The 123766-nt window shown below is 40.3% G+C and overlaps 4 protein-coding genes across 6 annotated transcripts; 2 read left to right on the top strand and 2 right to left on the bottom strand.

The window, feature by feature from the left end:
* The first annotated feature begins 494 nt into the window (after positions 1-494).
* kcnc1a (potassium voltage-gated channel, Shaw-related subfamily, member 1a) lies at positions 495-80824 on the top strand. Of its 3 annotated transcripts, none has more exons than XM_077228702.1 (4): positions 495-1979; positions 42274-43204; positions 58095-58280; positions 79684-80824. In XM_077228702.1, exons 1-4 carry the CDS (start codon positions 1410-1412, stop codon positions 79746-79748), a joined length of 1752 nt encoding a protein of 583 aa, XP_077084817.1. In that variant the 5' UTR covers positions 495-1409; the 3' UTR covers positions 79749-80824. The 3 variants fall into 3 exon arrangements, with proteins under 3 accessions (XP_077084817.1, XP_077084815.1, XP_077084816.1); XM_077228700.1 differs by lacking the exon at positions 79684-80824 and adding an exon at positions 73624-74152 and having other exon boundaries at positions 499-1979; XM_077228701.1 differs by lacking the exon at positions 79684-80824 and adding an exon at positions 71826-73134 and having other exon boundaries at positions 499-1979.
* Positions 80825-97821: 16997 nt separating this feature from the next.
* Positions 97822-102930, bottom strand: tph1b (tryptophan hydroxylase 1b). Its single transcript, XM_077228703.1, has 11 exons — positions 102746-102930; positions 101982-102116; positions 101427-101610; positions 101247-101347; positions 101046-101113; positions 100756-100952; positions 100490-100625; positions 99776-99902; positions 99576-99671; positions 98920-99053; positions 97822-98837 (listed from the first exon to the last, which is right to left on the bottom strand). The coding sequence occupies exons 1-11, from the start codon at positions 102833-102835 to the stop codon at positions 98663-98665; spliced, it is 1443 nt and encodes a 480-aa protein (XP_077084818.1). The 5' UTR covers positions 102836-102930; the 3' UTR covers positions 97822-98662.
* A 4402-nt stretch (positions 102931-107332) lies between these two features.
* Positions 107333-110967, bottom strand: mns1 (meiosis-specific nuclear structural 1). The gene is made up of 10 exons (XM_077228743.1): positions 110803-110967; positions 110421-110645; positions 109975-110102; positions 109722-109824; positions 109412-109641; positions 109043-109259; positions 108845-108952; positions 108082-108339; positions 107836-107961; positions 107333-107711 (listed from the first exon to the last, which is right to left on the bottom strand). The coding sequence occupies exons 1-10, from the start codon at positions 110803-110805 to the stop codon at positions 107604-107606; spliced, it is 1506 nt and encodes a 501-aa protein (XP_077084858.1). The 5' UTR covers positions 110806-110967; the 3' UTR covers positions 107333-107603.
* A 132-nt stretch (positions 110968-111099) lies between these two features.
* LOC143737393 (intelectin-like) lies at positions 111100-116687 on the top strand. The gene is made up of 9 exons (XM_077228755.1): positions 111100-111437; positions 111537-111651; positions 114359-114437; positions 114600-114752; positions 114833-115080; positions 115478-115636; positions 115728-115848; positions 116071-116174; positions 116390-116687. Exons 3-9 carry the CDS (start codon positions 114377-114379, stop codon positions 116540-116542), a joined length of 999 nt encoding a protein of 332 aa, XP_077084870.1. The 5' UTR covers positions 111100-111437; positions 111537-111651; positions 114359-114376; the 3' UTR covers positions 116543-116687.
* Positions 116688-123766: the final 7079 nt, after the last annotated feature.

Raw genomic sequence — 123766 nt, forward strand, 5'->3', positions numbered from 1 at the left:
ATTATAATAAATTAGCAATAAATAATTTGTCAGTCACATTGCACATAGATTACAGTATTTGATTTCACATTCCGTGTTTTCAGAGCTGATTTTATTTATTTATTTTTTCATTAAAACACACTTCATATTAGATACTGTACACTCAACAACAGTTAATTCAGGTATCTGACCGCTATGTGTCTTCAAAGCATTACTAAACCAATAACTTAAATATCTAGAGGGGTGTCATGATTTTTGCCCCAAACCCTATTTGATTTCTGACCCTACATCACACTTAATATTATTTATTTTCTGGACTTCCAATTTAGCAAATTTGTTTCGTGTTAGCTGCAGAGCTTAGGCTACACAGCTAGCCACACATCTCATGAAACCATGGATGGCGCAGCGCTTTTGCAAGCGGTGACTTCTCAATTATATTGTATGTGGTTCTTCTGAATCGAGCTTTCCACCGTCAGAAACCATCCCAATATCTGATCTCGTGCACGCGTCGACTCAGCCACTCAGCAATTGCGCATGCGCGTCGGTGGGCTCTAGAGAAGGCTCATGTTGTCTCTCCGCAGGAATGACGAGTCTCGCTCAACTCTCATCGACAGGCACGCGCGGAAAAGAAGACTGAACATATTCATATGGTGAAAATAAAGAGGATACGACCAATCACTTCCGAACAAACGCCGGAGGACCTCGCCAAACTGGACATTGTGGAGACAAAAGAAGGTTTTTAAAGGACCCCTCCTCTTCCACTTCAAACCTGACGTTTCCTATGTATAGATTCACATCCAGTGGCAAAACATTTTCTAGATGTGATGTCTGTCGTTATTGTCAACAAACGGCTTATTGTCGTGGGCATCTGGACATGCTTTGAAGAAAACGATTGATGTCAGATCGAAAACCCGCTTAAAATGTGACCGTTTCTGTGTAGCCTCGATCCTTCCACTTTGTCGGATTTGAGGAGTCTACTGGGAATCAGGGCAGTGCATTGTGTTTCGTTTTGGAAAGAGGAGGAAAAGCGTGCGCCCTGGAGCTGTCCGTTCAGAACCACACACACACACACACACACACACACGCATTACTCTGTCACCAGCGGTGCACCACAAGCCATAGCATTTCATCTGGACCTGATGGTGTGGAGCGCAGATTTATGACATCCTCTGCATGCATTTGGTTTGTTTAACATCTTTATTTTCTCATTTTCTCTTGGCTTCTGGAGGCAATCTCTTGTTCACCTGACAGGAACATTAAATGCTCATGCACCGATTTCGTGCAGATGAGTTGCCTTTGCGCACCTGTTTTTCTGCGTTTATTCATCCCAGTCTCCTTTTTTAGTTTTCTATCAATTGCCCAGATGTATCCTCCGGGTCTTTCAGCGTTTTAATTCCTGGCCCGGGCTTGAGATATGCCTAAAGGACGAGATGGGCCAGGGCGACGAGAAAGACCGTGTTGTGATTAACGTGGGAGGGATTCGACACCAGACCTACCGCAGCACCCTGCGCACTCTCCCCGGAACTCGTTTAGCGTGGCTCGCCGAGCCTGATGCCCACAGTCACTTTGACTATGACGCCCAGATCGACGAGTTTTTCTTTGACCGCCACCCCGGAGTTTTTGCACACATTCTCAATTATTATAGGACTGGTAAGTTGCATTGCCCTGCTGATGTGTGTGGCCCTCTTTATGAGGAAGAGTTGGCCTTCTGGGGCATCGATGAGACAGATGTGGAGCCCTGCTGCTGGATGACGTACCGGCAGCACCGGGAGGCCGAAGAAGCACTGGACAGTTTCGGTGGAGGGCCACCTGAAATGGGGAACGATGATATGGACACAGAAGTTTTGGGTGATCCAGGGGATGGAGACGATGAACTTGAGATGACTAAACGCCTTTCCCTCGGCGACTCGCCTGATGCCAAAAGTGCAGGGTTGTGGCAACGTTGGCAGCGTCGTGTTTGGGCGCTCTTTGAAGATCCGTATTCTTCGAAATATGCAAGGGTGAGTTATGAACACAAGTGGCAGCTCTGTTTTAACCCTGATAGTCACTATTCGTAACATATCCAAGCACATGTTGCATTGGATAAGAATAGCCTTAAAGTGTTCTTGAGTTGATGTTATGGTTTTGGCCTAATTTAAAAAAAACAACAACATATAAGTGAAAAATACAGTTCATATATATACTGAACAACTGTCAGGAGACTAAAAGTTGAAGGAACAGAAGGATATTTTTGAATAAATAGTTTGACGTAATCTTTTGTTATTTCTTTGAAACAAGCAGTGAAGCAAATAGCCTATATAAATATTTATTACAGTTTAAAACATTTTTCCTCCAAATCCAAGTCATTAGGCTTAAACGAGTGATTATAAGACCTTATAAGAAAAAAAAAAAAAAAAAAAAATATATAGGCCTATATATATATATATATATATATAGAGAGAGAGAGAGAGAGAGAGAGAGAGAGAGAGAGAGAGACTATTTAATCTGGAAAAATATGTACAAAAAATGATTTATTGGAAAATAATGAAGTTGCACGTCTATGTAGGCTATTCAAGATGCAAAGAAAGTATAGTAGGCTAGCATATACATTGTACTTGATGTTACAGCACTTGTCATGCATTCAGAATGTTTATAGGAAATGTTTTAGGCTAAACTAAATTATTGAATACATTTAAAAAAAATGAAACATGTTTAAAAAGATAATAACCTGGCACATGTTTAGATTTTTAAAGGATTTTTCCTTGTTATAATTACATTTATTTGAACCACGAAAAGCTTTTGTATGTCACTTCTGCTAAAAGGCTGAAGGCTAATCACAGCTATTGAAACTAACGAGAGGCTACTGGTTGTCTATGGCCTACATCTGACAGTGTTTTCGATTGAATTATATTCCTTGGTTTTCCTGTAGCGTTATTAGGGATAGGCCTATACCAAACCGAAGCGACTAAATAAGGTCACCCTGGGGAAAACATGTTCAGTTATTCCAGGCGTCTTGCATGTAGCCATTGATCGACAGCTTCTCTGACTGCAACACTGCTGTGCCACGCGCCGCGAGATGCCTTCCCCGCCGCGGGCGTGCTCGTGCACAAATTAATCACTCCGGGAGAACATTAAAGAGAATACATCACGAAGCAAAGGCTTTTCTTTATTTATGTGCCCATGCTGCTTTGAGATAAGACACACAAGGCCGATAACATCATTCTGATCAGGAGGTCTGAGTGACAGCACTTGAGATGCTAGATTATTTAGTGCTACGTGTTGAGCATTATGGTCCTGTCAGACTTTTATAGTGGGCATTAGCTGTTGTAATGTGTACTGTATTTGCTGTAGGCTGTAGTTCAAACAGCAGAGCTCTAGCAAAGCTAAGGTCATGGTTTCAATTGCAAGGAATGCAAAAACTTATCAAATATATACTTTCAATGCAAAGTTGATGTTTTATAAAATAAATTTATGCATTCTGTACATGGCAATTAATGGCCAGTCTGGTTTGGACAATTATCGGATTTTTTAAAAAGAATTTTGCCTGATGTTTAATAGGAGTAAAATGGATCAGGACTACTGCCAAGATCTGGGTATTGCACCCTAGGCTACGGAACGTTGATAAACAAGTCAAGGAATGTCGATGTACAGTTAGAAGTAGAGTAGATTTATGCCAGGAATCAGTCAATCAGATGAAATTATTCTGTGATTAGACAACATTGAACTTCTCAAAGCCAGAGCAGAGGCAAGGGAGCTTGAAGTGTGCTATTACTAACAAGGGAGTAAACAAGAAATGTATGACCATACAGTACTGCTTGTTTGTAAATTATTTGTATTTTATTTTAAACAATAAGTCACAAAACTTTCATTTATTTGATGCTGTTACAGGTTTCCATCTTCACAATTTTCAAAATATGCAGCAAATGTATGTTTTGTTAGTTCATTTGGATGATGAAAACACTCACCAAAATATTTTTAATAATGTGGCACATTATAATGTTGTTTTGAATATGAATTTTTGCCGTTTCCTTTCATTATTTGTATATTTATGTTTATGTTTTTTATGATTAATGTTTGTGGAGTGCTCTGAATCAGAGCTGAGCAATTCACCCTTATAGCATACGATCAGTGAATCAGCTATTCAGCACATCTGAATTAATAATACAAAATGAGTCATACATCTGAATGAACTGCAGGCTTTACCCAACACGCAATGGACATGCCTCAGACATTCTTTATGTTTATTGTTCCTGCACGTGTGTGGGAGCATGATATTGAGAGCAAAAGATTGAAAGAGAGACAAAGTTGTTGTTATCCCGTTGTCATCTGGCAGATGTTTGCGCTGGTTCCCATAGGCACCTGATATTTTTATGTCCTTGGCAGGCAAGATGCTGCATTTTACAGTGTATGTCTTGGGAATAAGTTGTCATGGCAACGGTTTCAGAGCTCTGATGAAACCGATGAAAGCTGGTCTTCCTCGTGAGATTTCAGGAAAACGTGGCAAACTTCTCTGGAGGGTTTTTGATGGTGATTTGTCTATGTACATTTTTGCCCCATGTGTCTGTTGTATTTCATATGAATTCATCATGTAGTATGTAGCTTTGTTTCTAAGCTAATATATGAATAAAACACTGGAATGAAATAAAAATCTTCAAGCACATTAGAGAAAATGAGAACGGTTATTAGTTCCCAAAGGTTTAGTTTTGTAGTACTGTATAGTAGTTTAGAGGATAATAACGATTAACAAATAAACACAAACCTTTGCCAGACCACAACTTATACCACGTATTATTCATACACAGGATGAATTATACAAATAAAAAAGGCAATTTGCTTAAAATACAGCCCATACTCAGACGTTTTCCCAGTTGTGCTATGCAATATTCCCATAATGTCCCATTCTCCCAGGAGGCCATCTATAGCCATTACATGCTCCAGTGGACCTAGCCTTGTACAAAAACAGGAAAAGTGTTGGTACTGTAATTAATGCACTGGTCGATATGTGAATGCACCTGCTGGCTGATTCCTGGATAAGGGAATTGGCATTTCTCCCAGACTTCCTCCTTCCTTCCAGCCTCTCCCAATGGAAGCTGCACCAATGTGGGACAGAGAGTGGATGCTGCTAGGGATTTACAGTATCTAGTTATCTTGTCACACTTGTCTTGTGAGAAACAAAGCAATTCTCACTTTCCGCCACATCTGCCTGTGGTTAGCAAACAACTTTTTAAACAAAGATAAAAATAAGGGAGCATGAGCTTTTTTCATGAGCAATAATGAAATATTTATTTAGCTGATAAAATTATTTTTTCAAAGTAACGTGCGTCTAAAGGTAAAACAAGCAATTAATTATTAACAGTGCTGCAATACTAAATTTTAAAATGTGATTTAATGAGAAAAAAGCTAGTTAAGTGCATTGCAGGTCTATTAACATTTAATAAAAGATTCAGGCCATTAGGGTTGTAAAAATACAGATCCAGTTAAAAGCTTATAGTGGGATGTGAAAGTATCAGTGACACTAACAGCTGTTTAGGATAAACAGTGCGTTTTTATTTCTGATTGTACGGAATTATATATTTAATAATATATAATAATATATATTGGTTGTTGATTGGACTTTACTATGTGGGTGTTACTCAAAAAGGAATAGAAATGGAAGTTTGCAGTCAATTCTGCAGGGGAAACTGGTTTGTGGACTAAAGTGGACTAAATGATTGGAGAAGTCCTGCATATGTCACCAGAGAGAAGTCTGTCAGTTTTCTTTTTGTTTGCTATGTACAGAAAATCTTACATTTAAAGAAGCATGAAGACAACTCCAAGTGTCTTTTTCAGTCCTGGCTGTTAAGAGTTTGTTGTCACAGTAAGATCACATGATCTCCAACTCTCAGACTCTTGTTTCGTTACCTGCAGAGAGGGAGAATTCACACATTATCACCTTTACCTCAACACCCTGACTCCCTCCAGCCCCAACCTGCTCACCCACTGTTCAGATACTGTCATAAACACAGAGCAGAAAGCACTTTCCTCTCCACACTAAATCACATAAAGACTGTCCTACCGGCCCCTTGGCAGATCTCGAAACAGCCTAATTTTGAACAAAACAAGTTCTTAGATGCCTTGCTTTGTCTAATAGTGTAATTTGAATGTATAATGACAGGCTGCAGTTCTTAAAGGAGAAATGTTTAAAAGGATTTAAAATTTAGGGACAATTATATGTACAGTATATATGTGTATATTCATATAAAAAAATAGTGTGTATAAGGTGATGGAATTTGGAAATAGAGTGTTGGGGCAAACTTTAGTTTTAAACTTGAGTAGCATGACATCTAAAAGATGCTCATTAAATTGATCTCGTTCGCCATAGGGACATTAGAAGGGGGGTTGAGAATCAATTGAGAGAGGAAACCCAACACAGAACTGACAGGGCTGACCAGATAAAATCTGTTATCATGACTTTCAATAATTATAATATTTATCAAAGAGACAGGGCTCTGTTCTTGCATGGGCCACAGATGAAAATTTAAGAAGGTCAAACACTGTCATGGATCATTTTAATGTTCTTTTTTTTACACAAATATAAAAATTGAGGATTTTTTTTTTATCTGCCCATATATGTTTGAGAACATTAATCCACATGTAAACATTTCCATCTTAAAAGGTTAAACTCATGAAATCAAGTGACAATAGTTTTTTTGCGTAATAATAATTATGTGCACAATCATGCAATGTGCTGTTGGACACACATTACAAGTCAGGTATACCATCTGTTATAATAAACTGGGTGTTTTTGTTCAGGCCAGGTTACACACTCCAGCTGTGTGTGCTTTGCTGTGTGTTTGCAGACTGTGGGTACCAGGGCTTCAGAAGATTGGAGAGTGATCAGGTATAACAGGTTCCTCTGTGTGTTATTTGTTGTTCTTTCATGCTGAGCCATTAAGCATGGCTGTGATTTAAATGGAAAGAGTCTTGACTGGTGCCTGGTCCAGCTTTTAAACTGAACATGCAAGCTAAAATTGAATATCTCTGCTAGTAGTGTCTTTCAGGACAAAACAAAACCTTAAATGCAATGCTGGGATCGCCTCTGATCGTAATGTTTACTGTCAGTGTTAGTTCTACCCACCTTATTTTTAACTGTAATGAGCAAGTCTTTTGGTGTCAGCCACTTCCAGTTATTTTAGCTGTACAAAACAGTCTGTTATGTTGCATGATGTTGCAAACTGAAATTTGTTATCAGGTTATTTTAGAGTAATCAAACACACTGCATGCACATTTAGTTTTACAGAACTTAGATATTCTTATTGACCTATTTTGAATAATGAATCAGAAGTCGTGCACACAGGAAATAGCTTACTTCTGCTTCGAAAAATACGGTGGGTAAGTGCTGGAATATTTCGAGACAGAGTATATGGTATGGTAGAGCATTTTGGTACGTACACATAAGTGGATTTATGTAATATGTATTTTTTTATGTAATATAAGACTGCATGAAAAATTGAAACAGGACTGAAAGAGGTTTCCCAATCCCTGAATTCATTTTTATTTAATAGAACACTTTTCTATCTGCCTTGTGGCCACAGGCACATTTATTTCTTTTTCCTTAGAATTTATTCCCTTCTCTGTCTCCCTTAGTGAATCATTTGTTTACATGCTCATTTTCATTATTATGGTACAGTTCAAGTTTTTCTCTTGGAGACAGTATTCAAAGACATCCGACATTAGCACCGGCAGCCAGGAATGATTAGGGGTCAAGGCTTGTAATAACACAGACCCACCTGTTGTGAGACGTCTAACCCTTCTCTCATCCGAACCTTGGAGTGAGACTTGCACAGATTCTAGCTATATAAATGCAGAACAGAAGTCAGCCCCAGAGGAAGCCTACAGTGATTAAAGTTAATTAGACTGCAGTAGCAGAGCAGAGCCCAGACCCCCTTAATTACCAGAGAGAGTGGAGAACCTTGACACAGCATGCATGGCAACCTCAAACTCGTTCCACTGAAAATGATCTGCTGAGAAAGGGACAGAGTAAGGTACTCCTTATCTGTAGCCAAAAGGCACATTACACACACACACAAATAGCAGAGCATATACTGTAATATAAAAACCCTGCTGTCCCATTCCCCCTAATTTTTAGGACACTCTTTATTTCTGACTATGGTACCCCGCCCCATCACTCCCAGTTCTGTCTATGAGCAGTAAGTAGAGCAGGACACCCTTTTAAAAAGCTACAGGGCAGTGGCTCTAGAGACCCAGCAACTGTGAATAGCCTTGATACCATGGGCCATGAGAATTTGTTGATAGATGCTCAAACTGGGGCACCCAAATGCGAAGAGTCCTGGTTTTATGGTGGATTTTGCTCACGGCAGGTGGAAATGTATTAAAGGAATAGTACACCCAAAAAATGAAAATTCTGTCATTAATTACCCTCCTGTCGTTCCAAACCTTAAGACCTTCGTTCATCTTCAGAACACAAATTAAGATATTTTTGATGAAATCTGATGGGTGGAGGGTTTGGGGGGCTTCATTGACAGCTATTTAATTAACACTTTGAAGGCCCAAAAAGGTAGGAAAGACATTGTTAAAATAGTCCATGTGACTACAGTGGTTAAACCTTAATTTTATGAAGCGACGAGAATACTTTTTATGAGCCAAAAAAACAAAATATCGACTTCATTCAGTTGTCTTCTCTTCTGTATCAGTCTCCAACGTGCGTTCACGAGACCACCACAACACACGCGCGTGTTAATGGTGCAGGAGCTGGTGTTCTGACATATGACCTACAAGCAGAGGAAGATGCACTCGAGGTCACACATGCGACGTGGTACTCTCGTGAACGCGCGTTGTTTGGTTGTTATAAAAATATGTCAAATTGTCAAACTGAGCTGTCATCAAATATTTGATGAACTTTTATTTATTTGAGGAACTTTGAAATTTATTTTGTTTAATATTTGTTTTTCAACAACTAGAGTACTTTATTTTGTGCGTGTCCTAATTTGAATGCTAGATTTGCACAAATTAACAGATGGCATTCACAAGCTAGTTATGAGTTGTCATCAGACGATTGATGATCTCATGTGCGACTTGATTTTTTTCTTCATTATTTATTTGTCTATATTATTTAAAATACTAAAGTGAATTTTTTTGTTTTTGTTGTTGTTCTGGATGTCCAAAATTGGATATAAGATTTGCAATTTTCAGAGATTTCAAGTAAATTATTGTGTTATAAAAACAAGGAATGCAAAAAGTGCTGCGCGTGGTGTAAATTCAGTATCTCTGTGCTCTTTATCGGTTCAGCTAATAAAAAAACAATCCAAGGCACTCAAGTAAACTATTTTTAGAAAAATATAAAAAGAATAATATATTTATTCTTTCATGGCTTAGGTATTTTAAAAACAAGTGACAAGCAACGGCACACCAACGCGTTGCAGCTAATGAGCCTTCATCAGGATTTTATGATCTTCATGATTGTGTTATATTATTTTACTTCCATAGTTGTTACATTTGTGAGTTAATAAAAATTTAACTGTTTGTGTAAAATAGGCACATACATACATAATATCAATATATCAAGCCCCTGAATCTAATCAAATCATATCATGTTGAGGCATCAGCAAATATCATATTGCTGACTAGGAGAATCAGTCTCAGAACATTATTGTAATGAAACGCCTACGGCCAAATCACAGCCATGCCAATATAGAGCAACATCGCACGGCTACTCGTGTGATATAGCTCATACACTGGTAACAAACTCACCGGATCCCCTTTTTCCTTCAGAACTGCCTTAATTATTCGTGGCATAGATTCAACAAGGTGGTGGAAACATTCCTCAGACATTCCGTTCCATATTGACATGATAGCGTCACGCAGTTGCTGCAGACTTGTCAGCTGCATATGATCGAATCTCCACTTCCACCACATCCCAAAGGTGCTCTATTGGATTGAGATCTGGTGACTGTGGAGGCCATTTGAGTGTAGTGAACTCATAAAAAAAAAACAAAGTTTTAAATTATTTAAGGTATGTTATCCTGCTGGAAGTTTAGCTATCAGAAGATGGGTATGGTCACTGTGGTCATAAAGTGATGGACATGATCAGCAACAATACTCAGGCTGAGATGTTTAAACAATGCTCAATTGGTACTAGCGGGCCCAAGGTGTCCCAAAAAAATACCCCCCACACCATTACACTACCAGCCTAAACTGTTGATACACGGCAGGATGGATCCATGCTTTCATATTGTTTACCCCAAATTCTGACTCCATCTGAATGTTGCAATAGAAATCGAGACTCATCAGACCAGGCAACATTTTTCCATCTTTTCCATCTTCTATTGTCCAATTTTGGTGAGCCAGTGTGAATTGTAGCCTCAGTATCCTGTTCTTAGCTGATAGGAGTGGCACCCTGTGTGATCTTCTGCTGCTGTAGTCCATCTGTATAATATATAAGAAAGATATTTTCAATATATAAATTATAATATAAAAATATTATCTTTTGTGTCCAGCAGAAGTTGTACAGGTTTGGAATGACAGGAATGATCTCGTAGAAATAATTGTAAAACATTTGAAGCTGACGAATGTTTAACTCAAACAAGCAAATATATTTATTAAGGTAACTTGAACTTTGCATAAAATCTGCACTTTAAATATTCAATTTTCAAATAAGAAAAAAGTTCATTTTAAAACAGTATGTCTATAGCAGTGTTCATTTAGAATTTAGCCATTTAATGGTAGATGTAAAATCCTGTTTTATCCTGAAGGGAGATCCCAGAATAGAACAACATATTAATCTGTGCTTAAAACAAAGCACACAGTGAGAGCTTGGGGTATAACGTAGCCTACTGCAGGAGAGGCTGGAGAAGCAGTTTCACTGCAAGAGACGTGGCAGCTTCTCTGTGAAACAGGAAGATAGCTGATATGCCTTTCTTTTTAAAATGCACTCTATTAGTCAGACCACTGTTTGTTGTTCGGAGAGAGTTTCCACCTTAGTTTCTGTGACTACAGTAAACAATGAGTTAACATGATTCTTAACCCAACTTGTCCATCAGGGGTAATTCATCTGTTTGAATATGGAAAATGAAAAGAATCAATATCACAGGTAAACATTTGTGCTGACAATGCCATTCAACAGTGCATGAACTGGTCATTCAGAATCTAGCACCTGTCAGCCTCACAGAAATGAATGCTCTAATGGCTATTGAGGGGTGGCTTATTATACATATAGCAGAAAGGCATTTTTGTAAACAAGAGAAGATAACTGATACCTTTCGTTTTAATGGACTTTATGCTTCCTTTGCAGATTAGTCAGACCACTGTCGACCACAACGTTGTGTGCTTTATTGAGGCAGAGCCAGCTGTCTGTTTTCCACAGTCAATAAGCGAGGTTATATTTTCAACCAAAACAGTCCAGCAACAGCGTTTTATCTGAATACAGAGAAGAGTGTCAGAAGATCCAAAAGCAGTAGTTTTTAATTAAAGGGTAATCCAACTCACAATTAGTCCATGCAGGGGTCAAATACCATGTAGCAATCCAAAAGACAAGAACACCACAGACCAAGAAACACAAACGAGAACGGAAGTGTGGGGACATAATACAACGACTCCGTACACATACTGACACAGACAGGGAATATAAACACAGATCTAACAAGACTAACAATGAACAGCTGGGAACAATGATTACGGGGAACAGCTGAGTGCAATGGACTGATGAGTGACAGTGACAGACAGAAGCTGGGAAATGAAGTCAAATGTGACGGACACCGTGAGAACGAGGACCTCTAGTGACAAAAAAGGGAAATACAACCAGACACTGTGACATAACCCCCCCTCTACGGAGCGGCTACCAGACGCTCCACGACATAACAAACAAACACACAGGAGTCCAGGCGGGAGGTGTAGTGGTGGAGGATCAGAGGGAAGGAATGGGGGGCCAGGTCCGTGGAAGGGAACAGAAACAGGGGGTGATGGCTTAGCCGGCGGCCAGTGCGAAGCAGACAGTCCATCGGGCGGCCAGGGCGAAGCAGACAGTCCATCGGGCGGCCAGGGCGAAGCAGACAGTCCATCGGGCGGCCAGGGCGAAGCAGACAGTCCATCGGGCGGCCAGGGCGAAGCAGACAGTCCATCGGGCGGCCAGGGCGAAGCAGACAGTCCATCGGGCAGCGAGGGCGAAGCAGACGACCCATCGGGCGGCCAGAGCGAAGCAGACGACCCATCGGGCGGCCAGAGCGAAGCAGACGACCCATCGGGCGGCCAGAGCGAAGCAGACGACCCATCGGGCGGCCAGGGTGAAGCAGACAACCCATCGGCCGGCCAGGGCGAAGCAGACAGTGGCTCCGGCTCAGGAACAGCAAACACTGGCTCCGGCTCAGGAACAGCAGACACTGGCTCCGGCTCAGGAACAGCAGACACTGGCTCCGGCTCAGGAACAGCAGACACTGGCTCCGGCTCAGGAACAGCAGACACTGGCTCCGGCTCAGGAACAGCAGACACTGGCTCCGGCTCAGGAACAGCAGACACTGGCTCCGGCTCAGGAACAGCAGACACTGGCTCCGGCTCAGGAACAGCAGACACTGGCTCCGGCTCAGGAACAGCAGACACTGGCTCCGGCTCAGGAACAGCAGACACTGGCTCCGGCTCAGGAACAGCAGACACTGGCTCCGGCTCAGGAACACTGGCTCCGGCTCAGGAACAGCAGACACTGGCTCCGGCTCAGGAACAGCAGACACTGGCTCCGGCTCAGGAACAGCAGACACTGGCATGTCCAGGATCCGAGCCAGACGCTCCAGATAGTCCAGCATTGCCTTGGCGGCCAGACGAATGGGCATCTCTTGATCTGTCTCAGACTGGGCAGACGGGACCTGAACAGTCTCTCGCTGGGTAGACGTGACGTGACCATTCTCTGACTGGGTAGACGTGACGTGAACAGTCTCTGACTGGGTAGACGTGACGTGAACAGTCTCTGACTGGGCAGACGGGACGTGAACATTCTCTGATTGGGCAGACGGGACGTGAACAGTCTCTGACTGGGCAGACGGAACGTGAACAGTCTCTGACTGGGCAGATGGAACGTGAACAGTCTCTGACTGGGCAGACGAAATGTGAACAGTCTCTGACTGGGCAGACGGAACATGAACAGTCTCTGACTGGGCAGACGGGCTGTATCTCCTTCTTCGGACCACCGGACTCAGGACCACCGGAACCGGGACCACTGGAACAGGGATCATCTCCCGACTACCACCTCCACTGTGACCTCCACGGGACCCGCGAAACTTGACCAACCGGGTCCCCTTAAAAAACTCCCTTCTCTCCCGCTTGGTGGCTGGGGAAGAGATATTAGAAAACATACCGCTGGATCTGGGTTTGACGGAGTCGTTCTGTCACGGAAACACACACAGGGGACAGAAGATCCAAAAGCAGTAGTTTTTAATTATAGGGTAATCCAACTCACAATTAGTCCAGGCAGGGGTCAAATACCATGTAGCAATACAAAAGACAAGAACAACACAGACCAAGAAACACAAACAAGAACGGAAGTGTGGGGACATAATACAACGACTCCGTACACATACTGACAAAGACAGGGAATATATACACAGATCTAACAAGACTAACAATGAAAACAGCTGGGAACAATGATTACGGGGAACAGCTGAGTGCAATGGACTGATGAGTGACAGTGACAGACAGAAGCTGGGAAATGAAGTCAAATGTGACGGACACCGTGAGAACGAGGACCTCTAGTAGGGGTGGGCGATATCTCGATATTTAAAATATATCGAGATATTTTTTAAACACGATATGGATTTTGACATATCGTATATATCGATATATTGTTTATATTTAATTCTGATTTCGCCGCTTTGTCTTCTCTGCGCTGTGCTCGCCCCCGCCTCCTTGCTTTTGTTCCCCCTCCCCTCGCGTGTTGTCTCATTCAACATGGCGGCGCCCGCAACTAGCCCGGAGGCTACAGAACTCGTCTAAAAAGATCGTCTTAAATGCTGTCTTACATGCACTTCTTGAGGCACACACGCACACTAGCAAACACACGCAAGGTCTCTCGCTCTCTGTCCCTCTCTGTGCGCGCGCTACATGGTGCTCTCTCCCTATCTGCCGTGCGCACGCTACACGGTTTGAACCATGGTTTGAACATTCACACAGCCTTTCGAAAACGATACATTTCCCGGCACATGTTATTAAAAAGGATGACAATCCCGGTAAAACGGGACAGGTGGCAATTATTTTTGTATACAGCAATTAATTTGTATACAATTATTATTTTTGTATACAGGGATTTTTTTTTTAAATGTCGCAGAAGCACTTTGGACTACATGAACTGGCTACCTCTTTGCACTCCAATAAAAAAAAAGACTGTGGTATTTGGCATATTTGTTTTTGCATTAGTTTTTGTTGGGTTATTTTTCCTGTAAAGATATCGAGATATATATCGTATATCGAGATATAGCAAAATATATCGAGATATATTTTTTGCTCCATATCGCCCAGCCCTAACCTCTAGTGACAAACAAGGGAAACACAGCCAGACACTGTGACAATTCTAAAGTGATTCTTTCAAGAATCTGGCATCACTCTGATTGTAAACAGACGACAGAAAAATAGGAGACACATGCCATGCTTTAATGTTGTTCGGGTAAAATATTCATCTTGTCATAATCTCCCGTTGTGTTGTGGAATGAATGTAAGAGGTCAGGCAGGGGTCCTTGTTCCTTATAAGAAATGTATGTTAATGAAGGGAATCATTATAAATATATGTGATACTGTTTGCTAGGGGTGGGAATCTTTTAGAATCTCAAGATTCAAATCACATCATGGACTCAGAGGACAGACGCCGAGGGGTGCCGCCGGTTTGTGTACATTCATAGAAAACAAAAATTGCCCCCTTTACTCTTACATAGGGCACTAGGCTATTTGAGGGAAATGCCATTTGTAATGGTGTCCAAAACAATAGTGGACATTATTGAGTGCACTCATTCAATCCCATAATGCACTGCAATAACTGATGTACACTCAATGGCTAGAGAGTAGGGCCTTGCAGAGACCTCTGGAGGGGCAGGTGCTCAAGGTATAAAAGGGGGCACATGCGGAACAAGGCTTTAAATAGGGCTGTGCTCAAAATATCAATACAGTAATATATCAATACGGATGATTCTGTATCGATACAGTAGCAAATGCATTGCTGCAGTTTTGAAAAAGAAACAGAACAGAAAAGACAAATTTTACGTTTAAAAGTAAAAAAAAATAATTAATGTGCAGTGTGCACCTATTAATAACTCTGGGATTAGAAACTGAAGTATCTTAAGTTGTCCCAACCTGATGGCTTTTTCTTCTCTGTTATACAGAATAATAAAGAACAGCTGTTATAGTAAACTGTGTAGGACAAAATCAACGTGGCCCATGTTTCGTACAGTATAGTTTTATTTGATGCCATATCAGCATCTATGGCTATTTTCATGGCATAAACTGATTTACACAAATACAAGAGTTACATTTATACAATGAAAATAAAAACAAGGCAAACAGAAACAGCAATTAATACTTTACAAGATTTTTAACATTAATGTGATACCTGTTCTGGTACATTCTTACTAAAGTCCTTAAGTGAGTTTGCTGCCTTTGCTGTTGTTGTTACTGCCGCTGCTGCTGCTGCTGATACTGCTGGAGCTGATCTGAGACTGTAGACATTAAAACAAACATATGGAGATATATTAGCTAATTAAATCATTTTTATGTGACCATGACAAGATGTAAAGACTGCTGACAGTGTTTGGAACCTTCACTAGCTCACTGACCTGCTGCAAAGCTGCAGATTCTGCCCAGACTGCTATAATATAATAATATAATAATAGTAGCCTATATAATAGTACTAGGGGAGATGTTCACAGAGGCTTCTGCACACAAAACATAAGATATTGGTAAGCCTAACGGTATGTGATAATAAGCCTAGACTATTACCAGATTTGTGATGATAATTTTTATGGCACTATACGTTTTTTAAATAAATACTGTAATAATAATAATAATAATAATAATAATAATAGTTTAAAGTAAAAATAATAGTTTTTAGTCAAATAACATAAAAAGACCAGACCCCTCGACGCCCGTGAAACTTTTCTCCCTCAAACAGCAAGCTCACGTTACTTCTACAGCCTACACACAGCAATATAAACAACATCTCAGCATGCTCTTCACGTCTTCTTGTAAAATAATAATAATAAGTAAACAAGCATCAAAATCACTTCGCTGAGAATAAAACACCACTTACCAGCAGCCGCAGAGTTGAAGATATCCTCTGGTAGTGCGCGTAGCCGCGCAAAATTAAAAAATGCGCTTGCAGCGTGAGGAATCGTCCCGGATGAGTTCGTCAGGTGAAAGGTCATCATGTGGGTCATTTTATTTACGGCTAAATTATTATTCATTAATTTTACTAATAGTTAGATTGGGCAGGCATCCACAAAAGGGCCTTTAATTACAAAAAAAAGGAGAGGAAATTTTGCCTTGACAAAAGGGCACTTTGGGCACCAAGGGGCAAAAGGGCAGGTGCTCGAGCACCCAAAGCCCCCCCTCTGCACGTGCCTGCTAGAGAGAATACCCATAATGCATTGTGAGGGTAACAGCGAATGAGTGTGGCCTACCGTCAGTGTTGCCAAGTTCGAGGTTTTCCCGCGGAATTGGGCTAGTTTTAAGTTGTTGCCGCGGGTAAACATTTTTCCGTGGGCTGATTTCCACAGTAAGTACGTTTTCGGCACTCCAACACTCACAAAACATCCCTTAGACGCACAAATCTAGTGGAGCAGCACCATCCAAGAGAAACGAGACCGAGAGGAGGAGCTGATCGATATTAATCAGGGAGGACATGAAGTTTCAGAGAGAGGGAGAAAAGGAGAACACAGGAGAGCAGGGAGAGAATGAACTGAATGAACATGAATATATGTAGGCTATTTAGAAAGTGATGTGTGCTCAGTTGTGTTGATAGGAGTTGCTCCATTAATAATAATTTGGACAATGCTGTTGTCATTTGAGATCTAATGGTGATAACATGAAAAAACACAAACATGATGAATAAAGCTATTTAACTGGTTAATTAACTGACCAACTTCATAAATCTGTTTACAGATGTTAATTTTGCATAGTGTATACTAAAGTATACAGCCTTTTATCCATACCAGTAAAACCATGTCAGTAAGTTTGGAGGTGAAGTGTATCTGTGCCACTAGTGACACCGAGCAGAATTGCAAAAATATAAATTAAAGAATAAATAATTATATATATATATATATATATATATATATATATATATATATATATATATATATATATATATATATATATATAAAATGCAATTAACATGTCTCAAACCCTTCCACTGTTTTTTTTCTTTCTTTCATGCAAATGGAAAAAGCATGCAAATGTGAGAGATTTGAGAAGCCCCTTGCTGGCCACAGGCAATTGAATGCATCAATCAATGTGTTCTACATTTTTATTTTTTACATATCAAATAACATGCAGCCAGCTAATCAGGAATTACAGTAATTCATGTCAAAATCACATATCCGCAGACTGAGACAAATTATTTTGTGATTGTGTAGCATCCTGCTTCTGTTTGCATGTTTTTTAAACGACAAAACACATTTGCACTTAGTAGCAGTGGATTTCACTCTTGGATCAATATCCAGAGCTTTTAAAAAGACAGGGCGTGTCCCTGTGTACTGCACACAATGAGCAAGAACAGGCATCTTTACACATTTACAAATTAAATTCTGTAAAGATGCAATGCTGCATAGATGTACCAAAGCAAGCATCTGATTCACTTCATGCCCTTATATCAGAGGCAGTTCAAATGATAATTTCCAACACAGTCTCATGAAAGTTTGTATCTATACCACGAATGTTATTTCTCGTGCCAATTATACGCCAAAAATGGTTTTAGCGTGTGTAAGCTACGCACTGAAAACCCCTTGGGTAGTGTAGCGTTTCAGCTCAAATGGGGGAAATGTATAATCAATAATTAATAATTCACAATTAATAACTGATTATACGGGTTATGAGTTATCAGTGAATCAACTACAGTTTATAAATATCACCCTTTACGGGAATATTTCGCCAGCGTGTCTGTATGGACAATTCAATACAACGAATTTTAATCAATTATCCATACAGGGAGGCAAAATTAGATCAATTTTTATATCAATACTCAATCACAATGTGTTATAATTAAATACTAATATATCAATTGTCTAGAATAGATCGATTCTCAGGACAACCCCTAATGGAATTAATTTGTTATCGAATGGTTGGTTCGTCCAGCGAACTGACCATATGATCTTTATCAAATCACAAAGGAGCTATCCTTTTTATAGACTTTCAAGAGAGATGGTTCTTCTTGGCCATGAAAAACAGCTCTCTCTCGACCTACAAAAGAATATACTATTTAACAATCTGTAAAGTGTGTAGCTTTGATCGGACATTAAAGGGACATCAATGTGAGCACAACCAGCATCAATAAATGAGTATATATGGTTTTAATAAAGAAAATACTACGTATATCGGTGACTAAGATTACACAGAATAAAATGTATATACAATACAATAAAACAATGAAAGTCAGAGAGTGATAGAAAGAGGGAGAAGAAGGGGTTACAGAATGGCAAATTACCTGGACAAAAACCTCTGAGAGACAACAAGAATCAAAACACCTTAAGCAGGGCTACACAATCTTAAACGCATCTAAATCTGAATAGAAATACGATATTTGCAAATATTGCTCTTTTGCGTGGCTGATATGAAGAAGGCGTGTGTGTCTCGATCCTGGGAGCGTCACATGTTCACTCGCTCTTCCAGAGCGAGCGAAGCGCAGTGATTTTGAATGTCCGTTTGAGGTGAAGTTGCCGGTTGATAATTCAGGCTAAGTTCATTTCACATTTCGGTGGAAATGAACAAAGGAGAATTCGAAAATGGAAAATAAACTTAAAGAAAGAAACAAACAAAAGAAATGAAGAGAAGACTTGAAGAGCCTTGAAGAGCTTGGAGAGCTAGTTGAAGAGGATCACGAAGGGAAGAGGAGAGGAAGAGCGATGAAACCGCTGGTCAATGACTTTAAACAGCGTCTGAGTTCACCTCCCAGGGGTGAACCTGACCAATCGACTTGGGGTTCTGTGAGCGCGAAAATTTGGTTCCTTTGTCTTGTCAGGCGCTCATTTGCATAGTTAATGACAGTGACAGAAACATGGTCAGTCTTACTCCAGCGATGAAAAACATAGTAAAATACATTTTATCACACTCTACTATATAGATTCAGCTGAGTCATACCGAGAGGTTTACATCGATACTGAGAACGATGTGTTTGGCACATCCAAAGACAGAGTTACATTTATATGCATGATTCTAGGCATTTAGAGTTTATCTAAACACTATGATAACATCATAGTCATCCCAATATGACGTGGGAAAAAGGCTAGCATAGAAATATATCGAATATATCTTGGTAATGTCTTATATGAGGAAGTTAAATAAAAGGGTCCATGTGTGTGTGTGTGTGTGTCGTGGAAGGAGCTTTCTTTCGGGCCACCTGGCATTCCTTTCTCCGCAGAAAGGGGATGTTAGGGCGATAAGATCTTTTTGAAGCTTGTAGAGTCAAAGGAAGATCCGTCTTCGTGTGGTCTGTTAACACTTGGGGTGCCATAAAATTTGTCACCAAAATCATCTATTGCAGACTGGCTGGAGCCTAACGCATAATTTGCCACCATGAGTTCAGAGGCTAAACGCTTTGAGATTTCAGAAACAATGTGTTCATAAACAATGATAATTCAGATTACACGAATCATGATTCATCCAGACGCATACGCTACAGTAGGATTAGGGTGGGGAGTGCTTGCGTATTACACGCCATAAAGTGCGTATCATATGCACGCAAAAACTGCATAGCATATGCACACAAAAAATATTTTTGGCGTATAAATGGCACGAGAAATAACATTCGTTGTATAGATACGCACTTTCATGAGATCGGGCTTCACACCATTCAAATAAATAGTCCCACCCAAAATTCATGCTATTGGTTTAGCCAGTGTTCTGTCACACCCATAAGGCCACTCAAACTAATAGATTTAAATACTGATTGATGTAGAAATTTCACCTTTAACCATGTACATATCATACAGTAATGCTTCTTTCATTTTCAAGTGTCTCGTAAGCTTCTCTGCTGTTAGCCATGAACACAGAAAACCCAACACACATAGAAAACCCAACAAACCAGACGAAAGAGTGTCGGTAGCACTTAAGGTTGACCAATTTTAGAGAGGAAGCCAACGGAGAGGCTGTGTTTACATTTTGAAAGCAAAGTGTTAGTTTGGGTGTTGCCTGTGACTAAAAGAGTGTGGAAGAGGCTGAGCTATATTGGCGGCACATAAGGCTGTAAAAAAAAAATACAGTTGAGGTTTGTGGTTGAGTATGTTTAAATAAACTGCTGTCATTTCTTGTATCTACTAAAGGCTTCTTGACTACAGTTAGTTTGAAGTTCATTATGAGATGAAGTCAAGTGATTTACTAAATTAGTGGAAAGTCTTACATGTGCAATGACCAATGTTAAAGAGGTTAGCCCAGTTGCGGTTCTAGACCATTTCAACTGGGGGGGGGGGGGGCAAGCTGGGGCCAGTTGTACTGTTAGAGGGGCAAGTTACATTTAGACCTTATTGTTGTCATATCATTTTCTGCACTACACTGCAGGCATTAAAAGGCAAAATACCATGTTTATAATCATTCGACAATGTATTAGCATTTCCATTATAGTTTTACATTTGCAATACATATTCAGTATTTGTCACGTTTGTATTAAGGACAGGAAGCAATAGCGAGTCAACAAGTTTAATGTAGAAATACGGACAGTACAAGTAGATGGTAAGCAGGTGACGCAGGGACTCAGATGGTCAGAGCTGGTGCAGACAAACAGTGCAGCGGTGACGATGGTGAGACTAACAATCCAGGGTCCATTCGCACTCCTTCAGACGAAATGATGTACCCGAGGAAAGGAACAGACTGTGCATGAAAATCGCATTTCTCCGCATTGACAAAAAGCCCATTCTCTAGCAACCTCTGAAGCACTCGTCGGACGTGTTGCACATGTTCCTGGAGAGAAGAAGAAAAAATCAATATGTCGTCCAGGTAAACATATATGAATTGGTCTATCATATCTCGCAACACGTCATTGACCAGTGCCTGGAAGACAGCTGGGGAGTTGGACAGCCCAAACGGCATGACCAAGTATTCAAAGTGCACCCTGGGGGTATTAAAAGCAGTCTTCCACTCATCCCCCTCCCTAATGCGAACCAAATGATAAGCATTACGTAAGTCCAGTTTTGTGAAGATGGACGCTCCTTGTTACCTCTCGAAGGCTGAAGACATCAACGGCAAAGGATAAGTATTCTTTACCGTGATGTTGTTCAACCCTCGGTAATCAATACAAGGTCGCAGAGATCCGTCCTTCTTCCCCACAAAAAAGAACCCCGCCCCCGCTGGAGAAGAGGAAGGACGGATGAACTTGGTTGCTAGAGAATCAGAAATATATTTCTCCATAGCCTCCCTCTCTGGAAAAGAAAGTGAATATAATTTGCCCTTAGGCGGAGACTTACCTGGCAGTAAATCTATAGCACAATCATAGGGACGATGCGGAGGAAGAGAAGCAGCCAGAGACTTACTGAACACCTCCTTCAGGTCCAGATACTCCGCGGGCACGTTAGATAAATCCCCTACTTCCTCCTGAAACACAGACACAGGTACAGACGGACAAGCAGACATGAGACAAGACTTATGAAATTCCTTGCTCCTCTCCAGCACAGACTTCTGTTGCCAGTCTACTCGAGGTTTGTGACGGATGAGCCGAGGATGTCCAAGGACGATGGGTGCCAGGGGTGAATCCAGGATGTAAAATGACAGAGTCTCAGAGTGGTTACCGGAAGTGATGAGGGTGATGTCTTTGGTGGAAAAGGATATGGTCGGAAGTTCCTGACCGTTAAGTGCGTGAACAGCGATGTTGTGTGTGAGGGGTTTGAGAGGGATCTGAAACTTGAGTGCAAAACTGTAGTCCATAAAATTACCCTCAGCCCCGGAATCCAGAAGTGGAAGACAGTTGTGCTTGTGAATTGACCATCTGAGTCTTACCGGGAGGAGCGTGGAGGTAGATGTTAACGTAGATGAGGTCTTCCTGGCGGAGATCCCACCCGATAGTAGCCTCATGTCTGCTCGATGAGCTCGGACACCTGCGCCACCAGAGCTTGCACTGCCTCTCGCTGATGTCCTTCTCCTGCGAATTCATTCTTCGTATACTGTGGTGGACAAATTCCTCCAAGGACGATGAAGCTCCGCTCGCTGCTTCCATAGCCTGGTCAGATCGTTCTGTCACGTTTGTATTAAGGACAGGAAGCAATAGCGAGTCAACAAGTTTAATGTAGAAATACGGACAGTACAAGTAGATGGTAAGCAGGTGATGCAGGGACTCAGACGGTCAGAGCGGGTGCAGACAAACAGTGCAGCGGTGACGATGGTGAGACTAACAATCCAGTAGACGAACACGATGAAGACGATGAACCAAAACACCAGGCATGGGAGACAGAACCAGAACCAACAAGACGCACATCCAACAACAACGTTCTGACAAGGAAGACGAAACAGGGATGAGTATATATAGAGAGGTGAAATGGACTGCAGCTGGTGATGATAATGATGATCAGCTGGAGTGGATTTGGTAATGACATACATTCATGCCCACTACACACGTGCATTCACACAACAACATAAACACAAGACTAAAAGGAAGTAGAGAATACATCTACTGTGACAATATTAGTCACAGTAACTTTAATTGACATGATGTCCTTCTTTCTCTTCATTTTGGTGAGAACTGAGCAAAAGCAATGGGGACCAAGAAGCTTATTAATTAATTTACTGAATGACTTGCTAGGTAACTATGTCTAACCGTTTACAGGGTTCCTGCACATTTTTTAAAGTCTAATTTAAGGCTTTTTAAGACCTGAAGAAATCAAAATTCATACCGTACATTAGGGGTGTGCAATATTGACAAAAATATATCTCAATATTTTCAATGTTTTGTTGATAATTAGATGATATTTTACTGATTGTGTTTTTGTGCTGGTGCCATGGGTGGATTAGGCCTGTTGTTGACAGCAGACTCACAAAGATATTCATATTTTTTTATATTCTATGCAGTGGTCAGTTAACAGCGGGGACCGAAATTATTTTTTTTAATTAATTTTTAATTAATTTAATTTGCCATCTTAAATTGATTTCAGGGGCATTTTCACCTATATATGGACATTCTTTCTAAACTTATTTAGAGTTATGAATCACCTTTAATGTCAAATACTAACATTCAAATTATTCAGTAATTATACTTATTAATACAATAATACTTACTTATACAATAATTATACAGTAACACTGTTACCAGTCAAATTAATTAATTCAATCAAAATCCATCTTTGCAGTGCAGTCTAGAGGTGACACAGAAGCGGCATTAATATATTTACATTCCATTTACAATTGCATAAATAAAGCTATGAGATTTTTTTAAAATCAATATTTAAATATGAAATGATTTCTAATTTTAACATTTTAATTAAAGGGTACTTTAAATATGAAACTAAAACCGCCATTAGGCGGCGGCAAGTCACAGTCTTAATAAGTGAGTTGAGGGATTCATTCATTCAAACCGATTTGTTCAAACGGCTGATTCATTCGGGAAAGGAGCAAGTGATTCCTTCAAAATGCGGATTTCAGTCAATAAATCATTGCTGTCTGTTGCATTGAGACTCTGCTACAGTTTCATTTTGAAATTCTAGTCGGCGAAATAAAGGGAAAATATTGATAATATGGTATCTAAAAAGTAACTCCCAATGTTAACTTATTGTTAATTTAACTGTTGTATTATAACATCAATACCACAGGGAAAACGGCACTCTTGCTGATTTGATATTCTAATATAAGAACATAATATGATATAAATATAAGACACAAACTAATTTGGGGACATAGCCTACCTATGAACTGCACACAGCAGTGAAAGGACGATAGACAAATGCGATGTCAGCTCACAGTGCCTCGTATACAGTTATAACATTGATTACAATATCATAATTGACAATACACATCGCACACCCGATACGCACATAAAGAATGAACTTGCAACTGAACTGACATTTACCAGCTTTCTCCTTCTCTCCTCTCTCTCGTGCAGGCGACAGACGTTATTCTGCCGCGATTCCCGCGAATGTGATGCGAATTGTCACGTGAACAAGCAAATCCACAAAGATAGAATAATAGAAAAATAATATGCATACAACGATAACAACGATAGCAAAAACAGTTTTGTAAAAATTATTTCACACTCCACATTTAGGGGGGCCAAGCTTGTTGTCACAGGGGCACGGCCCCCCTGGCCCCCCCTCTAGAACTGCCACTGGGTTAGCCCTTCTTAAATATTTGAATGAATTACTAAATATTTGAAGAAATGAATTGCTACCTCTTGCTCCTTCAGGAATGGCCAGCACCATCTTCCCCATTAATCTCCCATCAGTGGAGAGGGCCACTTATTTCTGCCTTGAGGAGAGGAACTTCATTGTACATTAATGGCATAACAGTGTAATGTACATTTGTACATTAATGGCATAACAGTGTAATGTACATTTAACTGCCCTCCTCCTATCTGTATACACCATCTTCACTGACCAGGCAAGCTAGGCAATCTGAGGTTTGTGTGGAATATACTGTATTTATGAATTACTTCAAGCTAATGGAATTGTGTTGTGTGGATTCAATGTCAAGATTGCTACAAACACATACACAGGAAGTTTGTGTTAATGTGGTCCACAGCCTTTTATGTCTTGCCTTTTAGTTTTTTTATTTTCTGTTAAAATATTTAGCATTCATAATTTAGATAAATGTGATTTGAAGCTTTACATAATTTAGATAAATGTGATTTGAAAATTGAAAAGGCTGTCCTTGCTAATGCAATATTAACTGATGTTAACATGCTTATAAAAGAGTTTGAGACTGGATTTGGCATAAATACAAAAGTGGAGATAAGGATGTAAACTGTGCATAAAAAAATGCCTTTTCCTATAAGAACCCTATAGTTTTGTCTAAACCTTAATGAGCTTCAGAAATTAATGGGGGCTTGGGACAAAATGCCCCAACATTAAAAAAAGTATGGTTGATTGATTGATTTAAACGTATTATATATATATGCCACAACATTTTTAAAAATGTGTGTGTTTCTATATGGTTAGAAAAATATTTTCTCATAAAACTAAAAAATGCCCCTAGATATCAGGTTAGTGGACAAATACCTTTTTTAAATACTGTGGCGAGCAGGACGAGGGCCGTGGGAGAACGGCGCGAGGCTGGTGGCGTGATTGCTGATGAGCAACACCTGCGCGACAACCCAGTCTCGCATCTCTCACGGAGGAGCAAAAGCATAAAAGGAGGAGCGACAACGGTGAAGGACGAGAGTGGCCAGGCCTGGATTTTATTTGATGTTTTGTTTCATGTGGCAGCAGTCGTCCGTGAGGGACTGCTGACTTTATTTTCATTTTGTATTTTTTTATTTAAGTTTGTTGAATGTTCGCCGGTTCCTGCCTCCTTCTTCCTACAACATCTAACCTTGCTACAAATACTTATTTAAAAAAAGTTTTTTATCCTCTGCTAATTCCATCTCTTTCCCCGCAGAAAGCAAACTGAAACTTTTATAGTCTCAGTAGTGATATCACAATTATGTTCTGTCTTGTCTGCATCTGTTCTTGTTAATCTCTGATTAGTTAATCCTCCTCCACCTGTGGCTAGTTAGTTTCCTGATTTCAGCCTGTGTATTTATACTCCCTGTTCTCTTCAGTCCCTTGTCGGTTCTCGCTAATGGTAGTTGTGTTTATCCTGTCTGAGTTTTATCAGTAAACATTGTGTTATACCCTCATCTTTGTCTTGTGCCTTCAACTACCGCCATGCCGTTACAGAGGAACCGACCTCTCAAAAACAAGAAAAGAAAATGGACTCCCCAGCACTGTGACTCATTCTCCTCCCTGAAAACCTTAAGTGGCTGGGGTGCCTGGCCTGGGGCCTCCGGAACAGAAGCATCACCCTCACAGCCAGCAAGCCCGAGGTGCCCACGGATATCAAGGCCCTGGAGTCGACGCAGGCAGGTCATTCCACCAGCCAGGATCAGACCTGGACCGAATAGACCTGTGATCCGCGGATCCAATTCCCTCCCAAGTCCCCAGCCTTCATCCTCCTCGCCAGTCCTGTCTGGAAACCTGCAGCCTGTATCCCTGCCTGCCCTCCTAGTCCCGTCTCCATCGCTGGTCATGGCCAGTCCCCTGGATCCGTTGGCACCACTGGTGTGGTCCAGCTCCTCGGCTCTGCTCAGTCCGTGCGGCACATCCTCTGCGCTTCGGTCTTCCCCTCCACCAGCTTGGCATGAGGCCAAGTCCCCGGCTACACCTCGGGCCTCCAGGCCCACACCGCCACCTCGTCCTGTCAGCCCCTCGCCCTCACCTCGACCCACCCCTCCATCGCCTCCATGGTCCGTCTGCCCGGAAGTTCCACTGGGCTCGCTCGACACTCCAGGTTGGCCTTCGACCGTCAAGGCCAAGCTGCAGCCACTGACTTGTGTATTTATACTCCCTGTTCTGTTCAGTCTCTTGTCGGTTCTCATTAATGTTAGTTGTGGTCGTTTATCCTGTCTGAGTTTTACCAGTAAAAATTGTGTTATCTTCGTCTTGTGCCTTCAACTACCACCACACCGTTACAAGTGATCTCTGAGGGCTGGATTTCTGACCCTGTTATTTGCATCTGAAATCCCAGAAAGAGTCTCTCATAGGGAGACATAATTTGCAGTGCTAGTCTTATTGTGAAACCAAATGAGTGTACTTGTTTGTTTGTATATAAAAAGAAGTTAATATTGAGTAACGTTTTAGACACAGTTTTTAATTCATGTTAGTAAGTTTTTGCTTCACAAACAAAAATATTTCCAAACCATTGTCATAGTTAAGTTTTGTCAGTGTTTTTGAACAAATTGCCTGACTGAATGATTGATTCAGGCAATCATTCAAGGCAGTCACTTGTTTTGGTCCTACATGAATACAAAACCAATTGGTTCATTGAATGATTCACTCATAAAGACTATGGCTGTGTCCAAAATCGCATACTATACTAGGCAAAATTACATAGGAGGTAAAAAACTGTGTGACAAAAGAAGAATGTCCGAATTCACAGGAGTGAATACTCATAAAGGAGTAGGCAAAAAGTACCCGAATTACTTCTGGTGAGACTCTGAAGTCTGGGTACGATGGACACTTGATAATGACAACATAGCGAAAGCAGTACGCCCGCATTACATTCATACTACACACAGTACCTACTAAAGAGAGTATGCGATTTCGGACGTAGCCTATCAGGTTTTGCCACCTACTGGTGTTACCTGCAGAAAGATCCACTAAAAAAGTCCCAATGATGTTGTTGTCTTGTATACACTCTTGGAACACTGTTCATTTACTCAGAATATATATTCTATATTTTAATAATAAAAATAGCCAGAAAAGATGGAACAGCAAATGGAAACAGTCTACAGATATGTGAGATTGATTGACATCGGTGAGTTTTTGGTATTTTTTAGTAAAGAAAGAAACCGTCCTCAGGTTACGACTGTAACCCTTGTTTCCTGAGAAAGGGAACGAGGACTGTGTCGAATGACACTTTGGGGGAACGCCCCTCAGCGTAGCGCCTCTGAAGTATGAATGAAACTAAGCCAATCTCTGATTGGTGTTGCGTCATGACGTAATGTGTGACGGCATACAAGCGGAAGCTATAAAGGACGCCAGCACACATGAGATGTCAGCTTCTGTGATGAAGCAAGCGCTCCCAGGCAGGGGAAGGCGTGGCGAAGGGACGCAGTCGTCGTTCCCTTTCTCAGGGAACAAGGGTTACAGTCGTAACCCGAGGACGTTCCCTTTCGAGGGAACTCGGACTGCGTCGAATGACACTTTGGGGGAACGAGTACCCACTATGCCACAACACGCCCTGCCTGTCCTAGTGTGAAGCTGCTCACAGGCACACATAGGACAAGAGCACGAGAGTGCCAGGTGTTCACGGAATGTCCAGGCTATAGAACCTAATAAAGGTATGAGGGGTGGATCGCAGACTTCCTGGATCGGGGCCCCCGCGAGAAGGGCTCTAGAGGACGCCATGCCTCTGGTTGAATGAGCCCTCACGGCCAAAGGTGAAGGCAAACTGCGCACCTGGTAGGCCAAAGAAATAGCATGGACAATCCAGTTGCTGAGGGTCTGTTTGGAGGCGGGAAGACCCTTCTTGGGCGACCCGAAACACACCAGCAACTGGTCCGACTTCCGCCATGAAGAGGACCTCAGAATATAGACTTTTAAAGCTCTGACAGGACAGAGCAGATGAAGTCTCTCCTCATGCGCCGTCACGTGAGGTGGAGGATGAAAGGCCTGCAGAACCGTAGGCCGTGCCGAATTGGATGGCACCTTAGGCAAATAGCCCGGCCTGGGATGTAGGATGGCTTTAATGGCACCTGGAGCAAACTCCAGGCACCCGTTAGATATAGAGAGCGCCTGGAGATCTCCTACCCTTCTCAGAGAAGTAATGGCCAACAGAAAAACCACCTTCAGGGAAAGGTTCTTGGCCTCAGCCGACTCCAATGGTTCGAAGGGGGCCTCGGCCAGCCCTTCGAGAACCACTGCCAGGTCCCATGTGGGAACCCTGGAACGAGCCGCAGGTCTCATCCTCCAGGCCCCACGGAGGAAATGTACGACCAACTGATGTCTCCCAAGAGGTCCATCACCCAGGGGAGCGTGGAAAGCCGCAATGGTAGCCACGTACACCTTGAGTGTGGACGGGGTAAGACCAGCTGAAAAACGATCTTGGAGGAACTCCAGAACTGAAGCCACTGGGCAGTTAACTGGATCCACCTCACGCCCCCCCACCAGTTGTTAAAGACATTCCACTTTAAGCCGTACAATTTCTTCGTGGAGGGAGCTCTGGAGCTGAGTATGGTCTCCACTACTCCAGCTAATAGGCCGGCCTCTAGGTACTGTGCCCCCTCAGGGGCCAGACTATAGTTTCCATAACTCGGGCCGAGGGTGAAACATTGAGCCCTCTGCCTGTGACAGCAGGTCCCTCCTGAGGGGAATCTCCCAAGGAGGGCCGTCTAGGAGCAATACAATGTCTGAGAACCATACTCGGGCCGGCCACAACGTGGCTACCAGCAGTAGACTGATCCCGTCGCGACGGACCCTCTCTAGAACTCCCGGGAGCAGAGCGATAGGGGGAAATGCATACAGACGCAGCCTCGGCCTCGTCTGCCCCATGGCATCCAACCCTAGCGGGGCTGGGTGAGTGAGGGAAAACCACAGTGGACAGTGGATCGTCTCTCGAGACGCGAATAAGTCCACTTTCACTGAGCCGAACCTCTGAGATATTGACTCCACCACCTCGGGGTGGAGTCTCCATTCCCTGGGCCTCAGCCCCTGTCTCGACAGGATGTCTGCTCCCTGATTTTGACTCCCTGGGATATACGTTGCTCTTAGAGATAACAGTTTCCCCTGGGACCACAGGAGGATCTGATGCGCTAGTCAGCATAGAGGGCGAGACCTCAGACCCCCCTGATGGTTTATATAGGCCACCACCGACATATTGTCGGCAGTGCCGATCCTGACCTCCCTGGGGCCCTAAGCAAAAATTCTGCTAAGGGGCCTTCTACCTGACCCCGTGGGTGAACGTGATTTCACCAAGTACCACATGTTCCTGGATCAACATCTTTGTTGATCCTGGATCAACTTTCCAATCAACCAATCAGATTTGAGGGACAAGTTTACAGTTTATGTCAAGTTTAGGCTTAGAATCAGGGTGAAGTCCTTAAACATCAGTGTTATTCACTGATCATTACCCTCTGATTTTAGGGAAAAGTTATGGGTAGGGTTAGGTTTAAGGGTAGGGATTGGGTAAGGACTACATTTTGGGACAGGAATGTTGATCCAGGATCAACAAAATATGTTGATCCAGGACCATGTCTTACTTGGCAAAAGCTATGTAAACCGATTGCCATTTACACACAGTCACACCTGACACTTCAGTGCTCCCAATACAATCCTCCCTCCTTTAAACAAAACAGTCAAAGAATAAGTACAAAAATATAGAACAGAATGAGGTACAAACAACCAATATTTATTGAATAGAGTATTTCTATAGAATATTGGCTGATGATCCAGCATCTCCTCTACTGACAAACTTAAGCATAGCACCTGCACATTATAGATAACTCATTTTATAAGCTGCATCAGACCCATTCAAACTGGCTCCCAATTTCCTTTTATTCATTTTCAAATATAAAATACTATTAATACTATGACTTGGCTCTTGTAATATTTAACTAGTGAACTAGTGATGCAGATATCAATAATCCCTGTGAGTGATGACATCATTGATATAAAAAATTAACTTTTGTACAAGTGAACATGTAATTCCTGATATCAAAAATAGACATTGGTTAATAAAAATGTAACTAAGGGGCCCTATAGTAAAAATAATCAAGAATTCACATTGCAAATAGTCAGGGACGTGCACAGGAATTATGAGGGGCAGTTGCTCTGACCTGAAAAAAGGGCTTCCCCTACATTCAGTTGTGCTTCTTGCTCGTATTCAGTTCTGATGGTAGGCTACGGGCAACTACGCATGATTTGAGGTATGATTGCGTAAAGGGAACAGGAATTCCGGTAGGCAACAGAATCGACTGCTAAACCCAGGGCCGATCCTGAACTCCCCCTGGGGCCCTAAGCAAAAGGGGCCCTCTACCTGACCTGTGACGCCGTGAGCTATGTAAACCATTTGCCATTGCCACACAATCACACCTGACACTTCAGTGCTCCCAATACAATCCTCCCTCCTTTAAACAAAACAGTCAAAGAATAAGTACAAAAATATAGAACAGAATGAGGTTCAAACAAACAATATTTATTGAATAGAGTATTTTCTATAGAATGTTAACATAACAAGTGAATATTAACGTAAACATAAATAAGAAGAAAATAATAAATTATAACCCTGAGCTTTGGCTTTTGGGATTAACTTTGGTTCTCTCTACAGCCTGGGTATTTTCGGCATCAGTATGATTTTTTTTATTTATTATTATGCATGTTGAAGCAATTCTTGATTTATGGTTATTATTTACCGAGGGATGTGCATCCATATTGACCAGTATGTCAAGCTAATCAACATTTTAAATTCAATATAGCCTATAAATCAATAGTCAATCAATGTCAAATTGTCAATACATTGCTTTCTATCTTGCATAATTAGTGCAGTTGTTTAGAGTTTCTAACTACACTGAGACTAGATAATCAGTTTCTTGTTTTATAAATGTGACTTTGATTGGGAGTGCCATCATTCACGTGCATGTATTGCACAGTATGTCTGGTCTCCACATATTTCTGCTTGAAAAATGCGAGTTTCATTTCGTGCACGCGCATATGAACGCACGATAACACACGCGACGCGGTTATGTTTTCCGAGCTGCAGTAAACAAACACCTTTGCACTTTGTCGTTTATCAAAAACAAACGTAATAATTTTTTTTATTTTACTCTCACTTTTGTCAGGCACAAAGTGATGCAAGAGATGCACTGCCTGCCCAGCTAGGTTAGCAAGACCGAAAAACATCAAACTTTGCTGACATCAAACTTAGAGAGGAGAGAACACAAGTTTACCTGATTGTTGTTCCCGCAATTCACTCTCATGGGTTTTTTCTTCTTCCTCTTTTCGTGACCAGAAGGATAGTTTCGCTTCATTTTGTCATGGATGTTGTACACATTAACTGACACGCTATGACACGAGATGGAGGCGGGGCCTTAAGTAATTTGTGGGGTCTTACGCACCGGTCGCGTGCAGCGCTGCAGCCACGTAAACAGTTTGCCCTTACCTTACTGACTTTCACGTTCGGTGCACGAATGGAAGTGAATGAGGCTTTGCGAATTTAAAAAAAAAAAAAAAAAAATGTATCTAGGCCTATGTGAAATTCTGCAGCCATTGTACGATTTTTTTTTTTTTTTCTCAGAAGGGCAACTTGAGTCGAGAAGGGCATATGGGCAATTGCCCGGGCAACCTGAGCAACCCCCCTGTGCACGTCCCTGCAAATAGTAAAAAAAAAATTCTTGATATCAAAAATGCATGAACTGTAAATGAATAAAATCTAAAATGGCTTGCCATAGTATGTTAAAGGTTTTTTTTATTATGCATGTTGAAGCAATTTTTGATTTATGATTAATATTTACTGAGGGATGTCCATCCATATTGACCAGTATGTCCAGCTAGCTATTCAACATTTAAAATTCAATATAGCCAATAAATCAGTAGTCAAATTGTCAATACATTGCTTTCCATCTTGTATAATTAGTGCAGTTGTTTAGAGTTTTTAACTACACATTGACTGAGACTAGATAATCAGTGTCTTGTTTTAAAAGTATATTTACTGTATAATGTGTACTTTGATGAGGAGTGCCATCATTCACGCCCATATATTGTACAGTATGTCTGGTCGTGGTCTCCACATATATTTCTGCTTGAAAAATGCACGTTTCATTTCGTGCGCGCGCATATGAACGCATGATAACACACGCGACGCGGTTATCTTTTCCGAGCTGCAGTAAACAAACACCGTTGCACTTTGTCGTTCATCAAAAACAAACGTAATAAATAATTGTATTTTACTCTCACTTTTGTCAGGCACAAAGTGATGCAAGAGATGCACTGACTGCCTGCCCAACTAGGTTAGCAAGACCGAAAAAACACAGTAGAAATGCACATAAACTTAACTTTGCTGACATCAAACTTGGAGAGGAGAGAACACAAGTTTACCTGATTGTTTTTCCCGCAATTCACTCTCATGTTTTTCCCCCCTCTTTTCGTGACCAGAAGAATAGTTTCACTTAATTTTGTCATGGATGTTGTAAACATTAATTGACGCGCTATGGCACGAGGGGGAGGCGGGGCCTTGAGTAATTTGCGGGGCCCTACGCAGCTTGCGTAGTGAGCGTATAGGGCGGATCGGCTCTGATTGTCGGACCTCACAAGGACATGCTGACCTTTGAGGTCCGGTAGGAAACTCCTCAGAGCTAGGAACACCGCCAACATCTCCAGGCAGTTTATGTGCCAGGAGGAGTGATGATCCTGCCACAGGCCTTTCGAAAAGCGGCCGTCAATGACCGCGCCCCAGCCCATGAGGGAGGCGTCTGTCGAAACGGTTTTCCGGCGACATGACGCTCCCAACACTGGACCTTGGGACAGAAACCAAGCTTTATTCCCCATAGATAGGAAACGAAGGCCTCTGCGCGTAACCCAGGTCACGCGGAACGGGTTCCCCCTCGGGGAGAACCCCTTGGTTTTCAACCACCACTGGAGGGCCCTCATGTGCAGCAGGCCAAATGGAATAATGCTGGACGCTGCTGCCATGAGCCCCAACACTCTTTGAAAATGTTTCACAGTAATGGCTTGGCCTAGCTTATCCTGGACACTGTGGCCAGAATGGACTCAATTCGTGCAGGAGACAATCGTGCCCGCATCGTGACCGAGTCCCACACCACTCCCAGGAACGTGGTTCTCTGGGCTGGTGTCAACACGCTCTTTTTCGTGTTGAGTCTCAACCCCAGGCTTTGAATGTGGGCGAGGATGACATCTCGATGCCGAACCGCCAGCTCTTGTGACTGGGCCAGAATCATACAGTCGTCGATATAATTGAGTACCCTGATGCCCCTGGAGCCTCAGCGGTGCTAGAGCTGCATACATACATTTGGTAAATGTGCTTGGGGAGAGAGCTAGGCCGAACGGAAGAACCGATATTGGTACGCTTCGTCCCCGAAAGCGAACCTCAGGAACTTCCTGTGAGATGGAAGGATGGATATGTGGAAGTATGCGTCCTTTAGATCTATCGTGACAAACCAATCCTCGGATTGAATTTGACTCACGATGATGGAAATAGTGAGCATCTTGAACCTGAATCTCCTCAGAGAACGATTCAAGTGTCTGAGATCTATTATTGGACGCAACCCCCCCATCCTTTTTGGGAACTATAAAGTAGCGGCTGTAAAACCCGGACTACCTGTCCAGTGGAGGAATATGTTCTATAGCCTCCTTTACCAGCAGGGAGTTTACTTCCTGTTCCCAGACATGGGCAGTATTTCAATTAAATGTATTTTAAATATGTATTTAATTACTTTAGTGTATTTTGTAATTTGTATTTTGCAGGTGTGGAAAAAATAAAATGTAGTTTGTAACAAAATATTTTGAGGGAGTGTATTTAGTGTATTTCAAATACTCAAATACTTAAGAAAAATCACCATAGTAAATGATTTTGCCATATTTTCTATCTGATGTTGGCATTGTCCAGGTTAGATGCACGAAAATCACGTGACACCCTGTAGACCGGGCTCCCTCCAAGAAGTGAATGAGTTTTGAACTCTTAAAAACGGAATTAAGGTAAAGTGTTTTGTGAAAAATATACAGTCTACACACACACATATTGCACGCTGAACGGCATTAAAGAGAAAATAATTGTGCCTTATGAGATCAATGCACTGTGTTGTCATTCATAAAATGACCCTGCACTGGGTCGACTGCAGTCCAGACCACCCCGTTGAACCTTGGTGGGCGTAAACCGAAGCCTGTACCCCTTTTGAATGGTGCGCAGGGCCCAAGGCGAAATATTCGTGAGATTTTTCCATGCATCGAAATATTTTACCAAAGGAACCAGGCACTCGAGCCTTCGGGTACCAATCAGGATTCGTTCTCGACCCCCTGAAGCGGATCTCCGGCAGGGTTTGACCGAAAACGATTCTCGATGTGCAGAAGGAACACTGCATAGCCGCAAGCCTGCGTTCGCTGCTTATCATTTTAATTCCTCAGAAATAAATGTAGCCATAAACACTGTATAAGTGAAACACGGTCTGAAAGGTAGGCTGAATTAAAATATCTAACTTCCGATATTCAAAAGTCAGAAATATTTCATCATTTTAATTTCTTAAAATTAAATGCAGCCATAATTACCAGACAATAGGGTTGACCACCCTCGCGAGCCTGACCACCCTCCTTTTTTTTTAATGGAGAGGCAGGAGCGCAGCACACGGATTGTAAGTTTTTCACAATCCTCGCAAGCAGCCCCCTCGAGAGCTGCCAGCGCGTGCTGCACTCCCAAACAATGTGTAGGCCTACACAAACGATGTGTGTCCCCACCCGTGATATAACGAGGGCAGGGATGCACACACCGAGTGAAACTTGGGCTCGCCATAATATATATATATATATATATATATAGTTGCAATGCTTTTTGACAGACAACACCAAATAAGACAGACAAGTCAAGCAGAGAGCGCTTTGCTGAAGAACAAAAAGCTGACAACTCATGTGTGCCGGCGTGCTTTAGAATCAGAATCAGAAAGAGCTTTATTGCCAAGTGTGCTTGCACACACAAGGAATTTGTTTTGATACTGAGGCTTCCAGTGGACATATACAAATACAAATACAACATGAAACAGAATACTACAAATTATAAGAATAAAAAATAAAAATATAAATATATGAGAATAAAACTATCACAGTTGGGTTTAGTCAGAATAGACATTTTCAGATTTACAGATTATGAACCTATTTACAGTGTTTTGAATATTATAAATAAATAAATCTACATATAAGTATCACCTGAGTTGTAGGATATTGCACTAAACAGTGGGAGTATTGCACTTACAGGCATATGCCTTGGGAGGAGTGTTAACTGTTCAGGAGGGAAATGTTTATAGCTGTATGCCGTCACATATTACGTCATGACGCAACACCAATCAGAGTTTGGCTTAGTTTCATTCATACTTCAGAGGCGCTACGCTGAGGGGCGTTCCCCCAAAGTGTCATTCGACGCAGTCCGAGTTCCCTCGAAAGGGAACAGCTTTGCCACCAGCTCCTTTAAAATTAATGCAGACAGCCAAAAACAGGCAGGAATTAATCTGGAATCCCCAACTGTCTTTTCTATCAATCCCCTGTGGGGCATTTTTGTCCAAAAATGAAAGCACAGCAGCGGCAACACTCACAGCCATAAACGAAAAACCCAATAGCCAGGCCCCTCCCCACAGACGCAGAACACATGAATCTACAAATAAAGTCGCAGTCCCAAGTGTGGGTGCACTGTGTTAGGCAGTGTTTGGTTACATAAGAGAACGTGACAAGCTTTCATCTTCAGAAGAGAGGTATAACCAGAGAATGAGAGTAAGAGGTGATGTAAGGGAGAAGGGGGAGGATTTTGTGCTATTTCTGAGACACTTGAATGAGCCTCTTTCCTTCTCTTTCAGTCTGTATCTCCCTCTTGCACCCTCACCATTTTGCCATGCAGTGCTGCAGAAAAACTTTGGCAAAAGGGTCACTTAGCACTTTTCATCTAATCTTTTATGCACATCATCTTTGTCTGCAAAAGCTGGGTGTGATACTTTTATTGTATTACTTCAATATATGTTTATTAAAGTGCTTTTAACTTACATATTTATTATAGCAATAAATTAACTGCTTGTTTCATGTGGGTTGAGTGTTTTTTCACTGAAGAAAATGTCTCGGTTACGTATGTAACCCCTTGTTCCCTGAGTAGGAACGGAGATGTTCCGTCGTGGCGACGAATGGGGTTTCGCTTAGAAAGCCTATCGACTTCGAGTATTACAAAACGAGCCAATGGCAAAGAAATGCCATGGGTCTGCAGAATTTGCATAGCGTATCTCCGCCCCACCTCGCGGGTATAAAGGAGGACGCTGGCATCATGCAGATATGTTTCTTCACTGACGAGCAAAGACTGAACTCAGGCGACCCCCGCGGTACAGCGGAAGTGGCAGGAAGACAGAACTCAGGGAACGAGGGTTACATACGTAACCGAGACGTTCCCTTTCGTAGTCACTATGAGGTCCGTTGTGACGACGAATGGGGTTCCAGTCTAATCACGCCACCTTCAAAGCTGTCTTTCAGTGCCCTGCGTAAGTCTGAGGTCCCTGTCGTAAGACTGGCACGGACAAAGGACTCTTACTTAACACAGGAATACCAAGGTACACGGGGAAGCAAATGATCCCTTAGGGGGGGGGATGCATATGGAGAACACTGGTGTGTCCAGCCCGCAGGGTGGAATATTTCAACCCCAGGGGTGGCAAGGTGGCTTACCAAGGGAAAGACACATGCTCAGAGAGGCTTACAGTGGTTTATACACATGTGGGGGTCGCCCAGAGGGGGGACCATGCACACGGAGGCACCTAGCCAGTGAAGAGCCCTAGACACTGGCACCGTCCGCAGTGCTGGAGGAACTCAGGGCTTTCGGGAAGCTCACCTGAAGAAAATATTGCACGTATCCAGTCCATGGAGTGGAATGGCGAGCAAGCGAAGACACCTGAGCGGGTCCTAGTACTGGCTGGTTGAAGCGAGTACATGAGAGGACACTGGCTCCACTCAGAGATTGTAGAATCTGGTGGCGGCAGCCTGGGAAAGCATGGCCGTCATCTCAGGATCAGATTCGGGAAGTGCCGTATGCACACCAGAGGGTGGCAGCACTGCCGAATCCTCACTTCCTGACAAATCTTGCCCGCCCTGTGATGCTGCGATAGACATCGCATCTTCCTCTGAAGCACCAAAGGATATTCGTGGGGCATCTGAAGATGGGCCCGCAGGCGTCCCCTGATCACTCACGGGTAGCGTCACTGAAGAGGGGGGTGTGGCCCGAGGAATAATCGTCAGGGATTTGTTCCATACCGTCACCCTCAGATCACCCTGGCCGCCAGCCGAAGTACCGCCTCTCGCGGAGGGAGTAGAACAGGGTGTGGAATTCTCACTCTTGCGAGATCAGTCTTGATCGTAATGATGCGATAGTCATGTTCCCACAGAGAGAACATGAGTCACCCACAAGCGCTGCTCTAGCGTGATCAATGCCCAAACACACAGAACAGCGATTGTGCCCATCAGAGTCAGAAATTAGTCTACCGCAACCAGAAGTGCAAAAGTGCACTCTGATGTTCAACATACATAGTGTTCAGCATTTTAATCAGACACAATCCATTCATTGTGTGTTTTGTTGAGGCAGAGCAACTGACAGCGAGAGTTTCAGGTAACTAGTCTTTAATCTTTTGAATACAGTAAGCGGAGTAACATGATTCTCAACCTAACCAGGTCAGCAGGGGTAATTCATCTGTTTGAATAAGGAGAAAATAATCAATAGCACTGGTAAACAATTGTGCTGACAAAACCATTCAACATGGACATGAACTGGTCATTGGGATTCAGCCACCTGTCAGTCCTACATACATTTATTTGGTAAAGTTTTAATGGGCATTGTGTTAATGAATTATAACTTCTAATGAGAAATTCAGAAATTGTAATTTGATTCTGTGAAAGTTTTATTTTTTCAGGATTCTTTGATAAATACAAAGTTAAAAAACATTTCTTTCACAACATATATTTTAGATAGATATTTTTCCATGCCGAATAAAAACATTAATTTCTTTAAATGAAATGATAGATATGAAATATATATATATATATATATATATATATATATATATATATATATATATATATATATATATATATATATATGACCCTGGATCACAAGACTAGTCACAAATAGCGCAGGTATATTTGTGGCAATAGTCAACAATACATTGTATGGGTCATAAATGATCGATTTTTCTTTTATGCCAAAAATCATTAGGATATTAAGTAAAGATCATGTTCCATGTGTCACATTGTGGTGTGCGGGTTGAAGGAGAAGGTTGAGTCAAAAATCCAATTCAAATAGTTTACTCAGTATAAGACTCACAGGTGCAGGCAGGATGACAGGCAGGAATACACACCAAGCACAATTAAACATTAACAGGTAACATTAACAGGCAACATTAACAGGCAACATTAACAGGTAACATTAACAGGTAACATTAACAGGTAACATTAACAGGTAACATTAACAGGTAACATAGATGCAGGTAACATAGATGCAGGTAACATAGAACAGGTAATGTAGATGCAACACAAAAAACGACAAAGACAGACTGAACACATGCAAACTAAATACTAGCACAAATCAAGCATAACAAGGTGAAGACAGGTAACACGGATGATGATAACGATGAACATGCTGATAAGTGAGGGAGTGAGTTCAGGTGTGGAGACAAAGAGGATTCTGGGGAGTGTAGTGCAGACTAAGACAGACTGGCGCAGACGAAGACTGTGACATCATGAAGATATTTTGTAAATTTCCTACTGTAAATATACAAAACATTTGCACAATTCAGCACAATCACGAACATTAATGGACAACTTTAAAGGCGATTTTCTCAATGTTTCGATTTTTTTGCACCCTCAGGTTCTAGATTTTAAAAAAGTTGTATTTCGACCAAATATTGTCCTATCCTAACAATCATAGATCCATGGAAAGCTTATTTATTTAGCTTTCAGGTGATGTCTAAATCTCAATTTCAAAAAATTGACCCATGGTCCAGGGTCACATATATATATAAATATAGCTTATTTTAATTATTAAAATTAACTTCATTTCCTGGAAACTACAGCCAGATGTGTGGAATTACCGATGGCATTATGGACTAATTTATAATGTAAGCAAATTAAAATTCAAATGTTTAGAAAACGTAATGCCAAACGTAAGATTGAGCTTTATGTTACACGGCTAAGGTAAATCAGGGGTCAAAGATCATTATTAGGGCTATAGTTTTGCCTCCTTTTTAATTTTGTCTGCTCCTGTGCACTGGACTATTACACCTTTTACTGAGATCCTTCTGCTGAGCTGTGGTATTGCTGCATTGAGTTTCACCTTCAGATTGGAAGTGTTGCTCAAGCATGTGGTCTTGGTGTAAGACTTTATGCGTGGGACTTGCTGTAGGAGGTTTGCACAAGGCCATGTTATGCGGACCATTCTTCTCACCTGTAAAGAAATTTAAGGACACGCTAACAGGCGGAGAACTCATTGTACTTCAAATATATATAATTAATATGCTGTGAAAATGAAACATTTTTTGAGAGGACAGCTTGAGGATACATTCTTTCAGGTCATTTTTAACAGTAAAAATCAAAAACTCTTGGTCAAGTTTTCCTTTAATGACTGAGAAATTTATTTTGGGATAAAAATAACAATACGGTTTATAATAGCATACATTTTGTAAGTCCAGTTCATCATCCTTTCAAGGAAGGGCAATGGAGTAACAGTCCATATGTATTTAGATGAGGGACTAGACTATTAGGGAATAAAGATTAAATAAAACAAAGAAACAGAGAAATGACATGGCATATTGCTGTATATCATAGTGAGTGAACGGCCAAAAGGGTGTGAGAGAAAGAAAAAGGGATTTAGTTCCCATGAGTTACAGACGGAGGTGCTCATCACAACATTTCTAAAGCATCTTTGAGAGCCCCTAGCTCCTGAAATCACAGCTAATATCTTTATAGCTTAGTTTAATAATCACTGGTTTTGTTTAGATGGTTAGTTACATTGTTTCCAACTTGTATGTAGAAAATCACAGTGCCACAGTGTTGGAATGTGTTTTCTGGCAAACATTTCTAATAATAAACACACAGACTGGGGACTAAGTATTATTATTGTCATGACAACTCTTGAAGAGATTTGCATGGTAATGGATGTTGTAATGTTAATGTATTTGGTCTTGGCGGAATAGATCAGCTACACTGCTGCTGATAATGATTATTGCGGCTGCTGCAGAGCAAGTACAAAGACTTGCTACTGCCAATACATTCACAGACATGCTGCTGTGAGCATGTAAGACATGCTGCTGCGGCTGCACATATAACATACAGTACATGAAATAACCAATGTATACAGATCTATAAAGGTGGAGCTGGGGAAGAAGAGGGTTTCTGAAAGCGCGGTGCAGACTGCTAACAGTAAACAATGCCAAGTATTTGAATGTTGAGCAGCAAGCTCATTGGCCGCTGATGCCACAGTAATCAATCAGCTGCACTATGTAGATAATGATGTGATTGCTAACAAATTGAGTTAAGGACCCTTCAAACTGCACCATGACAGAACTTTGTATTTGCACATAAAGACATCCTTTTTCTTATTTAAATAAATGCCCATTGGATTTTATATCTTTGTTGTTATATTAATAGAATTGCAAATGATATCAAAATCCCAATAGAAGTGCTAGTCTGTTGGGTCTGACTTGTTTATTCAGTAACTACTCATTTGCTTTTCATTAGCATGTGTTTGAGAGTGTTTTTTTTTCAATACTGTTTGTTTGCCTGTGAGTTTATTTTGTATTTGTTCATATTCCTCTACACACAATGCTTTCTTCTAGATCTTCTCAGGATTATCTTTTTAGTAATATTTTGACAATAAACAGAACTACACTACCATTTAAAAGTTTGGGTTCATTGAAGGCCACTAGAGGTCGTTTATTCAAAACAAAGGCAAATGATAGGCGATGCACGGACAGTGGGACACGTGTCCTGGTTAAAACTGGTTATTTCTCTGGATTTAAATTATCTTAGAAACATTTGGACAACAATCTTACATAGTGTGCCTTTAAGTAAAAGAGCAAAAAAATAATAATTTTTAAAAAAATTTTTGGCAAGGATGCATTAAATTAATTAGTTAAATTAAGGGACAGAAATTACATTTATAGTGTTACAAAATATGTTTAAAATAAACAGTTCTGGAAACGAATCCTGAAAAAAGAGGTTTCAAAAGAATATAAAGCAGCAGCACTGTTTTCACTATTGATAATCAAATCAGAATGATTTCTGAAGAATCATGTGACACATTCAGATAGAAAATGTAAATTATTTTATATTGTAATAATATTTCACAATGCTACTGTATTGACTGTATTTTTGATCAAATAAATGCAGCCTTGAGAGACTTTTTTAAAATAACGACACCAATGTTTTGAACGGTAGTGTAGCCCTTATCAGACACAATTGGCTAGTATGTCTAAATCAGCATAGGCTAAAGAATAAAAACACCTATTCAAATCACTTAGCAAATCACTGACACTGGTCATAACCAGTGAAAGTATTGTGTACATGCCTGCCTCCTTGGGAAGTTGTTTTTGGATGCAAACAAAATGATTTTTAAATGAATATTGTGTTTTTTCCCTTCTCATTTTTTACCCCTTGTTCTCTCTCTCTCTCTCTCTCTCTCTCTCTCTCTCTCTCTCTCTCTCTCTCTCTCTCTCTCTCTCTCTCTCTTCTGCAGTGGGTGGCATTTGCCTCGCTTTTCTTCATACTGGTGTCCATAACCACATTCTGCCTGGAGACACACGAGGCCTTCAACCCCATCGTTAACCGGACATTTTTTAACGCTCTTGACAACACCACCAAGTTTCACCTGGAGACAGAGACGGTGGTCTACCTAACCTACATCGAGGGAGTGTGTGTGGTGTGGTTCACCTTTGAGTTTCTCATGCGTGTCACTTTCTGTCCAGACAAAAAGAAATTCATCAAAAACACCCTAAACATAATAGACTTTGTGGCCATCCTGCCATTTTACCTGGAGGTGGGCCTGAGCGGGCTTTCTGGTTCAGAAGCAAAGGACGTTCTGGGTTTCCTCAGAGTGGTGCGATTCGTTCGGATCCTCCGAATCTTCAAGCTGACACGACACTTTGTGGGCCTGCGCGTACTGGGACACACTCTTCGCGCCAGCACCAATGAGTTCCTCCTGCTTATCATCTTTCTTGCGCTTGGAGTGCTGATCTTCGCCACCATGATCTACTACGCCGAGCGAATCGGTGCCAATCCCAATGACCCGCGTGCCAGCGAGCACACCCACTTCAAAAACATCCCAATTGGCTTCTGGTGGGCAGTTGTGACTATGACCACGTTGGGCTATGGAGACATGTATCCTCAGACTTGGTCAGGCATGTTGGTGGGTGCATTGTGTGCTCTGGCGGGTGTACTAACCATCGCCATGCCTGTGCCTGTCATCGTCAATAACTTTGGGATGTACTACTCTTTAGCCATGGCTAAGCAGAAGCTACCAAAGAAAAAGAACAAGCATATTCCCCGTGCCCCCCAGCTGGGCTCACCTAACTACTGTAAGTCCACCATGAACTCACCCCAGCATAGTCCACAAAGTGACCATTGTGCTCCCGCTGCCCAGGAGGAGATTTTAGAAATGAACAGAGCAGGTAGGACACTTGTTTTAGTAATATACATTTGAACTAATATCATAGAACACGTTTAAGCACATAAATTAGATTGAACCCTTTTCTTCCCTTCCACCTCACCATGTTTCTAGACCTGCCTGAAATCACACAAGTCTCTCATTTGGGAATTGTTCAAATACAGATTAACCATCTGGAGACATTATAAAATCTCATCGCACTGCATTCTATTCAGCCTCTTTACAAAGGCGTGCATAGAAACAAACACAAGTCTTCACCATGGTTGCATAACGACCAATACCCCATGCAACATTTTGCATATCTATATGTTTTTCCATTAGACTCCTGTGAGGGTCAATTATATCCACCCAGACAACAGGAGCACACTCATTCAACAGCTTGCTTTTCTTTTTGTTCATCAGCTTGCCCTAATTACTATTTAAATGTCATCACGCTGTATTTTTTGTTTGCTTTTGTGACATTAAGTATATTTGATTGTATGGCTTTCAGTAGCTACAGTTGAATGGTTATAAGGAAGTGAAAATTCCACAAAAGATAATACATTAGGGCTGCAACAAATAATCTATAGTAAAAATATAATAATGAATTTCATTATCGATTAGTTTGGTTTGTGTCACACATTTGAAAGGTGGCAGAGTGAGTTGCTACATGAAAGGTGCTTGCCATAAGCTGTGCAAAGCAGAAGAGAACTTTATTAAACGGTTCAAAGCTGATCATAAGCATTTATGCTTATGTTGTTCAATCCACCTGAGAAGTGTTTTCCCCAACACATAACCTTTTATCATTTGACTATTTTCTTATCTGTACACCGTAAAAACTAATTAGTTCAGTTTACTTAATTAAATTGTGCAAACTCGTTGCCTTAATTTAAGTAAGCATAACTTAATTACATCAAGTTCTTCTTACTTAATCTATTTAAGTTTTGTCAACTTAATTCTATCTGTGATCTGAGGAAGTGTACTCCCAGAGTTTGAATAAAGTAATTGCTTTGTTTTACCATTTTTGGCTTTATTTAACTATCAAAATTGTATTTGATATCGTTATTGGGGTTATACTGACAAGAGACAGCAAATAACATGCAATGGTCTAATTAATTAAAGTAATTTAAAAAAAAACTGTTACCATTGTTGTGGTTTGCATGCTGAATGTTGAAGTCTGTGTGTGACTCAAGCTAAATTGCAAGATATTGTCACAAATATAGAGGGATTATATCAACCCAATTAAAATTGAATGCCATAAGTGTTTGCAATTGCAATTAAAATGTAAAAAGATCATTATTTAACATGATAATCATGTTATACATCATAAATACATTCATTTAGAACATGGAAATAATTTAAGTATAAATACTGTATATATAATATTTATTACTTCACTTCCTTTGAAATCAAATAACTGTGATTTCATGTTGCATCACTGCATGAATTGGAAGAGAATCAAAATGATATAAATTAAGTTCCAAGTGCCCAACCAAACGGAACACTAATCACAATAATGGTGAGGAATTTTAGGCTGATTTTAGGAAATCAACATGAATTTATGAAGTCAACTTAAGTGACGTTCTCCCAAAATGTTTAGTTGTATTGACAATAACATTCAACAAGACTGGAAAATGAGCGTATGCAACTTAGAAGAATGATGACTGCAGAAGTGGAAGAAATTAGTGAAAAGTCTATTAAGAATTGCCCCGCATCAAAAACCATTTGCCCCGCCTGCTTTTTTTTTTTTTTTGCTTTGGCAAAATGGTACTCAAACCAGTCAAGTAATGTTTAATAGGGTTTTCTAAGTAATGAAGGGATAGCATGCAAACAGTACAGATTACTATTTTTTTCTAAAGTAAGTTCAACACATTGTCGGAGATTAATTAAAGTTAACTAAACAATAGTTAGTAAGAACAATGTTAGATATTACAGTGTAGATTTATATTCATATTTCCTCAAAAGCGTGTCCAGGCAGTGAATCTCACTGTGGACACACAGTTTTTTTTAAATAATGTAATGTTTATATTTTAAAACTTTTTTATGCATTTAATTACATTTACAGGTCCTTCTCAATAAATTAGCATATTGTGATAAACTTCAATATTTTCCATAATGTAATGATACAAATTAAACTTTCATATATTTTAGATTAATTGCACACCAACTGAAATATTTCAGGTCTTTTATTGTTTTAATACTGATGATTTTGGCATACAGCTCATGAAAACCCAAAATTCCTATCTCAAAAAATTAGCATATCATGAAAAGGGTCTCTAAACGAGCTATTAACCTAATCATCTGAATCAACTAATTAACTCTAAACACCTGCAAAATATTCCCGAGGCTTTTAAAAACTCCCAGCCTGTTTCATTACTCAAAACCGCAATCATGGGTAAGACTGCCGACCTGACTGCTGTCCAGAAGGCCATCATCGACACCCTCAAGCAAGAGGGTAAGACACAGAAAGAAATTTCTGAACAAATAGGCTGTTCCCAGAGTGCTGTATCAAGGCACCTCAGTGGGAAGTCTGTGGGAAGGAAAAAGTGTGGCAAAAAACGCTGCACAACGAGAAGAGGTGACCGGACCCTGAGGAAGATTGTGGAGAAGGACCGATTCCAGACCTTGGGGGACCTGCGGAAGCAGTGGACTGAGTCTGGAGTAGAAACATCCAGAGCCACCGTGCACAGGCGTGTGCAGGAAATGGGCTACAGGTGCCACATTCCCCAGGTCAAGCCACGTTTGAACCAGAAACAGCGGCAGAAGCGCCTGACCTGGGCTACAGAGAAGCAGCACTGGACTGTTGCTCAGTGGTCCAAAGTACTTTTTTCGGATGAAAGCAAATTTTGCATGTCATTCGGAAATCAAGGTGCCAGAGTCTGGAGGAAGACTGGGGAGAAGGAAATGCCAAAATGCCTGAAGTCCAGTGTCAAGTACCCACTGTCAGTGATGGTCTGGGGTGCCATGTCAGCTGCTGGTGTTGGTCCACTGTGTTTTATCAAGGGCAGGGTCAATGAAGCTAGCTATCAGGAGATTTTGGAGCACTTCATGTTTCCATCTGCTGAAAAGCTTTATGGAGATGAAGATTTCATTTTTCAGCACGACCTGGCACCTGCTCACAGTGCCAAAACCACTGGTAAACGGTTTACTGACCATGGTATTACTGTGCTCAATTGGCCTGCCAACTCTCCTGACCTGAACCCCATAGAGAATCTGTGGGATATTGTGAAGAGAAAGTTGAGAGACGCAAGACAAAACACTCTGGATGAGCTTAAGGCCGCTATCGAAGCATCCTGGGCCTCCATAACACCTCAGCAGTGCCACAGGCTGATTGCCTCCATGCCACGCCGCATTGAAGCAGTCATTTCTGCAAAAGGATTCCCAACCAAGTATTGAGTGCATAACTGAACATAATTATTTAAAGGTTGACTTTTTTTGTATTAAAAACACTTCTTTTATTGGTCGGATGAAATATGCTAATTTTTTGAGTTTTGAGGAATTTCGGGTTTTCATGAGCTGGATGCCAAATTCATCAATATTAAAACAATAAAAGACCTGAAATATTTCAGTTGGTGTGCAATGAATCTAAAATATATGAAAGTTTAATTTTTATCATTACATTATGGAAAATAATGAACTTCATCACAATATGCTAATTTATTGAGAAGGACCTGTATACATTTAGATTTGTGTTTGTAGCTTTTTAGAGGAGGACAGGGTGTGGAGTAACATGTTTTTTGTTCAAAATGAACCAAAGCATTATAATCAGTATCCATTAGTGGTGGACACTTACAAAGTAGAAATACTTTGTTAATGTTCACCACTGATGGATACTGATGATAATGCTATAAGGACATTTTTTCAAGTATCTGTACTTTATCAGACTATTTTTATTTTGGGAAACTTTTACTTTTACTTCCCTGCATTTAAAGCGTAATATTGTACTTTTTACTCAACTACATAAAAACGTCTCATTCCTTTTGAACTGAAGAAATCGCCTCCCCCTCTGAGATGCAAAAGCGATGTCCGATTTGTGAACGAGTTCATTCTTTCCAATGAATTTTAAATTGGTTCAGAAATAATCGAGTTAGACTGATCCATTTGCAGCTGTTCTTGAGTCAATGTCTCACTGATTCAACGATCTGGTCAAAATGAGCCAAGAACAAGGATGTTGTCGGAGCTTGAATGTGTGTGTTACTGATTGCACAAAAAGTAAGTTACTTATGAATTTTAGTATTGATTATTGTCAATGAAATTATATGTCTGCAGTAAAAGAGCAAAGCTTTTTTAAGCTTTGAAATGCTTAAATGTGGATATTTGTGTTTCACCGTCTGTATGTGATTTTAGATAAAATAGGCTAATGCAAATGTCCATACATCTTCCCCGCTATTTGCATCGCGTTCCTCTTGAAATGTTAACACATTGGAAAGTGACAATTCAAATTTAATAATATAATTAATTTAGCCATTTCCTACACTTGTTTTAACATATAATTTAAACATATATTTAACATTTTTATAAGTAGCAAAATTAAAATTAAAATGTATAAAAATGATTAGAGATGTTTAAAGGTATAATTCACCCACAAATGAAAACTCTTTCATTAAAGAGATGATTCGGAGTAAAAAAATACACCATGCACCATGACCTCAAGCCAAACCCCCCAAACCACCATGGTTACTAAAAAAAACAACAACAACATAGTTACTACAAAAATAAAAACATGGTTAATTTTCGTAAGGGTATAAGAACAAAATTCGATGTTGCCTATCTGCCACACTCACATATGAATGTGACACAGTAAGAGGGCCTGACCAGCATAAATAAGATTTGGTAAGATCAGCATTCTTACCATGAGTGAGTGATGGTGAGTGCCTTCATTTGAGCCACTCATTTAGAGATTGTATATGGATAGCTGTAAAAGAGAAGCGAAGAGATAGACTTGTTGGCTGTGTCTGTTTAGACTGGGTAAAGAATCTCTTATTAATCTGTTGAGAGTAATTGTGAGTGAATCCTTCATGAAGCTGACTGGAGGGATTCCCCTTTTTCTAAACGGCATAATTACATCCCTGCTTTACATGGAATAATCCGTGAGGTTTCAAGCTTTCTGATGCCAAGGACCCCCAAATATTATGATAATATAAGATATATAAAATCCCTTTGTGAGGGACTAAAACTCCTGTTTGAAAAACCACTGGATTGGTCCAGTGTCAGTGAATGGCCAAACTGTGCTTTCTAGCTTTAGCATGTATACATAAGGTGGATCATTGGCCTCAGGAAAAACCCCTTTGTTGTGAGAGTCTGTGACAAACACTTAACTTTGAGAACTCACTCAATGAATAATGATACTATTAAGAGCTCAAGTATACAAGGATAGTCCTTCCTCCTGTCTTTACATACGTGAACATTATGTCCTGTTAGTTTAAGACAAATCTTTGTTATGAGGTGAAAGGATGGGTTTTCACACAATCTCTTTATTATTTCATTCTCTGTATTTTTACACTGCACTAGAGCCTGTTGCTATGGGAACAGTGTCCAAGCAACCACACAATAGGAATCGCACTCTGCAATGAGCTGCAGTCATTCTCTCGCCTTGCACGACTCCTCTGCCGTTCACACGGTACTGCAAAAACACACAAGATGGTCTGAGGATGAAGGCAGTATAAATCAATGCGTGACCTACTGTTAATTGGCTCTCCGGATTTTAGAAATAAAATGTCTCTGGTAGTTTTTTTTAGGGATTCATCTGCATCGATTCATTTGTAATGTTTAGACTTAAGATGAGTGTGTGACACATGATACATATTGAAACCAATTCAATTTTGGTCTTCATGCCAACTGGATTGAAAATATTAAACATACATAAAAAATAATTTATAGATGTTCTTCCTTTCCTTTATTCTCTCTCTCTCTCTCTCTCTCTCTCTCTCTCTCTCTCTCTCTCTCTCTCTCTCTCTCTCTCTCTCTCTCTCTCTCTCTCTCTCTCTCTCTCTCTCAGCTTCTCTAAATCTCTGTTGTAAATGAGTTTACAGATGGCACAAAGGCCTTGATTTTCAGCTCCATCCATTTGACTTTGGGCAGAGAACAGTAAGAATCACCAGCACATAGAGCGAAAGCATCTGTTGAATTGGCCACGGTTGTAGAGAAACACAGCAAACACTCTCTGCTCTGTGACACACACACACACACACACACACACACACACACACACACACACACACACACACACACACACACACACACACACACACACACACACACACATACCGCAGGAATTACTGTTTGGGATGAGTCAACACTCTGTCCTTTATAGACAGTGCCTATATCCATCCCTGTCGTATAGTTATTTTTAAGTCTGAGGTCTCCTGAGAAATATGAGTTGTGTAATTATCATTATGCTTTTGGCCCTGTTATCTATTCAAAATGGTCCACTCACACTTACAGTAACATCCAGCCTAATGGTATTTTAAGAGCTGCTGTAAATTGTGTAATTCAGATCTGAAATAATATAAATATTTTCATATGTATCATAAATGTATAGTTTGGGTTCAGTATACTTCAGCACCCCTGTCTATTTCAAGGAATAGTTGCTATTAATTGGATTCAGTCACAGCCGCTATGTATGTATATATGTGCTTGTCACTACATGAATCTTTCAAGACTGAATTTGGTTGTAGAATGTAGTTGTTTCCAGTAATCCACAAACAACTAAACTGTGTGTACAGAAAAACATAAAACTTTTTTATGTATGTATGTGGCCAATGATCTGAACTGATGCTTAAACTTTATGTCTGTTATTCATATGATAGAGGTTTATGAATGGATAAAAATGAGGAGAGTGCAGAAAGTGAGGGGATTGATGAAGAAAAAGAAGGATTTTATGGTTAGCAGCGAGGAAGTATGGCAGGCACAGCATGGCCCCAGCAGATCTGTCCTTCACTGGGGCTCTACCTCAAATTTGTAAATATAATAATGACCTTTCTCATTCACACAGAATTAGAGCTGAGAAGATTCCTGCTTGAGGAGATAACATGTAGTCTGCTGCTACAAGTCTTTGGATTTTTTTTTATCCTTTATTCGTATGCCATGTTTAACCACACATACTTTACAGACTTTTTTTAGAAGAGACAATGTTAAATTGAGAATTATTATTGGAATTTTCTACACTAACCAGCTGAACAAAATGTCTCAAAAGCCTTTGAGATTTTAGTTACTTTTAATGGTACATTTGGTACTGTTATATTCTTATACATTTCATAAATTTTTAACTAGTTACAAATTATTCATGTGTTGTGGCTATTCATGTGTTATGACATCACAAATGTGACTGCGATAGGTAGCAAAGCCAGGCATAGCAGTACCAAACATCATACAGATTCATCATTCATTAATCAGCATTCAGACATGCAGTTTATGTAGAAACAGAAAATATTGACTTACAATTTTAATTTTTAATTGCTTACACACTAAAAGTGGAACTTGAGGCCCGCTCAGTGAAACCATTCAATCATGTACCTAATCTTCAGACCAAGTCTGCTCAAATGACCCCCTTGAATTTCTGTTTATAGTGTAAATATATATTTACATACATGTTTGTATGCATGCATATATATTTATGTGTATATATATTTTCATAAATGTATACACACATATATATGTGTGTGTGTCACGGATCAAAGATGAAGGAAGATACTGAAGACTGAATATAGTTCACAAATAGTTTACTGGAGACAAACATGTAGACAAGCATGACATTCAACAATAACCGAAAGGATATTACAGAACAGGGAGTATAAATACACAAGGTGAATGAGGAAACTAAACAGGCACAGGTGGAGGAAGATTATACTAGGACTAACAAGAACAGTGTAGCAAATCAGCTCTATTAAATATTAATAATCAATAATAACTGGTTATAATTGATTATAAATATCTGGATCAGTTAATATGATTAACTTGAGGTAGCTAAATTAACATTACTATCAATTAAGTAGTTCGTCCAATGAACTCTTTTGATTATTCATTTATTCTAAGAAAAGGGTATCTTTCATTTCTACAGAAAAATAAGTCTTTCCTAGCATGTACAGCGCTTAGAGCATGTAACAGGGTCAAGATCGTAAATTAAACTTTGTATGCAAGCAGGGAGTCAGAACCAAACACATATTGTGCACAAATTTTACTAACAAAAACACGAAAACATAACTAACATAAAAACAATTACACATTCATTCATGCATTCATTCATAGATAGATGGTTAAAGTGACAGAATGAAACCGGAGGCAGGAAATGGAACTATGGAAAATATCCATTTAACTATGAAAAGAACCATCAATTTAGCATTTTCAAAGCACCTCATTAAAAGTGCGATTTGCGTTTGCAATGGACACAATTCTTGAAGTTGTTGAAAATTTAAGTTGATGATTCCGTGAGTGTCAAATGTTGAAGTTGCAATCGTTTTCCTCTGAGTTAGATTGAAGAAAATATGATGAACTTGTGTGGTTAGTTCGACTCTGTTCTCATGGCTGGAGTGCAGCTTGTGGCCTGCCGGCCCTGGGCCTGGGAGGAGATGCAGAGCAGATGGTGGGAGTTGAGATGGACTTCTTCTGCGTTGAATGAAGACGTTTTGACCAACTCCTGAGGTTGTCCTTGATTTTGTCGTGCTTGAGAGAGTCCTCTCACTCCTGAATGAGCACATGGCTGGTTTGGTCAAGGCCTGGGGCCCTGGGGCCCTGGTGAGGCCTCGCAGGACAGCACAACACCCCGAACGTTATGAGAAACTAAGAGATGGAGGGCTTGTTGAGGATGTTATTTGAAGGTTTAGAAAGGTCCCGCCTCTCAGGATTGGCCCGACCAATGAGAAAGGTGGAGTTTCCCGGAGGGAGCATTTGATTTATGGTTCTTTGTTCCAAGAGGGCTCATTTGCATGTGCACGCTGGATGGGTGTTAGCTTGATGAAGAACTATGAAATATTCGTGTAATACTAATATGTTGTTGTTATCGACATAACATGTACACAGTCATTTCGATCTTCAAAGTACCAAGTTATAGAGACCAAATATGCTATATGATGCTGGCTAACCATAGTATGCAAAGTCTGAAACATTAACCCATTTGAGTTTACAAGAAAACATAGGTCAAAACAACATCAGAAGGAAAATCATGAGATGTGAAAATTAGATGCATGTTTATACATTTCTCAAGTGGTTATATATATATAGAATATATAGGATTAACAGGGTTTATGTCTCCTTCTCAGGAGAATTAAGTGGGTGTCACATCTCTCAGGAATTCCCTTTTAGAGGTCGTAAAAATCCTTATCTATGTAACATGACCCCGAGTTGTGCCAGTGGTGTTAGCTTCATTGGGATGTTAGTTTCGGGGGAAGTTACACTTCTTTGTTGGGAGAGTGAGTTTGCCGGACTATTCATTGGATAAAATGAATCATTTGTGTGTGTGATTGGTCCAGACGCTAGAACAGGTGCAGAACGAAAGAACATAATCGTTACATTACGGCACCTGTGAAAAGGCGCGACCTCGCGTCGTGATGACGGGAGAGTTCAGGATGTTGAGAAGAGGCGGAGGGCGTGGAGCTGGTGACGGAAGGTGATGAGGAGGAGTCGGTGGAGTTGCCGACCATGGTTGAGCTGACTGTGGGAGGAACCAGGGAGGAGTCCAGACAGAGGGGGCGGACGGAACACAGGGACCGATCGGCGGAGATGAGTGGCTGACGGACCATGGCAGACCCGGAAGACGGGAGCTGAGCCGCTGTCTCACGGGACTGAGGCGATGACGGATGACCGGGGTGACGATGTGGTGAGGGAGGCTGACGGGGCAGTCAGAAGAAGTCCAGTGATGCCGAAGGGATGCAGGGTGAAGGCGCAGCCCGAATCCCAGAAGTCCGTGGCTGCCGCTTCCGGGCAGACAGACCGTGGAGGCGATGAAGGAGTGGAGGGTCGAGGTAAGGGAGATGGGCTGACAGGATGAGGTGGCGGTGTGGGCCTGGAGGCCCGAGGTGTAGCCAGGGACTTGGCCTCACGGCAACTTGGTGGAGGGGAAGCCCGAGGCGCAGCGGATGAGCCGCACGGAGTGAGCAGCGGAGGTAGATCCGAGGAGCGGGACCACACTAGTGGTGCCGACGGATCCAGTGGACTGACCGTGACCAGCGATGGAGACAACAGGCAAGGATATGGACAGAAGACTTCCGGACAGGACCAGTGAAGAATATGATGACTCAAGGGCGAGAGAGACTTGGGAGGGAATTGGATCCGTGGACCACAGATCGATCAGGTCCAGGTCTACTCCTGGCTCTGAGATGGACTTACCCGCCTGCTTTGACTCCTGGGCTGGTCCTGGAACGCCTCGGGCTCGCTGGCAGTGAAGGAGAAGTCGCCATTCCGGATCATCCAGGTCAAGTATCCCAGATATCTCAGATTCTCCGGTAGCAGAAGGAGACGCAACACTGGTGAGTCCATGTTGAAAATTTTGGTCGGTTATTCTGCAGGGATCACAGATGAAGGAAGATACTGAAGACTGAATATAGTTCAGAAAGAGTTTGCTGGGGACAAACATGCAGACAAGCATGACATTCAACAATAACCGACAAAGAATAGAACAGAACGGGGAGTATAAATACACGAGGTGAATGAGGGAACTAAACAGGCACAGGTGGAGGAAGATTAAACTAGGACTAACAAGAACAGGCTGACAGAACGAACGTAATCGTTACAGTGTGTGTGTTTGTATATAATATACACATACATACTGTACACACACACACACAGACACACACACAGACACACACACAGACACACACAGACACACACACAGACACACACACAGACACACACACAGACACACACACACACACACACACACACACATACACACACACACACACACACACACACACATACATAGCGCTTTAGAAATAAAGTTGACTTTCTGACTTGGCTTGTATGCATATTCAGTGTGTGTGTGTGTGTGTATGTATATATATATATATAGATATATATATTGAAAATGCATACAAGCTACAGTATACAGTAGATTGTTTCACATCAGCTACACAATAGTAACAAATTCAAAACAAATTGTGTGTAAGCAAATAGTTTTTTTTTTAATACTTATGATCTTTCTGTTAATGCATATTACATGAGAAAAAAAGTATACTATGTAATATGCAAATTACTAAACTTCACAAACGCAATCACCTGAGCTGTAAATGCCATGTCACCAGTCACTCCATAAAATATTTATTAATAAATAATGAAATACTAGAGACTTTATTTTTCGTGATTTTTTTTCTTAGAACACAATAATTGTTGACTAATTTTTAAATGGCCATCATAGAGAAACTTTTTGCATCCAGTGTGAAAGTGAAAGAGAAACAGAAACAACAGTAAAGAGACTGAGAGGAATGCCTGTTCATCAGACTATTCATAAAGATGAGTCATCTTGTCATTCCTCCTTGTTTTCAGAAGCTTCTCCATCACAGAGGCTTGCATCACTTCACAATTTTTATTGTGTGTGTGTGTGTGTTTGTGTATGCTTTCAAATATCTGTGTGCTGTTAGCTCATAAATGTGCGCACACCATAAACCATGAATAAACACACAAAAAATACCAATACACGTATCTGCTGCTTTGAATTTTTTTAGAATTTTCTATTCTCTATCCACAGTTGCAGAGTTGAACTTACAAATGACAAGATGTGACCTGAATCATGGTTAGCGTCATATTTTATTTTCTGAAAGAATATGACCTAAAGGAAATTAAAACACCAATTTATGGGATAGTTCACTAAAATGAAAAATCTGTCACCCTCATGTCATTCCAAACCTGTATGACTTTCTTCAATTCGTTTTGAAGAATATCCTGACCGCTCTTTTCATTTTAATGAAAATGAAAAAAAAAAAAAAACTGGGGCTGTATCATAAAATATCATGAAAGTGGCTCATATGACTCGTGCTCTATATACACTGAACAAAATTATAAACGCAACACTTTTGTTTTTGCCCCCATTTTTCATGCCAAGATAATCCATCCACGTCACAGGTGTGGCATATCAAGATGCTGATTTGACAGCATGATTATTGCACAGGTGTGCCTTAGGCTGGCCACAATAAAAGGCCACTCTAAAATGTGCAGTTTTATCACACAGCACAATGCCACAGATGTCGCAAGTTTTGAGTGAGCGTGCGATTGGCATGCTGACTGCAGGAATATCCACCAGAGCTGTTGCCCGTGAATCGAATCTTCATTTCTCTACCATACGCCATCTCCAAAGGTGTTTCAAAGAATTTGGCAATACATCCAAACGGCCTCACAACCACAGACCACGTGTAACCACACCAGCCCAGGACCTCCACATGCAGCATCTTCACCTCCAAGCTCGTCTGAGACCAGCCACTCGGACAGCTGCTGCAACAATCGGTTTGCAAAGAATTTCTGCACAAACTGTCAGAAACCATCTCAGGGAAGCTCATCTGCATGTTTGTCATCCTCATCGGGGTCACGACTGCAGTTCGTCGTCGTAACCCACTTGAGTGGGCAAATGCTCACATGCAATGGTGTCTAGCACTTTGGAGAGGTGTTGTTTTCACGGATGAATCCTGGTTTTCACTGTACAGGCCAGATGGCAGACACCGTGTATGCCGTCGTGTGGGTGAGCGGTTTGCTGATGTCAACATTCTGGATCGAGTGTCCCATCGTGGCAGTGGGGTTATGGTATGGGCAGGCGTATTTTATGGACAACGAACACAGGTGCATTTTATTGATGGCATTTTGAATGCAAAGAGATACTGTGACGATATCCTGAGGCCCATTGTTGTACCATTCATTCACGACCATCACCTCATGTTGCAGCATGATAATGCACGGCCATGTTGCAAGGATCTGTACACAATTCTTGGAAGCTGAAAACATCCCAGTTCTTGCATGGCCAGCATACTCACATGACATGTCACCCATTGAGCGTGTTTGGTATGCTCTGGATCGGCGAATACGACAGCCTGTTCCAGGTCCTGCCCATATCCAGTAACTTTGCACAGCCATTGAAGAGGAGTGGACCGACATTCCACTGGCCACAATCAACAACCTAATCAACTCTATGCGAAAGAGATGTGTTGCACTGCGTGAGGCAAATGGTGGTCACACCAGATACTGACTGGTTTTCGGACAACCCCCAGACCCCCCCAATACAATAAAACTGCACATTTTAGAGTCGCCTTTTATTGTGGCCAGCCTAAGCCACACCTGTGCAATAATCATGCTGTCTAGTCAGCATCTTGATATGGCATACCTGTGAGGTGGATGGATTATCTCAGCAAAGGAGAAGTGCTCACTAACACAGATTTAGACAGATTTGTGAACAATATTTGAGAGAAATAAATGGTAAATGGACTGCATTTATATAGCGCTTTCACAGACCGAATGGCCACCAAAGCGCTTTACATATTTGCCTCACATTCACCCATTCATACACACATTCATACACCGACGGCGGTGTCAGCCATGCAAGGCGCCACCCAGCTCGTCGGGAGCAGTTGGGGTTAGGTGTCTTGCTCATGGACACCTCGACACTTGGTCAGGTGGAACCGGGGATTGAACCACCAACCTTTCGGTTTGTAGACAACCTACATGAACCACTGAGCCACTGCCGCCCGAAATAGGCCTTTTGTGTTCATTGTGTTCAGCTCATGAAAAATAGGAGCAAAAACAACTGTTGCGTTTATAATTTTGTTCAGTATAAGTCTGAGTCATAAGCTTAATGATAGATTTGTGTGAGGAACAGACTCCTTGGTGCAACCATCAAAATTTATATGAGAAATTATAATGTCCAATTGTTGAACAAATCATTCTTTTGAATCTTTCCAGTTGATTCAGCTTCAGTTAGTTCCTCACAAAACTTTTGTATGGCTTTGGATGACAGTGTTGTGTCAGTATGACAGTATGTTGAGTCACCCTGGTAATGTACACCATAGTGCGTATGTGTCTACAGGGTATGCATTTTGTACTATCTATCAATAGGCCATAATGAATTGTAGCCAATCTAATATACCAACAGGACTCCTGTCCCATTTAAATATCCGTAAAGTTGAAGCCTGCCGTACTTGCTGATGGATCCTCTTTTGTTGAGAGTAATATGTTAGCAAGAGCCTGCTTCAATCAATGTTTAGCGATACAATGGAAAATCCAGGTGGGAGAAATGATAGTTCACAGCGCTCTTTCCTCTGAGGAGCTTTGGCAGTGCTCTGCCTCCTCACAGGTCTGATCGATGAGGCGTAAATCGCCTGAGCAGAAGCTTCTGGCTGCCAGAGAGCTCACAGGTGAAAAGGCAGGTTGCCATTAGCTGTTTCTGTATATTACACCATGGCTAGGGGCTATAATTCAATGCATCTCCCTCACTTTTTTTGGAGCAAAACCAGAGCTGCACCCTGCTGTTTGGTCAAATGTAGTGCTGAAAACAATTGAGGTTAAGATTTTTGCAGTACTAGCTTTTAGGAGATTTTTTTATTTTAACTAATTCACAGCTAAATATATTCCCATACAATACATATATGGGTAAAAACGTGGGATACAATTATATTATTTACATTTATGGATTTAGCAGACATTTTTATCAGATACAAAACAATACGATTTACAACTGCATCTATTCTAAGCTATGTATCAGTTCATGAAACACTGTAATCAGGAGAACAGGTTAACATTGCTTTTGTTGTTGAATGAGTATGCTTTATAGTCCCTTATTTAAACCTCAAATTAAATTCATAAAAGCAAACATTCATAACATACATTTACATCCATGTTTCACAAGCAGGGCTTCCCATTACCCTCTCCCGTCCTCGCTTGCATCAGTCTTTATCTATTGCCATTGCTACATGTTCTTCTTACATGTGCTTGTGTGTTTAAAGATCCCAAAGTGAACGGTGATGCAGCTAAAGCAGCGCTGGCCAATGAGGATTGTCCCCACATAGACCAAACCCTTTCTCCTGAGGACGGCCAGATCTTTAACCCAAGTGAGCCACGGGGAGACACTCCGTGTTTTCTGCTGAACGTCAGCAGACGATCTACAAACACGGGCACCCGTGTGAGGAAGGGTATGTAACCTCTGCGTGGGCTATTGTCTGACATACACACACACACACACACACACACACACACACACACACACACACACACACACACACACACACACACACACACACACACACACACACAAACACACACACACACACACACACATACACACACACACACACACACACACACCAAGCGCATTATACAGTAAATAAAGACAGTCCAAGCATTCAGACAAGCAGAGCTCGCCCACAACAGACAGTTTATAATGATGCAAAGCTGCTATTTTTTATCACAAATTAAATAAAAGACCAAATTTATACTTAAATTTCTTTAGCCATTTCAGATTTTAGTCAGAACAAGACATTACATACATGGGCTCACAAACCGCATCTTTTGTTTAAAGGGGACCTAGTATGCAACATTCACTTTTACATGGTGTTTGAACATAAATTTGTGTTGGCAGTGTGTGTACACAACCAGTGATAAAAATCCACTCACTCTTTTATTTTTTATCCCCATAAATCAAGCAGAGTCTCAGAACAAGCTGTTTGCAGATTCTGGGCAAAGTGACGTCACATTGCACAGGCCACGCCCACAACTGTTGACGGACTCTGCCGTATTAGCATAGACCCCGTCCTAAGTGGGTTGTACACTGTCTGCCATTTTCTCCAGGCCGTAGGCTCAATACAAAGGGAAAATACAAAACACAGGTTTTGTAAAAAAGTTGTTACTCAAGGATAGATCAGTACCAACTGTTCGTGATCCAGCTTTCAGAGCGTGCACTTTATTAAAATCCATCAGAGTTGTTTTACTGATTTTTTTTGTTTGACCAGTTTATTAAGCACCCCCCAAAAAGGGCATACGGTCTGTATATATTTGCTTTTTGTTAGTTGTAACGAGTGGTTTTGTGTAATTCGCTGTGTATGTTGATAATATGCAAGGCAGAGGAAGAGTTTATGGATAATACTTTAATGCATACTTCTTGTACTGTGTTTTATTCAGCTCTTATGATAATTTTCTGGAGTGAAAACGGACGCTTCATCTTTTATGTGATGTACAATAAACTTTAAAGGTGCAGTGTGTGATTTTTAGCGACATCTAGCGGTTCAGCTGCGAGTTGCACCGAGGGCTCAGCCCACTGCTCACCCCTTTCCTTTCTAAAATGGGACAAACATATCGTCGTCTGAGACAGCAGAGAATAGCCTTGCCAGAGTAAGCCAAGAGTGTGTAACATTGTCATTGTTTCTGTACCACAGTCCATTATAAACCACACCATGGATAAAGTTTAAAAAGCCATAGTCAGGTGAGGATCAAGGGTCTTAATATATAATATAATAATAGTAATCAGCTGATTGTCTCACAAACGTAACCAGCACATTTCCCCCCACATAGCAAACCCATAATACAGCGAGGGAGAAGAACCACATGAAACTATATGCAACTATATATTTTTTTCTAACAGGGTAGTAAAAGTTTAGCTGGCTAAATATGAGCTGTTACTGTGGCTGAGCTGGTTAAAGCGTAAAGCCTTGTTTAAACTCGACGCGTCCGCATGAGCCCAAAGGTGCGCGCGGCAAAAATGGCATGATTGTAACAGCGCGCGCGCCTCCGCATCCCCTAGACACTATTTACTGCACACAATAGGCTTTTTTCTCTGATTTTGAAAACTCTTCGCGATCGACTTAAAATGCTTCCAAGATCGACTTGTCGACCGCGATCGACGGGTTGATGATTCCTGTAACTTTACTGTTTTATGGTCAATGACAAGAGTACTAATCAGCTGTCTCACGAACGTAACCAGCACATTTATCCCCACATAGCAAAGCCACAACACAGCGAGGGAGAAGAACTAAGTTACATGAAACAATCCAACCACATATTTTACACCACTGACAAGGGAAAAGTCACTACTCACATGTTTATGGCTAGCTTCTAGCTTTCTGCTGCTTCTCTTTCAAGGCAGAGGTGGGCACAAATACATCAAAAACTATTTTGTTACAAAATACAAATACTAGCTCATGAAATGTAACAAAATAAAATACAAAATACTGATGTGAAAAATGTATTTAAATAAAATACAAGTAATTAGTATTTTGAAAATACAAAAATACTCCCACAATAATCTTAAGTCTTTTTTTTATTACTGAAAGGTCAATAACACAAATAGTAGCAATAAGACAAATATGAGAAATGTGTAAATTCAAAATGGCGAAGTAGCAAAATAAAAAAGTATGGGCATTTCACTAAATCTCTACAGGGCCTGAACTAGCTCCCTCTGACGTATATGGCATGCATAGCTAAGTTCACATCAATGGTGTGGTAGGCTGCCCTTAATAGCAAAGCGTGTTTGGTGTAGGCAACGTAGCCATATTATCACCGTTACTCTTCTCGTGCCTTAAAGGACAAGTTCGGTATTTTGCACTTAAAGCTCTGTTTTAAGATCGTTTCTGATGAAATAGAACGGTTAAGATTGAAATTTAGACACATGCTGCTGTCCCGAGAATTTTAGGTTTTTGTGTAGCCACCCGCTCGTCCTGATTTTGCCAAGTGGGAGCTGTCCTGAGACCAATATCTTTATGATGACCCTGGGACAACAACTGCCTCAGCCAATCAACGTTTATGATGTCATCACCGTGTGCCCAACCCCGTCGAGTCCGCCAAATTTAAACAAACAAACAAAAAAAACACACCCCTGCCAACAAGTGCACAAGTTACAAGGTAAGACCAACGGCTATTTACATTCTCCTATTAATTAACAGCAGTCTTTTACTGCGACTAAACATATTTGTTTTTTGAATAACGTTAGCATTTTTCCACCATTGAAGTAATATAACGCATATGTTGACGTGCTTAACAGTAAAATTGCCAGCCAAAATTGATCAGCATCGCTGACGTTCTGGCTCAAAAAATAAAAACAATAGAAGATGAAAATACTGTTTAGATGTTTAACGTATAGTTTTTATAGTGTGCCTAGCTACAAAAAAAAAAAAGACGACTCAGGGAGAAACGTTTGAATTAGCTTATTTCTAATGTTGTCCTCAGACCATCATATATGTTGACCTCAAGTCATCACTGATTTATTCTGTTACATGATGTTGTCCTCAGACCATCATATGAATATGTTGACCTCAAGTCATCACTGATTTATTCTTACATGATGTTGTCCTCAGACCATCATATTAATGTTGACCTCAAGTCATCACTGATTTATTATTACATGATGTTGTCCTCAGACCATCATATTAATATGTTGACCTCAAGTCATCACTGATTTATTCTGTTACATGATGTTGTCCTCAGACCATCATATATGTTGACCTCAAGTCATCACTGATTTATTCTGTAACATGATGTTGTCCTCAGACCATCATATGAATATGTTGACCTCAAGTCATCACTGATTTATTCTGTTACATGATGTTGTCCTCAGACCATCATATATGTTGACCTCAAGTCATCACTGATTTATTCTGTAACATGATGTTGTCCTCAGACCATCATATGAATATGTTGACCTCAAGTCATCACTGATTTATTCTGTTACATGATGTTGTCCTCAGACCATCATATTAATATGTTGACCTCAAGTCATCACTGATTTATTCTGTTACATGATGTTGTCCTCAGACCATCATATGAATATGTTGACCTCAAGTCATCACTGATTTATTCTGTAACATGATGTTGTCCTCAGACCATCATATGAATATGTTAACCTCAAGTCATCACTGATTTATTCTGTTACATGATGTTGTCCTCAGACCATCATATTAATATGTTGACCTCAAGTCATCATTGATTTATTCTGTTACATGATGTTGTCCTCAGACCATCATATGAATATGTTAACCTCAAGTCATCACTGATTTATTCTGTTACATGATGTTGTCCTCAGACCATCATATGAATATGTTGACCTCAAGTCATCACTGATTTATTCTGTTACATGAATAGAAGCACATTCGGCTTTCATTAACAATAAAATTGTATATAAATCAAATAAATCAATAAAAATAAAATGTTTTATTGTCAAATCAATACAATTTAAAATGCCCATCTGATAAAATTGCAAATGTATGTTTATAACAACATGCTGTGAGAAGTTGCTTCTCTTGTAGCTTCCAAAGAAGCAGCCTCTCCCCCAACCGCCAGCAAGGTATACATTGTGTTAGATTTGAAAACGTTAAAAATGAAACATGGTTAAATTACATCAAATAAGGTAAAAAAAAAAAAAATACAAAAAAAGCATACCTTCCATTGTGTGCTGTTATTGCCACTTGGTGTCCTTTAGTCTAAATACAGAAGCAATGATAAAGACTTATTATAAATATGATTATTTTACAGATAGGTCTACTGTGAGGTTATATCATCAGGGAAGCAATTGTTGGAGCACATTTTATTATATTTTATTGATCTGGAGTGTTAACTTGAGGTCAACATATTAATATGATGGTCTGAGGACAACATCATGTAACAGAATAAATCAGTGATGACTTGAGGTCAACATATTCATATGATGGTCTGAGGACAACATCATGTTACAGAATAAATCAGTGATGACTTGAGGTCAACATATTCATATGATGGTCTGAGGACAACATCATGTAACAGAATAAATCAGTGATGACTTGAGGTCAACATATTCATATGATGGTCTGAGGATAACATCATGTTACAGAATAAATCAGTGATGACTTGAAGTCAACATATTCATATGATGGTCTGAGGACAACATCATGTTACAGAATAAATCAGTGATGACTTGAGGTCAACATATTCATATGATGGTCTGAGGACAACATCATGTTACAGAATAAATCAGTGATGACTTGAGGTCAACATATTCATATGATGGTCTGAGGACAACATCATGTAACAGAATAAATCAGTGATGACTTGAGGTCAACATATTCATATGATGGTCTGAGGACAACATCATGTAACAGAATAAATCAGTGATGACTTGAGGTTAACATATTCATATGATGGTCTGAGGACAACATCATGTAACAGAATAAATCAGTGATGACTTGAGGTCAACATATTCATATGATGGTCTGAGGATAACATCATGTTACAGAATAAATCAGTGATGACTTGAGGTCAACATATTCATATGATGGTCTGAGGACAACATCATGTTAGAATAAATCAGTGATGACTTGAGGTCAACATATACATATGATGGTCTGAGGACAACATCATGTTACAGAATAAATCAGTGATGACTTGAGGTCAACATATTAATATGATGGTCTGAGGACAACATCATGTAACAGAATAAATCAATGATGACTTGAGGTCAACATTAATATGATGGTCTGAGGACAACATCATGTTACAGAATAAATCTGTGATGACTTGAGGTCAACATATTCATATGATGGTCTGAGGACAACATCAGAAATAAGCTAATTCAAACGTTTCTCCCTGAGTCGTCTTTTTTTTTTTTTGTAGCTAGGCACACTATAAAAACTATACGTTAAACATCTAAACGGTATTTTCATCTTCTATTGTTTTTATTTTTTGAGCCAGAACGTCAGCGATGCTGATCAATTTTGGCTGGCAATTTTACTGTTAAGCACGTCAACATATGCGTTATATTACTTCAATGGTGGAAAAATGCTAACGTTATTCAAAAAACAAATATGTTTAGTCGTAGTAAAAGACTGCTGTTAATTAATAGGAGAATGTAAATAGCCGTTGGTCTTACCTTGTAACTTGTGCACTTGTTGGCAGGGGTGTGTTTTTTTTGTTTGTTTGTTTTAAATTTGGCGGACTCAACGGGGTTGGGCACACGGTGATGACATCATAAACGTTGATTGGCTGAGGCAGTTGTTGTCCCAGGGTCATCATAAAGATATTGGTCTCAGGACAGCTCCCACTTGGCAAAATCAGGACGAGCGTTAGCACCCCCCCACCTCCACAATGGTTTCATAGGGGCACTGGAAGAATCATTCATAAAACGCATTAAACTTTAGTTTACAAAGACGTGAAACTCACCAAGTGGTCTGGGGTGTTCACTGATATGCTCACTGAAAAATCGCTGCAAAAGATGCTTTCCAACAGGTGTTTTATCATTCGTTGTAAAACTGTGGACCTATTTTTCCAAACGCCTCACAACCGGACATTCTTCCGCTGAGAGCTTGAATAATAGACACTCCAGCCCAGTTGGTGGCGATAATGCACCTTTGCCAATGTTTGGATAGCATAGCGTAGCCTACGCTATGAGCCTACGATACCGCGACTGGAAGACTAACGTTACAGAAAGAATACAAACAACCCCATTTCCGTCTCCGGCGGCGGAGTAATACCATACCTCACAGAACAGCCTATACAAGTCAATGGAGTTGGACAACAACTATGATAAAACCTGTTGGAAAGCATCTTTTGCAGCGATTTTTGTTTAAAAATAACAGACCGAGAATTTTCGTCACAAAATCAAAATTCCATTTTAATCATAATATATATGATTAATCATATTAATCATAACATGTGTGGGTTTGTTTTACACACGAGACTCTAACTGCCCTGACCGCGTATGCCTTTTCCATAGTAGAATCGTGCTGCGTGCGCAATTACTGAAAAACGTCTCAGGTTACTATTGTAACCATAGTTCCCTGAGAACAGGGAACGAGACGATGCGTCCATCGACGCCATGGGAACGCCCCCAGCGTGACTGCGTCTGAAGCATCTATGTCAACTAGTCCAATGGAAAGAATGAGCGTCACGGGCGGGTGACGTCATGACCAGGATATGATAAAAGCACATCCGGTGCAAACCGGCATTAGCTTCGAAAATTGCCGAAGCAAGCCGATCACAGGGATGCAGGAAGTATGGCAGGGTGACGCATCGTCTCGTTCCCTGTTCTCAGGGAACTATGGTTACAATAGTAACCTGAGACGTTCCCTTACGAAGGGAACTCAACGATGCATCCATCGACGCCATGGGAACGAGAATACCCAAAGCGCCAGAATTCCAAGTACCTGAGTGTCAGTCTGTTGTAACTAAGCACTAAGCACCTGAGAACCTGGGGCAGCATCCAGGTCCAAGCTGTAAAACCTCATGAATGTGAGCGGTGAGGACCAGCCCGCCGCATCACAAACGTCTTGGAGAGAACTCCAGATAATACGCTTAGAAGCCATACTCCTAGTGGAATGAGCCCTGACCACCAAATGGTTGGCCAGAAGACTCACAAGCAAGAAGAATAGTCTCGACTATCTATATGCTCAATAGGTTGGATTTTCTCGACAGAGAAGTCCGATGAACATAATTGTCCAGTGCTCGCACTGGCACAAGAGGTTCAGCTTTTCCTGGTCCGAAAAATGGGGGAGGACAGAAACCTGCAGCACAATAGGCCTCGGAATAATGGTAGGCACCTTTGGAACATATCCATGTTTCGGGTAAGATTGCCTTGGCCATCCCGGTGCACTCAAGGCAGGTGGGGACCGAAAGGGCCTGAAGGTCTGACTCTTATAGGGACGAAATAGCTAGCAGAAAATAGTCTTAAAAGAAAGGAACTTCTCTGAGACCAAATCTAAGGGCTCGAAGGGAGCCCCAGATAGGCCTTCTAGAACTATTGCAAGGTCCCAAGCCAGCACCTTAGTGCAAGTTGCATGCCTCAGCCTCAAAGTGCCACGAAGGAAACGAGTGATCAGGGGGTCTCGACCCAAAAATGTACTACCCACCAGGGCGTGGAAAGCCGCAATGGCCGCCACACATATTATACCTTAAGCGTGGAAGGACATAGACCTGATACAAAGCGTTCTTGCAGAAACTCGAATACTGTGTTTACTGAACAGTTAACCGGATCCCACTGACGCTGGTAACACCAAGAAGTGAAAAACTCTCGAAATAGTGAATATAGTTTCCTCGTAGCGGGAGCTCTGGAGCTTAGAATGGTCTAAACAACCTCGGTTGAGAGACCACTCTCTATGAGTTGGGCCCCCTCAGAGGCCAAACCCACAGTTCCCAAATCCCCTGCCGGGGGTGCAATATTGCATCCCCTGCCTGAGACAGAAGGTCTCTCCTGATCGGGACCTCCAAGGGAGGTCCGTCGAGGAGAAAAATTAGGTCCGCAAACCAAATTCAGCTCGGCCAGGGTGGTGCTACTAAATAGGCTTATTCCATCCTGGCGGATTCACTCCAGAACTCCTGGGAGCAGAGCAACGGAGGGAAATGCGTACAGACGTAGCCTCGGCCACGTCTGCACCATAGCATCCAGCCCCGAGGGGACTGGTTCAGTGAGGGATAACCAGAGTGGACAGTGCGTCGTATGCTGAGACGAGAACAAATCCACTTCTGCCTGGCCGTAAAACTCCCATATTTGCTCCACCGCCTCGGGGTGGAGTCCCCTGGCCTCAGCCCCTGCCTAGACAGGGTGTCTGCTCCAATATTCTGGCCCCCCCTGGAATATACACTGCCCTCAGACAGCGTAATTTCTTGAGGGACCAAAATAAGAGGCCACCAACGTGTTGTCTGTGGGTCAAGAACCAGAGTTTCCTCCATATAACCAAGGCGCGGGGATACTGCCGCGTGATCTTGATCGTAAGGAGTGGGTTTCCCCTCAGGGAGAACCCTCTGGTCCTGAGCCACCTCTGTAAAGGTCTCACGTACAGCAGGTCAAAGGGTATCACATTGGACGCTGCTGCCCTGAGGCCTAACAGTCACTGTTCCAGAACAACACATGATGGCCCCTCAGGTCTGGGAGGAGATTTCTCAACGCATTGAAGACGACCATCATCTCTAGGCAATTCATGTGCCAAGAGAGATGATGACTCCTCCACAAGCCCTGAGCTGAGCGGCCTTCCAATACCGCTCCCCAGCCGGTGAGGGAAGCATCTGTCGAGATCACAACTCGATGGCAAAGAGCTCCCAACACCGGACCCTGGGTTAAGAACCAGTGTTTCCTCCATATAACCAAGGTGCGGAGACACCGCCGCGTGATCTTGATCATACGAAGTGGGTTTCCCCTCGGGGAGAACCCTCTGGTCCTGAGCCACCACTGTAAAGGTCTCATGTACAGCAGGCCAAAAGTTATCCCGTTGGACGCTGCTGTCACAAGACCCAACAGTCTCTCTAACTGTTTTACAGTGCGTGACTGGCCTAGCCTCAGCTCTTTTGTGGCTGTTAGGATAGCAGCTACACGAACGGGCGACAGAGTGGCCCGCATCGTCACTGAATCCCATACCACACCAAGGAAAGTGGTTCTCTGTACTGGAGAAAGCACACTCTTCTTGGCATTGAGCCTCAACCCCAACATCTGCATAGGAGCGAGAACGACACCTCGGTGCCGAACCGCTAACTGTTCTGATTCCGCTAGAATCAGCCAGTCATCTATGCAATTCAGAATGCATATACACTGCAGCCTGGCGTGGCCAGAGCTGCGTCTACACGCTTCGTGAATGTGCGGGGTGATAGAGCTAGACCGAAAGGAAGTGCCTGATACTGGTGTTCTTTGCCCCAAAGAAAACCTCAGGAACCTCCTGTGCTGAGGGAGGATGGAGATATGGAAGTATGCGTCTTTTAGATCTATCGTGAAAAACCAGTCCTCGGATCTGATTTGAGTCACGATCTGTTTGAGTGTCAGCATTTTGGAATTGAGTTCCAGCACCAAACACTCCAACAGACGAAGATATAGTATGTGACGCAGCTCTCCATCCTTTTTTGGAACAATGAGATAACGACTGTAAAGACCCGACGCAATGTCGGGTGAGTACACCTGCTCTATAGCTTCCTTTGCTAACAGGGCCTTTACCTCTTGCTCCATTACCAGAGCCTGCTCGGGATGCACCACTGTGGGCAGCACCCCGTTGTAACGAGGAGGACGAGAACCAAACTGGATTCTGTATCCTTTCTCTACAATCTGCAGGACCCAATGAGAAATATTCGGCAGAAGCTTCCACGCTGCCAGAAAATTTACTAAGGGAACCAGCCTCTCGAGGCTGGTCTCTGGTGTTATCGAGACAGCCAATTCCGGAGCCTGAAACATAATGGCAGGAACTACCTGAACTGGCCGCTCTAAGGCCCCCCTCAGAGGGCGCGAAACCGATGCTGTGCCGCAGCATAGCATCAGCGACTCGCTGGAGACCGCTGCGCCCTGAAGCACCGAGGGTGGCAGGGTTGGCAGAAGGGTCTCGTGAGGACCCCGAAATGGAACGGGCACCGTAAAATGAGGTGTACACCGCTCCACTTCGGTCGGGGCTGTCCTCACAGGCCTGATGCGTGAACATCAGGACCTTTTTTTTCTTTTGAGCCGCAGCCTTCTCAGCGTGAAGAACGGTCCTCGGATCCGGCTTCTGCTTTGAAGGCTTTGGCTGCTGTGTTGTGTATGAGAAACTAGACGGCTGGAGCTGCTCACGCCCAGCAGCCCCAGGGGGTTGGACATAGCGAGGGAGAGATTATCTTGTATCTTTCTCTATGATTCCCATCAAATTGAGCCAGAGGTGTCTCTCAGTGACCACAAGGGCTGCCATCCCTGAGAGATAAATCTGTGGCCCGACGGAGTTCTCAAACCCCATCGGGCCAAACTCCCTCACTTCTGTCCAAATACCGCAGCAGGTCAGCCTGATATGCTTGTAGCACTGCTATGGTGTGCAAGCAGGCCCATGCTAGACCCACTGCCATATATGCTTTTCCCACTAGATTAAAAAATAGTTTTCTTTAATGGTTTTGTGAGAGAAGCCGACGCCTTCAGGTACGATACTGAACCGGGAGACAGATAGCTCGCAAGCGTCTGTTCTACCCGGGGTATAGCCATACCCTCTTAACCCCCAAATATCTGAATATACATGAATGTGGGGGCTAAAAGACAAGAGGAGTAAGGCTTTTTCCATGATCTAGACAGCTCGCTGTGCAGATCGGGAAAAATGGAAGGCCCCGTGATGGAGGTGGAAAAATAGAGGGAAGGAAACTCGTTTAATTTATTTTATTTTTAGGACGAGTGCCCCCTTATTTCTGCTGGCCATAAATATTTAATTTATCTACAGCCTTAGTAAACACTTCCACCAGCTTATTATTTTTTATATATATTTTTTATATATATTCACTTTATTTTATATATAATATATAAACTATCATATATATATATATAGGCTATATATATTTCTCATACGCTGGGGAAAGAGATGGCAAATTCACTTCCCCCATGATTGTGTCACTTTCAATGCCCAGCACATCTACCTCCTCGGAGGTAGAGCACTGAAGCATTGATTTCTCTCTCTCCCCGGGCGGAAGAGACCGCAGCGCGGGCTTCCGAGACCGGCGAGAGAGCACTGGATCCCTCGTGGAAAGGGAGGAGATAAGATCCGCGGACCCGTCTCCAACCCCGTAAAGAGATCCTATTCGCGATCCACAGGAATGCATTCTCCGCGCTGCCTCGGCAGACGCGGGACCTGCCACCCTGAGAATTGCGAGCCCGGCCACTTTCCTCGAAAAGTGACAGGCGGGAGCGGAGCATGCGAAGCGAAAGCTTCTCACAATGTTGGCAATCAGCCCCCTCGGAGGCTGATACCGCATGCTCTACTCCCAAACACATCACACAAAGCTCGTGTGTGTCCCTACTCGTTAAATAGCGCGAGCAGGGAGAACACAGAGTTGTGCAATTGTTTAGTTTCCATAAATATATATATATCAGACAGACAACAGTAAATATAACAGACAGTTTGACACAGATCGCTTGCTGAGGCAACAGAAGCTGATGCCGGTTTGCACCGGATGTGCTTTTATCATATCCTGGTCATGACGTCACCCGCCCGTGACGCTCATTCTTTCCATTGGACTAGTTGACATAGATGCTTCAGACGCAGTCACGCTGGGGGCGTTCCCATGGCGTCGATGGACGCATCGTTGAGTTCCCTTCGTAAGGGAACAATAGGATTGCTGATTATTTTATACAAAATCAATATCAATGTTTCTCATATGTAATACGTTTACAAACGTGTAAAAACTGCAGATGGATGTTATATTGTGAACGCTTGCTTAGCATGGAGATTTCAGTGGACTGACAGACGCGCTGTTTCATAATAGGTAGGGCCTAACGTTATGATGTCATTTTATTAATGACAACACAGTGCATTGATCTCATAAGGCACAAATATTTTCTCTTTAATGCCGTTCAGTGTGCATTATGTGTGTGTGTAGACTGTATATTTTTCACAAAACAATTTACCTTAATTCCGTTTTTAAGAGTTCAAAACTCATTCACTTCTTGGAGGGAGCCCGGTCTACAGGGTGTCACGTGATTTTCGTGCATCTAACCTGGACATTGGCAACCACAGATAGAAAATATGGCAAAATCATTTACTATGGTGATTTTTCTTAAGTATTTGAGTATTTGAAAAACTCTAGATACACTCCCTCAAAATATTTTGTTTTTATTTTTTCCACACCAGCAAAATACAAATTACAAAATACACTAAAGTAATTAGATACGTATTTAAAATACATTTAATTGAAATACTGCCCATTTCTGTTTCAAGGTAGTGACGAAACGCGCTCTGTAGCGCTGTTTGTTCGCTGTCGGCTACGGTAGAAACATGAGGTCACAATATGTCGACCTTCATAGAAGGGGGTGCCCGCGGTTATGTAGATATTATGTTCTCATTCTAAGGTAATAAAAACATTACGGTTTATTAAGTAAGTTCTTTATACACCACTGGAAACATAGTTATGGATGTCATATTGCATTTCTGTTAATAGATACTCAAAATTTTTACACATTGCACCTTTAAAAAAATTATTCGGACGAGGTCCGCTACAACAGGCTTGTACTAATAGTGGATAAAAGCAAGATGACAACATAAGTTATAACCATAATTAAACTAAACTATACCTGTTCTATCTCCATGCAGCATATATTCTTTGGCTCTGTATGCATCATTGTATAAGGCTGAACACCGCTACTGACCGTTTCTGACATTGTTAGTGTGTGAGATTGTCCTGTTTTGTTGTCGCAAGAGCTCTTGAAGCTCCACCCTCTTCTAGAAAAGGGTCTGAAAGCACCAGCTCATTTGCATTTAAAGGAACACACACAAAAGTGGCAATTTTAACATGCTATAAAAAATTATCTTTAGGGTGTGTTGAGCTAAAATTTCACATACACATTCTGGGGACATCAGAGACTTTTTTACATCTTGTAAAAGGGGGAATAATAGGTCCCCTTTAAAGTTTCACTTTCATTTGTTATTTTATTATATTTCAAATACTACTATCAAGATTTTTCAAATGTAAATAAGATGAGACAAGGAGTTTCCAAAAGAGTACCTTCCCTGCACGTTCAGATCCTTCCACAAGCCACATTTCTTCAATCTTCTTTTAAGATAATGTAAATAAGTTTTTTTTTCACACCACGCTGCATTACGTCTAACTCATATTAACACACATACAAGTGCCTTCTGGGGCCAACCTTAATATTCCCTTTTTTCTGTTTTTCTTTGTTGTTTGTTTGTTTTTTTACTTGTTTCTTCCACCACTGTACATGCCTGTGGTCTGTCTCTATGTTTGTACCTCCTTCCATCTCTCCCTCTCTCCCGTCTTCCTTATGCTACCCGATTGGCTCATAGCCGGAATGTTCTCAGGGAGGTCAGGGGCGGAGCCGGCCGGCCCGACGCATGGCACACAGGGTTACCCACTGCTGCAGCTAGGCTGGGCGCACAGCCCAGAAGACGGCCATGCCAGGGTCACCACCTGATATCCATCCATGTTTCGCTGTCTTACACAATAGCATTCAAACCGCACACAGCAGCCTTAGATAAATAAAAGGCCCCTACATGCTATGTAGCTTCACAGGCTGTCAATTAACTTTAACAGGCTGTAAATTAATATCATAATGTAGTGATATTAAGACCAACACGTTTTCATATAGTCTGACACCACTGTTCTATACATAGACTTCAGATTGCATACAGAGCGAACTTTTCACAACAATTACACCACTTACAACGACAACATAAACCTGCGATTTCTGATCATATTCAAAAGAATTTCCTGCTACTGGCCACCAATTTTTCATGTGATAATTTTCTAACTAGTAACGCTGTCTGTCTGTGTCTTATGACATGTTGCTCTGTGTGAGCATGCTCTGTTTGACTCCAGATCTTACCTACTGCCAAAAGCACCACAAGATCATCACCAAGCAAAACTACACACACTGTTCCCAACAAACATGTTTATTTGTCTTTGTGTTTTATATATGTTTGTGAGTGTTTTTAGAGATGTGTGTGTGCATGTAGTGCTTTTTCAGAGTTCTGTTTTTTTCTGTAGCATTATGTTGTGCATGTGTTGGGACAGTGCTACGGTCCTTGCCGCAAATCTGTCCTGATGCCTGTATGGTATTGGATGAGAAAGTGAAGACTTGGTTTTGCACAAAGGCAAATAATATGAGGAGATGTAATATACACTACTGACGTGTGACACCCTCTTTCATTTTGAGTCAAAAGTCGCAATGAGCCGTTAGTGGAGAAATGTAATAAGCAAAACAATACTTTATTTTTAATAAAAAAGCTTCTGCTTTCAAATTATGTACATTTTAATACAAATTTCAAACAATTACAGAATGCACATAAACTGATCATTTATTTTTTACTACTAGTTGTAGCACAAATAATAAGCAAAAATTAATGAACATCAGAGAGGGTTTGATACAGTACAATTTATCAGCATCATCTTTCAAGTGATCGCCCAATAAATGTTTTAAGATGTCAACAAAACTACTTATGTCACCAGATGATACAGTTTCCTCAGGTAATTCATTCATGGTCTGTAGCTTGCTAGAAAAAAAATTTGTTTAAATCATAAATATATTAAAAATATTCAATGTATTATAAATGCTTTTATGTTACTGATGTCTTAATTGTTTAATTTATGTTCTAATTCTGGAGAAAAAAAAAGTTTGAAAAGAAACAGGTTTTCATGACAGCCACCATTTAAATAATTATAATTATAGCATTTGAAAGCAGATACTTTCCTTTTTCATTGTGCATATACTCAAAATGTTTTCGGTCAAAATTACTCAAAATTATATAATTTAAACTATGGAAAAGTGCCTGAAACTGTGGGTCTGACCCTGACAAATCAATAGACTGGATTCTCAGTTGCCTTAATTTCAAATTTATGAGTTAATAATACTAGATTCTACTAACAACTTTAGCCTTGCAATCCACAGCCTTCTTTGCTCACTCTAATGCCAGACTTACCAACCGATCTTTGTGCATGCCCTCACGCAGAGATTGCATGCAATCTTCAACCCTTTAAACCTGACCCATAGCAGCAAACATTGTGTGGAGCAAACTGACAGATGTCAAGACGAAACCTTTGAGTCTCAGCAACTGCCATGTGCACATTTCTCTCCACTAAACCAAGGTTATCAAAAGTCCCGAAGCCTGGGCACCATAACCAGCAAGGCCCGAACACTGGCCGAGGTAGTATCGATGTCCACCCGGTCCTGCGGCCCACCTGTTCTCCTGCGGAGGTCCCATTCTCCAATCCCCTCCATTCTCTGAGAAATGGAGCAGTGGTATAGTTAGAGTTGTCTCCCTGGGTCTTCTTCCTGCTCTGCTGCCTTCTGTTCTCTGCTGCGTTTGCCTTTTTCTGGATTGTCTTGTTCTCTGGTCCTTGTCTTCTGGAGCTGTCTCCTCCTCTCCTCTTCTGTCCGCTTTGCTTGTTTCTTGTCTTTAAACATACAGAATCTTGACTCACACAAAGCCATCAGAGAAAGAAAACTTCCAAGAGATCTCAGGGAAATTTTTAAGGATTCCCTACTTACGAGTGTTTATTAGACATAATAAAATAACTGGGATGAGGAAGGTAAACCTTTCTTTATTTATAAGAATATTTATACGTATGTAACCCTGGTTCCCTGAGAGGGAACGAGACGCTGCGTTGAGACGCGGTGGGTACGCTCTGCGTGATTGCGTCGTGAAGCACGTGTATAATAAGTCCAGTGGAAGAGCTAGACGTCATAGGCGGGTGACGTCATAGACCAGGAAGCTATAAATCACACCTGAAAACAGACCGCGACAGCTTCTGAAAAAGCCTGAAGCAAGTCGATCAGGGCATGCAGGAAGTATGGCAGGAAAACGCAGCGTCTCGTTCCCTCTCAGGGAACCAGGGTTACATACGTAACCTGAGACGTTCCCTTTCAAGGGAACTCTAGCTGCGTTGAGACACGGTGGGAACCCCATACCCACTACGCCATAAAGACAAATGCCTGTTCTGTGTGAAGTCCTTGCGCACACTAAGAAGCAAGCAACCTAGCCCCAGGAGTGGAGAGGTGTAAGTCATAAAATCTGACAATGTATGTGGTGAGGACCAGCCTGCCGCATTACAAATGTCCTGAAGAGGAACACCCGAAATTAAAGCCTAGAGGCAGCCATACTCCTGTAGAATGGGCCTGAATAGCCATAGGTGAAGGCTGTCCGGCCGCTTCATAAGCAAGTGAGATAGCTTCAAGTACCCACTTGCTCATTATCTGTTTAGATGCAGGGCAACCTATCTTAGGTTACCCGAAGCAGACAAATAGTTATTCTGATATATGCCACTGAGCAGCTCTGTGGACATACGCATCCAAAGCCCGGACAGGGCATAACAGATTAAGTTTTTCCTGATCTGGGGTATTAAAGGTAGAGGACAGAAGGCCTGGAGCACAAATGACCTGCACATTTAGTAGGGACCTAGAAATACAACCTCACCTGGGGTGAAGAAATACTACCACCAAACCAGGTGCAAATCCAAGTACGTGCAGGCCTCAGCCTCATGTACCATGGAGAAGACGAAATTAAGGATCTCTCCTCAGAGATAACCCAGCAAAGAAACATTCATTACAGAAATCAAGTACTGTACCAACAGGGCAGAAACAAGATTCAGAAGGCGTTCTCTGCACCAGGCAGAGAACAGCATATTTAGTCTTCTCGTGGAGGGAGCTCTACACTGGAGTATGGTCTCCACGACCTTGGTCGAGAGACCTGAATCTATGAGCTGGGCCCCCTCAGAGGCCGAGCCGACAGTATCCACAACTCCAGAGCTCCCAGGAGCAAAGATATCGGGAAAAGCGTATAGGTGTAGCGGCAACCACACCTATTACATCACATCCAGTCCAAGCGGAGCTGGATGCGTGAGGGAGAACCACAAGGGCAATGCATTGTACAAGCGATGCGAAAGGTCGACTTGTAGTTTGACCGAAGTTTTCCCTAAGAACCTCCACCACCTCGGGGTGAAGTCTCCATTCCCCGGGCCACAGCCCCTGCCTCAACAGGATATCTGCTCTGATACACGAGACCATCAGTGTGTTGTCCGGACCCTTCGCCGAGCAACCACTCATGATTGGCCCCGACTTGTGAGGGAAGCATCCGTCGATAGCAATATGCGTCGAAAAGAAGCCCCCAACACTGGGCCTGGGCGAGGAACCAAGGTTCTTCCACATGACCGAGGCACGAAGGCATAGCCGCGTGAACTTGATCATGCGAAAACGGATTTCCCCTCGGAGAAAACCCCTTGGTCCTGAGCCACCACTGCAGGGGTCTCATGTACAGAAGGCCAAAAGTAAGTAGGTTGGACACAACTTTCATGAGCCCCAACCAAAGACCTTTCACCGAGCGACGACTCATGACCGCCCCCCATCCTGTGAGGGAAGCATCCGTCGATAGCGTGACACGTCGACAAGAAGCCCCCAGCACTGGGCCCTGGGCGAGGAACCAAGGTTTCTTCGACATGACCGAGGCACGAAGGCATAGCCGCGCGACCTCGATCATGCGAAAACAGATTTCCCCTCAGAGAAAACCCCTTGGTCCCGAGCCACCCTTGCAGGGGTCTCATGTACAGAGGCCAAAAGTAACTACGTTGGACGCAACTACCATGAGCCCCAACAGTCTCAGAGACTGTTTTGCAGTGAGTGACTGACCTAGTTTTACATTCTTTACGGCTGTGAGAATCGCAGAAATACGTGCAGGAGACAGACGAGCTTGCATTGTTGTCGAATCCCATAATACACCTAGAAAAGTGGTCCTCTGAGCTGGGAGGAGTACACTCTTTTTGGTGTTGAGCCGCAACCCCAACCTCCTTATGTGGGACAGAATGACATCTCGATGTTGAACTGCCAAAAGCTCGGACTGAGCTAAAATCAACCAATCGTCGATATAATTTAATATGCGAATGCCCTGGAATCTCAGAGGAGCCAGAGCTGCATCCACGCATATTTCAAAAGGTGCGGGGTGATAACCTAGGCCGAATGGAAGAACCCGATACTGGTATGCTTCGCCACTGAAAGCAAACCTCAGGAACCTCCTGTGATGAGGATGGATAGATAAGTAAGCGTCCTTTAAGTCTATTGTGACAAACCAGTCCTCGGACTGAGTCTGTGACACAATCATATTTAGCGTAAGCATACTTTGAACTTAAGATTCTGAAACCTGCTGTTTAATTGACGCAGGTCTAGAGTAGGACGCAAGCCCTCATTCTCTTTCGGAACAATGAATTAATGGCAGTAAAACCCTGACTGTCTGCCGGGAGGAGGAACAATTTCTACAGCTCCTTTTGCAGAAGTGTCAGTACTTCCTGCTCCATAACCAAAGCCTGCTCGGGGTCCACCACAGTGGGGAGGACCCCTAGAAATCTGGGTGGACAAGAAACGAATTCTGAACCCTTTTCTATAGTGTGCAGGACCCACCGAGAAATATGTGGCAGTAGTTTCCACGCTGCCAGAAATTCTACTAGGGGAACCAATCTCTCAAGACTGGCCTCTGGATTTGGTTGAACAGTCACTATGGTGCCCTGAAGCGGCGAACCGGCAGGGAACAACCGGACTGACGGTTCTATGACCCTCCTCGGAGGACCGTATGGGGACGCTGACACCTCGGTGCCCTGAACGGCGAACCGGCAGGGAACAACCGAACTGGCAGCGCTGCGACCCTCCTCAGAGAGTTTTACCCCGGAGGGCGCCGAGGAGAAATGATTTCTCAAAACCGTCGCTGCCCCGGAGGAGCCCTCAGAAGCCTGGTAGCCTCGTTTTTTTTGTTTGTTTTTTTTCTCGACAGGACTTCCTGTCAAAGCTTTATTAGAGATGACAACAGTCCTCAGATCTTGCCTACCTCTAAATAACTTAGTTCCTACGACCCTCCTCGGAGGATCATTGGAAAAAGCAGGCACCTCGGCACCCTGAAACGGCGAACCGGCAGGGAAACCGAACTGACTGCTCTACGACCCCCCTCGGAGGATCGTTTGGGGACACTGACATCTTGGTGCCCTGAACGGCGAACCGGCAGGAAAACCGAACTGGCAGCGCTGCGACGCTCCTCAGAGAGTCGCACCCCAGAGGGCGCCGAGGAGAAACAATTTCTCAAATCCATCCCTACCCCGGAGGGGACCACCCTTTAGAAGCCTGATAGCCTTGGCGTCAGGGCTTCCTATTTTCCAAGCTTTTTTAGAGATAAAATAGTCCTCAGATCTTGCATATCTCTAACTAGCTAGACTGCTACCGCCACCCAAGTCCTTCTCGATTGTGGAGGAGCCCAAATGACGATGCTCGTTTTGCACACTGTGCTGCGAGGAGCTTAGTAGACCGAGACTGCTCCGCCCAGCAGTCTCAGGAACATTAGATTGGTGAGGAAGAAACCTCTGGAACGCCCTCCCCAGAGAGTCGCCCCCCCAGAGGAGAAACGATTTCTCGAAACCGTCCCTCCCCAGTATAGTTTATCTGTTTTTGCACGACGCAATTCTCGAATAGCGTCAGTGCTGCAACCTCACATTCATTCAAGTCTTTATAATTTACCTACCAGCGCTGCCAAATAAATTTTTTTATTTTTATTTAAGATGGCTGGTGGGTAACGTCGGGGTTAAAAATGATGACGCCGACTTGAAAGAGAGAAAGCTAGCAAGCGTCTCTTTAACCCGAGGCACTGTCATACCATGATACTTAATACCCATAGCATTACTATAGTTAGACGTTTGGGCATTAAACACATAAAATAGAAACCGGCTTATTCCACGATCTCGACACCGTGTGGTGTCGAGAACAGAGTTTTTTCTGTTTTTAGAAATATTTCATCTAATAAACTCTTTTTATTTTCACTCTCATAATGTTCAGCTGGCCAGAAAATATTTAACTGGCAACAGCACTAGATAAACCTCCTTTTAAAGCTCCTCTTTATTCAACAGAGTAATGAGCTGACTTATTTATTCATTTATTGAAAACTCAAACATCTGCCTTTTCTTAATATCTTTATTTGTTTTGTTCTCTTTTTGTACGATACCAATTCCTCGGAACTGGAAATCGCCAGCACTGGATCTGACAGGTTAAAGCTGAGATAGGGCGGAGCCCGTCCCAACCCCCGCTGTCAGATCCGTTTGCGAACCCCAAAATGCGAGTCGCCGCCGTGCATCGGCAACAGCGGGACCCGCGCGGGGAGCGCAAACCGAACCGTCCTCCTCGAAGAACGCCCGGCGGGAGCGGAGCGTCCTCACGGACAGCTTCTCGCAATGCTCACAGTCAGCCCCCTCGAGAACTGACTGTGGCATGCTCCACTCCCAAATAGTAACAAAAAGCTGATGTGTGTGTCCCCACCCGTGATATAACGTGGGCAGGGAACAACACAAAGCTGCTTGCTCTCTTTTGCCATGATATATATATATATATATATATATATATATATATATATATATATATTGCAACTTGACAGACAACAATAAATATGACTAGGACAGAATACACAGATCGCTTGCTGAAGGCGCAGAAGCTGTCGCGGTCTGTTTTCAGGTGTGCTTTATAGCTTCCTGGTCTATGACGTCACCCGCCTATGACGTCTAGCTCTTCCATTGGACTGATTATACACGTGCTTCACGACGCAATCACGCAGAGCGTTCCCACCGCGTCTCAACGCAGCTCGAGTTCCCTTGAAAGGGAACCTCCCATCAAATGATATAAATCATGATTTTTTTTAGATTTACAACGAATATTTAAATCCTCTCCCGTCAGAGTATATTCTTGCATAAAACCTTTCTGACATCTGGAAGACTAAACAATCTATCCTCTTATCGGTTTCTTTTTTGTTTAGTTTCCCCATTTTATTTTTACTATACTTCCCCTTTGCTCTGGAGTCTTGCTCCCTTATTTCTTTATCACCTCTTTAATGAGACCCCAGGTAGGAGGTATCAGGACTCTCCTTTTCTCTCCTCCGCTGTCAACGGCAAATGTCTCTACTTCCTTTGCAATTCTTTCATTTTCCCTTTGCATTTCTGTCCATCTCTCTTTCTCCAAACTTTTTAGCCCTGGATTGTAAAAGCAACCCAAATGAATGTTTTTACCATACAGAAAAAAAGGAAGTCTTATTTTCTCAGCCCATTTCTTCATTCTGTGAGCTGAATGAAAACAAGGCCCAATGGCTGGATGACCCTGAGCAATCCCATCCTCCCCTGTATTTTCTACTGCAGATCCATGCAAAGAGGACACTGCCCTAGTTAAGTATATGCAGTCAGAGGTGCTTAAAGTGACCTGAGAAGGCAGGAGCATCTCAAAACCTTCTCCAGCCTTGCTGGACTCCACAATGGCCAGAGGGATTTCAGGCTGGAATCCAAAGGAGGGATGTGTATGTAGAGGTAAAAAGAGCACAATAGAGGATGTTGCCAGTCGACGCAGTGGCAAACGTTTTTGATTCCGACAGTGTGAGGGATCTCATGGACCAGGACTTTTATAAGGAAGACCTTAAGGACCATCAACTGCAGAGTGACATGAATGGATGGCTTTAAAGCCAGCAAAATGAGTTTATAATCATAATACTAATGATAGTACCTGCAGTGACAGATTTAGTGGACTCTTACCTGTTCATTTTAGCATGAGCTGCATGGTGTTACATTAAAAAAAGAGGAAAATAATCTATATCTGTTATGAATATCTGTATAAAACAAATATTTTCTTTCAAGAGTTCTTGACTTTTGCAAAATTGACATGTAGCCAAGCCATGGATAATGAGATTTTCAGAGACCATGTTCTTTATTTCAGCATCAGATTTCTTTCATGTTATTCTGTCTTTGTTGCTAACCACATGACTCAGCTCTGGTCACATTGACCTCACATTCTGAATGAGATGCTAGTGGTTACTGCCATGAGATCGATTGTAAATTCCACTATTCAACATTGTTTCTGTCTGGCATGCTTGTGAATCTGGATCTTATAGAGAAAAAACAAAAACTGAGCAAAATGAGTTATTTTTCTGTTTCATGTCATAATTATCAGTGAATAGATCCTGTGGAAAACTGTCGTACGCAAATGTTTATTTCACATATCAAGTGCAGATTTTTGACAGTGTTATTTTTGGAGAAAAAACATCAAAAATAAGAAAAACGGCATCCTGTCGAGATGTTTTACATTTTCTCTCATTACTTTTAGGTACTAAAACACAAAGAAAAGCAAAAAAGACAGATGTATATTTACATTATAAGAGAATTGTATGCAATTGAGAACTTTGGGGGAAAACAAATGCATGCACTATGTTATGCAACAATAACTGCATAGAAAAACAGAAAAACATGACTACAATCATAGCATGAAATAAATTTTGTATGAAACTTGTTAGAGTGCTTGGGGTTTTTCTTTCATTGATTGCAGTGAAATGTTTCTTTCATTGGATGATGTACCAATACTCCCTTTGACCTGAAGTTGACAGGCACAAAGAGCTGGATTGGAAGTTATTTGATGCAAGTTAAATAGGGTTTCCAAGTGGAGCAGCATGGCAGACTGCACTGATGAGCATGCTGATGAATTAAACCACTAACATTTGAAGGAAACAGTGAAACACCTGCATGCTGTGAACAAGCTGAAGTTTTGAACAAGTGGTGTCAACACTCTGCTCAATGAGGTATGATGCTAAAGCCTGCCTTACGCCTGCTGAACGTGCCTGCTAGCAGACCGCATTAACGTCCCTTTCTGCTCTCCTTTCATCCCTTCTTCCTACTTCTCCTGACCCTTTCCATCTCTCCTCTGCGCTGGCTCGCAAGTTATCCCGCACCCTCTCCACCCGTCTTTGTTTTCTAGGTGTCTGGGTAATAACTCGTCTGTTGTCTCTCTTCTTTTTCATGTCTGTAGAGGCTTCCCGGCAGGGCCGGCACAAACCGCCGGCAGAATCTGTGTGTGTCATGAATCGTGGTGTTCCAACCACTGTGTGCATGGCCCAGAACACCTCTCCCACTTCCTGATAACGCTCTCTAAGTCTGTTTGTTGTTCACGAATAGGTGAAAGACCCGTTTTGACACATTTAAATGTATTTCAGAGGGACATGTTTGTTGGTGGCTGATAGTATTGTCAACTTGTAGCGGTGCAAAATGTGTATTTGAGTGCATGGGTGTTCAATATGTGTTTGTAATGTAAACATGCTTTTCGTGTTGCCCACGCTTGCGACTGAATATTTAGACTAGTATCTAATAATCTTTACAGGGTTATAAGTCAAACCTATCCATTAACTTTTTGTTGTTTTTGTGAATCCCAACAAATACTCACAAAGCTGCCTTTAAATTAGAATGGGCTCAAACTAATGATGTTGTTCTCTGTTTTGTTGCTGCTGTAAGTCATCAGTTGCCTTTCTTTGTTGTTTGCACTTCGGGACTCAACAATAAGGATTTCTGCTGCCCAGTCACAGATAAATGTTATTTTTAGTAACATTATAAATATGTTAGAAAAACATATATTTGAACATTACATTTGGTTTTTACTCGTTACTTTAAAGGGATATTTCACACCAAAATTAAATCTCTGTCATCATTTACTCACTATCATGTTGTTCTAAAGCTGCATTTCTTTCTTTCTTCCATGGAATATGAAATAAGATAGTTTGAAGAATGCTGGTAACCAACCCGTTTCTTTTCCCCTTAAGTCAATGGGAACCAAATACGGAATACAGGTTTGGAATGACATGAGGATGAGTAAATTATGACATAATTTACATTTTTATTTCATTTACAGCTTTCAAAGAAACTTCACAGGGTTGATTTTGGTCGCTTTTTTTGCAGAATTTGCAACAACAAAGTACAGTACATCACAGAAAGGCAGAGAAAAGGTTTAGAAGACATAAAAAAATGATCAGTGAACATCTGTGACAATACAACACTAGCCCTACTAGAATTTGACAACTGACCATAAACTCTTTTTCTCTGGCCTTGGTCCTTACTGTTGAGTCAAGTGTTTGCTGAGCATATAAATGTTAGTGGACCAATTGTATCTCAAGTTGGTAATTTTGCAGTGTATGTATTTATAATGTTCTTAATCACTTTCTAACACTTTCTTTTCCCAATCCCAGCAAGGACATCAGTACACTCCAGTGAAAGGGAGAGGTTATTTAAACAAAGTGAGATTCTAAACTTGTCAAACAGAAAGTGGACTGCACTGATTGAATCATGCAGCAGAAACTATCAAATTGATGTGTCAAAATTTGCAAGACATTTTAACCAACCATTCAGTATATCTATATCCAGTTAGTTTGAAGTGAACTCACTGCCAATTAGTTTTCTATCGAGTTTTTACAATCTACAAGTGGATAAACTAGATTGACAAGTAGCAATACTTCCTCAGAAACTTTGCAGCAGATGTTATGTTCAATAATGATACCAAGATAGACAATACTAAATTTTTTAATTTAAAACAATCTACATTTTTCATAAATTAATAGCATCTGTCTTTTTAAAATTTGTTTGTACATTATAGCACAAAGTATTCACAGGTTAATGAATTTATATTTTAAGAACCATGGTTGACCCTAAATCTGTCACCAAGCATTTACATGTTTGTACATATTACACTAATTGCAGTAATATAGTATATATTATAATATGTAGCTAAACTTTGCAAGGTTATTCTTAGGTAAATTTTCCTCCCACCCATAGGTAGATACTGTACAATCTGCATTTGTTAGGTGGGTAAAGAGTTGTTATTTATGAATGCAAAATATTGTGGAAAAAAACAATATCTGCATGATTCTATTTACACGAGCTAAATATAACCGAATTCTTTTTAGTTGATGCTTCAAAGGCTGTTCTATGCTTCTAACAGATTATCGTTTTTGTTGTTAACTGCTTATCAGAAAGGCTGCGTTATGATAACCTACTATTTAGTAAACCAACTAAATATTTTTAGGGGAACCTCTAATGATTTCAGTCAAGTTCAGTTCAATTCAACTTTATTAAGATCCCTTGTGGGCAATTTGGATGCAGCGTAGTAGACATAAAATACACACCACAATATAAAACAAAACAAATAAGAACTTACAACTAGGGATGGGCATTCGATTAAATTTTCTTAGTCGATCGTCGGGAGAATTAACGATCGACTATCGATTAGTCATTCATATTTTTATAATCAAATTCATTATTTATTTTTATATTATATACTTTTTATAAATTAAAAATGCAATGAAAATACAAAAATACAGTGCGTTTTTCCTCGATTAGATCTTTATTACAAGATGATCAACTTGTGGCAGTAAAACTGGACGTTCGGTTAGGCTAAACTTGAAGATATATGTGCTGCGGTGCTCGGAAGCAACGGAACCTGCAGCTGCGAGTTGGCGTTCTTAAACAGAGACCTTCGTTTGTTCCAAAATAATAAATAATAAAAAAAATCATGTTAAACAATAACTTAACCAAAAACATAATAATACTTAGATCTGACAGGTTTTGTCAAAATGTAACTCAGAACTATCCAAGAACGGAGTCGAGAAAGAGGGTGAGAGAGATTAGCCTACCTACTGTAACAATCAATTCGGCTAGGCTACTTAACAAAGCCTCATAAAAAATAACTAGTAACTCACATACAACTTCTACACCAGTCTACTGATTTTTGTTGAGAAAGATAAGCATGTTGATGACATGATCTGAGGTCAGACGCGACCGCAACCTGACCGTCAAGCCTCGTTTACACCTTCGCCTGGCTCTGCAGCGCGAGTCTCCACAGACTGCGCGCGCACCTCCCCAAACAGACGAGGCGTTTATACTCGACGCGCTCGCCTGTGAAACACCGAATACCGCAATGACGTCATTTTTGCCGCGCTCACCTTCGCGCTCGAGCGGACGCGTCGAGTGTTAACAAGGCTTCAGTCCAGCCGCTGAAAACACCCGCTCTGAGGGGACTGACGTTGCCGGGATGCACAGGTACCTCCACGCTAACTTGACCAGCCCAGGGAGGAACACGTTCACTTTCCACTCACACTACGCAACGCAGCAGCATTAGTTTAATGATAATCGATAACAAATTAACGTGATCGACGAAATTCTTAATGATCAATAATCGATCGTCGATTAATCATGCCCATCCCTACTTACAACAGTACATATAAATCTAAAATACTAATGTTTACTATTCAGAATATTTAAATGTCTGATTGGGGACAAATTAATATTTGTATTGATTGCTCTTCATCTTTGGTAGTCTGCAGCAAGAGCCTGAGGGCAGAATAGAGAACTCTGAGTGCAAAAAATGGTCACTATCTAAGAGCACAGATTGAGCACAGTTAAGGACATTTCTGTTAAAGTGCCCCTATTATGGTTTTTCGAATATTCCCTTTCATGCAGTATATCGTAAAATCGAAATCGAGTCGTTTTTCATTCGAATCCTACTGCTTTACAGTTCTACATCACTAGAAGATACATTTGCATAATGCCCGCCTATGTTGTATGCTGTCCGCCCGCGAAACGTCATTTCTCTGATGGCTGTAAAAAGTTCAACGAGGAACGCTTGCTTTTGCTCTCTACCCAGTTTGTTTGGACCAGCTTGCTCCTCAGAATCACAACCTGTAAGTGTGAATAATTATTGATGTATATATTTTCTACCGGATGTTCAAAATACTTAGTTTTGTGTTTTATATTGTACAAGTTTCCAGTTAACAGGCTAACTCACGTTATTTCTGTCTTACTGAAATACTTATGCTTATCAGCTGTGGGCCACTATTACCTAACACTTTGTCTATTAATGCAGATTGTCTGTTGTTCTTACTACTTTGAGTAAAGATAAAGGATGGAGCAAGATTTGTTTTACAAACGTTTGTTACATTCATTCATGTTAGTGCCGGGTGAACATAGCCTATACACCGATATTGATGTAGTGCCCGCATGTGCACTACAACAAATTAAAAATATACGCATCGGTTTGTTGATGGACATACTCTTGCTAATGCTGATGGTGAGGAATTACAGTTGAAACATCTCATAATGCACCTCAAACTGAGTAGTGTATCACTGAGAAACGTCCTGCTCAAGTCGTCCTTGCGATGGAGGTTCGGGTTGAATAAGTTCTTCCAATGTTTCATCATAGGACTCGCACTCTGATTAATATGGTAAAATCAATGTCATCGTTACTGTCTTTAGGTTAAATCGCTGAGTTTAGGAAGCCCCCCGACATAGCTGATGTTCAGTTATGGTAATGGACATGTAGTTTCCGATAGGTGCTGTAAGCGGTAGATCAATCACAACAGACAGTGCCTTCTGGCCAATCAGAGCAGGCTCTCAGAAAGGTGGGATTTAGAGAGACTGATTCATCCATCGAGTCTTATCCATGGGAATTATTGAAAAATGTGGTGATGTGCAATGTATATAATGAGAAAATGAAACTGTTTTTTGACTTGATGCATGTAAACCTGTTGTAGGAGACCTCCAAAACAAAATTAGGAGCCTTTAAAATAGCATAATAGGGGCACTCTAAATAAAACTGACAGACTTCCTTATTTGTTTCCTAAAATCTTCCCACTGTTAGTAACAATCCTGTTTAGGGCATTCTTATGTTTCACATTAAGATTCCCAAACCAGCAACTAATGGAGAAGGACAATACTGATTCTATGTAAGACTTACAAAACAGTTCCATCAGTGTCTTGTCTTAGATACATTCAGCTGCAGACAAGGATCATCACACCATTTTACAAAGTCATCAACAACTTGACCATGACAAATTTCATTATTTTCCAAGAGACTCACAATGACTGTGTCATCTGCAAACTTTAAGAAATACCTGTTGTTGTACTTATTTGTACAATCATTTGTATATAAGATACAGTATATAATAAAGGAGACAAAACACAACCTTCTGGATAAACTGTAGATGTTGTCAAGGTAGCAGATAAACTGCCATTTACTAACACTTCTTTCAACCAACCAACTAAATTAAGATCAAGGCCAAAGTTTGTAATTAACTTATCTGCTAAAATACGAGGTTGTATATGGTATTAAAAGCAGATGAAAAATAAATAAATAAAAGCTTAACATGTGTCTTGCTACCTTCCAAATGATTCAATACCATGTTTAGTAACTTAGGCTAAGTGCATGTGTGGCCTTGTGTGAGTGTGTGTATGGGTGCAAGGGCGTGTGTTTTCTCTGTTTGAGTGCATGTACCCCCATCGTTGCTCTGCAGCTGAGCTTTGATCTTTTCAGACACTGTAGCAACCTAGTTACCTAATAGGGACTGTAACCATAGCAACACAAGTATGTGATCTGCTTTCAAGGGCAGCATTTCTCCCATGCCTCCCTTCTGCCTGGTTACAATTGTACGTGCAATTTTGGTCTACAATTCATCAGACACGTTTACACATCCGAAAACAAAATTCTTCACATAATTATCACAGGTGCTATTCTATGTCAGTAACAGTATCATTACAATCTGCTGCATCTGCATACATACATCCAATGCTGTTCATGAGGAACATAAACAAAACTAGACCCTGTGATAATTGGGATTTTCACAGTGATAATTACCTCACCAGTAATTACATACCTGTGTTTACATGTGTGCATGAAATCAAAACCCTGATTATTCACCCTCTGCTTCAGCAGTTATCATAAATTACCATACATACCCTCACACAAGAGGCTGAACACCTGTAAAGTTCTATATGGCCCATATCAAGGTAAAGAGACAAACAGTTACACTTCTGAATGCAAAGCATGATTAGCAGTGCAACAACAGGTTTTAACCAGCCTTATGCTCCCAACAGCCCTAGTGCCCACTATCCACCAAGTGCCACATCATCAAAAGACAGCATGTAAGACACAAGGAATTTTGCTAAAAGCTTTTTTAGCTAAAAGTGTTGGGTTTATTCTGTAGATCAGGGGGGTCCAAACTCAGGTCTGGAGGGCCACTGTCCTGAAGAGCTTATAACTTGCCTCAAAACACCAGCCTGGAAGTTTATATGCCTAGTAAGACCTTGACCCTGTTTGAAATAGCTCCTATTCAATCATTCACTATTGCCTATACGTTACTCCTCTAAAATAGTCCACTTGAAGGAGTGAATGAAAACGAGTAAGTGAATTTGGACACTGAGTGTGCCGAAGATCTGCCGCTTTTGCATAGTTTGTGCTTGCTGTTTAATAATCGTTTAAAACTTAGCAAACTGGCAGCTACAGAAATTAAAAGATTTATCTTGAACTCTGTCATGGAAACTATGTGTAACCTTAAGCAAACAGTTCAATAATCAATTAAAAAGGAATTTATACCTGTATGATATTATGCTGTAGCCACATTGGACCAGAGGTTTGGAAAATGGATTGATGGATGATTCAGCTGCGGGCGCCATTTTCTGGTCAGACAGGAATTCATCCGGCACACAACTTTCACAAAGTGCATTATGGGTATTCTCTAGCCGTTTAGTGTACATTGGTTGTACACTCATTATTGGGATTGATTGAGTGCATCCAATTACCTCCACTATGGTTTCGGACACAACTACAAATGGCTGTCCCCTCAAATAGTGCCCTATTTATGGGACTATGGGGCAATTTCGGACACGGCCCTTAATTAGCTTGTTCAGGTGTGTTTAAATGGGGTTGGAGCTAAACTCTGCAAGATAGTGGCATAGGAGCAAGATTGGACACACCTGCTGTAAAGATTAATAAAATGTGTAATGGAGTAGCATGGTAGTGGTCAATTATAAATATATATATTTATAATTGACCACTACCATAAATACTACCATTATATATATATATATATATATATATATATATATATATATATATATATATATATATATATATATAATTGACCACTACCATGCTACTCCATTACACATTTTATTAATCTTTACAGCAGGTGTGTCCAATCTTGTTCCAATTTTTAAGTGATCCTGTAGTGATCACTAAAAAAATCACATAGGTGCTTCTCAAACTGAAGGCTGCATAGTGAGGCTGTGTCCATTGGAGGCTCAGAGTCCTGAGCATTAAATGCTAGAATGAGACGGTGTAGTAAGTGTGCATGTCACACATTTCTCCCCATTATGAACAATCTTACTTTTCCTGCATGATCTGATTTTATCACTGGCCAGGACGCCATTCTTATACATTTTTCTTATCTGTTATTTTGCAATAACCCAAGTGACTTAATTTTCTTGTAAGATTCACCCCTCCTGTTTCCCACAATTAAGTTCCTCTCACGCCTTTCTCTCCAATATTGGAATCCTGCCACTTGATGGTCAGCCCTTTCTCAGTGGCAAGATGTAACATTTTCCCAGGACATTTCCTCTGACTTTATAAAAACACAAGACACAAGACTTGGGACACAAGACTTTCTCAGATGCATCTGACCTTTGTAATAATTATTTAGCACAGCTTCATAACACTTCTTCTACAATAGTGTCATAGGATTAATAAAACATTTCATCACTTTATACTGTTTGTGTGTGTCTGACTGTGTTAATTACAGTATATGGGCAATTTTCCTTACCATGCATTTTCCTTGAATAATGTGTATGGGAAAGTAGTGTGGTATAAGTGTATTGTTTTGCTAACTGTGCATAAAATGCAGAAATATGGTAACTTTAAGTTCATTGATTCAGAGATATTGCACTAAAGTAGCATACATGGTCTCCCATCAGCTAACAAGAAGAATTTTTTCTCTTGCACATAATACATTACAATTAAGAGAAACCAGCTTCTCAATGATGCAAAGATCAATGCTGTCTATTGGAATAGGGCAGGGTTTCACTGGCAGGTTGCATTTCATTTAGACCTGAAATCAGGAAAGCCCTGGAGGGTCTTTTTCTTCTCCTTGGAACTGTCATATTTCACAGAGGGAATCAGAGTAAGAGAGCAACAGAGATTCCAATAGTTCAGGACATACAGTAAGAGTTTTAAAATAACTGCTTTTATATAGCTTAATTCAATGATTCCAGGGCAATGACAGTTACATATTTGATGACGAGAGTTCTTCCTGTAGGCAGGGCCGGCTCTAGCCCTTTGGTTGCCCTAGGCGAGATTGAGTTCAACAAACAAATTATGACTTGAAGGATCAACTGTAATAAATTATTCATACAAATGCTACAAAGAACGTTCAATGATATTTCTATCATCCTACATAGTTGCATTGTACAAATACATTTTGTTCGACCATGTAACTTGTAGTATATAAATTACAATTACTACCACCAAGACTATTATTACTAATCTATTAGGCTGCTACAAGGCTAAGGGGGTTTCGGGGGTATGCCCGCAATTTTTTTGTGAATTTTAATGTTAAATTCATCAATCTGGTGCACTTTGAGAGTTCAAAATTAAAAGCTCCAACCCATATTCAGTGTGCAAATTGAACAAAGAAAAATTCAAACCTCTTTTAGTTACAGTGTCTGTCTACATTACACTACTACATAATAATAGTTATAATATTAATCCCATGACAGTAATAGCCATTGGCTATATTTTAAAACAAATGCACTGAAAAATAAAGGAAACTTTCATAATTAGTTTTGTTACTTGGAAGTAACCCAGCGCCGCATATTAAACAAAACAAACAAAACGAATGGGCCGATGTACGAGGTTTATGGGCCACTAAGACAAAAAAAAAAATATATATATATATAAGTATGAGATGTATCCAGTGCTTGAAGTGGGGGAAAAAAAGGTGCCGATACTCTCTTGCATTGGCAAATCATGAGATTTGAGATTTCTACTGTGAAAATCAAAACTTGGAGATATTCCAGGTACAACAACAATTTAGTGTTATTTATTAACAACATAAATGTATTTAAACAAATGTGTGTTTGTTTGTGTTTGTGTTGTGTGTGTGTGTGTGTGTGTGTGTGTGTGTGTGTGTGTGTGTGTGTGTGTGTGTGTGTGTGTGTGTGTGTGTGTGTGTGTGTGTGTGTGTGTGTGAAAACTTCTGTTGACGTGTCTGGCTCTGGCACACGCGTTCTTTTAGTACCTTTCTGAAGCCAGGCTAACATAACGACTTAAACTCGACACACTTCTTTTTAGTTGCTTGGTTTTCAATTTCAGCAGTAAAAAAACTGTTACGGTCAAGTCAGACAGCTTTTTCGAACTAGAGTCCGTTGAGAAGCGGACTTCTGATATGGGTGACTGCTTGCCTTTACGTGATTCATCAAGATCTGAAGTAAGTCACATAGTGCTCTCTGGGTAGTGTAGTTTATGAAACGTTAGGTCATTACCAATCTCTCTGACACTGACGCTTTTTCTGTCAGTGGTAGAGTACTGGCTATATGCGAGAAGTAGCGGTAGGCTACGCAAGAAAAAGTGCAGGTACGCTTAAGAGTAAAATCTAGAAGTGCCGGTACATGCGTACCGGTGAGTACCGCCCCACTTTGAGCACTGCATGTATCGGCCCAAAAAGCACGTCGTCCCATCGGGAATCTCCCGGTAGTCCCGATGGTCAGCATGCCTGTGTGCACAATACTAAGTCAATTTATTTTATCTTGTTGCTTTCTCCGTTTTCATCCCTGTGCACCAGAGGGTTTCGATCAACGCGCCCGCAGCTGAGCACTTGCCGAACTTAAAGGGATAGTTCACCCAAAAATGAAAATTCTGTCAGTATTTACTCACCCTCATGTTGTTCCAACCCCGTAAGACCTTCGTTCATCTTCGGAACACGAATTAAGATATTATTGATGAAATCTGAGAGCTGGATCACTTCATAGGCTTCTTGAGGGATTGAACTTGCAGGCCCAAAAACGTTATTACGGACATCGTTAAAATAGTCCAAGTGACTACAGTGGCTCAATCTTAAGTTTATCAAACGACGAGAATACTTTTTGTGCGCAAAAACAAACAAAAATAACGACTTTATTTCAACTATTCATTTCCTTCTCTGTGGGCCTCTAGTCAGTTAACGTAGTGTGATAGCGTAGTTCTACGTCACATGTAGGCTCACTATTGGCCGACGCTGGTCATGTGTGTGATGCGTGTGATGTACAACAACAGAAGCTCTACGCTTTTACTCTAGTGAACCGACTCGAGGTCCACAGAGAGGGAAATTAAAGTCGTTAGTTTAGTTTTTTTGCGCACAAAACGTATTTTCGTCATTTGATAAACTTAAGATTGAGCCACTGTAGTCACTTGGACTATTTTAACGATGTCTGTAATAACTTTTCGGGGCTGGCAAGTTCAATCCCTCAAGAAGTCTATGGAGGGGTGATCCAGCGCTCAGATTTCATCAAAAATATCTTAATACGTGTTCCGAAGATGAAAGAAGGTCTTACGGGGTTGGAACAACATGAGGGTGAGTAAATACTGACACAATTTTCATTTTTGGGTGAACTATCCCTTTAACGTAATGTAACCCGTAATGCGCTGGGTTACTTCCAAGTAACAAAACTAATTATGAAAGTTTCCTTTATTTTTCAGTGCATTTGTTTTAAAATATAGCCTATGGCTATTACTGTCATGGGATTAATATTATAACTATTATTATGTAGTAGTGTAATGTAGATAATCATCAATAATCATCAATAATCATCAATTCAATCTAATAATCAGTTTGACAAGTAATTAAAAGTGTGGTTTAGGGGGCGCCTTAGGATGATCATGTTTAATAAACATGTTTTTGTTTCGCATGTCATTCTAATTCTGTGATTAATGGGAAGTAGGCCAAGGGCGACACTAATGGGCGCCCGCGCCCCCAACACATTTGTCGCCCTAGGCAATTGTCCAGTTCGCCTATACTATAGCAATCGCCGGCCCTGCCTGTAGGACATACCCTCCTCAGCTGTACACTGGAGGTGAGTAATGAGCTAAACTATAAACTATAAATGAACTGTGCTGGTGATGTGGCTGAAGGCCACTGAGCATGTGCAGTAAGTCTGCCTTCTGCTGCTCATGCATTTACTTCATCTTCCTGTGCTGTCACAGGACGGCCTGCCATGGAGCAGCCAGACCTGAAAGTTTAATGAACACCAATTAAGCCTTCACAATCTTTTAAGTGGTTTGGACTACTGGCAGTGAAGATAGAGGAGCGATGAGATAATAAGGAGAGAGGAGAAAAGGAATAGAGAGGAAAACAGAAAAATAAGCTGATTATAAAATATTATATATAAAACTTTTCAAAGTTATGGACATATTTATTTTAATTAGTGAAATACGATTATCTGCTCCTGCAGTTAATATTATTTAGAATATTATGATACAATTAACCATTTGTTAATGTGAAAGTCAAAATATTTAATAAATTCATTACCGTTGCAGCTCATGTGCTACTCCAATTTGCCCTTTAATATTTCTCTTTTTTTATTAGTGTCATCCAGTGATCTTTATATCAATGCTGAGTTCAGAGCAGCTCTGACTGCTTGCCCACATGAAACATTGACACACATACATTTCATCTACAGCTCTTTGCTGTCTGCCCTTTCATATCTTTTCTGGTGGGAACCCTGTAAAGCAGCCAAGCCCCCTTTAACTCTCTCTCTATCTCTTCTATGAAAGCAGCACTGGTGTGCGTAGGTCTCTATGGTATACAGATCTTTTACTGCCCCACTTGAATAAGCTTGAAATGCACACTCAGTGTATGCACAGATATAATAAGCAGATAGGAAAACCTATGTGGTCTAACAATCAGTGAAAATATAGCCTATTGCTGCAACTGGCAGAGACTCAGTCAAGCATCATTGGAGTTGGACTGTGGACTGTGGGCAATACAGTTCACACAATATATGTATACAACAAAATCTAAATAACCCTATACAGATCTAATTGTCTTAGCAATATGACTTGTTTTATTGTCATAGTGCATCATGACATTTTTATGATATTGCATAAGGACTCAAAGATGTAAAGTGAAGACCATTGATTTTTGATGTGGCTGTTTACCAGAAATCTCCAGAGGACTTGGAATGTTCCGTTGTTGGAATCGGTTCTGGAGACATTTGAAGTGATGTTATTTTAGTGCTCCTCCAAGCATCAAACCAAGCATCTCCTTCGTTTGTCACAACAGGCCTGTAATATGCATGAAATCAAATCTTGAAATGTAGGCTACTTCAGCTGTTAATCTAATTATACATCTAAAAAGTGAGCTTGGAACTGCAATAAGCTTGTGATTTTCTCTTTTTAGACCACAGACAACTTTATATTTGTGACCAAATAATATGAAACACCCCTATGAAGAGAGTCTTACTCAATAAGTGGCTGCATCCAAAATCGCATCATCTCTTGAGTAGCGTATACACTATATTGGCTACAAGTTCACTACAAGTATTGGGACACCCCTCCAAATCATTGAATTCAGGTGTTCCAATCACTTCCATGGCCACAGTTGTATAAAATCAAGCACCTAGGCATGCAGACTGCTTCTACAAACATTTGTGAAAGAATGGGTTGCTTTTAGGGGCTCAGTGAATTCAAGCGTGGTACCTTGATAGGTTGCCACCTGTGCAATAAGTCCATTCATGAAATTTCCTCACTACTAAATATTCCACAGTCAACTGTTAATGGGGGTCGCACACCGGACGAGAAACGCAGCACAGTGCCACGTCACATTATTTTCTATGAGTGTACACACATCGGCACCGCCATTCGGTGTCTGTCTGCCAGCTACGGCTCAGGACCTTGTTCAAAATCCTGCTGCGCCAATTACATAATTTTATATTAAATTTACATTATTTTTGTCTCAAATTGTTGTTAATGTATATTAACTTCACCCTGGGCTGCAAGATACGTTTAGTTTTACATTAATTTACAGAAATTAGCTGCGTGGATGGAAACGCCACGTAAAATTACAGAGCGGGGTCAACGCATGCTGAGGTGCACAGTGCGCAGAAGTCACCAATTTTCTGCAGTCAATAGCTACAACCTCCAAACTTTGTGTGGCCTTCAGATTACCTCAAGAACAGTGCGTAGAGACCTTCACGGAATGGGTTTCCATGGCCGAGCAGCTGCATCCAAGCCTTACATCACCAAGTGCAATGCAAAGCGTCGGATGCAGTGGTGTAAAGCACTGGAATCTAGAGCCGTAGAGACATGTTCTCTGGAGTGATGAATCAGTGAAGAATCACTTCTCTGTCTGGCAGTCCTATGGACGAGTCTGGGTTTGGCGGTTGTCAGGAGAACGGTACTTGCCTGACTGCATTGTGCCAAGTGTAAAGTTTAGTGGAGGGGGGATTGTGGTGTGGGGTTGTTTTTCAGGGGTTGGGCTTGGCCCCTTAGTTCCAGTGAAAACAACACTTAGGGCGCTTTCACACTTGGTTCGATTGCTCCCCCCTCCCCCTGCCCCCGATGGACTGTGTTCACATTATATTAATTGTATCCGAATAGCTCGCTTCACATTTGTTGTTCTTCTTTTTAACCTTTGGTTTTGTTTTCAAAGCAAAGATACAGAAACACACTTGGGTCTGTCTGCCGCAAACGTACTAAAATCGCTCCAAAGACAGCTGGCTGTCAGCCGAAGACAATTTTTGCGGAGACAAACATAAATCATCTCTCTGCTTGCAGTGCGTCAATCCCGCGTTTCGTCAAGGTAAGTGTATACACGCACTGACGACTGTCCTGACGACCACATTATACATTATATGTCATCAATAGCGGTTCACTTCTGCGGGTTTGGTTTGATTGCGTTCATATCAGCAGCGAACCGTACCCGAGTTCACATGAACCGTACCCCATACCACCCTTTTAACCGGACCCGAGTACGGTTCGTGGGTGCGCACCCGAGTTCGGAAGACAGCATTCACATCATCCAAAAGAACCGAACTCTGACGTCATTGAACACGGGTGCGCACCAAAAGTGCTAGTGTGAAAGCCCCCTTAATGCTTCAGCCTACCACGACAGTTTGGACAATTTCATGCTCCCAACTTTGTGGGAACAGTTTGGGGATGGCCCCTTCCTGTTCCAACATGAATGCGCACCAGCGCAGAAAGCAAGATCCATAAAGATATGAATGAGTGAGTTTGGTGGTGAGGAACTTGACTGCCTGCACAGAGTCCTGACCTCAAGGAGATAGAATACCTTTGGGATGAATTATAGAAGAGACTGCGAGCCAGGCCTTTCTCATCCAACATCAGAGCCTGACCTCACATATACGCTTCTAGAATAATGGTAAAAATTTCCCATAAACACACTCCTAAACCTTGTGGAAAGCCTTCCCAGAAGAGTTGAAGCTGTTCCTTTTTTTTATTTATTTAACCTTTATTTAACCAGAAAAGCTCTCTGAGATTAAAAATCTCTTTCACAGGAGTGTCCTGGCCAAAATGTGCAGCAGTACAATCAGTTCCATCACAGATAAACATCACACAGACATATTAAAAACACTTAAAAGCAATTGCATAATGTTAGATCAGCTTCTATTCGCCGGAATCATTGATTTAAAACGGTCTAGAGTCAGCAGATTTTCTCATTTTAATTTAGATTGGAGGAGATTCCAGTCAAACGGCCCTACGTACAAAAAAAACTTCTTACCTAACTCAGTTTGAGTAAAAGGAACAGAAAGAGTATAGAAGTTTTGTGAACGAAGAGAATAATTCTTGATAATTTTCTGCTGCATAAAACAACAGAGATAAGAAGGCAACAACCCCAAGATAGCTTTGTAAATAATTAAGCACCAGTGCATTTTTCTTCTGGTAGACAGAGAAGGCCAACCTACTATATGGTACAAGACGCAGTGATGTGTTGAAGATTTAAAATTTGATAAACCTTAAAGCACCATGATAAACAACATCTAAGGAGGAAAGAAGATAAGAAGGTGCAAACTGATATACCACATCACCATAATCAAGGACAGGGAGAAAAGTAGCAGAGACTAATTTCTTTTTTACATTAAAAGAGAAGCAAAACTTGTTCCTGTAATAAAACCCAAGCTTGATATTCAGTTTATTCTTCATTTGAGTGATATGAGAACTAAAAGATAAGGCATCATCAACTATGATGCCTAGATATTTGTACTCTTTTACTAATTCAATCACTGTACCTTGAAAGGTCTGAAGAGATACTGAATTATTTTCAGGTTACAGCTGCAAAGAGTGGGCCAACTCCATGTTAAACCCTATGGATTAAGAATGGGATGTCATCAAAGTTCATGTGCATGAAAGGCAAACGTCCCAAAAGTTCTGGCAATATAGTGTATTTTGAATAAGTAATTACTAGTATGAATGTGTGTAGTATGAATGTAATCGACTGAATGTATGTAGTATGACGTACTGTATTCACCATGTTGTCATTATCACGTGACCTACCAGTGTCAGTTGCATTGCTTCACTGCCATTCAAAAATCCTCTCCGGTGACCTCATGAGATAGTAAAGGGGGAAATTCCAAACGGAAGTGAGCATCGCGCCCTACTCCCTTCGAAGAGCAGAGCCCTTGAAGTGGGGACTTTGGAGTGAGTACTTGCATGCCATTATGTAGCAGTTTGGAACACACTTGGCTAAGCAAGCAATGATAGACAACATAATTTGCTCATTATCTCCACCTGGGAATGTTCCCATGACAATGTAGCATGGTGTCTGTTGTTACGACAAATTTTCTTATTATTACTGTTTGCAAATGAGAAACTCCCGCACACTATCAGAACTTACATTTAAAAAACTCTTTAGAAACGTTGCTAATAAAATATTCGCTATAGGCCTATGTCTGTGAGTGCTATTTCTCTGCTCTCAACTTTAAAATTTGCCATCTCATCTTTGGAGCCTGCAAAAATGTCTTACAATGAAACTTATTTTAAAATAACATGACAAAAATGTGTGAAATATCTCACGAACAAAAAACAAAACAACTAGAATTGCTCTGTTTGTAGGTTAAAACGAACTCTGAACTCTCCAGCCATCTTTAAAATGAATCACGAGTATTCGCTGGGTCACATGACCATAAATAAATTACTTTTTGAAAAATACAATTACCCTTCGCAACAGCCTTGTGGAAGGGATCTTCGTGAAGGGATCCAGTTGTTCACTTTCATTTGCAACACCCCTATAAATGGCATCCCCTTCCCGAAGTACCTTTCGGAATTTGTCCAAATGTCCATCGTATCCACACTTTTGTGTGTGTGTGTGTGTGTGTGTGTGTGTGTGTGTGTGTGCGCGCGCGCGCGCAAACATTGCTATGGGATTTGTTACTTTAAATCTCAGGGTAAATTGATTGTGTTCCGTTGTGTTCAGAACAACATTGCCCTCTGCTGGTAAATGTGAGGGGTCATTTTTAACTTAGTGTCTGTAGAAACTAATAACAATCTTTGATGGAAAAAATAAGTGGAGATAATGATTAAAGGCCAACAAAAAAAATTCTGGGGCTTGTGAGCTACTTTGTTTCAATAATTCCACCTGAATCATTTGTGTGATTCAGATTAAGTTTGCTAATAAATTATTTGATTTGTGCATTTATCTATTTATTACATTTTGATTTTTACTTGTTCACTATAAGTATCAACTTTATTAATTAGAATTCAGTAAAACACAAATGGACATGGACAAGCAGCAAATAGGCTATAGAGTCTTCAGAACACACAACACAATATACACACCACAGCTTCACATCAGGATAATTAGAAAAAGGTGAAACATGTTGGTTATAAGGCATATTTTTATATCACAAATGCCAGTAAATAAATTATTCAGCTCATGATAAGAAATGGGTAAATTTTCTTGAAGATACAGGTCTGATGTTGGGAAAACCCTGGGAACACTGGTTGAGAGTACACAGCAAATTACGAATTTAGAGTAATCTAAGTTTTAGTTAAGAGTTTGATCACGACTATGACACAAATGTGTGAAAGTCTCAAGATGCAATGTTTGTAGGAGTGTTTTTCAAACCTTAGCTTTGTCTCTGAAGACCAGGCTTAACCATTTCTATTTTTCCTGTGTATTTACAGAGACTGAAGTCATAGTGGAGAGGAAGTTAGACTTGAATATAGTGGTCATGAGATAAAGTGGTGGCTGTTGTTTTTGCTGTGGTGGTGTTTGAATAGCATTGAAGGACTCTGAGCTTGTTGGTGTATTTGAAGAGCACTTAAAGACTCCCCTGAAAGCAGTGCTTGGATATTCAAGTGCTTTGTGGTATTTGGCAGATTATCAGTTGCAGAGGAAAGGTGCTCACAGAGACTTTAAAAGTGATTCACCTCTGCAGTCAGAGAAGGCAGATAATGAGATAATACTACGGCAGTGCTGAATGTTGAGTAACGTGCTCTGATATAAGAGAAAGATGGAATAAAAGCCTATTAAAATGAGCGAGAGTCATATTGGTTTCAGACACCAGGGTGTGCACTGAGTCGACAGAGAGCGTCTCCTACAATGTCCAGCTCGTGTCTGAGCTCCTCGACCACATCGTTGATGCTGGGCATGTCCTTCAGCACACATACGCTCTGTGTGTACGGGTTATAACGCAGGGAGAATGGACGCTGGATTGTCTTTGCAAACTCACTGTGAAGGATAAAATGTATGGTTAAAACAAAATAATAATGATATAGAAATATAACAGGTCACATACAAAAAATAGATTTACCGCATTCTAAATTTAGCTTCCTCAAAGCTCTCTGAAACAAAATAAACATCTTGAAAGGTGGTGATGAGACACTCCTGCTTACAGGTGACCATGGGCTCAAAGGGAAGGATTTTAGCAGCGCCTGAGAGAGAGTGCTTTAAAACAAAACATGTGTTTCAGTGTCATATCAGTAATGTTACAGTTTATAATATAACAAAATATTTCTATTTCAAATAAATGCTGTTCTTTTGAACTTTCTATTCATCAACAAAATTTCGAGCGATGATAATAATAATAAATATTTCTTATAAGATAAATGTACAGCAAATCAGCATATTAGAATGATTTCTGAAGGATAATTATGCACTGAAGACTGGAGTAATGATGCTGAAAAATCAGCTTTGCATCACAGGAATAAACTACATTTAAAAAAATATTAAAACAGAAAACAGTTATTTTAAATTGTAATAATATTTCACAATATTACCATTTTTACTGTATTTTTCATACAGTAATGTAGCCTCGGTGAGCAGAAGAGACTTTTGAAAACATTAAAAAATTAAATAGGGAACAACTAATATTTTCTTCATATTTATTGTTCAAATTATTAGATTAAACATAAAAAGATAATTGTTCTAATCTTTAATTCGAAAACCGATAATGCGTATCTAGTGTACCTTAAGTTCACTGATGGATGAGAGAAGTCCAGCACCGTATGCCCTGAGTGAACCCTCCTGCTTGCACAGGCCAAACTCTACCGTGAAGAAATAGCACTGCAATGGCACACACACCAACATAACAACAATCAAAACTACTGCAACAATATATTAAGGCTTTATATGCACAGCAGGACAGCAAAAGGTACTGAAATATATACTGTTGCTAATTTCTGCACAGCATCATCAGACGCCCCGAGAGAAGCCAGTCCTAATTCCTGAGAGAACTGTGCAAAACTTGGTTCAGCCAACAGAGGAACATGACCCAGCAGCTCATGACACGTGTCCCTGAAAGACATAGACATGAAGATCTCTTTAGTTTAATTCATTTATTTGTATGTGCCTATTTCACATGACACATACAAACATGAAGTGAAGCAGGAGCAAGCTATTAAATGTGGTTGAGTTGTGTTTCATCTCTGAAATAACATTGAAACAATGATAAATGGTTGTAAAAAGGTTAACAAAATCAATGATGAAATTTGAACAAGATCCTTATGTAAAGTTAGACACTAAAGCAATGCTGCGATGTATCAACATTAATTTGATATTCAAAATTTTAAAATAAAATTCAACAGGGATTTAACATGATTCATGACGTTGATTCAGCCATGAAGAAATGTTAAAATGATAGCACATGAAATGGAGCCCAAAATACAAAATATAAACTGCTTAAATCATCTGGATTTAGTTTGATTTATTGAATAAAAGGTGCCGTGTTGGTTTCTATTCCTGCATGTGTAACTTTGAATGCATCAAGTCAGACAGACAGTGTGTTGCTTCAATAATGGGTGCTTCTTCATTAAAGCCTATTTCAAAAGATTGTGTCGATAAATCGGATTGAAGAGATAAAGGGACATATGCTTTGTACTCACGGTTCAGGAGTGTACAGAGGATCTGAGCTGTGACGCACATATTGTGTACAGTGAAACACTCTGAAGGCCAGGCCAGCCAGAAAGTCTCTCGGTGACAAGTACCCAGCAACAGGGCGAATGGTGAAGCCAGTCCGCTCTGAAACACACATACACAGCCACACATCTACTTTCCCCTGCTGGTGATACAACTAAATTTAAGATACATTTTAAGGTTAAAATGTATCTTAAAAAAACTGTGTTTACGGATCATGTGTGCTCGTTCTCACCTCGCAGGAAGTTAGACACGTCCTCCAGCTGTGGTATGTTGTCCTCTCTGTAGCCGCAGTACTGGGTGAGCAGAGGCAGGTTGTGCAGGTACTCTCTACAGGCATGTGTGGGGTATAGCTTATTCAGCTCCCGAAACACTACACCCCACGTCTTCACCTCTTCCTCTGTGAACGCCACGCGTGGTATGGGATCTCCACTGCAGAGTGAGATAGAACCATGTCAATATTAAAAATATATAAAAAACCAAATGGAATGAATCCAGTAATTGTTAAAACCTTATTAAACGTACTGTTTGTAACTCATGGCAAGATCAGCAAAATATTTCCTTCTCTTACGATACACGTTGTCTTTGAATCCCTGAAATCATTTAAGAACACGCGTGTTTTCATTTTTACAGGGTCACAACTCAAATACTGAAGACATGATCAGTATGACATAAGTACTACTAATTATTAATAACCAGTGAATTTCTGAAGCAGACAATACAAACCGGATGATCCGCATCCAAATCTGAACCGTACATTAGAACACGACAGGCACTCTTATCCAGATCTGAGATCTTCTTAGGGAACCAAGGCACTTCAGCAAGATCTGAAAAAATTATTTTCGTAGTGTTACACAACTTTCTGTGCAGTACTTGTCAATCTAATGAAGGAGTAAAACACAGTACCATTTACAGGCATCCAGAACTTATCAGCTGAGTCCATGGCTATAATGCTTGTTTGTTTGCGCAGGAGCTGAACAATATCTTTCAGAGTTTCTCGATCACTGTCACAATCCACTAGTACTTCCAACTCCGAGTTACGCCGTCGGGACTTACGTGACTCGATATGCAAAAGATTTACCTGGTTGTCCTGTTTATAACAAATGAAAATAAATAGTTTTGACCACAAATTGACTGTTTGAAATATAATTAGCGTACAAATCAGAGTATACATCTATTTGGAAATGTCCTAAATGTATAATGTGTGATAACTGCAGTGAGAAGGTACTTAAATGTATAGATATATCACCAGCATTTCTTCATTCATGGACATAGTCCATACTTTCTATGATAGGGTTTGACAATTTTTGTAAATTATTGTTTTAGCTGGAATTGCTAAATCATTAGTTATTTAAACACTTACCTTTTTAAAGTGCCAGCTACTGTATGTATAACATGATTTTACTAAAGCTAATAATAACCATATAATACAGATAGATAGAATAGAAAACATTTATGTACCTGAAATAATTTTAAAGCCTTCACAAGCCCTCCAACTTCATTCTTCAGAGAGAAGACAATTGCGGCATGTTCCCTCTTGGAGGAAAGTGTCTTGTCTTTGTTCTCGTCTATCTTATGAAAAGTAGTTTTGTTCAGCTTAATAAGAGAGAGAAAGAGAGAGAGAGAGAGAGAGAGAGAGAGAGAGAGAGAGAGAGAGAGAGAGAGAGAGACTATTATATTCGGTACTCAGGTGTTTCTTCCCATTACCATGACAATCTCTCTAACATAGAGCAGATGTGTAATATCCTGCGTGAGTGAACTAATGTTTGTTTTTGACCTGCTTTTCAAATAGGAAATCGTTATTCAAAGGCAAATAACATGTAAAGAGCATTATTGTCAACAGGTTGGGTAGGATCCATAGTGCCAATAAATACTACATGACAATATAGCCTACATGACTAAACCACAGCACTATGTGGTGGACAGCAGCCAAGAATATATGGAAGTTTTTTTTAATTATTTAAATCATGATAAGTTAAGCACAAAATATATTTAATATAATATTATAAATGAAAGTTATTGCAAAGAGTTAGAATAAATATCAAAATATATATCAGCTATTTTATACCTTTCTATGAACATCAACAATTAATGATTTCATGCATCATTAATTATATTGTAACTCGTCAAGTTCTAGTAAAAGTAAAGCATTACAAGAATACATCTGTATTCAGACATTAAGCTAAGCATTTTGAGTAGGCCTACATGTAAAAAGTTGTTCTTACCTCATTGTTGAGTTGCTTCTCTTCGTAACTCTTATTGATGGAGTCAAAAGACCGTCCTCGACGCGGTCCGTCAAGCTTGTTGGCGAGCATGAATGAGTGCTATTGATTTTTTAGTAGAATATGGAGAGGTGCGTGGATCAGGCAGACGCTGCTATCAGTCTGGTAATGATGTTTTCTCTTTGGATTTATAAAGAGATCCGGCGGAGGAGGAGGGGGAGGAGCGCAACCAGACCGACCATAAGATTTCTGAATTTTTAAAAAGGTTCAGCAAGTGAAAACTATTTAACCGTTAGATCGTTATGAAACAATTAAAAATTAATAGCCTAATAATAATAATTATAATAATGTTATTGATATATAAGCGCAACATGGGAGAAAGGTGCTTGTCACATTGTTTTGTTTACACCGGTGACTATTGACGTTTTGTCCAGTAGCTAGCCTAATTTTGACAGTAACGTAGCCTACTTAAAAGTTTCCTGTCTGAATGTAGCCTAAGTTTGTTTTTATTGTGTTACATTGTTTTTCCAACATCTACTCCATATAATGACGATGGTGGAAATGTGTTCATTAATGTAGCCTTGTGTAAGGTTGCTTTGAACTAAATGTAAAAAAAAATAAAAAAAATAAAAAACATTGAATGAGATATCCCATTGCAAACTAGACCCATCTTATTTTGCTTACATATTGATAATTATCGATATCATAATTAGTTATCACCCTGAAAGTGTGAAGATGCAGATCATAATAGACATGTGCGCTATTCATAATGTTAATTAATTTATTATTTTGATATTTAATATTGAATCACAACAGTATCACATAATGTCAATAGAATATGCCATATTAAACACCAGCCTTTCAGCAGATCACAAGGAAAGAGAAGAAAAAAACTGAGAACAAAAAGGTAAGTAACTTCATATAAAATAGAAAATCGAGTATTATGCAATGATCTCTGCTGATATGTTTCAGCACTATTGCCAAATGAACAGCTCCGACAATGCATTAAAAAGATTCACAGAAATCGAGTTGAGGACCTTGGCATTTAAACACACCCAATCTTTCATGTGGTGCATATTGTTGATTTATTTACTCTTTCCAAGGTTGGTCTGGGATCAGTGAGCTTTATTTCCACGCCTCTGTGGAAAAAATCAGTGATGAAAGTGATGTGGATGATGGTCCAATAAGACACGGCAGCAGGTCTAGATTAACTGGTGACGACTGATTCGGAATGTGCTTGTCACTGGTTCCTGTTGTCTCCCAACCAAACTAAAGGCCCCAGTCCACACTATAGTTCCAGTCCGGGGGTGATTTTTTCCAAAGGGAGAAAGATGGAAAATAATATAAGCACGTCAATGAGCGTGGCTCAGATTAATAATGATGTGGTAGTTATGAGCAATGGCTGTTTACAAGCTCACACCAGCATTAATTAGCTCAAAATGCAATATAATTAGGTACTGCTGTACGTCCATTTCCAAACAACATGACTAATCTTTTATTCAGACATTCTCACGCTACTTCTGTGCTTTATTGGTCCTTTGTCTGTGCCTCCCACTGCTTGGTCATTGATTTGAAAGACCTCCATACACCTCTTCAGGGGGACAGACAGAAAGTCTTTTGTATGGCAGTCCATAAATACACATCTCATTAGGCTTCATGAAGTGAGAGATTCACCATCTATTGAAACACAGCCAGTTTATACCAGTTCCAATAGCAAGGTTTTTTCTTTTTTGCACTATTTAGTGCAAATGTAGACTATCTTTAGCACTGCAAACCAATTTCCCATATCATAAAAATGTTGAAAATCAAAAATGTGTGTGAATCAAAACGCTTCGAACTTTATGACTCAAAGGAAATCTCATTCACCACAACTCATTTAGAGGTAAGGCACAAGAAATGCTTGAACTTTTTTGTGGTAATAACCATCAGGGGGTACATAGGAACCAGGCAAAAAAAAAAAAAAGATGCATTCACCTTATTATGTTTAGCATGTATAACTTCTATTTACAGTATGTATCCATTCATTTCCTTTTTTCCATATATAGTAATGATGTTTGTGCAGAACTGGTGACGTACAGTGTGATTGAGCCAAGTCAAATCATGCTCAGACTAATCCAATGCAGCGCTGGAGTCTGGTCTATTAGTATACAGTAAAGCTTCACTGTATGCACACAGCTTCTGCAATCAGAGTCAATTCAATCTACAGTCAGTCTCAGCAACAGGAAGTTCCCTTCAATCTGTTGTGAGAAAAGGCCATGATAGAATAAGCAATGATACATATTGTAAGAGTTCATTGGTCTGTCAAACAACCTGAAGTTCCTTCAAGGCATTAGTGCTTCCTGTCCTCCCATGTGAGCAAGACAAGGTATGTGATGCAGAACAATGTCAGGAAAGATTAACTCTGCTCATGAACACTGAGTTCACATTCAGTTGAAAGATGACAATCATAAGAAATATTTTGGCAGTCTATAAAATCCATAACAGTATAGTTGGACCAAACAAGATTTGCTCCAGTGCTGGGGAAAAGAACTAGGCAGCCCTCATTAGTGGTTTAACTTTGCTGCAAGGCACCTGAGTCAAGTTTTGGCATGGTCTACATATTTTATGAGATTGTAGATTTTCATGCTGACCTTTTATATATTTTACTTAAAGGTAAAGGTCTCCTTTCATTGATATACAAAGGAAGGAAGAAATGAATGTGTATAGACCATGTGTTCAAAAGCTCTGAGAGCTAATTCTAATTCCTAGTGTCTGAGGCAGGCATGAACATGTGCGTCAGCATGCTGCATGTGCATCTGGCATGCTCAACAACCTGTGATCTCTTCATCATCCTGTATGGATGATGGAGAGTGCAGAACAGGGCTATGTGACAGAAAAGATTCAATCATAATCGTTTCAAGGCGCTAGAAAATAATATATTAATACTTGTATTAATTGAGGATGCATTAAATTGGTCGAAAGTTACAGTAAAGACATTTATAACATTACAAAAGATTTATATTTAAAATAAATGCGTTCATGCTTAAATGCTTTTAATGTCATTTAGAACTTTTTATTTATCAAAGAACCCTGAATGGTTTCTATATGGTATAATAGTTTCTACAAAAATTTTAAGCAGCACGACTGTTTTCAACATTGATAATTATGTTTCTTGAGCGTATTAGAATGATTTCTGAAGGAACGTGTAACTCTGAAGACTGGAGTGGTCCTTTTTTTACAGTTAAAATATAATTATAATTCACAAAATTACTGTTTTTACTGTACTGATCAAATGAATGCAGGTTTGTTAAGCATAAGAGACTTCTTTCAAAAACTTAATTTTTTTTTACTTTTGAACAGCAGTGTAAGTAGGCTATATGACAATAGCCAACCTTGTTTATGCTTATTTAAAACCTTAACTGAAATTGTAACAATATCAACACAGCTTTACTAAGAAACTTTCCACAATCATACTGTGTTGTTGACTCGCCAGTGTTAGCATATATAGACATTAAAATGATGTTTTATTAACAAAGTTCGGGAGGAGCACGTTCAGATAATTAACACAGGTGGAGAGCACTCAGCAATCAATGCTAAGAGGTGTATATAGATTCAGCAGTCTCACCTCAATCCATTGACAGTTTAGCAGCATCCCTCCACCACCCCTTCTCCACTCTTAGTCCTAACCATTTACATACGGGGGGAGTACTCTGGGTTCGGGCCGAACTCCGAGCTCAGAGCCATCCCCCGGACAGCACGCCAAATATGCATTAAACTTTACTCCCTCTAATTGTATGTAAGTGTGAACTCGTGAAACGCTGAAGATGTATGAAACAGGAAAATTTTAGCTGCAAGTCACATAAAAAAATTGACTTACTGTTCATCATATTCATATTTTAACTTCTCAACTACTCTGAGGTAATTTCTAGAACATTATTTAGAGAATGGGATGTGTCATGTGGAGGGGCTTTTATTATCAGTGTTTTATGTAAGAATAGTATGTGGTGATCTAATAAAACTAAATTTTCCAGGCTTAGAATTGAAATTGAAATGCTGGAATCGATTTATTGATATTTTCAATTAAATAAATTGTATGATTAGTTTGAAATGTTTCTTCATGTTTGTTACTGTGACAATTTTTAGAGGGATTTTCATAAGAGCAGAATCAAGAGAGGCTTGACATTTTCACAATGCAGGTACGGATAAAAGAAAACACTTAGATGGAAGAATTTTACAGCCATGACAGCAGCCAGACCACGGTAATGGACTAACTGGACAGAATGACTGACAGCTGTTGAGACACAGACACGCTTGACTGTACATGAGCAGTCACATCAGATTGAATTCTTGCTTGTATGATATACTGCCAGACAACCATCAACTATATCTAGTTCTTTCTTAGGAAGCAGTGAAATCACTCGTTTTCTTTTTAACAATTGAGAAAGACTAACCAACTCTACAAACAACATGGACATGAACATGGTTTGTATCACCATTAAACATTTTTCCAAGTGAAATTCACCTTCAAAGGTTCAGATAAGAGGGAAAAATGTATTACCCAGTATGAGCATTAAATACTTAGAGAGAGTGTGATAAATTTATCTCAGGCAATTTAGATTTTCATATCTGTTTAATAAGTAGTATCCTTTGAGACCAATGTTTCTTCATAAACCAAAATCAGTTTGGCATTAGAGTAACACAATATACAATATAATTATAATATACTGTAACATTTATTAAAGACAAAGATCAATTTGAAATTTGTTCCAATCGTTTGTAAAAGTGGCAGATGCACTGCTAAGTACACCAGCACCAACAGATTAAAAAAAAAAAAAAAAAAAAAGAGCGCCATGTGGTGGTCATGACCAGAATTACCCTACTGCTAGTCATCTCCCCAACCCTCATCTGAGAAAATATCAGCCTGTCGTTGTTTGAAATTGTTTTTGAAATCCTCATCAAAGTGCTCCAGATCATCTTCTTTGAAAATACCCTAGTGAATAAGGAAAATAAGAAAAACAGTTGTGTGATGACAAATGCATCCTCTGAATAATGAATCTGAGCATGCGAGATGGCTAAAAAAACACAAATATCCGTGTCCTATGGTGTGGTGCTACCTTTGGTAGGTATCCAAGCAGTTTTGTCGCATGCTGTTTTAGGAGCCTCTGTCTCTCCTCTTCAATGATCTTCCGACGCTGAGTCTCTCTCTCCTGCTCCATTGCTCTCTCCTCTTCCTCCCTCTCCTGTTGAAAATTTAGATTTATTCATTCCACATTATCAGCAGTTATTGGTATAGTCTGACTCAGAAGGAACTAATGAGTGAGCTGCATATTTGCAGGTTGATTTGTGGGTTTGGGTCTTACTTGTTGAGCCAGATACTGCTTTCTCCTGTCTTCCAGCAGCTTCTCCACAGCCCGTTTGTGTTCCAACTGTTTCATGCGACGCTTCTGGGCATTCATCTGCTCAATTCGGTCATCCTCTGCAAACTTGGCCATTGTCATCTGTCTGAAGGCCTCCTCTTCCTCTTTCTCGGCTTGTATACGCAACTGCTTGAAAGCCATCATCTCCCGACGCGTCTGCTGCAGCTCCAACCGCTGCCGGATCCTCTTCTCCATCTCTTCCTGTGAGTTACATGATGGTAAACGTTTTACATGGACGTGAATCTCACAAAAAAGCATCCATAAATAATACAAATAATTACAACTAATTATTAATATAAAATATATAACAACAGTATTTGGTAACAATTAATTTTAGTGTCCTTTTTACACATTACATGTAGTGCATAATTACTAGTATATATTGAGGATAAAACTAACCCCTAATCACACCCTAATCCGAACCCTATAGTAAGTACATGTAGTTAATTAGTTTTTCTCAGTACTTAATGTATAATTACACTGTAACACGGACAACTTAAAATGGTGTAACCCAGTATTTTAATATAGTAAAAAAAAATTATATTACAAAAATCTTGAAGGCCGTAAAATAGGCTTAATTTTTTGGGGTTATTTGAAATATGAATTGGACATTTCAATGACAGGAATCATGAGATTGACCTTTGTCATCTTTTTAAAATGTTTAAAGTGCATCCAGTAAAGTGTGTTGTAGTAAGACAGTTCTCACAATTTCTTGTTGTCTTGCAGCCTCAGCCTGCTCTTCCAAGTAGAGTTCCTCACGGACGCGCTCAATCTTCTCACGCTGTCTTTTCTCAATCTCGATCTGCTCAGAGAGCTTAACCAGAAGGAAATAAATAACACATTAATATTTGAATCTTGATTACTCGCCTGTACTTGATGACCCAGAGGGTGAGCTTTCATGTACCAATTTGTGCAGGGTTTCTTTCTCCTGCTCTCGCTCTCTAACTTTGGCCATCCTGTCCTCCTCCTTCCTTTGCTGGTATTGGGCAAACTCAATGATGCGCCTGTTCTCTGCTTCCACTTTTTCTCGCTCCATACGTCTCCACTCTGCTTGCTGCTTTTTAAAATCTTCAATGTATCTCTGAGTGGTCGTCACCTTATCAAGTCGTAACTGAAGCTCCCTGTAAATTAAGCTTGCCAGTTTCAAACAATCCTAGAACCATCGGATCAACTCATCTAAAATAGATGTTGTGATATTGTCTGTTTGCTCCAAAATAATAATTTTAAAAAAGTAGCAGCAAATAATAAACTTTAAAAAAAGGAACACACTCACATCTGGTCCTCCTCATAGATCTTTCGCACTATTTCGTCCACCATGAGTTTCTCTTTAAGAAACTCATCATAGGCTTCCTGCCTCTTGCGCTCCTTCTCCTCAAGCTGTTGCTCAAGCTCTTGCTGGTAGCGCACCACCTCTTCATACTTCTTCTGCTCCAGCTTCTCCTTTTCCATCTCTGCACGCTCATGCTCGCCCTTCATCTTACGGGCAATAGCAGCTTCTTGTCGCTGGTAATATGTTAAATCTCAATAAGCAAAACCCCAAAATAGATGGCCAAATAAGATACTACTTTGGGGTTAACACTCACCATTGTCTCATATCGCATGGCCTCCTTTTCTGCCATCTGTGCTGCCCGTTCTCTGTTCAGGTAAGCAGATTTGAGCTTCAACTCTAGCTCTCGGAGCTCAACACTGCCAATAAAAAACAAAGTTTAATAAATGGTAAAGCTATAAAAAAAATAAAAAAAATAAAATAAATAAATATATATATATATATATATATATATATATATATATATATATATACTGGCTACAGAGTGCCATTAAACTCTGGTCTGTTACCTGTTCTCTTTAATGTACTGCCTCATCTTCTCATCTCGGAGTTTCTCATTATTAATTCTCGCCAGCTCCTTGGCCATCCTCTCTTCCTGTTCAAGCTGCTTCTCTCTGAACTGTCTGTCCTCTTCTGCCTAAAAACATACATTTTGAAGAAGTCAAGTGTTAAATTTATGATTTTATATAATCACATTTAATTGTAATATTAAATATATGTTAAATGTGTTGATTCAGAATAGATTGTGATGATCAAGGTATGTTTTAAAATGCATGATTAATGTTTCATGCATGTTTTTAAATGTGTAATGTAACGTTATGTTGTTGTTTTTTTGGATCAGGAAGGAAGACTCCAGTGTCATAGGGCACAGCTAATGGGGATCCAAACAAATAAACAAAAACGAGAACACGCATCTTTTATTGAGCATACAGCTGAAGCATTTTATAAAGCCAACCTTGAGAAGTGATTCCTCTATTTGTTTACCATACTCTTCATCTTGCATCTTGCGGAGGAAGCGCTTTCTCTCGACTCTTTCTTCGCACTGGAGGTTGGCTTGCAGCTGCCGCTCTTTGGCGATGCTTTTGGTCTGATCTTCACGCATTTCCTCCTGTTTGCGGTGATCCAGGATCATCTTCTGATGGTGGTTGTGAGAGATGTTGCGACGCTGGCTCATGAAAGACTGCACAAACACGGTCACTTAACGTTATAAGTTCCTCAACACAACCTCGCTAACTCGCATCGTCTGAGCTTAACCAGAACGATTAGTTTGCAACGATTAGTTTGTTCAAACAGACTGTTCATGGCATTTTAACTATTAAAATCTACGTAATATTTACCATTCCTCAAGTGTGCTCGACAGCTCCGTCGATTTTACTTTTGAAATGCTTTTGTTTCTATCTAAACAAAGTAGGAAACACCACGACACGCTCATTTGTTTGTGAGTCGTTGTCCTAGAAACGCCGGGCTTTCAGACCTGGGAATAAAGAAGAATTTTATTGGCCAGCGCAACTCTTGCAGAGCCACAGGTTCCGGAAGTATTACATTTATTTTGTCAAAACAGAAATTTATTTATGTTGAAGGATTCCTTTAAAACACTGATCTATATTAGAGAACTTAAAACTGTTTAAAAAAATAAAAATATGTCCCGCGCGCACTCAAGATTTGTAAAAAAGACGCACAAATATCACAGAATGATACCCATGACACTTGTTCTTTTGGGTGCGTTTAGTGAAAAACAAACCGAAATTGAATGTATAGTTTAACGAAATTCTTGACCACCTTGGCCAATGGGCTTCTCTGCATGCCTGCACAATGTTCGTGAGGCTCTAGCTGCAGTTCACTCCCTCTTTGCCCAGAAAAAGCACACAAGTTGTAAGAACAAACTTTGTTAACACATTAGTTAACTAGACTACAACACAATACATGCACATGTGCATGTCATGCAGCTGTGCAGAGAAGACCAACAGAAAAGGTAAATATAATGTTGAATAATACATGACATTTTTGTTTGTTTTTCTCTAAACCCTAGGCCTATCCCAGAACACTTACTTTTGCAACTTCTTTTACAAAGCTTGATCCTGGTCACAATTCGCTGATATAGTGAACGAGGGCGAGCATTCTTAAACAATTATCATTTTGTGGTCCATAAAAGAAAGAAGGGCATATGGCATTAGAACAACACCAGGGTGAGTAAATGATTACTTAATTTTCATTTTAGGGTCAAGTATTCCCTTTGTAATTACCATGAAATCATTATTGAATTTTTTATTTATTTTTTTTATTTTTTTTATATTTATTTGTGCACATTATCATTTTTTTTTTCACATCATGTTTCCTTGTAATTTGTAGTTCCTCCATGTAATTTAAAGTTATCAAAATAACTTCTCTGATGACATGTTTTTCTGCAAACTGTCACTCACATGAGATCACAGTAGTGGCAAACTATATGATCACATCCCGCCCTACATGTTTTTCTTGTCCAAAAAGCTGTTTCTCTAAGTCACAATAGGAAAGAAAAGAGGTGTGTTTCAGAGATTGTTTTATTATTGGAAGATGAGAGGGTCTAGGCTCTTGGAAAAAACAACGGCTAACTTGGATTACTTGAGGCACCTATCATATTAGGGCAGTGACATCTTGGCCAGCATTCAGAGTTTTATGACTATCAGTGAGTTTCGCACAGTTTCTTGTGGATTAGCTTGTTCGTCTTGTGAACAATGTTCTATATTTTGTGTTATAGCTAGTAAACATACAATAGGACTGCAATTTTTGTGGAATGTGCTTTACTCAGCGGTTAACAGGGTGCAAATTGCTCTGATAGCTGCAAATTACTGGTCAATAGTGTGCATAAAACCACATTTAAGATTAGATTTAAATCTATTCATAAAAAACAGCTTTATTGGGCATAGACATCACTAAAAATGTGTAGTTTAATTGTTGAAATCTGGAAGCCATAGAAAGAGTACATTTATTTATTAAAAATACTATTTTTGTTTACCTTCATTCATTAGGTAAACAAAAGCATTATTAAAAAGCTTTATCATTATTAGGTTTACACAGCAGTCATAAGCCATAGATAGATAGATAGATAGATAGATAGATAGATAGATAGATAGATAGATAGATCCTTTATTAATCCCCAATGGGGAAATTGTAATGCATAAGCAGCCAGACTTCTCAGGACAATACACTACTATACAAAAATACAAACATATTATACACTAAGTAAATATTAAACAGAATATACAGAATAAACACACACACACTTAAAAAAACAGTAAATATGTATACAATATATAACTACACAGAGTATACAAAAATGCACAGGATATACGTATATAGTTGCAATTACAAGAGAGGCTGCATTATGCAAATTAATGTGACCCACTAGTCCACCAAAAGATCAATAGTGCCTCTGCTTTTAAGATATATATTATACAATTTTATTGCAGAAAGTACAAATTACCTTCTATATCGCTTACTGTTGTACCGGGGCAAAATCAGTCTCCTGATAAAATTCCTCCCCAAACCAACTAGCATATCATGAGGGGGTGAAAAGTGTTTTTCATGATAATCACATGTTTGAAAGAAAGAAAGAAAATATTGATATTGTATATTTATTTTTGTACAATATATCACTCAATATTACACAACACCTATTATTAAATACTAGCCTATACATGATAATGCTGTAAATGAGTCCTACCTGTCGAGACATAATCTGCCTCCTCTTAAAAAATAACATTATTTTAAAGGTAAAATCTACATAAACAAAAGTATTGTTTAGTGTAAAACATGTCGAAGATAGTGAACAGGCTGTTAATTAAATAAATGTTAAGCTATTTCCTCACAAAAGCTGTTTATTCAGCGTAGTGAAGCCTCTCTTCCATTGATATTCAACAACAACAAAAAAACGCCTCTTGTCTCCGTCCCTGCATACTGACAAAGCTGGAGCGTTAGCTTTAGCTGTTACACTTTTTTTGGCTAAAGGTCGCAGGCTTGCCTTCCAGTGGCTTTGGTGTGTGTGACTTGAAGCGGCGCTGTGCAGATTCGAACCGCTTTGATGTCATACACCAATCGGTCTGCGCAGTGCCATTTCAAAACAGACACACCTAGACCATTGCAAACAGGCAAACAGAGTCATGTTTGGAACCGCAGAAGCTATTTTACAACCCTACATAAGGCAACATAAAGGACAATGATGCACTGGTGTGCCAATAACAATATGTTTATCTAATCTGAATTGATAACCTGTTACCCTCTGTCATTGAATCCGTGTGGCATGTTCCTAATAATATTGAGGTGGAACACTGGACCACTGCCTCCGTCCTGTAATACCACCCTGAAAATCACTTCTTGAGCCTCTATGGAGGAAACCTTTTCAATTTTCAATTTATTCAAGTTGGTAAACTTGACATGTAGTTGTTTATTTTTCAGCAACATCTACAGGTTTTCCCTTGATGAAAGTAGGTTTATTGGATTCCTGAGAAAAACAAATCTCTTCCTTGTTGTATTTGCCAGTAAAGGAAGTCTTTGTCCTCCTTTGATAAGAAAAGGATATAAATTAACATTTTTCCTTGAGCCACTTTAGACACCAAGAGCACAAAACCTTTTACCTTACTACTGGCTCATGGAAATGGTAAGTTAATGCGCTGTCTTTTTCAGATAATACAAACAAATGACAGAGTATATGATTTGATAATTTATTGAATGTAATGAATTGATTGAAGAAAAATGCGCTGAATGTGTGAAATCAATTTGTCAACATCAGTTTGCTTTTAGTAAACATTCACACAAAAAACATGGAAACAAGCACATCACAATTTCAGGTTTGCAAATTTTCAGAGTGTGGTTTTTATTTTTAATTATGAAGAACCTTTCTCCTTTTGTTTTCAGACTGTCTTTCTTATCAAAATGTTTTTAGGGATCCTTCTCAGTCTCTCACTGAGTTTATGGTTCTGTGATGCTAAATCAAGTAAGTGTTATTATCTGATTTCATTGAAACTCTTTTATATAAAGAAAGTCATCATATTTTCTTTATCACAATATATATCACTATGTGACACATTTTCTAACTCACTTTTTGACATGCATTACAGCAAAACCAGCGTTTAATTTTTTTATGATCTTTCTACAGTGGGAGCTATGTATGTAATACAAGAAACAGAAGCACCATGTATTAATATCAGTGATACCAAAAGCAACCATGAGCTTGAAAAACTTCTCGACAGAATGAAATACTTTGCTCGAAGCTGCAAAGAAATTCTTGACAAATATCATGTTTATGAGGGTATGGTCTTTTTTTATGTCATTTTTTTTTATCTTAAGGAATAACTCAGTTTAGCTGACTCAATGCTTCTGTTCATGCAGATGGCCTGTACTTTCTGATCTCATCAAGAGGGGTCCTTTACCAGACGTTCTGTGATATGACCACTGCGGGCGGCGGCTGGACGCTAGTGGCCAGTGTTCATGAAAACAACATGTATGGAAAGTGTACTGTTGGTGATCGCTGGTCTAGTGAGCAGGGCAGCAACGCAAACCGCCCTGATGGGGAAGGGACATGGGCGAACAGAGTCACATTTGGAACCGCAGAGGCTGCTGCAAGTGATGATTATAAGGTCATTTTTTATTACATTTATGGTTATACAACCCTGGTTTAAGAGAAGCAATATAAATGACACAAAGTCCCTGGACTGACAATCAAAAGATGTTTATCAAGAATATTAAACAGAATCTGACACAGTCTGTGTCCTTTCTGTCACTGAAAAGACAATCAATAAAATGAATCAACAATCAAATTTGTTTCATAACTGATGAACCTTGTGACATTCACACTTATATTGAACTGTATTGAATCAACATAAATTGAGCTGGATTATTGCTGAAACCAAAATCGTTTCATTAATTCAGTTTTGCAACATTATCATTATTTCCCTCTTTATTACTGTATAGCTGATTTGATGCAATCTACATTTTATAAAGCACTATATAAATAAATATGACTTGATTTGACAGAATCCTGGATACTTTGACATTGCGGCACAGGATGTGTCTGTGTGGCATGTTCCTAATAATATGGCGTTTGAACACTGGACCATTGCCTCCATCCTGAGATATCACACCGAAAATCGATTCTTAACTCTACATGGAGGAAACCTTTTCAATTTATTTAAGGTCAGATAAACTTTAATGCCAGTTTTGAGTTTTAAACATTCCCAGAAATATAGGTGGCCAAACTTTTAAACTTTTATCTTAATTTTCCCAGAAATTTCCTGTGAGGTTTGGAGTCGGGACATGCATAATTGATAATGGACCTGCTATTCCAATAGTGTATGATACTGGAAGTGAGGATTCTACCAAAAAACTGTATGGGCCTAGTTCAAGAGGTACAGCAATACCTCTTGAGCCAATATTTTTTCAGATATTTTAAAGAAAGTATAGCTACATCGACTGACTGTCATAAAATCTATGTATTATTTGATGGTGTATTATTTTTACAAAGCATCATCATTGTTGAGATCCAATCACTTTAATGAATGAAAGCCATGTCATGTGTGCATGGACCTTTCATGGCAGATGATCAATTATATATTCTTTGCTTTTTGCAGGACAATTTGATCCTGGATTCATCACATTCAGAGTCTTCAATACTGAAAAGGCAGCCATGGCTCTTTGTTCGGGCGTTAAACCAACCGGCTGTCACACTGAACATGTGAGTTAAACAAATAATTGATTATTTACAACAGTGTTTATGAACAGCATTTGATCACCACAGGCAGTTATTCATGCTTCATTGTATAACTGAAGAGGAAATTCCTTTTATAGTATGGTAATACAATTTCAACAGAAAAAATGAACTGCACCAATGTTATATGAAGAAATGCATATGTATGTTGTTTTGTTATTAATTCACTCATATTTTTGCAGTTCTGTATTGGTGGAGGTGGACACTTTCCTGAGGGTGTCCCTAGACAGTGTGGAGACTTTACGAGTTTCGACTGGAGTGGCTATGGTACTCATACAGACTGGAGTGCTTCCAGAGAGATAACTGAATCAGCTGTACTTCTCTTTTATCGCTGACACTCTGATATACTTTATATTGGTCTGTGATCTAAGAATAAGTTACATTTGTTCAGTTGGAATTTAGGGTAAACGTGTTTAGGTGTTTGTAACTAATAAAAAAAAAAGTTGTCATTTAATGAGCAGCCTTTGCTAGTTTTAAAATCCATATCCAGTACTGTATACTTTAAATCTCTCAGTGTTCTTGTGTTTCTTTTTACAACTGTTCAAAAGTGGAAACAAAAAATAAATCCAGTGGATTTTCGCCAACTGAAACATTTACAAAACATTCACATTTGTTCAGAAAAACACATAGCAATTACTGTAAGATCTATTGAAACATTCATCATCACATGTCACACTCATTCTTTTTCCAAATTCTTTATTTATAGATTATTTTGGACAAAAATAGAAGGGTAAAAATGGCAGGTACCATTTACAAAATAAAGAAATAAAAATATCTAAACACAACAAGAAAATCTCAACAGACAAAATAAAATATATATTACTTTAATAGGCTACATTATAGTAAGTAATATTTCAAAATACAGTAATTTATTCAAACACATTACTAAACAAACACACACACCAAATTAGGTTTAAACGGGCACGCGCAGTCTATCGGCAGTGATTGCTAAATCAGAGAAACAAACGTAATTGGTATGTGAAACTATACAAATGAAATTTTAGAAAATATTGTGAAAAAATGTAAGTGAACTAAGCAAATTATACTGTCAATTTAATCTATTAATGGTTTAGAAATAAACTTAAAAGTTAAAGTAAACAAGCTGAGTGTTCACGAATGCCACCAAATTGACAAGTTCCTGTGTCATTCTTCACAAACAAGATAGTCAAAATGCTTAACCACGTTGTTGTCAATATTACAATACTCTGACAGTATTTCCAGATTTATCCCAGATAGCAAACAATCATTGAAACTGTAGCGTAGGGACCAATCAGACACACAATTATTAATTATATTTGATGCAGCAAACCCACTCTCCCAACAAACTATGTTAGTTAGTTACGTGAACCATAGACATCATAGATATCTATGCATAGACAATAAATACATAGACGCCCTATTGGCCGCTGGATCGTACGTCAACGGCGCCGCCATATTGCGGAGGGCAACTTTCCCCAAAACTCTCATAAGGGGAATTGAGAAAAATGCCTGCTTCGTGTGCTGCTTGGGGCTGTAGCCTTAAAATCGCCGCACTATTGAAAACAGGTCTCGAGGTATTACCTTTCAAAAGCAAGACTAAACATTGTTTCTGGTTGTATTTGGTCATTATTATAATTAGTAATAGTAACGTTAGTTGGCCACTGGAGTCAGTCAGACTCATAGACAGGTCAGACTAAAATAGTTAGCAATGTCGCTAGTTAACTTAGCTTTGAAAGTTGATGAGTTGACATGATTTTTATTATAGTTTTAGCTTATATTATATTTTATATAATAGGCTAAAGTAAATTTCCTGAAATCAAAATATTAATCTAACTATATTTTCTTAAACCCGACCTTTATGACAAATACTCATTTCGGGGAGGTAGTCACTAGTCACTATTTCATTTACTTTTTTTTTATTGTCTATATATATCCCGCCAAATGGGTGACATTTGCTTGATGTAACTCATAGATATGTAAGGAACTCAGCTTTTTGGAAATATTAATAATCAATAATATCTTGTTATTATTAATTATAAATATTTGGGTCAGTTAATTGGATTAACTTGATGTGGCTGAATTAATATTACAATCAATTAATCAGTTCTTCCAACGAACTCTTTTGATTATTAATTTATTCTAAGAAAAGTGTATCTTCCATGGCCACCGAAGAATAATTATTTCTTCGCCTGTACAGTACTTTGAGCCAGTAGCAAAAACCGTGATCGTAAAGTGACTTGTATTGCAAACAAAACAGAACCAAATACATATTATGTACAAGTTTTATTAACTAAATATAGATATTTATATGAATATAAATAAACTAAACAACATACACAAATGAATACATAAATAGGTTAGTGATAGGATGAAATTGGAAACCGGAAGAGGGTCTATGAGAAGAACCATCAGAATTTCATTTTCACATTTCATTGAATTGAATACTTGCATTTGTAATGGGAACAATTCTTGAAGTTGTTGAAAATTGAAGTCGTTGATGGTTCCGGCAGTGTCAAGTGGAAGTTGGTTGAGCGTTCTCTTTCTCCAGGAACGCATGGCTGGTTTGGTCAAGGCCTGGGACTCTGTAGAGGCCACGCCGAGCACCCAGGAGAAGTGAGGAAGTCGGAAGGATGGGTGATTGGAGTCGTTGTTGGTTGGAGTCTTTGTTCCAAAACTCTTGAGATTGTCCTTGGTTCTTTGTGAGAGAGTCATCTCTCTCCTGTCTGAGCCCATATCTGGTTGGAATCGAGGCCTGCTGGGCCCTGGGGCCCCCGTGGAGGGGGAAGGGGGTTCCCCAGTAACACCAGAACAGTGTTCCGGCTGGATGAAAGAACTAAGAGAGGGAGGTCACATGTGGACTGTCTCTAATAAGGCCTGGAGAAGATCCTCCCCTAAGGGTTGAACTCGACCAATCAGAAAGGGGACATGTCTGAGAGGGAAAGTGGCTCTTAGTTGATTTATGGATCTTTGTCCCTAGCAAGATTATACCTTCATTAATGCTAAAATAGCTATAACACATCCACACTGCATTCTAGAAGAAGGTGATGTACATCAAAGTGTGAGTCATTAAATGAGGATTAGTTAGGTAGGAGGCATTATACAGGTGAGGTTACATTGATCGTTAGTTTGTTGTATACCAGGATACATACCATAATATATACCTAATAGTACACGAGACAGTAAACCATTTACACTGTTTCTTTCACAGTTTTATGCATGTTCATTTATAGATCAGTTAGTCTATGATTAATGCAGCAAAGTCTGTTTTAAGAGGGTTTCTGTTTCATAGTCTCTCTCTTGAGTATGTGGCCACATTCCTCGGAGGTCGTAAAATCTCCTTGTCATGCCCTGTAACATGACACTGTTTCTGCCCTTGTGTTTGTTCATTTGGGCTGTGTGAGGAGTTTCATAAACCTTTATAATGAATAATTAGTATGTGTCTGATTGGTCCATACCCTACAGATATAAACACTAGATGTCGCCTTGGGGTTCTAAACATGCGTCAAAACCGCCGCCATCTTGGAACAGGGGTCTTGTCATAGAAAGTAGGTAACGCTGAATTCATGGATGATGCCGGACTTTTGTGCTTCGTATGGATGTTTACACGAACGAAATCTAAAAACCAGACAGCAAGGGATTACATTTCACAAGATTGTGAAATTGTGTAATTTTTTAAAAATTTCTCTGGACTCTATAATAAATACATGTCTGACTGTTGGAACGAACCAAAACAACTAGAAAATCGCTTTCATGATGATTTATGGTGATTTTATTTCCGTTAGACCTTTTCCAACATTGACACTGATGAGGGGTTCCCCTGTTTCAAGATGGTGGCTCTATTGACGCATTCGTTCCAATGAACTGCCGTAGCCAGGGCGACATCTAGTGTTTATATCTATGGTTGTAACTCTTCAAAATTAAACTTTATTTTTTATATTTTTTTCAACACTGAATCAAATAGGCTACTACACACATTTAACTATTCAAAATGTGTATTGGTCAATCTCAGGCAACTTCATTTCATTTTTCTAAGAAGAAGATGGACGCAAGTTTTCTCAGTCCTGTTGAGAACCTTTAAACATAAAATTAGTTTCAAAAGTCTGATGTCATTCTAAAGTGGTCCAACGGTTCAGGGGTCTCATTTATAAAACTGTGCGTAGGATCCTTACTAAAAGTGTGAGTGCGCCCGAAAGCCAAAAATAGTGTAGGCCTACGCCAAAAAAAATAAAAATAATTCAAACTTATAAAACCTTGCAGAAATGCGTAAAATCCCCTTTATAAATCCCAGTCAGCAGAGGCTGAATGGTTTCAGATCACTAATGATTGTCATTAGCATAAAAGAGCTGTCAACGTCCAAATCTGGCGAGCGGCAATAATTGGTTAGATTTCCAAACACCTGCAGTAGGCTACTCCTACTCTCTGCCACAAGTGCTTAAAGGGACAATGTGTAGTTTTTTAGGTATTTTATTATCTAAAATCAATATTTTTATTCATAAATATGTCCTCGATGGTGTACAAATACCTAATATAATGACCAAATACAACCTGAAAAATATGTTGAGTCTTGTTTGTGAAAGGTAATTCCCCGAGACCTGTTTTCAATTGTGTGGCGATTAGTACAGCCCTAAGCAGCACACGAAGCAGGCATTTTTCTCAATTCCCGTAATGAGAGTTATGGGAAAGTTGCCCTCCGCAATATGGCGGCGCCGTTGACGTACGCTCCAGCGGCCAATGGGGCGTCTATGTATTTATTATGCAAGGGGGTAATCCATCAGCCGGAAACTGAAGCCTCGCGGGGGCCGCCCTTGTAGCAGAACTTCACCTGCTGTTAGCATTCCATTGACTCCCATTCATTTTGGCGTCACTTTGACAGCTAATAACTTTACATCTGAGGCGTCCAAAGACTTCATTAGTCCATTATTTATTTCTAAAGAAACACGACAATGTATAAAAGGCTCCATTACTTTGTATCTTACATTATGGCCCCGTAGAAGCCGTTTTTGTCAAATTAGGCTAACGGTTGCATCATAACCACGCAACTCTGTGTCGCATTTTAGAGAAATTACCTTATAGACAGGAGGAGAAGCTCGCAGGCAATATTTTACGGTCTATGAGGCAATCGTAGCGACATAGAGGCATAAAGTCGAGGGTGAAGCCCATAGATAGAGAATCCATAAAATAAAAGTAACAGGACAAAATATTTCAACAACGTGTTTGAGGAATTAGGTGATTAATTTGTCTTGGCACAGCTACTAGAAGATTTACAACTGTCAGACTGTCGTCAAGCTCAGTTTGAGCCTGCACAGTTGCTCAGCCATCAGGAAGGAAGTGCAATAATCGGGCTTCAGTCTTCTCCGTTGAAATCAATGGGGTCGCTGTGTCCATTTCTTTTACTGTCTATGTTATTATGTCTATGGAGGCTTCCATGTCGTTCCGCCTTGAAAAACCATAATAGCAGATAGGGTCAAAAAGTACAAGGCGTTTTCATTCAGAGCCAGCGTCACGTGACTGAAAGCAGCAGAAACGGAGGAGCAGAGCAGTGAGAGGCGCTTGTCACTGCCCCGGCAAGTTTAAAAGGCTGCATTGCAGAGCCGGCTTCAGACTGCGCTCAGCAGGGGGGCATTTATTTTCAATGGGTTGGCACTAGGTATGGGGACTTTTTTTCGGATATCAGATATCCTATATTTATTATTGCTACTGCCTTTTCTGTTATATATTACCATGAAGTGATGCAACCCATACAATAAACATAAACCATTACACATTGTTGCAAGACGTGCAACTCTTAAAAAATTTGATTAAATAAGGGTTAAATAGGCCTATACATAAAAATTGCAAGACCGCCTCTGACCACAGCTTTATTATAAACAAAGCTAACGAACATGCACAGTCTCTCACTGGCAGGATAGTAGTTTAACTGCTATCTCACTGGCGGAAGAGAGAAAAAAAGCTACACATCTTTATTCTGCTTTGCTCTAACACAGGGGTCTGCAACCTATTTGTCATAAAGTGCCATTTTTAAGTTTCCGAGCCCATCACTGTGCCACAACTTCGTGTTTTTACTGACTTCTTTCAGTTTTGTTAAAAGTGTTACACTTCCACTTGGCAACATAACTACATCTCACTACTTTTAATGAAGACAACTGTGTGTTGAGCTTCAGAATGTAAGCTAAACTTTCAGTTTCATTTGCGCCAGTTTGCACGTCGGCTTGCTGAAGAGATGCGTGTTGCAGCAGCGCTGTCATATCTATAAACCGGGAGCCGTTATAACACTCGCATGTTTTTTGTTGTTGTTTGTTTTTACCAATTTGGGAGGAGTAAAATTTACATTTGTGACTTCAACAAGCATATATAATGCATAAATGCATTTTGTTCATTTTCATCTGGAATATGTAAAAGTGTGCTCTCAATCAGAGGGCATTTGTCTCACGATTGGATAGCTTTCCAATCAGAGAAAAAACATGAAGTGATCAGGTACGCATGAACAGGGTTTCCACATGCATCGCAGTCATTTTAATATTTATGGAATGTTTAATAAGGACTCTATACACTTGGTTGAAATTTATAGCATTAACTATTTACACCGGAACGAGCTTTAAGGTGTCAGTTGGATAACTCGTTTGCGCTGATGCGCAGTGGTCAGCGCGACCACTCTGACCAATGGTTTGTTAGAGCTGCAAGCTTTCATTGACTTGTGCAGTTTAATAGACACACTTTAATAATATAATAACTCCTAACTTAATAAAACAAGCTGTTACTACAAGGACGACAGGTGGGTTTTCTCACAGCACCACACTGTGGTTTTAGGTCGGCTTTATTATATTTTCAGCTAATGAGCAGTTTGTAGACATACATTTTTATTATTTCTCACTGAAATGTGAATTAAATTAAAGTGATATTATTTTGTAAATTATATCATAATTCAATTTGGGGGGGCATAAAAGACATTTGGGGGGTCATTGCCCCCTAATGCCCCCGTCCCCAAGTGAAACAGCGCTGCGTTACCTCACAAGTTTCATTCATCTAATAAACTGACCTGTGTAAGTAGTAATTCAGCACTTGTGGGTAGTTCGATAGAATTAAATGTCCTTATTCCTTTATATCCGTGGGACTCGTGTGTGGCGCCGATATCTGTCTCTATTTAGCAATCACGACTTGCTTCATACCACAGTCATGTTAAAAACATCCATGTATTCACTCATCCATAAACATTATTAGATCCATCAGCATGACGACAAGTTCCACAATTTCGCTTATACATCATCAACCTACGCTTTTGTTATTGTAAGAGGTTAGCGACACTTAGCAGCGAAAAAAATTACATATTGTAGCTTTAATTAACGTCTGATTGTTACATGCACAATTATGCATTTCTTTACAACATATATCCTTTATATTGTTCTTTAATCTAAGCATTAGTGCAGTTTGTTCAGTGGTAATTTTAGGTATTCATTTAATGAGCAGTTTCTGCTAGTTTTTAAATCCATATCCATTACTGTATACTTCAAGATTCTCAGTCTTCATGTGTTGTTGTTATTTTATATATATATAAAATATAATATATAATATCTGTTCAAAAG

Source organism: Siphateles boraxobius, unplaced genomic scaffold (assembly GCF_051911475.1).
Source record: "Siphateles boraxobius isolate OS27281-9 unplaced genomic scaffold, OSU_SipBor_1 130, whole genome shotgun sequence".
In the NCBI taxonomy this organism is placed as follows: Eukaryota; Metazoa; Chordata; class Actinopteri; order Cypriniformes; family Leuciscidae; genus Siphateles; species Siphateles boraxobius.

Excerpts from the sequence above, each read along its gene's own strand:
- kcnc1a (XM_077228700.1), top strand. The coding sequence starts at position 1,410 with ATGGGCCAGGGCGACGAGAAAGACCGTGTTGTGATTAACGTGGGAGGG. Across the intron at positions 1,980-42,273 it reads ATTCTTCGAAATATGCAAGG|TGGGTGGCATTTGCCTCGCT; the intron begins GTGAGTTATGAA and ends TCTCTTCTGCAG. Across the intron at positions 58,281-73,623 it reads GGGCACCCGTGTGAGGAAGG|GTTATCAAAAGTCCCGAAGC; the intron begins GTATGTAACCTC and ends CACTAAACCAAG.
- tph1b (XM_077228703.1), bottom strand. The coding sequence starts at position 102,835 with ATGCTCGCCAACAAGCTTGACGGACCGCGTCGAGGACGGTCTTTTGAC. Across the intron at positions 101,611-101,981 it reads AGGCTTTAAAATTATTTCAG|GACAACCAGGTAAATCTTTT; the intron begins GTACATAAATGT and ends TGTTATAAACAG. Across the intron at positions 100,626-100,755 it reads CGTGTCTAACTTCCTGCGAG|AGCGGACTGGCTTCACCATT; the intron begins GTGAGAACGAGC and ends TGTGTGTTTCAG.
- mns1 (XM_077228743.1), bottom strand. Across the intron at positions 109,825-109,974 it reads CAGTACATTAAAGAGAACAG|TGTTGAGCTCCGAGAGCTAG; the intron begins GTAACAGACCAG and ends TTTTATTGGCAG. Across the intron at positions 108,953-109,042 it reads AAGAAACCCTGCACAAATTG|CTCTCTGAGCAGATCGAGAT; the intron begins GTACATGAAAGC and ends CTTCTGGTTAAG.
- LOC143737393 (XM_077228755.1), top strand. The coding sequence starts at position 114,377 with ATGTTTTTAGGGATCCTTCTCAGTCTCTCACTGAGTTTATGGTTCTGT. Across the intron at positions 115,637-115,727 it reads ACCTTTTCAATTTATTTAAG|AAATTTCCTGTGAGGTTTGG; the intron begins GTCAGATAAACT and ends TAATTTTCCCAG. Across the intron at positions 116,175-116,389 it reads CCGGCTGTCACACTGAACAT|TTCTGTATTGGTGGAGGTGG; the intron begins GTGAGTTAAACA and ends ATATTTTTGCAG.